Source organism: Thunnus thynnus, chromosome 13 (assembly GCF_963924715.1).
Source record: "Thunnus thynnus chromosome 13, fThuThy2.1, whole genome shotgun sequence".
NCBI classification, from domain to species: Eukaryota; Metazoa; Chordata; class Actinopteri; order Scombriformes; family Scombridae; genus Thunnus; species Thunnus thynnus.
In genome coordinates this window covers 17,811,459-17,955,637 of record NC_089529.1, presented here as the reverse complement: position 1 = coordinate 17,955,637, position 144,179 = coordinate 17,811,459, and the positions used below count along the sequence as shown (strand labels likewise).

Here is a 144,179-nt window from a genome sequence, read left to right as displayed (position 1 = left end):
GGTATCAGGTTTCTTGCAGCGATGAGACAGAGATAGATAGTGAATCAAAAAGGAGAGACGAGAGTGCTGGCGGAGACAGTCCTCATGTTCCTCTTCACAGCTGCTGCCAACAGCAGGACAGTTCAGTTTCGTTGTGTTATTTAGAGTCTCTGACACAACAAAGAAACTCTACCTGTCCCCATTATGATGAATTCACTCATAAATGTTGTGGCTCAGTTTCAAACAGAAGAACCTGTTTTGTGATTTTGTGAGAGCGTCACTTAACCTGCTCGCTACCTTATTGTAAAGTTTTACCTTCAGACCCCATCCCCGTCCCCGTCTCTAGAGATATATGCAGGGCAGGATATGTGTTTGTGTGTGTGTGTGTGTGTGTGTGTTGTGTGGTGTGTGTGTGTGTGTGTGTGTGTGTGGTGGGGCTACAGGAATGGAAACCGACTGTTTTCTGCATATTTTGAATTGCATTTCCTGCTGTTGCTTGTTTTCCTCTAGTCAGGCAGTTTAGTCTCTTCCCTCAAATTATGCAAAATCAACAGTTTATTATTGTGGGTTGACATTTGCAAGTTGATTCGCTCTCGCAGTGTCAAAGAGATGTCAGTTTGAGAGGCACTGTAGGAAAAAAGTATTTCAATACTTAATGTTCTGGAGCTTTTATATCTACAAGATGAGACAAACTGAAAAGCTGCTGCTTCAGTACAGCAGGACTTTTTTTTTGTCCTCATGTGACGTCAAAGGACTCTAAAAATATCTATTGATGTTTTCCAAATGACCAGCAGCTTGTATAAGACTTCTTCATGACAGTCCCCAGGCCAATTGTGAGTCATAAATGAGATTTTTAGGATTTCTTCATTATTCATTAACTTTTTTTATGTTGAAGTAATCTTCCCATGAGAAACATCCAGGAATATTGATGACTAATAAATGAATAAATAAACAGTTTAAAAACCCCATGAACTCTACTGATTTACACTGATGTCTTATTTTTCTTTAATGACCTGACAGTAAGCCAACTGTTTATACAACAAACTAGATCATTAGATTACAGTCTTAATTATCATCATCATCGTAATCATCTTTTCAACTTTTGACAAAAAAATGTTCAGGGTCCTACTAGCTTTTACCGGAGCTTTCAACCACATCTTGATTAGTAGTCTTCTTAGATGGAAGTTGCTCAGTTTTCCTTGAGGTAACAGGTAGAGATTGTAACCCATGTCTCTGTTCAACAATGGTGTCAGATGTGGATATACCTCCTTGACCTTTCTCTAGCCGTCCACTGACTCCTGATCATCACAGATGAAGTGACAGCTCCGGTATCAGCTAGTAAGTGGACATTGAATAAAGATTTTTTTTTTTTTTTTATCTTTCTTTCTTTTCTCAAACAACTGTTTCCCAAGGTCAAGAATGAACTTTCATGCTAAATCAAATCAATGTCTGGTAATTTTTATATCACATTGTTTCGTAAGCAGGGCACACACAGTGACAGTATCTATACAGCCGTAACTACCAATTTGTTTTGTCTGATGTACCACCATAACTGAAATACATCTTCATGAACACCATCCATTATGCTCCAAATGTACTTTTTTGAATGGATTTTAAACTGTATTTTGTTTAACATTATTAAATAACTCACATTAGATAGTGTTACAATATTTTTTTTTCATGCAAGAGATGATCCTGTAATTGTCTGTACTTAGGCTTGATCTCCTTTTGTTTCTTTTTCAATAGATTTGGTCAAGTTTGTGTTTGTGCTACTACCAATAGGAGTAGCAGTTTAAACTATTTATCCAGTTTCTTTTTTAGCTATATTTTGACTCTCATGCTCGTTGCATGCTAGTTTTCATGCACTCTCAACTGGGTAAAAATGCAGTCCATGCAGTCCATTTACTGTTATGTTGACTTGTTGGTGGGAGGCGTTTCCTATGCAGCTCATCCATCGTGCCTCGAAGTTAATTGGTTATTATGAGAATAAATATGCCAAAGATCAACCTCATACCAACCTGTAATCCGATTTTTATGTTTATTTCCCTGCTAGACACAGATATTGGGACTTTTTTGTTGCGTCATAAGTAATATTTTTCAAATTAGCTGAGCTACTCCACAATCTTTCCATGCACCCTCTGGTACTCCTGGTTAGTTTACACTTTTATATCTTGTATCTATTTCTGTGGCACTTCAAGTTCACGTAACATTTGTATATAGAGTGAGGGCAGTGATTATCTTGTACAGGAGCTCCCTCTTGTGACACAATCACACACTCACAACAACATGCTCTTGAGGAGATTCTGGCTAGATGAGTGTATTGTTTTCGACATTCCTACTGCATCTGAGTGCATTTGACAAGATATGCCTAAGTCTTAAGAGGCTCATAGCACCTCACATTTCATCATCCCATTGTCAGTAATGATGCACACCTTGGTCTTGGAAGCAGGAGGTGGAGGAGGATCATTGAGATGGAGGATGGAAAGCAAATGAAATGCAGCAATTTTGGTGAAAGGGGGTTTATCATAGTATCATATTTACAAGTCACAAGTATAGTCTCTAGTCTTGACACCTGGCAGGCTCAGCCAAAGGTAGTCTTATTCTAAACTTTGACTTTTGATTCCTATAAAAGGTAGATGCCCCTCGGCAAATTGAATCCAGTTTGAAAATGTACATAAAAGACCAACAGATGTCGTACACAAAAAATGAATACAGATAACTACTGAGTCCTTGAATAATATCTTGATGGTTTGTTGAGTCTTTATTGTGTTCAGGTAAGTTTGTTTTCTTAAATGTCTGCTTCAGAAGCCATTGTGACCCACTGGGATACATCCACAGTACATTCATGTATATGTACTGATGTCCTACATTCTCCAGAGCAGGTAACTGGTTTATTGCTGCACTGAAGCAGAAACATATGCAGTCTCTTCTCTCTAACCCTCTCCACTCCTTTATCTCTGTTAGATTTCCTGTGGTCTCAATGGGCAAGATAAACTGCTTGTCTTCATCTATAAATACCAGTCCTGTCTGAGGGAAAAAGATCCTCAGGGATCAACGTGGGTCAGATGTAATTCAGTAGTCATAAAAAAAGTCATAAAATCAAAGCAATTAGGGGCTGTGGAGAAGATCAGGAGAAAGCGTTCAAAGGAAATCTTTGAAATGAATTTTATAACAGTTCATGTCTGCTATGATGAAAAGATATACTTGGGTAAATGGCTCTTTTTTTTTTTACAGTATTGAAGTTTTCCTATAATCCTATAGCAGAGAGTCATTGTAAGGCGCTCATTTCATTGCGACACAATAAGGCATAATTTCCTAGAAAATAATTATTTGTCAATGTTATGGAAGGTTCCTGGAAAGTCTTACATTATAATTCTAGGAGAGATGTGGTGTCATATTTTAATTCCTAGCATGGCCCAGACAGTCTTTAACTCAGTAGTACAGGCCAGCTGGTTAAGTGTGTCTTGTTGTGCGGTTAATTGTGGGTAAGCATAGTCCCATGTGAAGAAAATACATTTTCAGTACATCAATGAATACTTGTCAGTACTATTTTGTAGTGCTTTTTTAGATAAACTGCTACAAAAATGTGCTCTTCTATTTTCTATGCAGTCATTTCCTGTTACAAACTCAATTTAGCAGGTATTTTCCCTTGTACCAAAATATGTAATCCTTTCCAAGTATAGTCTAAGAAATAACAGTTCCACTCAGTTACTTTCTAGGAATTTATTCAGAAAAAAAGTATTTACAATTATTTCTGCCTCATTTAATTTATAACTAATAAATAACAGGCTTTCACAGATAAGCAAACCTTCACAGTTGGCTACGGAAGGTTTCTTCATGTTGACTCTCTCCCCTAAACAGACACAGCTTCTGCCTACAAAGGGCTCAGTATCCATTGAATTTTGACTCCAGCTGTAAACAGCTCATAAACGATCATCAGAAAGAAGGAACAGGGCTGAACTAATGTCACACTCACAAATTTAGTAGAGTTGGACATAGGATGGACAGAAACACAACCAAACTAAACAAGCTACATTAAACATTTCAAATAGCCAACCAAAAACAAGAAGAAAAAAGACAGATGCAAAATATTTAATGGTAACAGTCAGTACCTATGGATAGACCCTGCATTATATGTGGTTTATATGCGGAGAATTATTAAGCAAATAAATATTTCACTGATTCCTTTTGCTGTAAAAAGACACAATATAGATGGTGATTTTATGCTTTTTTGTGATTAACATTTCTAATGACTAGTGTGATTGATTCACTTCTGACAAGAACTTGTCAAGCATTTAAGGTCAGCAAATCCATGATCCCTAGCTGAAATTCTATTCAAAAGATCTGAACACAATTTACTGGATTCAGATCTCAACACAGTTTAATAATGCGGACTGAACTGGTGGAAACACACAGATGTCACTGCAGACAGAAGCAGCCTAACCAAATGTCTCTTTATTGTAACATTTTCCTTGTCAGGTGCGTAGAGGCATTGTCACGCTCCACAACGACCACTGTAGGGCAGCCAAATGTGAGTGAAAAATTAATGAATGAATGAATATGTGGGTTCAGCCCCAAAGCTTTGTGTCCTGAATAAATATAAACAGCCAGCAGATGTCACTGTGATTCCTCAGAAAATAATTGCAGACAGAAGAGCTCTCACAAATATCATGACGTCAAAAAACACTTTATTTATGAAATAAATGATGGCTATCATGAGGAACTGATGCAGCTTCCCAAACAATCATTGTTTTTCTTTTGTTCTTCTTACATACAGTCTTTCTTATTCATTCTTAAATTGTGGGAAACTACACAAAACCACAACTGAAAATTAGATTTCTGTGTTAAATGGAGAGGCTCAGTTAACAGACCTGCTTTGGATTTTTTTTTTGTTTGTTTGTTTTTTGTTTTTTTATTTGTTTGTTTTTTAGCTGTTATATGTGAGCTGGGATAGGCTCCAGCTCCCCGTGACCCTGCAAAGGATAAGGGGGTATAGATAACGCAATGGATGGATTGTTGTTTCAGCGTGAAGTTTGTAATAATTAATAAGTTTTAGTTCTTCACTTTACTACACAGAGAATTTAACTGATTTGAATATGAATCTTGTATCATTAGTATCATCAGGGGTTTGCTTCCAAAGCACGGTTGAGCTGGGCATGCCTTGACCACCTACTGTATATCTGTTAGTTATATTTTCTTTCTTGTGAAAATGGTCAATATTGAATTTATATTAGTATGATTTATGCTCTAATTGAGGTACAGCTGGTGATTGTTTTTCCCAACCTCAGGGAATTCTTTGACATGTTTTGTGTTTCTTTCATGTTGAGAAATGCTGAGATGAAAATGTGAGTCAGTTCAGTGGCTTTTGTATGAGGGTTTACAGAGTAATGTCTTACCAAATGTGTTGGGCAGACAGTGTTTTGTCATCAGGGAGTTATTGCATTCTGGTTCTCCAGCTCCTATCAGGTGAATCTGGTGCTGTGTTGCAGAGGTTGTCAACCACTGCACCAAAGTCGGGGGCCTGTACAGTCCAGTGGTTATTCATACCCTGACCACGTACTTCAGACTTTATTCCTTCTCCTCTGGCTGCAGGATCGGTTTGCGTGTGTGTGTGTTCCTTCAATGATAATTGCAACGGATACAGGTCACACTGACACACACAAACACACACACACACACACACACAAGAGGACATGCACATACGTACACAGTGTGACCGAACCAACATGGGTACGAAATGATTAATCACTGAGCACAATTCACTCTCCCCTGTTGGAATAGTCTCCATAACAAACACACACACACACACACACACACACTTATTTTCTTTCTCCTTAAGAATGCTTGTCAATTTAAGAGAGAGAGAAAGAGAAAGAAAAGACAGCAAAATGGAGTAAAATAAAAGAAAGAGATGGTGGACCTCAGAGTTATTGGAGCGACGCTTCAGAAGAAAGCAATTATTGATTTCATTCTCTCGTTATAGCTTTGTTGATTGTCTCTACAAGTATTAAGTGCTATTCAGTACAGACGCTGAGTAAGTGATCAATTGTGCAGGACCATGGTGAGTAAATTGAAGAGCATCTTAAGTGCAGTTTAAAATTATATGTTTTTTATGGTTAAAATTATCAGTTGGTGTAAGATTTCATAGAGGGAGCTAAATGCTTTACAGTTTTTTTTTTCTGATTCACAGAAATTCTATTTATTCTGGGCTATCATTAATCACCTCAGCACCCAAATACTAGTTGTGATTGTGTTTTTCAACAGCGGTTTTACTCATACATCCTGTTTAAGATACATCTACAAGGTCAACTCAGGGGAAACATTAGCATTTTAATAGAGTTTTTTGCAAATCAACACAAATGCAGCTCTTGATAGTTCTTAAAAGTATTGGACTATCATTAAAGTCCTCTGCCACTGTTTTGAATAATACCTCTCTATAGTGTAGTGATGGAATTGCATTGATATGTGCATGTCCAACACAACTAATTTTCAAGGCATAGGGATGTGCCAAGTGCCAAGTGCTTGTTTATTAGGACTGAAGTTACAATGCACACTAGTGCATGTCAAAGCTGTCAGCTGCTGTTTGGAGACGTGCCTTCATCAAGCACACTGCAGATGTTTCTCAACCATTTTGATAACTTCCAGCTAATTGGCAGCTTATTAAATGTCCAAAAGAAGTCTTCTGGTATTTTCTCCCTCTTTGGGTCATTGGCAGCATGAGTATCTTCTATTAGTTTAAGTCGTCAGGAAATCTTAATTGTTTTTTGTGTTTGTTTTTCCCCATAAGTACTAAAACTGATTAATTTCAAATATGTTTCATATTCAAATAAGGACAAACATGCGTGCATAAGCATAAGCCTTCTTCACAACAGACACTTTTACTTGTCATTGTTGTACAGGTGTTTACTGTAAAACTGTAAAACTATACTAATAAGATTAACAATGCCTCCATTCTATTCAAGCATCCCAGGAGCCATGACAATGTGACAGTGAGCCAGGATTCATTGATTTTAGTATTTATACCTGTGCTAGTGTGACATTATTATTACATTATTAAAAAAAACCCAATAAAATACAGATAAATGAGGCTGATTCAAGTATATGACTGTTGGAGCCTATCAACAAGTAATTACACTAACAGTTACACTAACAACAGTGATTACAACTAAAAGTTGCAGATGATGGTTCTTGACAGAATTTTCTCATTGAACCCCAATGAGCTGCATTGTGGTTGGTGTGTATGTGTGTATGGATCAGTGAATTAATTTCTCCTTTTGTGCTAAATGTGGAGGAACACTATTCCAGGAATTTCTCGGTCCATTCACTGTGCTCCGTTTGAGTAAAAAGCTTGCAGCACAGCAGAGAACAGAACATAGTACAATGCACACAATACCGGTTGAAAAAAACCCTCTCACCAAAGATGTTTACATCCAATGAAGTGGAGCTGTAACAGTATAACAACATGAATTCAACACAATGGGACATGGCACTAGAACGTGGATCAGGTTTAGATACTCACATGGTAGTAGTGCAATGTTAATATTGTGCTTAAAGTGCAGGGAGGCTGATTTTCAAGGGTCTCATTAAAAATGGTCATTAATATGACTAAAAAGGCAATAAGAAACAAAAATAAATCTGATTAATAAAACTGTATAATTTTACTTGCAAGGCTTCATTCATTAATTCCAACCAGCTTGTAAATGTGTACACATAAACAAGTCTTATGTCCCAACCTGTTAAATAGCAGTTAGCCATAAATGCCACTCTTCATGAATACTAAAATCCATATAAAGTGTTCATTACTCTATTCTTTTCCATGTGAAAAAGGCCAACGTTGGAGTGCAGCAGAGAAATTTCTCAGCGTGTGAAACTGAAATCAAAGTTTAGGTCAGAGGTATTGATCGGATATGACCAATCATAAAAAATGTACAGTATTGAATCTTGAGTGTCACAGCCAGCTTAGAAAGCTTCACAATAAAAAAAGAAATTGTCTAATATAAAAGTTAAGAACCGAGAACTGTATTCCTGCACATCGACAAAGTGTCAGCACCACTTGAGAGGTTAACGTTACACCAGAGCTGTGTGTAGTGTTATCTTAGCAATCAGGGAAATTTTACCATCACCAACATGTCAGAAAAAGAAAATGACATTGATATAGGTGACTCGTGTGTCTTCAGTCAGCGTTGTTTTTGAAAAGAATCTACTATAGTATATGAGGCATTCAGACACAGAAGATTGAGAATATCCAGCAAAGTAAACTACACATGTAGTTTGTTGTTTCAATGTCAATTTTTTTTCCCACTTTTATGTTATTTACTCAAATTTCAGTATAAATGGTATGAGGTTGAGCAGATAATACTAAAAATTTTATTCAAGAGTGAACAGTGATCAGGCTAATCACAAGGAGATCCTAAATTTAGTATTTCCATCAACCAGACCTTTTTTAAGTCAAAATTGTACATTGAAATGTGAAGGTGAATGTCAAACGTATCAAAAGTACCATTAATTATGTCATCTTGTAGGTTATGAGATTGTGCATTGATGGAGGAAGTTTAACCTGAGATTGATGAGATTTCAGATTCTTTCTGACAAAAACTCTCTTCCTCCTTTAAATTATGTGTTTGAGTCTTGTTTTTCGTTGTTTTTTCTGAGGTTTTGAAGTCTCTCCTGTGTGCATCTTTCTGGTAAATTTCAGGTTTGTACAGTCGGGGAACATTGATGGATGAGACAGAGGAACATGGCAGCTGACAACTTTGATAAGCTAAACAGAATCCATTAGGTTTATCATGCGGGGCTCCTGACAGAGTAGATCACTACTGCTACTGTTTTCAGTGGTGTTTGCTAAAGTGAATGTTTGACATCATAAAAATATGTATACAGTCCTAATTTCCACATGAAAGGGAAAATGCTACATGTCACAGTAGGCAGTGTCTGAAGAAAACCATGCAGGCTCTCGACAACCTTGTCTAGAAATTATGTGTATATACTACTAACTTGCACAGCAAATACATTTTAAAACTAATGTAATTCTGCCGAGATTACATTTTTATCAACATAATGAGAGGAGAGGAAACATCAGTCGCAAAATGTTGCTGCACATATCTGCAAATATTCCACTGACAACATACTCCTTTTTTTTCCTGCAGTATTCACTCATGCAATACAATAGTAGTAGTAGTAGTAGCAATTCAAGCATTTATAAGTGTTTTTATACCATTATAAACTATTAACTCTAACCTATAATACACTTTGTTATTTCTATTATGTTTAGGCTGTTTTATATGTATTATGTTAATAACAGTGTCTGCATATCTACCACATATGACGCATTACCAATGTACTCAATAATCACTGGAGTACATTAGAGCGATGTAACCCACCCATAGTCCACCCACACAGGTGTTTTCACTTACGGTGCCTGATTAGGACTTTCTCTGGACTGTATGGGTGTGTACCGACTGTGCTTGATTGACAGCTCCCTCACTCGTGTTGGTTTTGTTGCATCTGTTTGGGTGGGACAACTTACACTGTTACCATTCTTTTTAGACCATAGACTAGAGATCTAATTAGCCTGGGTAATTGAAAACACCTGTGTAGGCGTGCAGGGCCTTAAGGGGATAGTTCCCTTATAAAAAAAAAAAAAACTATAAAGAACCTACCCGGAGCAAGGAAAACTAAATGTCTCTTCATTCAGTCTGACCACATGCTGCAAACTGAGAATATTTTAGTTGAGCTTAATTACTGGATGTCTGTGGGATTAGTAGCAGCTCTGATCAAAGGAGCTTCCCCCACTTCCTCTATTCACACACTTAAGAGCTCTCTGAATCCATTAATCTGTACATCCCTTCCGTTTCTAGCCTCCATTCACATACTCAATCCTGTCTTCCAGACTCAACACCCTGGATCCAGAGATGTTCTGGCTGACATCCTCAGCTTGCTGTCAGCCTCAAGGTAGTACTTTACCAGCTCCGTCAAACAGAAGCACAGAGCCAGACAGGGCATTATGTTGTAACAGATTGGACTGGAAACAACGGATTCCAACAATGGAGTTAGGAGAGGTAGGTATATCCGTACAAACACAGATTTTTCTTGCAGTCTCTTGTGTTTAGCATTATTTTATGAGTTTCTCTTTTGCAAACCGTTTTTAAATAGATGTACACTGTGTTTATTGCTGATGTTTGAGATATGAAACACTATTTGGCACACTGAAAGCTGCTCTTTCAAAGACGAATTTACTCATAATTTGCAATCAATGGTATTGCTTACAGAATCTGCTAGTTCGCAAAAAAACATTGACACTAATATGAAAATACAGGCAAAGGTCATATCAAGGTCAAATCTCTGCAGACAAAATGACACAGACTACCAACCAATGTTGACAAAGAACTTCAGAAATGGGAAAAGTACATAAACATGAGGAGAAAATATCTCTTTGTCGCTTTGATGATTTACTCCACCTATCTGCAGTTTTGTGCTGGGTAGGTAATGGGAGACAGTGAGATAAGTGTCTGCCCTTGACTCTTTTCAATGAAGTGGCGAAGTGAAACAATTAATTGAAAGCTATACAGAGCTGCAGAAGAGTGATTCTCAGTCGGAACTGCAGTACTACCAGCTTTTTGGCAATAGAGGGTCCTTTTAATCACAATTAATATTTAAAGTGTTGTTTAATGCAGCATTAGTGATGTCTCAGTTAAACTGGAAAATGTATTTGTTTCATTCTTTCAGAACATTTACTGTAGATTTAATCTTTACATAAGGAACTCATGAACCACAATTTTTTACAACAGTATCAATATGCCGTAACACACATTCAATATCCCACCTGTATGGTTTTTCTAAATTATCATTCAGGAAAGCTAACCAACATAGTCAGGACTAAAGTACTGTTGTATTACACAATAGTTTGTTCCAGGCACCCTTACCTGAGACAAAATGTCTGCTACACAGGAAACTATATCCACCAATATCCACTAAATTGCTATAAGCCAAAGTTTTCCCCTCTCTTTTTAAATGAGGACATTTTTTTATTTTATCTCCCTGCATTCAGACACCAAAACAAAGAGATGAAAGACACTAAAAAAACACCTTTTACACCTATTACATGTAGTGATTTGATTCATTGTTAATATAAAAATACTGATTAGTGCAACTTCAAGATCCAATTTGCCTTTTAACTTTGAAGAAGCAGTCAGCTATCAGTCAAAACATTCAAAATGTTGCAATTTAAATGTTATGCACAACTGCTGATCAGATTTCAACGAGGGATTAGTGGCACCAGCTGAGAGGGAATAAACCACCAAGTGATTAAAGAGAAGAACGTATTTTCTGTCACCTGTTCTGTATTTAACATGCTCACAACATACTGTAGCTTCCAAAATGACTGTCACATTGCTTCCTCAGGAGGTTTCTCACAGAATAATCATCAGGTTTTCTCTCTGATTAGTAACTGGCTCCTAAATGACGCACAGTTCTTGCCATGTGGCAAAGTATTGCCATTTTCCTCCTTGTTGTTACCATGGTGATTACAATATGAACTGGCGGCCAGGGATTTTGTTTCATATTCTTTTATTAGTCATTCCTTTGCCCTCTCCTCCTTTCTGACTCCTTCCTCTTTCCGTCTATCTTTCTGGGATGAAAGGCAGGGTATCAGCCTCTCTCCTCTTTTCCAAAGCCAGTCAGTTGCAGACCCAAGCAGTGAGGGGGATTATCCCTCTATTTCTATTAGTCACACACTCATAAGCCATGTATCACTCTGAAGCTTTGTGTCAGCAACTCCACACCCAGAGTGGAGAGACTTCTCATTATTGGCATATTGAGAGGTTTTAGCTTACACAGAGGGTGCAATATTCTGAAAGTCAAGTCGTGTTTGAAGCAAGGCAAACGAATTTCACAGATTACGATATGGTGTGATATGTTTTAACTTTCATTGCTGCTATGACTCCTTAATTGATGTATTAGTATGTAGTTAAACTTATATTAAACTTAGTATATTGTTCTGTTATTACACACATTCGTAAAGAAAGTTTTAACAGTTTTAACGATATTGCTCATTTGAGTAGTCATATACCTACAGCCTTCTTACAACTACTACCACCCCCTTCCTCCTCTATAAACACTTCTCCTACATTTTCCTTCATTGCACGGTGAGTGGAGAGACAACTTGTCACTATGGAAGGCTTTTTCACTTCCTCACACTCCTGTGCTGCAGACAGACTGTTTTAATGTGTTGACTTTGAATGATGACAACCACCACTCCCCTCTCTGGAACCAATTTTTCTCCTTTCCTCCTCTCTCACCAGCTCATCCACCTCCAACTACAGTTTCTTTTTCAAATCTTCCTCTTTGGACTGAAAATGGACTCAAATGTTACTTGTGTTTGGCAGGAAAAGTTAAAACAGAGGGACTTCGGGATAAACATTAATATTTCTGCCTACCATGGAGGGCGCTGGAGGGAGCTGTCTCTTTCCATGGTGCTGAAACATCTCTGTGACACTGCAAACACGTAATACACCATAGCAACCCCCCCCAGGATCACCATAGCAACTTCCACATACAACATAACAATGAGAGTTATTTTAGTTTATTTAAAAATTGACAGCTGTGAAAGCTGTTTGGTCTCTGGTTCAAAAAGAGTATGTTTATATGACGTTTCAAGTGATTTCAATGTTGAATCACTAGCATGAAATGTGGAAAGATCAAAAGATTTGTTGTTAGAAATGCTATCGTAAGGCAACAATGTAAAGAGCCATTTTTCACAAAATTAAATCACTGACACTCATTTTTTTTCTTATTTAATTAATAATGAATACTGTAAGTCTGTAGAATGGCATACCTGTCATTTTGAATATATTTTGTTCCGAATAATAGAGGGTGGTAACCATTTTATTTTATTTATTTATTTTGGCTCATCACAATACTCAAAACACCTATATAGTATGCATTTAAATATACAGCTCATATTCATGATTATGTAGCTGCACACAATAAAACCTAATACAACATCTAGCTCACTCAAGAGATGTGGTGATAATGATGTGTATGTGTCTGTGACTTTGACAAACCCACTCTGAAAAACACTTCCCTTGCAATTGTCATCAACCACAACCTGGGGGAGGAGTGTCTGTGTGTTCAGGAATAAAACTTAATTCTCTTCATGTCACTTGTAAAAGGGAAAAGAACAAAGACTGTGTGATACATTTTAATGCACATTCCTCTTTGGGTGCAGGCAACTGTTGATGGCAGAGTCTTTGTGCATTCAGTTGTGAAAGATGCTCCAAAGGCTCATGCAGAGGATAGTTTGATATGATGTAGTTTACAGGGAGTCAATGTACCATGAAAAATCCTTTAGACAATGCTGCAGGAAGGAATAAACATTTTATGGATCATGCTTAGGTTCCTCTATAGGCAAATAAAACAGAAGTAAATCTTTGTCTTGGTGAAGGAAAATTAGATTCCCAAGTTCTCTCTCAGCTTCCAACTGCAGCCTGCTCTCAATCTTTCTATTGTAATTGTTTTCTGTATAGAACCTTAATGGTTAAGACCAACTGGTCCATTACTCTCAACATCAGCTGGACTTCTCAGTCTTCCTGCTTCCTTGCTCTGTATGAAAGACATTTTCCTGCCTTAACAATGGCTATTACTCTACTGATGACTATATCTTGTCTCTGCTCATATGCCCAGTCTTCAAGTGACATTTGTGGCAACATACATGACCCAAGCACATCAGTTCAACAGAAATCTGCAGGTATGGCAGATACCTCAATGGCTAGGCACTCAATAGGTACCGGCAGCTAGATTACTTCTGGCTCTGTAGTTGCTTTTTTTCAGCTTCACAGTCCCAACTCTGCTATTTTGTTGATAGGTTTTGAACCTATGATACACATGTTTCACAGACAATGGCTGCCTTTGGTCTTGTGTTCTACACACTTGTCCTGGGTAAGTGCACACTTTTCATACAGATGGTCCAGTGTGTTGGTGCCTATCAACAAGGGAACATCCATGTTTGTGTGTGATCAGGCACAAGTTCAAGAGTATCAACTTTTTCAGGTTTTCCCATGATATCCTCTCCTCTCTGTATAGCTGTGGCAAGCAGCACCTGCAATCGCTGTAGAAACTCAGGTGCTTTTTCTCCTGTGTTTTGATGAGTGCTAAGAAACCTTGCAAAGATCCCCTCCCCATCCTCAATTAACCCATATGCTGAACTGAGAAGTTTCACATAATCACAAGGAGCTGCATGTGGGCCTAGCTGTCTCACTAAATCAGAAGCTGGTTTGGAGCAGGCTTTCTAAGAATTTACGCCACTGCACGTTAACAGGGGGTTTATCTAGGATCATAAGCTCCACATGGAGAGACCATGTCTCAAAGTCTACTTAATTTGGAGGCTTAGGGACTCTTCCTGAAAAAGGGCAAAGCCATTTGGATCCCTGACAGTGGAACCATCACTTTTAATAACTTGTTCTACAATGATCCTCTGGACCTCAGATGGATTGAAAATGTCATTGTCTGAGGCTCCTTGGTTGACTGGATGAGCTGGCTGTTACTTTTGTCCAATCTTTAGCTTGGAGCTAAGTTTAGGAAGAACATGTTGAGTATGCCTAGTGTGTTGTCTGCATATTAAAGGTGTCCTTCTATCATCAGAATCTGGTTTACTCTCAGAGCTTGAGTTGTTATTTGGGTCCAGGAGGTCTGCTAGCACTGTGGGTGAGGTTTTCTTAGGGGTCTGAGCCATTCTGTAAGCTCTATCTACTAGGGGTGTGCCCGAATACAAATACGTTATTCGGCAAAGCACAAATAGTGGGGTTTTTTACAAATATTTGTAAAATATAGGAAGAAAGAAAAACATGTCCAATACCAGCACGCAGGTTGGTTACATTACTATCTCAGTGTCTCTCCACTGCTGCGCTGTTACGTCTATCCATGATCTGGGAGACTCCAGTTTGAGACTCGGTGTGGGGACCTCCTTCATAACCTAGTTTATTCATGAACACTTATTGTAACACTTTAATTTTCTAAAATTAAAAGCATAATAAAAACATGAACAGGATTTTTAAGCCTCTTTCCACTTTTATTCGAATACAAATACAAATACAAATAATTTTGCTGTCTCAACAAATACAGATACAAATACAAATACTGAGCCCTCTGTACATTCCTACTAGCTATATGCCACATAATGTTAGGGTTTCCAACATTAGGAAAATATTGTGGGAGGCTAGGTGCCAACTTTATAACAGATTCTTCAGATTCAAACTCTACTAGAGCTTTAACACCTCTGCATCACCCTGTCTGCCTCACCCAAAGCACTTTGTTCACAGACCCAAAAGTTAAGCAGAATTCAGCTATCTGCTCATCAGTATCAGCTACTGCAATACCGTACACAGACTTCTTTATATCTGTACCATACTCTTGCTCAGTGTCCACAGTTACAAAAGGGACTAAGAAAGTTGGCTAACAGCACAAGAAAAATAATACTGTATCAATTAATGTAGCCCTGTTTCTTATTAACCAGTTCTCAACATAAACCACAAAATCTCCCTTAGTCCAAATAGTTTGAGATAGATTCAGTTCTTGTTTTATTCCCTTATGCTGTCCTTTAAGTCGGGAAACTCAGTGTCTTTTCTTTGCCCCTTCAACCAATTCAGGGTGAGGAAAAAAACTAAATAAACAATTCAGAGCTCTGAGAAAATAAAAAATCAAATTAAATAAAACCGACCTGGCTGGTGTGTTTTTTCCTTTAAATGGAGTGTGGTGAGATCTTAGTGCTTATCTGTATGAAGTGATGAGGAGATGCGGAGTGAATCAGTCCTCTTGACTGCTGAGACACTCCTCTGCACACCTGCTGTGCGTCCTCTGCTACTCTGTTGTATGTCCATCAGCAATTTGTCCAACAAACAGTCTTTTTCTCTCGCAAATCATCAGGTGTATGGAAAAACAACCTGCATAAGCAGGGCAACGTTTGATTATTCTCTATTAAATGAAAATATTACCAGATCTGGAACTAATATCACTCAAAATCCAAATTAATGAATTTCCATTTTTCCTGACTTTGTTTGAAAAACAACACAAATGTTATGAATGGATCATGTGACTCTTTTAACAAGAGAAACCAATGAATAGAGAGGTCCCCGTTGTATCCTCAGCCTTCCTTGCAAGGCTGTCTGCATTCTTTTCTAGAGTTTCGCATACATTTGTGATTGTGCTTCTTTTCTTGTGTAGCTCTTGAAGCTCATCTTCAGCCTTTTTTCTCTTGCCCATCTGTTCTGTTTTTCTCTTTTTCTTCCTCTACCAGTTGTGTGCAGTTGCATACTCATTTAGCAGCTCTTAGTGGCATCTTCACCATTCCACCACACACCCTCACATAGTCACAGATTAGTCTCTGTTAGACTACAGTGTCCTCCTCGATTTTGCACATCTCCACCTCCTTGTTTATAGAGAACCCACGCCTCACATATTCATTCATGACCTTGTACAGGAAGCTGTCAACTCTTGATTGTCCAGCCAACACACTGAAGGCCATGAATTCCTCTCCTCTGGACTCATTGAAGACGAACTTCTGAATTTTTCATGAAATCACCTGCATTTAGATAAAGAGAACCACATTATTTGTAATACTTTCCATTTAAAATTATATCTTGTGGCAATTGTGAGATTTATTTTCAATATACTCTGGAAAATTAATCTAAGTACAAAATACAACACATATAAAATGTTGAACTGCAAAATAATAGGCTAGTAAAACTTGACATCTAAATTATGGCAATTGGTTGATCAAAAATAACATCATCTTAGTCAAAGACATTGAGGAGAAGAGGTCACTAACATTTAGAGAAGGTGCCAAAAGATTCCTTTTGCCAGGCATGTCCAAACTATTCCATAAAAGGCTGTGTGCCTGCAGATTTTGTTCCAACCAATCAAGAGCACACATGATTCAACTAATCAACTGTGTAAAGACTGAGATCAGTTGATTAAATGAGTCGAGCCTTGTGTGCTCCTGCTTGGAGCTTGAAAACTTGCAGTCACACAGCCCTTTATGGAATAGCTTGGACATGTCTGCCCTATTCTAAACACAAGGTTAGCTGTTCCTTTCTACGTATATTAATAGCTTTGACTCCTTCTGACAATTTCTTGTCCTGCACAAATTTTATGATAAGGGCCTCCATTTTCTGCAGGCACACCTCTGGCTCAAAGTGCATCTTTGGTCCAGGGGGTCCAAGCACATCACTTTTCAAACAGTGGGGTACTTCAGTGGGCACTTTAATAGAATTTTCTGAGCACTCTGGCTGTCTCGCATGAAAAGTAATGCATCACGCTCACTTCCACCAATCTGACTGCCTGACATTCCCTGACAAAAGCACAAAAGCCACAAATATCACCTGAAACACCAAATAAACTCTCCCTATGTGAAACTTACACTACACAAAATTTGACATATCCAGTTAATATGTCAACTGCTTGATGTCTAAACAAATCATTTAATCTCTTATTTTTTCAACATTGCAGCTTGATGCAATGGACCCAAAGCCTTGAGTCTGTCACATCAAGCTTGACCAGCTTTACTGGGGAAACATCAAGGACGTCTTGCTTTATGAAGCCTCTAAGAAGGCCCTGAAAATAGAATAGCGTAGGCTTAAATTTATAATTGGAAAAAGGTATTATGGTATTTACAATACCAACTGCAAACCAATTCAAAATGCTGAAAACTCATTACTTTGTTTAATTGTTCGTCTGCTCTGTAATTAATGGTGCTTGAACGACTAAACCGTTTTAATACATTTGTTGTAGTCATTAGGCCTACCCTGATCAGATCTTCCAGGTCTTTGCAGAGGAAGGGAATCATCGGGGCATCTGTCTGGTATTTCACGAGAAATTGCTGAAAACCTCTTGAGACACTCATGAAGAAATGCAACTTTGCCAGGATAAAGGGATCCATCTGGGCTTCTGCAATGGTGTCATATGGCGATGACCTTGGGTTGGGGAGCTTCTTGGTTTTGACTTGATCCACATAGGTGACAATATATGGCCAAATTTCAATGGTTCTCTCCACTGCTGGCAGGTTTTCCAGGCAATGATGCCCACAAAACGGCTGAGGAGATGTACCACCAACATAAAGTCTTCTCTCCTTGCAAGGTGCGCAATGAAACAGGTAGTGCAGGGCTCTGGGTACTTTCTCAATTTGCCACACTTCAAAGCCATTCTTGAACGAGCTATGCATCACATGAAGGCCACAACTCCCAACAATCTGTTTTTGGGACACTGCTCTCTGTGTTCCTCTTGTAAGAGCTCAACAATCTTCCAGTTAACATTGGGCCCATCCACTGACAGAGAGAGAGAGAGAGAGAGAGAGAGAGAGAGAGAGAGAGAGAGAGAGAGAGAGAGACCCATTGATAACTTCATTGTGATAATAATCACAATTATTATCATTTTTGTTGGGCTACTGAATTAAAAGTAAATAAAAGCACAATACTGTGCAAAAGTTTTAGGAACTAAAAGTAAAGTGAGGATTCTTTCAAAATTAATGCCATGAATAGTTTTTATTCAGTAATTAGCTTCACACAAGGTTCAGTAAACAGAAGAAACTTAAATTAAATAAATATTTGGTGGGACCACACTTTGCCTTTAAAACAGCACTAATACACCTACACACAATTTCATTATAGGTTGTTTTAAGCATCTTGGAGAACTTTCAACAGTTCTGTAGATTTAGGTGTCCCAGTTGCTTCTGTCTCTTCATGTAGTCCCAGACTGACTCAATGATGTTGAGATCAGGGCTCTGTGGGGGCCACACCATCTGTTGCAGGACTCCTTGTTTTTCTCGTTGATGACGATACATAGTTCTTTATGACTCTGGCTGTAATTTGGGGGTATATATATATATATATATTTCATGTTATATAACAAAAAAAATTGGTGACCCATTTTCATACTTTGAAGTCTCTCAATTTGAATTATAGAAAGCAGGACAGGTTAGGAAAAATGTTAACGTGAGAAACATATCACACTAAAACAAACTCACAATTCTGCATTTACAGGCATCCTTTTCACATTTTGACTTGTCATAATAGGAAAAGCACTAATAACATTAATGATGGCTCTGCACCATTCAAGTGTCCCATTAAGCCATGACAGCGTGACTGTGAGCCAGTATGAACAATACCAGCACACTGAAACCAAAGCAGCTACGTTACTAACTTACCAGGGTTTTTGTCAGTTTGTCTTTCTGCATGATTGCACTGGAAACATATTTGTTATTTTACTACTAACAGTGGAGAAACCCAAACATGAAAAAGTCAATATAGCTTGCTAGTTGTTTTTTGGTTTCATATTTGGTTTTTGAATTTATATTATTTTTTTAATTAATAGCAACTCGATTAATCCCAGTGAACCTTAAAAGTAAAAACAATGAATAAATAAATTGACTATTACATGAAATCAAATCGATTAAAAAGAGAGGCACAAAACAAAAAATAGACTGACTTAACCCGGTAATCATATCTCCGAACCAAAACACTGCCTTTCAGTTTCACATAAATTAGTGAGTCATGTAAGGAAGACGTCAGTGAGACGCCAACATCAGCCCTCTGAGAGAACAGATGATGCAGCTCGCCTCATTTCCAATTCCTCTCACATCTCTCTTTAATTAAGGGGATCAATATTGTTTCCTCTGCTTCAGTGAGTGTGCAGAGATTTTAAATTTGTACTTCTCTCTGCTTTCTGCCACTTGATGTCAATGTCAATCTTTTTCTCACTAATAGACTTGATTTAGAAGTAAGCTATCTATCTATCTGTCTGTCATATTGTAAACAGTATTCACTGCATCTTTCTGCTGTGAACCTTTGAGCATTTTAAACTCACTCAGACTTGACTGCAGGCAATGTACGCAGATCAATTTATTTTGAATTACGCCGTTCACTCATGGGATCTCATTACTGATGATTCACAGCTCAATTATCTTGCATCTTTCCCACACATGCAAAAATGATTACTAGCAGCAACAAAGGTGGTCATAGGCATCCTGAATCAGTTACAATTACTGTTTTTGTGTGTAGAAAACTATTAACAGGTTTATTTCTTCACATTTCTTTTTCTCTTTGTCACTTTTAACTGAACCTCATATGAATGCCAAGTTAAAACATGTGATCACTCCTAGATTACTGACATAACGGATAAGTTAAGGTATCTGGATCAACTATAAGTGATTTGAATATGGCTTTCATTTTATTCATTCAGTTCGACCACATCCACTCTCCTCTATGAATATATATTGAAGACTTAACACTTATGGACTTCTCTTCTTTTGCAGAGGAATGTGAGAGCGCAGTCATTATCTCTGACCCTTTGGGTCAGACTGAATCTGCCCTGTTGTGATAGGCAGGAGGGAGGTATCAAACATACAGCAAAACAGTGTGAGATAAAAAACCAGCGTGAGTGTGTCTCTGTATGTGCATGCGTGTGCACATGTAGACGGATTTCTTTTCTTGCGAGAGGGAGGTGTGAGTGCACAGTGTGTGTGTGTGTTTCAGCTAGGATTATGATAGAGTGGATGACACATGTGAAATAGAGGTCACCTCTTCATCTGAAACACTGAAGGGAAGCCTTCACCTTCAATGCAAGTCTCTCACACTCCTGAAAGTGAAATATTTGAATATATTGCAAGTGCAGGTGGGTATGTGTATCTGCATCAAGAACAAAGCAGGTCTACTGATTTGAATTCCCTGGAAGTCGTTGATCTGTAGATAATAAGTGAATGTCTTTTGCTGTTATATCAGAATTAAATCAAAGCTAAACAGAATGGAAGCTGTAATCATTTTGAATTTGACATTACTTAAAACGATGTAAACTCCAAAACAAATTCAATTAGAATAAATTGGTTTTGTCCCAGTGACATGAACTCCCTTGTTGTGCATGTCACTGTGCAGTCCGTGACTTGTTTGCACTATCTTGATGTCAGCATTTCAGTGAGGATGTTCACCCATGTACTGTATGTGGTTTTGCACTTGAGCCCAAAAATGCTTCACAGACAGCAGATCATGAAGAATTCCGATCACTGACCTTGTCATCTTCAGGATAGCAGTCACAGGACTGAGCATGGACACCCTGAGGCGTCGGCAGAGGGGGGGCGATTCATTTATCTTGGATATCTTGGAAGGACAGCTTCAAGTGTTCATTTGTACCAACTGCCATCCGGCAACACAAGCTTTCTGCCACAGCGGCCTCATCCTCAATCAGTGTCTCTATCTACTCGTCTGCACTGGTTTTCTCTTTAAATATGTATGTTACTAGTATATCCCCTATCCTGATGTACAATTTTTTGGATGCACACTTACAGCCGTATATACAGTGTCATCTAACAATGTGAACAGCTACCAGTGCATTATATGAGAACATTTCTATACATATGATACCTTTCAAATACATCTGTCAAGCTTAATCAATGCTCATCTTCACAATCCACTATACTTACAAGTCAATTCAGCTAAGTTTGATAGGGGTTTCATGATCCCAAGAGCTTTATTTTTTATCAAACAAAGAAACTATTCTCTTTTAGTTAGAATCAATACCTAAAACCCATCCAAACTTTATTTTTCCTCTCTATTTCTTCCTTCATCTCATGACAGTGTTGCAGTAATGGCCTCCAAAACACACTAAATCTAAAGATGCATGTACTGAGAACAAAAATACACATACTGTATGCTGGAACAGACAAACGTTTGCCTCAAAATCTACCACCGAATACCATATATTTGAATTTGTATTATCCTCACTGTCATAAAAATGTGTTCCTTTTTTGTCTGTTCTCAACATTTCATCTTTTGCAGCTGCAATGACCCCCTTTACCCCAGGAGTCATTAAAGTTTCATCCATTTATCTAATCTAGTCTTTCTGATTAGAATAAAATGCCAGCAAAGGGAATTACCCTTTGTCCACATCAGCTGATAGAAATCAGAGGACAAGCAAAACAGCAACCATAGATCTGGATGTTTTGCTTTATACAAAGATAGAAAACAGGGTAGCAATCAGGGATAAAAAGAGTGTTCTTCATTTGTAAATTTTTCTGAATTCATTCAGGTTTGTTTTGCAGTTTCATTGGCCGCCCCTACAGCACGTAGGTGGAGATAAGCTCTGCTGTTTTAAACATTTAGCTCCAGCAGGGTTGTAATTACTGTGCGTGGACACAGAGAGACAGACAGACTTAGAAGACATGAAGAGAGAGAGGAAAGTTGGGGAAGCACAGGAAGTGAAAGAAAGAAAGTAGGCGTCCTCGAGGTGTTTATTATGTGGCTTCAGTATCAAATAGCAGGATTCTAACAGGCAATTTGAAGCTATGGTCCATGTTCAGTAGCAGTCTTTGCTTGGCAGCTTGTAATTATCACACCCACACCTTTTTACAAATGAAACAGCAACACTGGGTATCTCTGAGGGGACTTTGAGATCCAGTGAAACATTACCACTATTTATTTTTCTGAAACCACATAAACTATGTAAAAACACTGAAAATAATTGTCTGGCAAAATGATACGTGCTTGCAGCAATTCAGTCCCACCACAGTGCCACACACTTTCTCACCCCATTGTATATTCTGGCTCCACTGACAAACATGGTGGGAACTCATACCCAACCTTTAATACATCCCTTCACAAACCAATGCGCTACAGCAGCTACCTTCATGTTTCTCTACAGTCCACAGTCAAATATGCTTACCATTATATAAAGATATTCACTAGTTTAACACAGTTTTGTACCTGTTGCAGAGGGCAAGTAGAAGTTAAGTCCATGCACAAACGCAGTTGTTAGAACAAGCATATGAAGATGTGTTATGGTATGTTACATGTATGTTACAGTGTATGCTGAAAGCTTTGGTATGCCAGTATGACCATGTTATTAACAAGAGAGGGAGTCCTTACTGCAGCAGGAGTCTGTGGCTTGGAGGCAAAGTTGGAATGAAAGCCAGTACGTAATTTGGGAAAGTAGAAGCTGAGTCAGGGGCAGTGCATGGTTCAGGGATTATAATTGGCTACAAATAGCCTAATGCACAAAATACTTGCAGTGTTGGCAGCCAAGGAAAGCACAAGCTAACAGCCAAGTACACTCAAAAACAAACCAGCTGCATGAGCTGTTGACCTGTTGAGTGGGCTAGCTGTAAAAAAGCAAAAGAATCCAAATATATAATAAAGTCCAAGTAGCTATTTATGCAGACAGTGTCAGTCAGTGCTTTTCCTTGAATAGCTCAGCTCCTCAATGGCTGATGTGTTAAGAATCTTAGGAGGGTCTTCTACAGTTATAGTTGATATTATTACCAGCAGTGACACCTGGATGATTCACGCTGCAGGGATTCATTCAGAGTGGATTGTTCAAGGGCTTTATTAAAATCCTAACTGGAAATCTGTCTCAGTTAATTGAATACATTTTGTGTGGACAATGCTGTCAGGGACAAACACAGTGAAATTATTTCTTCAAGCAGTTTCTTTCGGTACTTTCTCCTCCCTAGAAGTGGCAACATTATTACATAGTTTAATTAATTTTGGCTATTTGTTTTCAATAAGCAATAGAAAATAGGAATTAGCTTATTGTTTTGAGTGAAAGCATTATAACATAAAGGCAAGTTAAGGACATTCTTATTTCTTCCTTATAAAATTTAACAGCAGCTGTTTGTTCTGTTACCTGAAGATGGCATGTTATCCGATGATACGTGTTGATGCTTTAGAGTTGTAGTTTGAAAATGTGCAGTGTTACATTTTCCATTGGCAGGTTTTTACAGAGAACTCTGATAAAAGACTGAAAAAATACAAACTGCTAAGCACTACAGATGATGGGATGGCCAGAGCCAATGATCATGATTTCCTATTGTCAGCCTTTTTCACTACACTGGCTGTGTGTGTGTGTGTGTGTGTGTGTGTGTGTGTGTGTGTGTGTGTGTGTGTGTGTGTGTGTGTGAGAGAGAGAGAGATCTTGTTATCAGACCCACACTAGAGGCCAATAGGTTTTCATCACTTCACCCTAATTATGTCATTTACAACCACAGCTTCAGATAATTACATTGATTTCATCTGTTGAAACTGAACCATAGATTTCTTCGTTTAATGACCTTGAATGTTTTCATGAGATTTGTGGCATCTCATTGAGCCAAAGGCCAAACGGAAACAGTTGAAAAGAAATGGTCAACATTCAGTGTCTCCACAAACTTACTGAAATCAATAGCTTATCTTTAACATTTTTATATTTACTTGAGGATTTTTTGCGCAAAGAAATTGCAAAACAAACACATTATGTAGCAAAAAAACATTAGTAAAACTACCATTTGTCACATTATAGAAAAATGAATAATAAAGATCTGTTGTATTGTAACTCTGAGCTAAATTGTCTCACTAAAAGCTAATAAACAGGGGGGAAAAAAGTAAAACAAAGCGCAGAAGCAAAACCTGAAACACTCGGTTGTGGTTTACAACACATACAGGGCAACACAGCGACAGTTACATCTGAACTGTCAGCCGCCTTGGATTAAGGGGCCAGGCTTCAAACAATACTGTGATCAATGCCTCGCTGATGAAATGCTGTCAGGCTGAAGTTCTCTGACAGCATTTATTAAATACATGACTCCCATCAGCATGACTCTACACTGTATTACAGGCATGCAAACAGACTCTGCTGGTCATGGGCTCAATGTCTGATGGAAATATGTTCAGTGGGCAGGCTTTGGGTGACAGCTTTTATTTCTTTAATCAGCCAACTGCTTGCTTGTGGCACACATGGAATTTCAATTAGTTGAAGTCAGGCGCCTTGTCAATCTGCCTTTCTGTTTGTCTCTATTGCAGTCTTACAATCTGAAATATGCTTAATATGAACATGTTCACCTTGTGGGCTCAGCTACCCCAGGATATTAATCTGTTTTTTATTCATGTTTAACTTTGTCTTCCTGTCAGTTTACATAAATATAGTATTATCTTTTCTCTTGGAATATATGTAAGCAGTATACTGTAGATTGAAATATATACTTTTCTGTCTGTTTTGACATGTTGGCCACACACAGACAGATGGGAATGTGAAACCTGACAGGATTTTGTCTGTTTATAGAAAGTAACATTTTTAATACCTCCTACAGTATGTATTTTATAATTCCGATTTATGCCAAAACTCCCCCCACCACCCAGTTTCAGGCAGGACTTTTAATATTGTAAGCTCTGAGCCAGAAAGATGATTGGCATCAGGGTAATTAATCCAGTTAGAATGACCTTGGGGCTTTAAAAAGTGAGCGCTGTCTTTACATGCAGCACCTGGAGCAAAGGGTTTACTTTAACAAATATGTGAATTTGCCACATTTTCATTATGAGAGGTGGAGATTGGGTAAGGGGCATTTATAAAAATAAAAAAAAAAAAAAAAAGAAAAAAAAGGTCAGTGCTTGCAGGCTTTAATGGCAGAAAAGAGAGAGAAGGCACTTTTCAAACAAATACATTTCCTTGGCACTTTATTTCAAATTGCATTTTTACGATTCAAAATCAGAACATCCTGACTGGAAAGCAGGAAAGCCACATTTTAAATTATTATGGATTTTTTTTTTTTTTTTTCAGTTATACCATATTAGTCCCTGCTGGCACCAAGTGATTACATCTGTCTTTGGCTTTGATGCAGCAGACTGAAATCTTGAAGGCCTCGATGACATTTATTCTCAAACGCAGTTGGATTATTTTTATTAAAGTGAAAGTAAATTCTTGGTCATTTTTGAAGCAATGTGTCTTTTTTTTCAGACAGAAGCAGACAAAAGCAGTTTTCTCATCTGTCACTGTCACTAGTAGATTTTGTCATGTCAGCTATAACTAGCTAGCTCATCGACAGCTTCCCTTTACTGCAACAAACATTTTGTTCTTTTTAATAATTGGTGCTTAAATTTGTCTGACTTTCATCTCTGTCTTTCATTTTTCCCTACAACATATATCCTATCATAGCCTAGAGATGTGATTGTCAGGAATGATAAGCCCGTGTCCTGCTCGAAACACTTCATGCATCTGTAATGTAAACAAATAGCCAGGCCAGTGCTTGATTGTTTCGCCTCGCTTGTAAGTCGCTCTGGATAACAGCATTTGCCAAATAACAAAATGTAAATGTAAATGCAATAAAGACCAAGACAGGTAGCTGCTGACATAGATTCTGATAGGATCCAGGCCAGCTCCCACACATCTGGGAAATACAACACAGTGGATGTGCTAGTTGCAAATGGGCCTTTTTTAAAAATAAAAAAAATAAAAAAAAACCTTTAACTACACAAACTGTAGTTATTTTGATGTGCTCTTTGGCCTTGGAAGTATCACTGGGTTACTACTATAGGTAGTAAGCAAATTAGCCAGGTGATTAAAGCTTTACATTAGACAAGATAAACACATTGTGTCATCCATTCATTACTTATACTTTTGTCCTTCTATTTTTTATTTCACTAAGGATTAAAAAAACACACCACCCTCCAAACTCTTTAAATGCAACATATTGCTTTTAGTACAGCCCCATGCAAACCGCTTCGACATGTGGAGAATCCCTAAGCCTGCTGTGCCTACAGCTGCCACGGTACGCTGTGATTGGACAATCACTGTTTAAGGAAAAGGTTTAGTGAACTGTCAGTTGTCCTTGACAGATGTGATGCTTAAGAGATCTGATGAACAGCTGCACTTTCTGGAGAATATGCGAATCTCACTTTCCAAACTTTCACTGACTATCAAAAGCTGCCCAGCTGAACACTGGACTGCTCAGTGTCCTTGAGCTGTCCAGTTTTTTAAAACAAGACATGGCATCAATAATACAAGTTCAGGTGCACATATGCTGGAACATATTTCTGCACATCCTCGCATGCATACTGCATATCCACTCACAGACACACATATGCTTGTTACCACCTGGATGTGAGCATGGTGTGAAATGATAAATGAGCTCTGTTGCTGTTAGAATGACATTAAAAACGTGCGTCTTGTTCAAGCCTCAGGCATAAATTCCAACATATTTGGTAATACAGCTTTGGTTATAACTTATGCACTGTCAGGCATTTCACTAATCTACTTTAGGGCTGGTTTTACTTATATAGCCTGGTATTTGATCCCTACATTAAACTTGGCCTCATGCATTTTAATACCAGATATAATGTGTCAATAAAAAAGTTTCTTCATGTCATGTTGTGACTCTTGAGTATCAATCATTAATTCTAAGTATAAATTTATAATTAAATCCACAATATACAACTTTTTTGACATATTTCCATCAACAAACAACAAACAACAAAAACATTAGTTATTAAACTTACTATTTGCATCAGAAACACTTATTTTGTCATTACTTTAAGGGACTTTGGTGCTTATTTTCTGAGCTATCGTCACAAAAGGGATTGCTGTATACTCATAATCAGTGTCAATTACTGTAATCAGTGTTGTCTTGTGGGAGGAACCATTTTTGTACGTCTGAGGACATAAAATCTGTGAAAATCTACAAAAACAGGATAAGATGAGCCTTAAAAATTATCATTATTCATTACCATTATGGTTCTATGTGCGACTATGTGTTTATATATTTAAATTTTTATATTTATTTATATTTTTTCTGGATGGATGGGTTACAAAAAATTTGGTTTTTAAAATGTCATCTGCAGCAGATTTCAGGTATTTCAGAGCAACAACAACAACAACAACAAAACAAAAAAAAACAGGATGCCAATCGGCTCCACCTCAAGCTACAAGCTGCTAGAGGTGGACAGCTCATCCAACTGAATGACAAGAGGTCAGAAATCTTTCAGCTGAGTTAAAGGAGGATGGGATCACCAGTACAGCCAAATCTGAGCCAAACCCAAAGTGTTTCAGAATAAAACTTGAAATGTTAAGGTCACAGACTGGAATCATGGTTCCCACATGCATAATCTTCTTTATGTAGAAAGTGACTGATGCAGTGCAACAATCTCTCCTTTAGAGTCCAGTCTAAATCATGCATCCTTATCTGTTAATGTGGCTTACTCCCAGGTTTTAGATGAGTCAGACATCTTGCAAACAGCAGAGAAGAGATCCTGCAGTATATAGTGTTGTTATTGAATGGCTCTTTACAATATATTTATCCTTCTCCCATCTCTTCCACCACTCTTATAACCTGCACTTCTGGTACTTGCTCTAAATCGAACAGTTCTCAAAACTCCTCTCTGTGTAATGCTCTTCCATCTGAAAGTATATTTTCCCTTATTGTGAATGTGTGTGTGTGTGTGTGTGTGTGTGTGTGTGTGTGTGTGTGTCTGTGTGTGTGTGCACTTGCACTGTATTACTCTCTGTATATGGTTTTCAGTACAGCTTCTCTGATACCACTCATCTCTCAGAAAATAGCTTTCATATGATAATTCAGACGGCATTATTCAGTACTATTGTTCAAGGTGTTTTGATGTATGGAAAGAGGCATGCAGAGCAGATGACAGTGAGGATGAAACACGAACGGGAGAGGCCCAAACTAAAAATGTATTGACAGAAAATCTAAATAATAAGCACATATATAGACGTGTGAAAAATGTCTCCTAAACCATCTACACTTTGAATTTTATAACTAATGTTTAGGCCTGCACAGTGCTGCATCCTGTGGGATTTAGTGGACGTGTATTACCTCATAACAACACATCTTTTTTGTACATTTTATATAATAATATATTATTATTGCTATTAGTTTTTCTTATAATAAACCATGTAAATTTGTTATTTTTCACATTGAAACATCAAACCTCAGTAAATCAAGAAAGAATAAAGACAGAAAAAAGACTTTTTCCTCTCATGTACTAATGAGAGTACTACCTAATGATTTTCTTCCACACATGTTGCATAACTGGCTAAATAATTTGTCGAATGCAGCATTATTACTCTTTGATCTCATGTACAATGGTATGGATGTCTTGCAATGTATTGTCATTACACTGCCAATTTCTGAATGTTTGTAGGTCTAAAATTTGAAATAAGGTAGAAAAGACAAAGACGGGAGCAAATTACTAATGGACCCTGAAAACATTATGATAAGCAGGTGCTACAGTTAAATGTGTCTCATATTCAAAATAACAAAGACTGTATTTAACCACATACCAGAATCCATTGCTCCAAACCCAATTCTTCAGATATTCCATTCCCACATTCAGTTTGGTTGTTCAAGGGAGATTAGGTTTTTCAGCAGAGCAATTACCATTTCTAAAAAGAGCTCGTGGTCGTCTTTAAACATAAGGATGATTTGAGAGAGAATCCTTCCTGATACCACAATTTCCTCTCTGAATTTTACTTCAACAGAGCGGTAAACAGATTAGGGGAATTTTAAAAAGCTCTCCTTCGCTCTTCAGTGCACATACATGGAAATGTGCTGGGATGTGTCATTCATTTTTGAGGTGATTAACTGTAAAATCCTGAAAAGGCAGCGCTACAGGAACAGTGGGTGTTGGGTGGTAGGGCACAATGAGTGGGTATTAGGAATAACAAATGAAGTGGGGGAAAATAGTCAGCATATGTAATGTATAGAATAATGTGTTTTTTTTATATGTGAATGTAGGAATGCTTTTCAAGGAAATATCCAGTGAGCGAAGATGCATCTGTGAGTTTTGGTCAGTAAGAAGGAGAAGACATACATGTACAAATATATTCTTCTTAAACTGCATTCAGTAGTGCAACTATTCCTAAACCATATAATAAGGGCATCAAGTCAGTATTACAACCATAAAAGCCTGTGCATGAATCTATATACACAGCAGGGCAACTGATACAACCTATATATTCAACTAAAACACCCAAACCATGGGATATATCAACGAAAACATACTAAACAACCAGGATGCTAAATAGCTAAATAGCTAAATAAATGCTATAAACAATAAAAATACAACAGAAAAACTAAATAACATAAAATCCCAGGCTGAGAGGCAAGATCAGCAGTCCAAAAACAAGAAGCCCCTAAACTGCAGCAAGAACCTGGAGCATTTAATCCTTCCTCCCTGGCCAGGTGCACCTCATTATGGACTGATTATGTGGAGGAGCAGAGCAATTGACAGGAGAGGAAAAGGACAAAAAGCACCGGCAATAAATACAGTCATAACAGAAGCTTAGCTTTATTTTAGAAATCAGGCAAAACTTTTTTTTTAAAAAAGAAAAATGAAAAAATAAAAAACATTCATGGCTGAGAAACTGTATTATATATGTGAAATTAATAAAAAAAAATTAAAAAAAACCTCTGCTTGAGGTTTCTACCTGTTAAAGGGGAGTTTTTCCTTACCGCTGTCGCCAAGTGCTTGCTCATGGGGGAATTATTGGGTCTCTGTAAATTAAAGAGTACAGTCTTGACCTGCTCTATGAGAAAAGTGCCTTGAGATGACTTTTGTTCTGATATGGCGCTATATAAATAAAAATTGATTGATTGATTAATTGATTGAAAAAGATATTTATAATGAGATTTTTTTTCTTCAAAATTGGGAAAAAGTGTTAAACATCCCCTTCATGCATGTTTTAAGATGTACAGTATTGTGTAAAAGTTTTAGGCACTAAAAGTGAGTATGCTTTCAAAGATAATGCTATAAATAGTTTTTATTTATCACTTTACTTAAAACAAAGTTCAGTAACACAAGGAACCTAAATGAAATCAATATTTGGTGTGACCATGCTTTGCCTTTAAAACAGCACCAGTTCTCCTCTGTACACTTATGCACAGTTTTTCAAGATACTTAACAGGTAGGTTGGTTGTTTCAAGCATCTTGGAGAACTTGTCACAGTTCTTTTCATTGCATTATGGATAAGAATCTAAATATCTAAAGTGCCTAAAACTTTTGCACTGTACTGTATATAAAATATGTTATTTTAAATAATATTTTGTGTCAGTTTTCCCCCCCCAAAAAAGTTAAATTATCCCATTAAAATCCTTAAAATTACATCTACTCCTTCTCCCTCATTTAGAATGACATCATCTATGTGTGCTGGAGGTTTCGAGTTTCTACAAACTCCTGTAAGTTACTGGCCCATGATTGGCTCCAAGCTAGTTGTGATGTTACAAATCATGCACAGGTAGATACAACCCAGATTTACAGTGAGCACAGAGAAACTTTACCCCTTCAGCATGAAAGTGAAAACAGCCTTCTGTTTTCCAACTCTGCACAGCGAAGCTCAAACATCCAAGTGAAGAAACAAGAAGTAAAACACATTTTCTGAGTGAAGAGGGACTTTAAATAATCTATCAATTATTATTTAGATTTTTACATTATTTTAAAATTCTGACCCTGCAGCAAAGCACACTATAGCCAAAGAGACATTTTACAACCAACCAGTATAATCTGAGTTGCTGTTAAAAAAAGCATCTCAACTGTGTCGATCTTCTCTGTTCTGCCAGCCAACCCTGTTCAATATATGTGCAATATAATGCATTACTCAACACAGAATGTAATATAGTAATGAAATGACTTTTATTCATCCATCTATCTATTAGAGTTGCTGTGGCAACAAGGCAAGGAGAGAAACCCAATCACTTTTTTCCAAAGAAAAGTCCTCCAACTCCTCCAATGGCTCTTCAAGTGCTCCTAGACCAGATGGGAGATGTGTGTCCAAGATCCAAAGTTTACACCTTAGTCTCCTCCCAGTCAGTTGAACCTGGAACACCTTCAAAAACGAGAGGGACATGAGCCATCTTTACCATTGACTTCTTCCAATTAAATGGAGTATAGGTTCATACAGAGATCCTGACTCCATCACGTAGCGTGAAACCAATACCCTGCATAGAAACATGATCACTGCCACTTATATCAGTGATCTCATTCTGTTGGTCATCATAACGGTGCGGATTGAAACAAAGATTGACCAGAGCTTTGCTTTTCAGTCCTCTTTTTACCCCAACAGTCTCAATCCAAAGCCTATAATATTGCAGTTTCACAATTTTTACAATCTTTTTTCCCTCCACAAATATATTTTTTTAGTCTCAGACTTTGACGTGTTGATCATCCCCGATGCACAATAGATTCCAGTCAAAAGGACAACATCATCTGCAAACAACAGAGATGCCATGTTAAATTCTTACCCAAAAGTGATAGGTAATAGACCACATTTTAAAAGTTGATCCCCATCTCTGTTCATGCCACAGCAAGCATTCCACATATGTATTGTAGCTGTCAGCTTGTTTGAACTTGTAAGGCAGACGTTGTGATATTACCTCCTTTCTTCTTACACCCTTCTTTTTTCACATCAATAGAACTTTGAGGTTTGACACATTGGTATTCCTTCATCATCGCCTCCTGTGGTTTCAAATTTTGCACTTCAAGGACCTGTCTCGACTTTCCTCTAAAGAAACACTCAGGAGAAAGGTGTTAAAGTAATACCTGGATAAGAACACAACTGGATTTATAAAAGTGAACAAACAAACAGTGACAGCTCTTTAGAAGCAAAGATGTAACATCTTAAAATGAATTGTGCAGATATTTATGAACCAGAGATCAACATGCTCATTTAATAATAATAATAAAATAATAATCCATTGAAGATTATTGGTGTTGACTAGAGGAGGTAAGTCACAAATTCAAGCTTGGCGTGGATTTAACTCCGTGCCATGAATGCTGCTATTAGATTTTTTACCCCTCTGGCATATATGTGCTACATATGAAATTAATAGTGTTAATTAACACCAGAGCAAATCAAATCACGGAAAAAATATGGAAGGGGCTAGTCCATTGTACAATGAACAGATGAGTTATTTCATTGTATGTTGCAGATGATTGTAATCATAGCAAGGAGGATTATTTATTCAGAGTCCTTTACTGTGTCTAAGAGAGCGACTATACTCTGCATTCTTACAGCTGTTGTGTATTTCAAAGCTACTGTACTGCTCAACCCTTCATCTTGATATAAGGCTCATTGTTGAACTAATCAATGCATGGTTTGTTGGAAACGATGAATTGGCTCCGAGAACAAAAAATGTCAACAGAATAAATAATGCAATGAGTGCGTGTATGAACAGTGATTTCTCTTGTACCCCTCCCTCGGCGTTTGACATGTCAGCGGAGGACTGTTTGCTGAGCAGTTTCTCCTTGGATGCACCCATCCAGTTCAGAATCTCCCAACTATGTCAGCCTCAGGATGTCAGGCAGACACCGGAGTCCTTTGTGTGTCCTCTGTGTGTGTGTGTGTGTGAGTGTGTGTGTGCACGCGCACGCACGCACGCACACGCACCCAATTTGACTGTTATCAGCCCATTGAATAGGTATTATCATCACGCATCTGTCCCAAATATGTGGGCTAGTAGGGGCCTACTAAACCTATTAGTAGGTTCAGGAGGCTGTTATCATCCATTTATTTCAGTGAGCCAATGATGACAGAGCCTTGTTATCAACATATGCTGTCACATGACTTTCAAGTTTCTTTCTGGGTAAAAAAAAAAAAACAACTAAAAATAGCTGACGTTCCCTTGCAATACTTTAAGATAGTTTTGCAATGCAATATTTTAAGATAGATGCATTTTGATAACATTTCTAGCGAGAGAAATGTGCATTTTATTTTCATAATCTTCGTTTAGGGATATGATGTTTAGTTTGTTAGTTATTATGAAGATCTTTAAGGTCTTTTCTATCGTTGCTATGGTGGTTGCTATGGACGCTGCTATCACTGAAACCACGTAGCTTACATGTTTGAATCATTGTCTTTGCGTTGTGAGTAGTTATGTGTTATTTGTGTTAATTTATGTAACTGAGATGTTGTTCATTTGAAATGAAATGAAGCCTACTCACAGCAGACAACCCAAAACAGGAGTCGAACGCACCAAGTCCACCAACAACACAATGCACTTCCTTAACCCTAACCTGCCTTTGCACTAAATTGCATCAAATCTTGTACCTTGACCATATCATCTGGATGAAGACGAGGTTATCAAACTGGACATTACATTTCACATCCCTTATTTAATCCCTGCACTTGTCACTTTCATATATTTTATCGCATACTATACACATCATTTGTAATTGTACCCTTTATAGACAGCATAGTCAGAAATGAAAGTGTTTATTTTTCATGTTTCAGCTAAGGTATGTTTACACTAAGCTTGTGATTAAGTTACCTGCAGCACCATTTGGTGGTGGAAGCACGTTTCGCCTGCTTCCACAGGGATTCTCTCATTTGATTAGATCATTAGATTAGACAGCTTTATTAATCCCCAGTGGGGAAACTCATTTGCCACCAAATCAACTAATACAGACAACAAACAATATAGACATTGCATTCATAGTACAGAGCAAATAAATAACACCATAAAAAACCATGTGAGACATGATTAACAGCTGAAAGGTGCTGTGGATCTAGACCACATTTAAAAGTGTACTTTAAAAAATCTGACCGCTGCTGAAACAAAAGACCTTCTGAGTCATTCAGTAGAACACTGAGGCATCACTAGTTGCTCACTGAATGAGCTTCTGAGTCTGTTAAAAACACTGTGTGATGAATGGGCTTCGAAATAGAGAGGCATTTTTAGTCATCATGTCATGACATGATGAACTTGTGTTTTTTGTTGTAGTGGATGAATTCACCCTTTCTTCACTGATTATCCATGAACTGTGATCCCATTATCCCATCGGAAAAGTATATGCATTTTTTTGGTCCCATTCCTACACAGAGGAAGTCCTGTGAGAACCATTTTGACTATTTCTGGACAAGGGAGGATCTCTACAAGAGGGATAATCTTCATCTTAAATGCAATTTGCAAGCCCCCTGACCAGTAGGGAGGATAGGACACAATAGTTACACACATTCCTCCAGATACATATATCAATCCCCTATCCTACACTTTTCAAACCCCAGCTTTCACTATACAGGTTCTCACAAGTATGAGACCCTCTGTCAATAACTCTAATCACCATACCTGTTAATTTAGTCCTCATAAATGTAAGATCTTTAGCAAATAAGACCTTTGTTTTAAATGATTTTATTACAACCTTCAATTTGGATCTTCTATTTCTAACAGAGACCTGGCTTAGGTCCGGTGACATCAGTTTATTTACTGAGCTTTTCCCCTCCAGTTATGTTTTTTAATTCCCCCAGACTCACTGGTCATGGAGGTGGCCTTGCTGTGGCTTTTAAAACTCATTTGAACTGTAGCCTCATGTCAATGGAGAAACCTCCTAGCTTTGAAGTGCAGATGTTCAAAGTCAATTGTGATACCCCTGTCTGCTGTATTGTTATTGTGAATAAAAAGTGGGGTACATGTGCCTCATGGGGTTCCTGTTTTAGTTAAGATAATTTCAGATAGTTTGTTATCAAGCCTGACAAACTGAGGTTGAGACAAGAGATAATCTAAGACCTGAGCGATAATTGTGTTGTGCAGTTTAAAATTCATAAATTGTTTAGCTAAAATGTGAAAGGTGTTAGGACCGAAAACATATATCCTGCATTTCATCATGAAAATAAGGTTAAAAGTAGGCCAATTCAAACAATTTTACATTGAAGGATTTTTGCGACTATTTCCACAAAAACAGAATAAAATGAATAAATAATAAAATAAAAGAGGTAGCCTACTGAACTTTCAAAGGGTTCTGTGATGCTATGCCCAGTGTCCATGAAATGTGAAAATTAAAACTTTGTCGTAGGACTAAACCAAATAAATCATTAGAAAGGTCTCAATCTGGAGAGTAATATCATGTCAGTCTGAAGATGATACATAGCTCCTGCTTTGAAATATTGACCTTTGAACCTTAAACCTGGTGCCTGTGTGAAGGCTTATCATTCAACAAGAGCAAGAGCTCTCCTACTACGTCATATGGTTCGTTGATCTGATTGGTTGAAGTTAGCCTGTGATAAACAATGATAGACAGATGGTTCATCCAGTCACGTGCCAAGTATTTTTTGAAAGTGCCTGCTCTTTTCCAGTTTCCAAGGACGACTTCTCAGACGGCTCTGTGTAACAAACCATCTGTTGTGTCAGGTTATCCAACTGGGGACACTGTCAAATATGAAAAGAAGCAATTTTCACTCATTTAATGGTTAGATTTTTTAACTTTGATAACACCAATGTGTCCCCCCCCCCCCCCCCCCCCCTCTTAAAATCCCCAGAGATACCCCCAGTTTAATACTGCCAACTTCTAATTATGGGGAATATATCAATGTATTTAAAAACTACAATTCCCATTAGAGATGCGCCATAGAACTTGTTACAAAGCGTACAAATCAGCCAGCATACTTATAGTTCTTCCAGTTACCATAGTATGGTTGTAATTATGTGTATCTCTACTAAATATATCAACAATCTACTACAGCTGAAACATACATTATACTGCATCTAGATGAGCAGGATGAAAAAATCACAAAGATGTCAGTTCATCTAAGATAGTTTAGCTGGTATTGTAGAAATGAGTTGTTTTGAGTTGTGTTCACTGTCAGCATAATTTTTGTAATTATGGCCTCCACGTGTTTGTTTAGCACTGTCAGGAATGTAATAAACTGTGTTAAAAAAAAAAAAAAAGGTTCGTTGAGAAAGTCTAGAGGACTGTGTACATGAAAGTGCTTGGAGATAGCCTGAGTCAACTACAAGTCCCAAACTGCATTGCCTCAAGAAACTAGCCAATCACAAAGCTTCAAATTCTGGATTTCAAATTCAATTCATCCCTTGGGCGCTCTAAAATCTACATTTTTTATTGAAAGAACATCATCAAATAGCTATATAAAATAACACAAATAACATAACAACTCAGATAACTACACAACACAAAGACAATGATTTAATCATGCAAGCTACATCCATAGCAACCACCATAGCAACGACAGAAAGATCTGAAAGAATCTTAATCATAATAACTAACAAACTAAACATCATATACATTCACTGAGCGAAGATTATGAAAATAAAATGCACATTTCTTGCTAGAAATTGTTATCAAAATGCATTTTAATGCCAAAACTATTTTAAAATATTGCATTTTCCACTGAGAATAAAAGGAATGTCAGTCATTTCTTTTGTTTACGCAGGAAGAAACTTGACAGTCACGTGACAGCACATGCCTGATAACAGGCCTTCTGCACCTACTGGGCTCCACCAACATTGGCTCCTTGAAATAAATGGATGATAACAGCCTCCTGAACCTACTAATAGGCTAGTAGGCCCCTACTAGCCCATATATTTGTGGCAGATGTGTGATGATAGCGCCCATTCAATAGGTCAAATCAGGTGATGTGTGTGTGATGCATGAATCAGGACATACCCCAAGAGTGCCAGTATGCATGTTTGCTGTCAGTGACTATCACAAGATGAGAACATGCTGTCCTTAAAAAAATGTACACACGAACAGATGGAGTGAAAGGATTAAGTAAAGAGACAAATATGTCAAAATAAGTAATAAATCCTTCACAATACTTTCATGTCGCCTGTAATAGAAAAGTGTAAACATCTGCATTAAGATATGCTGCTCGATGAGTTCCCTCAGTGTTTGGTTTGTGTGTCTGGAGACGTCGGGAAGCATATCCTCCAGTTTCTTGACATTTTCAAAGGAATTACTCTTGTGTCAGGAGAAGTGATATAAAGTATTAGTTTCTAAAAATATGTCCTAACCTCTGACTTTGTATGTCCTCAATTTTGTGACATTTAAAGTAAAGTGAAAAGACCTTGTATTTGTAAATGAGTAAACAAGGTGAACTTTTGCATCAAAGTCTGATGGTACAGAGCTGTCCAGACATGGCAGCCAGATCACATCAGGTTTTAGAGAGATAACATTTTTTTGTGGACTGCTGCCTGGTGAGCAGCACAGATGGAACATTTTATGTCCTTCTATCTATTTTTGTTTTATTCCAATAAAAATGTTAGAATGATGGACCTTTTTTTTTTTTTACCAATCTCTTTTTATTTGTTGACATTTAGTGAGCAAAGAAGCAACACAGTTCATATATCTGGTTGTTTGATTGGTTGATTGTCCATTGATTTCTCTAGTGTCCCTCAGGCATTGGATGTTTCTGGTTAAGGACTGCACTTGTTTAAGTTTTCCCTTGGATGCACCCATCCAGTCAGTCACGTCATCCTCAGGACTGCAAGACAGACAACAGTACTTCATGTGTTTGATGTGTGTGTGTGTATGTGTGTGTGTGTGTGTGTGTGTGTGTGTGTGTGTGTGTGTGTGTGTGAAAGAGAGAGAGATGGAGGAAGAGTTCCTGTGCTCTGTGTGTGCAAGTCTTGTGCAAATCAGAACATATCTATATCCACCGCATGTTATTGTGACTGTCAGAGTAAGATCCTGATTCAACGGAGCAAACCTGTCATGCAGCGAGAATGAAATCAGATGGATGGATAGAGAGAGAAGAAGAGTGAGAGAGGAGCCCTTCTCTGGTTGTATATCTCATGTGACCTGCTGATTGATTCACAAATCGCTTTACTTGTAAATACATTCATTAGATCTGATCTTACTGCACAATCACATATGGTTTATAATTCAACGTAAGCTGTTACACAATATGTGTCAACGGGAAAATATCATGAATATACTGTAGAATTGACTGCCAGGGTATATCAGAGACACTCCTGGTATCTAAGGTTGCCATATGGAACATAACACACAGTATTTTTGCACACTGATGAATAATAACAGCTTTTCCTGTTGAAGTGTTTGTGTGTTGTCTTAGCCTTTCCAGGTGACTGAACAAATTAAGCAAATCAACTAAAAAAAAGAAAAAAAAAGTGCAGGGTTCCTTAAGGCAGATGTGATTAAATGCCACAAATTACACAATTTATCTACTAGCACTGAAAGAACAGCAGAATCAGAAATGTCAGCTCTGTTAACTTCAAATGTTATTTTGTGCTCTAACTAGTAATGCTGTCTTCAAATGTCTTCATATCTGTACGTTTCAATCTGAATGTATTTTTCCCAAAGAAAAAAACATTGGCAAGAGCTGCTATTCCAAGCAGCTAATGATTAGATCATCACTCTTGAAGCCGGGCGTGATGAAAAAATAATGCTACTAGTTCTATGTGTCATTAATATACTGTATATTATTGTTAGGTAAACGTAAATGATTTCACTCTGTTAGGTGTGAACACACTGATAGCCTGGCTGCCTGAAATGTACATATTCTCCGTCACAGTTCATTTCATCAAAGCCTGCTGGGCTTTAATGAAATAGTTTTTTCTCCTGAGCGTAAATTAAGTGAAACCATTTGTTTCAGGTTGGACCTGAAGAAATGTGTTGTTACTCCCTGTAGTAAGAGTTGTATGAGAGGATAACTGTACCTCAGAGCTGCAGCATCAACCACAGAAAAGTTTTGTTGTGTTTCACCAAACTTTCAGTTGTGTGTTACAGTTTTAGTTGGCAAATACATATGGCAAATTTATTGGTGATTACATGACAGATGCACATTTGTTTGTTGTGTCTGATCAACAGTATTTTTATGTACATTACATACGTATGTTAAATCCTACATTATTTACAGCCATGTTTACGAGGTTGCAGTCTTCCTCCCTGCCTTTGTTGGTGCATTGCTGCATTTCTTGGCACATTGCTGAGTTTCTTGGCATATTACAGCCATCTGTAGATCACTGGAATAGTTGGAAACCTCTGGCAGGACTGTGTATTGCATCCTTATGCATGTACACAAGACAAACAAAACAGGGACCCATTTGTAAAACATTACTCCATAGCGTTACCAGAGATTAGAAACTCCACAGGTTTCTGACCAGATGGTCCCTCTGAAGTTGGTAGAGATCAAAAACAGAGCTAAAAGGAGAGTAAATATTGGACTTATGCACATTTGCAAGGTGGCCAGAAATACTATTCCACATGAATGTCACGTCGCCTTTCATCACAATTTGGTCACATCACTATGAAACAGGTTTACGTATGTATGGAGCGGTTCATGGAACCATTGTTACAAATTCTCAGCCTCAGTGCTTTCTTTTCGTGTGTTGTATAAATTTGTTTTTCAGTGGAGAGTGAGAGCTCCCTTTTCTTTGTGAGAATCTTTGAAAGCATCCAGCGTTGCCAGATGTATAATAATTACTGTCTTTGTACAATAATTTTTCCCTCTGTATGATGTACGATCAATAATGCAAAAAGTCCCATAATGTATGATAATTTGATCATTTTGTGACAGTATTAGTAGTTGTAATCAGTGTAGGCTATCTTATTTTAATTCATTTCCCAACACGATCAGGATAGTAAAATATGGATCCTACATCTGTGTTTATGCATATCTTCTCATGTGACCTCTTTCCAGCTCATTTGGCTCACTCATTTGGAGAGGGCTTGCATAAGAGATAGCTTATTGCTTCATCCATGTGAAAAAAAACAAAGAAAATAAGTGCTGAATCAGACCGATGGAGTTATTTATTTAATTTCCATGTAGGCTACAACTCGTGTTGTTATAGTTTACTATTATAGCCTGTAGTTTATTGAACAGCTATGCTTTTGTTTCAGTGTGGAACTTTTTTTTTTCTTGTTTTATGTGTTTCAAAATACAATAATTATAAGGCTCTGGTACAATACTTTAACATTTCCCATCTGGCAGTGCTGGGACAGTCGATGTTGGCAGCGGAGCTTCGTTCCTCCTCGTCCTCCAACCTATGTGAAATTTTGTGAAACTCTGTGAAATCCATGTGTTAAGACCAGTGAGCTTAGATAACCTTTGATTGTGTTAGTTTACTGTTTAAGGCTTTAGCTTTAATGCTAATGTTTTCTTTGTACATTTTGTGAATAGCTTTGACACTCTGCATGAGGCAGTAGGGGTGAATCACCATTTTCACTTGAACGAGAACGTAGATCATTGGGTTACGTAGAACAGGAACACCCAATAGCTACTGGCCGCCTTTTTTTTTTGCCCAGTAATGTTAGTGACTGCTGCAGAAGACCCGTCTCGACTGCTGTATTATCCAGTTCATTCAAGATGGTGACAAGAGTGGCTATGCATTTGGTTATAAATACGATTTAACTCACTTTTTGTCACATTCATTTTACTATTATTTGTGACTTTGATGAAACAAATCGAGCAAACTAACAATTGCTCAGTGTTACATTAACATAAGTAATTTGTATTAACTTGATCTTAGCAAAGTGTTAGCTAGCAAGCAATTCAACATCCATGGATGCCAATAATGTAATGCTGGTAGCAAAACCTTTGAATTTGAACTGTGTTCAAATGAATTCTATGCTATTACACAGAACAACCTGGTTACACACTTGATAATTTTTTGAAGATGAACATATTTCTGGTTTGGTGCTGATAATCAGACATTTTATAACTTGATTAAACAAGTTGTTACAATTTTCCTTTGTTGTTGTAACTTTTACAGTTATCCCTTTGTCACTGACTCACTTGTTTAAAATCAGCCACCTCTCTCAGCACTAAAACGAACTGTCAAAAATGTCATATCACAAAAGATGATATAGCATAGTCTCTATAATATATTGTGCAGTACATTTATGCTTGCAGGCATTTGTCAGAGGGACAGAGAAAGCTTTTTGGCAGCATGCTGCAGATGGCTTGGCTTGTGTTTGGTTCAATGAAGATCAACTTGATAGAGTATACACACTCTTGTCAAAGTTTTTGGAAAATACCCCCCCACACAGAGCCACACAAGACAGGGTGAAATATATTTTTAATGTCACGCTACCAGAGGTATTTTTTTCTTATAGAGACATCATTTTGTGTTAAAATCTTGACCAAGTATGTTTGTCAATGAAAGACATGTTTAATTGTGTCCTTGGGGGCCTTATTGGTGCAAATTATTTAAGCAATGACTAGGTTATATTATCCAGTATCTTTTCTACTGCATTCCCCTTTTTTTGTTCATGTAACTGTTCATTTAACAGACCACCTTTCATTCGCTGGCTGGACAAAGCAAACATTGTGTATCAACAGGGGACACAGTATGACAATAGATGAGATCAAGACACAGTTGTTGATAATGTACAATGTACTCAACGGTATAGGTGTGAAACAATCAGTAAAGATCTCAGTGGCAATTCTGTTTCATCATTTACATTCTTATCGTGGCATTTTTGAATCTTCTCAGTGAGATGGACATACTTGGCTGGGATTTGATGAGGAATTTAGATGAGGAAACCAAGTGCAGGTGCAAGCGAGAGCCAACAAAATGAAGTCTGCTCTGGAGTCCCCAGACTTCATAAAGAGACTTTATTGCCCCTGCCTGGGCACTGCATAAACATTAGTCTTCCCTCCCCTTACTTTCCTCTCATCTTTGCCCAAGGTTGACCAAACATCAGGCGTTGCAGTATGTGAAGCAGCTTTTCCTACTTCGACTTTCCATCATCGCCTCTACAAAGATCACCTAGAACTCGTACTTCTCAAAAATATGTAACTGGAAATGCCCTCGAAGACTCCCTTTGCCTCACTTTTAATGGAAATCTAAACAAAAAATATTCCCACCCCTGCCCCCACACATACACACTCCACTGCATTGTCTGATAGTTTGGTGTGAAAGTTATGATGGAATCCGTGAATATATGAGCATTGTAAGCACATTTGGTTTAGCTGTAGTCTATCTCAGTGTGGAAGATGGAAGATGGAAAAATGGCACGTTCAGTGACAAATTTGTTTTCCATTTCAGCAGCATAACTGAGGTTTTGATCCAAATCTCAATTTTCTCTTGATTTAATGTAGTCTAAATCATATACAAACAGGAAGATGGAAACAACTGACACCCCACCCTTCCATATATACAAAAAGCAGGCGGTGGAGGATTGGGGATGAGTACACTGTTTTTGAGATGAGTATTTGGTTCTTTGCAGTAGTAGATACAGGAAGTAGATAATTGCATTCATTTGTGAAGGAGCTTTTTGGATTTTTGAACAATATGCCAATATTTTCCCAGCATTTTGAAGGCTCACACAATTTCCATCCTCAACAAGACAATCCTTACATACATTGATTCAGTTGAACTGTAAGCTCAAAATTCTTTGGTACAGGAGTAAAGAGTATCTTGTACAACATCAGAGACACAAGTACAGAGATTGTGTCTGTTCTTTATTAATGCCTGCTTACTATGACAACATACAATGTTAGTATTAATGACAGAAATTTGCAATATTTATATTTTTCATGTCCTTTAAATATTTAAATTGCTTACATCATATTTTCCTGGATCCTTTGAAACTTTTAGCTTGTGGAACAAGAACAGATTGAGCAACTGAGAACTGAGCAGCTTTAATTTTAAAATTCCAGTCTCTATGCTAATGTTATGACTCCTCCTCAAACAATATCACTGTCTGTGATTAATGAAGTAAAATAGTTGATATTCCTCATGATTAAGTCACATAATAAGATCCATCCATCCATTTACCAGCTGCTAATCCAGATCAGATTCATGTTGGAAAACGGGAAAGCAGAGCAGCCTAGATAACTTGCTCAAGTTCCTCCCAGGAGATCCCAAGGTACTCCCAGACCAGCTGGGAGAGTCGCTCCAGCGTATGTGTGTGTGTGTGTGTGTGTGTGTGTGTGTGTGTGTGTGTGTGTGTAATGTATGTTCCCCACTTATCATGTTTCGTAATTAAACTGAAAATATTAAATGAAGTTCAGTCTTGTATATACATTAAACATAGTTGTACCATGTAAATAAACATCAGTTCTTGGGTTTTTCTATTTGGTTTTTATTAGAAAGCCACCAATATTTCTAGATTTTTTTTGACCCAAGTGGGTGTGAAAAGAATAATTTTAAAATTTTGTCAAGTTTGAAAATCAAAAAAATTATTCATATAATTTATTTATCTTTTGCACTGAAATACATCTGCAGAAAAGTTGTTTCAGTGGAAAAAGAATGCAAAGTACAGAAGATAAAAAAGTGGGCGTTATCGTATCTCACAAACCAATCAAAGCAGTGGGCGTTCCCTTCGCTCTACAGAAACGCCCTGCCACGCTGCAATCAGAATACTGGGTTGTACACAGTTTTCTCCTGTTTTTGTTTAGTTTAGGGAATGAAGTTCAGTAAATGTCTTTTTGTTTGCATCTTTTGTTCACTTAGAGATTAGGTGGAACTCTTGTTGAGAAGATAGTTTGGTTTTGTTTATTGTTTTGGCCTTCGGTTCACCCTGAAGTCCAGCTTCACCGACTGTAAATAACGCTCACAGCATGTAGCGATAAATTGCTCACTTTTGCATTCATTTTCATTCTCCGCTTCTTATCCTTATGTTGCGCTCTCTTCTCTAGACCGGGGCGTAACAGCCTTCTCATTCTGTAATTATCTCTTCTCCTCTGAGGAAACTTTGTATTTCTTTGACTCACCCTGTTTTTTTTCTTTTTGTCCTCTTTTGCTCCACATGTTTTATTCTCTGAATTCCTTCTGGCATCTGCTTTCCATTGAATTAATTTCTGTTTTCTGCAATGGTAGGAGAAATGATAAGTGGGGAATATCGCCACAGTATTTATGGAGGAAGAGAGTTTCTTTTTTAACAGACAAATAGAATATCTGTTATTGAAGTTCAGCAGCAAATCAACAGGGAAGAGATAACACATATTTGTCTTTGTCTCTCTTTTTCTATGATTTATGACCTGGTTTTATGACCAGGTGATGGTGTGATGAGACAGATATGCGAGTGAATGAAGGATAATCAGAGAGAAAAGCGAAAGGAAAAAGAGAAGAATAAAGAACAGAGGATAGGTGAGGGAAGTTGTCAGACTGAATACTGCTCTATCTGATTTTAATGAGCATCAAGCCAAGAACCGAAGCAAGAGTCATGATGTAGTCACTTGACAATGTAACTTTATTAAAATCTCAGGAAAACAGCTTTGTGGTTAAAATGGTCAATTGTCAGAAATTTCCGCTTTTCTCTGGTTTATATCATTGTAAATTGAATATATTGATTGTGAGTTGAACAAAAAAAGCAACACTTTAGGGCTCTGAAAAAGAGTGATGTGCATTTTTCACCATTTTCTGACATTTCATAGTGTAAATCATCGACAGAGAATAACCCTTATTTGCAGCTCAAATCCCAGTTGCTTTAAATATTTCAGTCTCATGTGTCAGTCATTGTTAAATGGAGTTGCTGGTTTTTCTGGGCATTACATCTGCTGTTCATTGCACTGTGAAGACCAACCTTAATCTCTCACACAGTTTCCATCATCCTATCCTGCATTTAAAAAGACCTGTTTTCTCTGTCTACCATAAACATCATCATCATAGTCAACCTAAAATTAAAATTTGATCAATAGGCCTGACATAGCTATCCTCCGAGATAGTTTCCTTAAATCATAATTTGCGGGATCAGAGTGCTATGGGCCGATCACTGCAGCAAAGAGCTTTGGTGTCATGACTACAATTAAACTACAACTATCGTGCCCATGTTGGCAGGTCCAGCCTCCTGCAGAGGAAACTGAATCACATGAGTCATAAAATTAACACACTTGTAGCCAGCAAGTGCACATGAAATAGATCCAGGCTGGTATTTAACATCATCTCTTAGTAATCCCTGCTCAGTCAGAGCACAGTTTGCTGTCTGTAGCACACAGTGTCTTGGCATCCGTTCCTAAATATGACTGACATCTGACCGGAGATTATCCCAATGCCCCAGTTTCACTGGGACTGGCGAGCAGAGTGCTGTGTCATAAATAAGCTCCACAGGCTACACAAAGATCAGAATGTGGTTCTATGTGTGTGTGTGTTCTCTCTCTCTGTCTCTCTGTCTCTCTCTCTGTCTGTGGTGTGTGTGTGTGTGTGTGTTTGACCGCCTGAATGTCTGAATCAAATCGCACGTGTGTGTGTGTGTGTCTGGGCTTGCGTGTGTGTGTGTATGTGTGTATGTGTTTGTGTGTTTATGATCTAGAATGAATGTGCATGAATGTCTAAGTGAGTATATGCTTATCTGCTTAGGAGCATACCCAAATGTCTGCTTTCATTCAGTGAGTTTTAAGGGACCAGTGTGGAAGATTTAGAGGGATCTTTTGGAAGAAATTTAATATAATATTCATATGTTAAGTATGTTTTAATCAGTGAATAATCACCTGAAAAAAGTTGTTGTGTTTTCGTTACCTTAGAATGAGCCCTTTATATCTACATAGGGAGCAGGTCCTCTTCCACAGAGACCCCCATGTTGCACCGCCATGGTCCTACTGTAGCCCAGAATGGACAAACCAAACACTGGCTCTAGAGAGGACCTTTCATGTTTTTTGCAAGTTTCATGGCCACCGCAGGTTCTCCTACATGCTTGGGAGGGGAGGGGTATTCAGTGGGTTGCAATCTACAACCTTACCGCTAGATGCTACTAAATTCTTCACACTGGTCTTTTAAGGTAGTTAAGAGTAGACATGAAAAATGTATATTTGGACCTATGACCTAATAAGTTTTCTTTCCTGCAATAATATAAATATTAAAAACCCTGGGTCAGTATACCACTGAGCCATATTTTCTGTTTTGTGCAATAATAAATATTGAAGACGGGCTGCAAATACTGCAGATAGCCATATTGTTATGTTACCTCTGTAGCCACTCCCTGAGAGAGCGACAAGACTTACATCCCTAACCCAGACATTTTTTCTAAATAATTGAACTGTCCTAAGTATTTTTAATATTATATGTAGCAATCTCAGTGGGAGCACTCCAGCAGCAGTAAGAGTTCATGGATTAACTGACATCCTCCTAAATGGTGGGGAGAAACTAGGCCAGACAAGTACAAACACACTCACAGGGACACACACATTTAGAAGCATTAACATTTGAATTTATTTGTTGATTTAAGTTGTGAAATTACACTGTTGTTATGGGAGAGTACATTTACATTCACTACAGATATACCAACTATCGTCACTGCAGCTTGTTGCTTTACTGTAGATTATTTAGCCTACATTCAGCTCTTGGTCTGATGCATTAACACACACACACACACACACACACACACATACACAAACAGGGGGAGAAAAGAGAACATTTGGAAAGCCCAGTGAGTCTTGTAATGAATTAAAATGAAACACCTGAAACACCATTTTACAAGGCTTAACTAAATAGTTCCTTTTGGCATTTTAAAGTCTTTTAAAATGTCAGATACATTATTAACATAAGCACACACACACACAAAGACACACATATACACACACTAATACATCACCTGTAATGTTAGTGTAGAGGACCCCTACATTTTTAATCCAAAATGTGGATTGTGTTAAATATTTCATGCATCATCCTCTTGAGTATTGTATAATTTCTTGAGTATATTGTGGCTGACTGTTCAAAACATACTGCTCACAAACATCATCAGTAGTCCATCTGGCAGACAAGGACACCAGTGGAATGTGAGAGACCATCTGTAGCTGAAAGCTTATCGTTACCATCAGTTGTGATCACAAGAGTCAGTCTGTCCATCAAGAAAAACACCTTAATTGACACTGAAAGTTGTTGTATGTGCATGAAATATCATGTGAATGTTTCCCTTCTTATAGTATTTATATACTAATAGGTGATGCTAGAAGCTTGGTGACATAGAGACTACTCGCAGGTACTTGGTGAAATATGTGGCTGGCGAGCTGCACACTAGCAAGTCAGGAAAAGCTAGTGCAAGTCAGTCACAACAGTTTTACAAGCTTTTTTTCATTTTCTCTGTAGCCTGGGACTGTTGGACTGTTTGCTCCCCCTTGGCACTTTCTCAAGATTGTATGCCATTTCCTTCAATAAAGAATTATTGAGGAAGGGAAAGAAAGTTCTCTGAGCAAGCTAGCTGCCAATTAGCAAGCTTTGTAGTTGTTGTTTCAGACTGTTTAAATTTCAAGAAATGTATCTGACCAGTTGGGAAAAACTGAAGTCTAACAGAGGATGAACAGTGCAAATTATTCCACAAACAATGATTCTGTATGCACAAAATGTCTCAATAGATGTAGCAGAAGTTCTGATTTTCAACAGTGAGGTACACTTGATTAAAATCAAAGCTGATTTGTATTACAGTGTTATAATTCAGAACATTATGTTTTATGGTGTTTGGTGTTAAAATTTAAACATCAAATTGAGAGAGCATTTAATAAAGAAAGAGAGGACATTTGGTAGGTTGTGTCACTTTGTAGTTTTAGTATATGGCACTACTTTATATGTAAAAACACGTCTGATGTTACCAAGAAAAAAGTGTGCCCAAGATCGCTCGGATCAAATTTTTTTATCATGTCTGTACATTGACAGGAAAACTGCACAAAAACGAACTAATCAAACTGTAAGACTGAATACAAAACTATCAGCATCTGCCAATGTTCAGGTCTGCCTATAAGCTTTGATATAACTCCTGATAACTGCTTCCCCACCATTGTACCTGACTCTCCTCCCCACCTCTTGTAATTCCCCCTGGGTCTGCCCCCCACCTCTGCTATTTTTCTCCTTGTCTTCCTTCTGTTTTCCTCCTCCACACCTCTGAGGACCAACTGCTGAGAAGCAGCCTTTCTCTGACAGCAGGGGAGATGACTGAAACGAGAGATGGAGGTTTAGAACACACATTACACAGATGGCCATATGTGTGTATGTTTGAGTGTTGACATGTGCGTGTCTGTGTGTAGGTGTGCTGGAAAATAGAGACAGAAAAGGGGACAGGGAGTCAGAGGAAAGACATAAGGCCTGGCTGTTCCTTTTGCCTTAAAATTTCACTTAATTTCATTTTCAGATTAGTTTTGGTCAGATTTCAAGTCATGTCAATTCATTCATAGAGCTTATTAAAAACAGGAAACGATGACCAAAGTTTTATAGACAAAAATAAAGCAATCGTGTTGTTCTACTTCCTAATTGAGGAACAGTTGGAAAAAAAAAAGGTTGGACTGGAAGTGGCGATAGGAAAGACTTGACAGAGAGGGGTATTTAGTATCTTAAAAACAATTACAAATGTAGTTACTTAGAATTCTCAGTTCTGATTGGCTGGCAGGTGTGGATTAACTTTTAGAAACTGGACAGGTTAACTAGACACCTATGACAAAGGTCCAAATTAATGAACTAGTATCAGACTAAAGTACCATTGAGGATAAAGAGCTTGGAGTTGGAGTTATCTGTGTGTCAGAAATTTTATTTCAAAAGTTGGATATTTGCATGAATCTGAATGTCCAAACCAACTAACATTAGGAAGAAAGAGAAGACTTCTCAAATCACATTAGCTACAGTAAAGCTAGTGACCTGCTGGCCTGAGGGAAAGCTGCACCCAGTTTTGTGTGTCAGCAATGATAAGGGATGTTGTATTTTCAAAAAACAGACCCTAAATATCAAATGAAAGAGGCCCTAAAATGGAACCATGGGGTACACCACAATACACCTTCATTCTTTCAAACTGGCATCATGTTGATGTTAGATTATTTCTGTTTGAATGTGGAGGTTGTTTTGTTTTGTTCTTTTTCCCAACCATTAGTAGCAAGTGTTGTATCTGTCCTCACAATTTTCTTCAACACAGAAGCAGTTTTAGTTTTAGTTTTATTTAAAAGGTAGCTAGCTAGCAAAATATGTAGGAAAATGATGTCCCCATTCTTAATACTGCCCACAGCCTCTGATTGCTCCGTTGTTTCTCCAACTGGGTGTAACCATCAATGAGTACGACACGAGATCTCTTTGCATCGCTGAACAAATCACAGATGTGGACAATGATTCAAGATCCAAACAGGATTGCAAACAGTGGTGTTTTCTCTAGTGCTTATGTCTCAGCCCAAGCTTGTTCTGTGTTCTGTTAGTTATCTTGTATATGACTGTACTTGTAACTGCAGTTGTTTCAAATGTGAGCAAATCTTCATTATTCATTAAAATATGTACATTTACAGTAGCTGATGCATTTGTTAGCCTTGGTTTTAAGACTTGTTTCCACCGATTCAAAAAATCAAAATAATGCTGCCCGTTCTGAATTGATTTTTCATGCCGACTGTTTTGTTTATGTTTGGATCACAGATGGAGCCTTCAACGAAGCAAAAAGTAGCAGAGAGTTGAGGGAGATGGGAAATGACAGCAATGAAGGGTGTGTTGAAATAAGGAGTGTGAAAGAAAGGAAGAGACAGACAAGCATAGACAGAGCTTGAATTATGAAACAAAGAAGACAAAATGTGAACAAAGAGAAAAACGCACATGAGGACTGGGAGAAAGACTGATACAAGACAGAAAAACAAATATGAGCGAAACAGAGAGGCAGCTGTTATCATTCTGTAGTGGATACAACCCAGTACCTCCCAGTAATCAGGGAAGTTTGAGGCTATCTCTTCCTGTGTGGGGAGACAACAGGACGGACATATATGGCTGTTCATTTCCAGATGTCAGGCTTAATTTCCCTCTGTGCCAATCAACACTGAGCCTTTCTTCTCTTTCTTCTTTCTCTTTTCCTACCTTTTCCCTTCCTTCCTCCAACATCCCTCTCTACTTTGAGAAAACACCAATGACCTGTCTGCAACAATCAGTCCTTCTTCACATCAATATCTAATATCCTGCACTGGAAGGAATTTAGCATGAATTATACCGCTGGAAGCTATTTGCTGTTATAATTAGAGAACCGCAGAGAGGATTAAGCCACAGTTCTGATTGCCAATTGTCCCGAGTAAGTTATCAGGGCCATAAGGTCTTTTAAATTAATGGTCTAATAAGCTTGGTGAGGATTGTACGCTTCCGCAGTGTGAAGAGAAGAAATGGATCTTGGATGGATCATTAAGCAGTTCTGCTAAAATCAGTGAGCTTCAAAAATCCTACATGTTACATCGTCTTATAATAGTGTCAAAAGGGAGTGAGTCTTTTCCACATATAATTTTAACTTATTTCTTGCCTGTTACTCATTGCTGATGTCGAAGGTGTATCCCGTTTTTTTTTTGTTGTTGTTGTTGCCGACCTTTGTTGGCCTTTGTAGGAAACAGACGTCCAGGTACCTTCTCCTGCTCATAACCAGCTGCTTCTTTCCACCTGACCCCCTAATTCACATTCACACATTGGCATCATGCTAGCATTGTGTAAGCACCACATAAGCAACCATCTGTCCCATTTGTACTGACTCTTTGTATAATCTATGTGGGAGTAAAGAAAATGGCTAGCATCAGGAGAACTGTCTTTCATGTTCATTTTGCAACATTTAAGTATCTGTTGTAACTGAAAAAGAGTTTTTTTTGTTTTTTTGCAACATTTTAGCAACCATTCAGTACCATATGTTGGCAGTCCAACTTATTGCTGCTTCCTGAAGGTTTTATTGTCCATAAAACTGTTTTTGACACTGACATTGAATCGTCATTTTCAGGCTATGCTGTGCTCACAATTTGTTCTGTATTGAAGGATAGCTTCACTTTTCAAGTCTGTCTTAAAACAATGGCCAGGTGCCCAAACACTGAAACAGGTTTTTCTTGGTGTAATCATTCCTCCTGTTCATACTGACCATTAAGAGATCCCTTCCTAACGAGCTTACAATGTACAGTAACAGGTGACGAAATGCTCCTTCCATTCAAAAGTGTAAGGTTTATCTGAAGGTAACATGAAGCTTCAGCCATCCAAATTAGTCAAATCAAGTAGATATCTTTCAGAGTTAGTCTTTTTTAGTGCCAAATTCCCTCTTTTTGTTACAATCCTTCCACCACAGCTGAAGAAGATATCCGCTGGGTTTAACTAACTTGTACTGCAGAGGCCTCATATTATCATCAGACAAACTTTTAAATACATTTTTGGACAAACGAGAACTTGGGATGGGATTTTGTCCCCCATCACTTACATTGTAAGTGCATTTGGAAGGGATCTTTTAATGTCCAGTGTGAACAAGAGGAATGATACAGAGAGAAAAATCCATTTTAATGTTCATTGGGGAACTTGACTGTTGTTTTGAGACAGACTTGAAAAATTGTGAACCTATCCTTTAATACCAACAGCCCTGTGACTGCCTGGCAACCTGTCCAGGGTGTCCCCCGACTCTCACCAAATGTGAGCAGGGATTGGCTCCAACTCCCCCTGCAACCCTCTAAAAGGATAAGCGGGTATAGCTAATGGATGGATGGACTATACCATTTTCAATTCTATCAAAGACCCAGTGGGATATCCTTATTGAATGTCTTTGAAGTATCTTTGAATGAGCAGCAAGTGGAGTTGGGCTATATTACAGTACATACCACCAGAAGATATAAATGTGTCTACCATCAGAGATTTTGCCATACTGTACTGTTTATATATGATATGATATAATATAATATAATATAATATAATATAATATAATATAATATAATATAATATAATATTATATTATATTATATTATATTATATTATATTATATTATATTATATTATATTATATTATATTATATTATATTATATTATATTTTTAAGGAAAAACATGGCCAAGAGCAAAGAATAAAGATTGGAGTGGTCAAATATTGTAGAGTAAATATGTCTCCTCCGTGTAAATGTGAAAATATTTAGTTTTAGGATTAGATCATCACTTTTTTCACTCTAGATGGCAACAAACTATTACTAATTGTGTGTACTAGTTGGCTGAGGGTTGTAGCTATACCCCACAATGATGAAGTGTTTAAATGAGTGCTGCTACTTGTCTAGTAAACACTGAATTACACTGATTTTCCTTTTATTTAAATCTTATGTTGCAAACTGGTCATTATTTCTTATCTTCAGGCATTTCAGTAACACTGATGGTGTTTTATTTTCAAGACAAGGTGAAACCCTCAAATTTCAGCTACACCATCTGTTTGATTCTGCTTAACATGGAGGGATGTTGTGTCTTCTTTTACTGATTGGCTTTTACCTGAATCATTCATGGGAGATGGTAAATTTATGTACCATTATGTTAACTCTCTGGACATTTTAAATATCGAATCTACATGTGTTTACAGTGTATATTTGTCTTTGTCTCCTCACATACAGTTGTGTGTTTTCTTCTCTCTCTCTCTCTCTCTCTCTCTCTCTCTCTCTCTCTCTCTCTCTCTCTGAAAGCTGTTGCATTCAGCGGGTGTCTCACTCCTCTGTTGTGAGGAGACACACACAAACAGCGGACAGATTCATTAGAATACAAGCCTCTAATTAGGAAAGCCAGCTATTCAAGTCACTCACTGAGGACAATGTTGTTAGTGCTGCCATTCACAGAGGACTCAGTAAGATGAATTATATATCCAGTAGCCGTTACACACACAGGTATTCTTTTGTTTTTTGTTTTTTCTGTCAAGGTGGTGCTCATCATTATAGCCTACAAATCTGCTCTCTGCAGCTCTGGAAAGTTCCATGTATGAACAGCAGAATATGTATCTAATGTAGTATAACTTTGAGTAGGAGTATGATATAACATGCCATATGAAAAGCTGTCACTGTCGTTCACACTGTACTGCCTCTGGGCTGCATTAGGCGCTGTGCGAGCGCTAAGGAGACACAGCAGTAAATGGGACTGACAGAGACACTCAACACAGGTCACAGCTTGTTTTATTTTTGAATTCAAACCAAGAGAAGAGGGACAGGGATGCACACTGATAAATTACACCAGGTATCGCTACATATCAACTAACAACATCACAATATCTCATAAAAGCGCTCTTGACAACAGATCCAACATTACAAAATTAAAAAAAAACAAAAAACAATACGGGAATAAAACTCTGCTGCAGTCGAAGCCCATTGATAAACCTAACAAAACACAGTGGAAAATAAGTTTTGGCAAGAGATGGTGATATGCACGGTGTTTCCTTTTCCATCTACATCCTTTTGTTTTTTAATTGCTCAGACAGGCCACCATTGTATATATAATGGAGCTACTAGACTGGCAGCTAAAGCAATGTAGAAAGTAACTCCCATGAAGACATTGTAGGTCTGTAAAAAAAAAAAAAGAAAAACCTCCTAAATAAAGCTACTACAATGCATACACACAAAAAACTAGCATGAACGCACAGTTCTATGTACAGCTTGGGTCACTGGGGAATGTTGGATTTCAAATGTATAACACAGCACATTGAAAATGTCACTGTATATGAGCTATCAAACAGCCATGATGGAAAAATTCATTCAGTCAATTCAAGGTGTGTTGTGGATGTGGACGTCAAACCTTCCTCAGACAGTACAGCTGAAATTTTGTGTTTAAAAATGCGTTACAGCAATACAAGACCATACTAACATATTTTAGGTTGAAAAATAAAGCGATCTGTGTGTGTGTGTGTGTGTGTGTGTGTGTGTGTGGTGTTTGACAGACGTGCCTGAGGTTACGCAGTTTGGACAAGAAAGGCAAAAAAAATGACAGGGGTTGTGAATGAATATACAGTAACTACAGTATACACACTTGAAAAAAAATTTTACTCCGAACTCAAAAGAGAATCTCACAAAGAGGAAGCGTGAAATTCAGCATTGACTCGTGCCTTTGTACAAAGAGTTGTCTGATAATCACATACAAAACATCCATACATTACAGTAAAAAATAAATATATCATGACAGTCAATAAATAACAAATTAGAGGATGGGTTTAAATGGTAACGAGAGAGCAGACTGTGTTTGTGTGTGTATATGTGAGTGTGTATCAGCAGACGATGATAATCCAAAGAGAGAAAGGGTCAATGAGAAACGCCCCTCGATAAAAGAGTGAGGCCAGGTAAATCAGAATATGATCTAGCATGTGCGTGTGTGTGTTTTTATGTCTGCATGCATGTTTTCGCTCTATATTGGCATTATATATGTAGCTGTTCATGTGCGTCTCTTTTGTCTATATCTCTACATATTTACCTACATGTTTGTGTGTATGTGTGTGTGTGTGTGTGTGCGTACGCGTCTATATCTGCCTGTTTCTGTATTTCTTCATGTCTGCATCTGCATGTGTCTGTAAGTGTTTACAACAACTTTTAACTGCTCAGCTAACTCAGTGCCCCTCGCCGCTTGGGGGTTTAGCATCGTGCTGCTGCCCCGCTGCCCCTCCAGGCAGCCAGGGGGAGACAGAGTGCGAGGTGGTCTGCTTGGCCATGCTGTAGTGGCTGATCACTGTGTAGAAACGGCCCCGCGAGTTGGCATCCTGGGCAGCGTAGTAGGCCTCCAGAGAGGCTGGGATACACCGCTTGTGCTGTAAGGGAGAAATAGATGGAGGAAGGGGAGGTTTAGAATATTTATCAATGTACTGTGCATAATCACCACCTTATCTTTTTTCTACATGACAAAATAATGCATTTGTTTGCTGTCAAGGTTTTTCTAAGTAAAATTGCCAAATTTTCTATAGAAAATTGACCAATTGAGTTATTTATTTAGATATTACATTAGTGGTATACCGGACATTATTCAGTAATATTTAAATATCATCATGACATTCAAGGGTGACGTTACGGTAGTGGCCAGTAATGATAACAATGACAAACTGACTATATTGTGATTGTTTGTGTAGAAAAAGACTTTTCCCTCACAGTTCAATCAAATATGATACAGAGTGGCATCTCCTCTTGCACAAAGTCATCTTTGACAGAGAGAACATGGTGCAGAATACGTCAGGCAGAGAGCATTAACCAGCTAACATGCTAGATCGATGAACTGCTAATTATATAATTAAGATATCATAAAAATTGGGGCACTTACAACTTGAAAACTCAAGAATTTTAAAAACGTTTAATTTGTTTTGCTACTTATTCAAATTGTTTTTGATGTTTAAGCATCTAGAAGGTTGACAGCTCTGTTGCACCAGTGATATTAATACTTATTTCAAAGTGTTTGTTTTTTTAAGCCAAAGGCAAACATGTCAAACATGAATTTTCCCTTGGCCTTTTGCTTGTTACGCTATTTGTCATTGCAAGCAACAATTAAACAAGTAAATACAAACCTTTTCTGGGTTTGCGCTACAGATCAGCGAAGCTAATTTGCAATTTTTAAAAAACTCTATATTGGTTGTTGAAATTAGTTAGTCAGTTCTTTTTTCTTTCTGTCATGCCAAACATTTGGCCCATTCCTCAGGGCTTTACATACCACTGTGTCAAACATCAAAAGTATAGAGAGACATCTTCTGGTAACACAAACAAAATACAAAGATCATAACATTATATGCACATCTGCATAATTTTAGGACACATTTATGCAAAAATTTTCAAATAAACTGTGCTCCAAATGATAGCGTAAAAGAACAAGCCTGACGTTTATCCTGATAAAAGGTGTTTTCTCTCATCTCCCAGGCTTCCTCCAAGTGACTGACTAACTTCACTGTTTTATGAGAACAGCCAACTTAGTCTTTGAGCATCAACCACATATTTTTATCTTACCAAACAATATATTGCATACTTTCCAGTAAAAGGGACACTGGAGAACAAACTCAAACTCATTTTCTACATCAATGACATACCACTGACACACTAAACTACTATTGAAATACCATATGTAGCAGCTGAATGGCTTTTTTTTCTGCAGAAAAGGAGAGAATACAAGAATATGATGAACAAAAACGTGTCACAAAGAATTCAGATGATAGACCTTGAAAAGCTTTGATAAAAAGGACACCGTGTTTTTTGTCAAGGTCAAATTTGCTTCCCCATAAAATAAAAAAAAATCTGTGTTTTTATACATTCTAGATTTTATTAGAGGTAATAAGAAGATGAAAAAAGAAGTCATTTACATTAGTGCAGCTCCCTGTAAGAAAATATATATGCATTTTCATTTAAATGTGCTTCAGACTTTATACAGAGGGGGACTCACAGACCATTATACAGTAATGGAGTTCATTTGTATTAGAATACGCTTGAGTGTGTACACATTTACAACTTTGTGTGCAGTTGTGTAGTGTGTGTACCATATTACACGAGTGAGCGTGCGTGCGCGTGTGCACATTTTTTCTATCTGCACTTCTGCACCTGGTGAATGTGCATGTGACACTGCTAATAATACCTCTGCAGACTGCAGTCAGAGCCCCTGCAGAGGTTGTGGGCCTAAAACTAGATTTATTCCACCTTAAAGACCAGATTTGTCCAGAGACACAGACTTCAAAGGTGACCTCTTGCAAAGTACTGTGAAACTTATGTTATAAGTGCAGTGCAGTGGAAATCTGTAAGTACCAGGGCAGAGGAGCACTGCCAGAAGAGGAGAGGCTGTCTGTATCCATATACTGTAAAACTTAAAAGATTCAACAGTAATACAGTGAATCTGGACAGCAGATTGTTAATAAAATAGCTGTGGGAGCCATTTTCTTTTATGACCTCAGCCATATGGATTGGGAGTTACTGATCATCATGTAGTAATTATTGTAAAATAGGCAGTAGGTCTAATATATTTAATTTCTATCTAATAGTCGACACAGCTAATGACATATGAGAGCAGCTTCAATGAACTCTCTTTCTTTGGCTGCTGTGTGAAGGAAAAAACCTACATAATTACACCTGATTACACTCGTCATAACAAAATCACTGAAATCATTGATTGATGATTGCCCATCTGATACGCCTCATTAGCCTCTTCCTGTAACATGACCTCAGAAATTAATAAAACTAGGGCGGGAGTATTTTATTTTTTCATCTCCCATAGCAGACTGGGCGGTGCACTGACCTTTAATTCTTTATTTAGATAGAAGAGAGGGAGATAGTGAAGGACAGAGAGGATTCACTGCCTTGCACGAGGACACTCTGGCAAGGCAAAAGTAGACTAACTATAGTGCTACAACAAATGACAGAAAATTAAACACTGACAATTTTAATTGATTAACTGTTTTTCAAGTGGAAGTGACAAACTTTGACAGATTTGAGCTCCTCAAATGTGAGGATTTGCTGCTTTTCTCCTGTTTTAAATGGGAGTAAATGCGGTATTTTGATGTTTTGGACTGTTGGTCGGGCAAAACAAGCAATCTCATGATGTCACCTTGGGCTGTTTGAAATTGTGGTGGATATTTTTCACAACTTTTTGACATTTTATAGACTAACCAAATCAAAAATATAATCATCAAAGTGGGGCTGCAACTAACTTCTTTTCATTATTCTCTCAATTATTCCGATTAAAATGACCTTTACAATTTCCCAGAGTCAAAGGTGAAATCTTCAAATGCCTTGTTTGGTCAAACCAATAGTCCAGAACCCAGTTTACTGTCATGTGTGACAAACAAAAACATTAAATCATCACATTTGAGAAGCCAAAAACAGCAAAATTTTGGCACGATTGACGATTAATCAATTATCAAAATAGCTGCATATTGATTTTCTGTCAATCGACTAATTTATTAATTGACTAACCGTTGCAGCTCTACAACAAAGTCATAAATAAAGAAAATGATGTTGCAGCCCTACTTACCTCCTACTCTGGAAAGGTGAACCTACTCGCTGCAGTCCAGCTACCCTGTTAACCACCTGACTATCTCTTGACCCTGCTTACTTGTGTTATAATGCTGTAAAATGAAATACAGGCTACTTACTGGTCTTACCTTATAAATGAATCCATCTGGGCAGGCGTGGTCGTAGGTGAAGGCTTTATAAACCACCAGGAACACGATGCAGGCGAGGAAGGCCAGGGCCAAGATGATCAGAATCGTCACCTGGAGGGAGGACAAACGCTGGTCAGTGTGTGTGTGTGTGCGTGTCAGAGCAATAACGGAAGATTGTGAGTATGTGGTTTATATATATGTGAGACAGGGTTAGGGTTAGACAGCGAGAAAGATGGAGAGTGTGCTGGAGTGTGTACCTGAGTGTGTGTTGTCATAATAAATGGTAAGATGCAGCTGACTGAGGTCAATGGCTCCTCAAGGCAAGGTGTTCCTGTTGAGTTACGTGATGAATGATTCAGGATGTGACACTGTTAAAAACTACCTTGTTTCCACGGACAATGTGCTGCTTGGTTTGGATAAATATAAGACATAAAGTCAGTGACGTAAAGCTGTAGCACATGAGCATGATTTCTCATGTTTTTTTATATATCTATTTTTGTTCTTCTTGTGTGGCTGCAGGCATGTTACAGTATTTCTCTATATATGGTACTTCTATGACCATCTAAAGGTAATTTTAGTATTCACACCTGTGCTTTTCCTCTGGTGACATATCACAATGTCTTCCAGGCTTATTGTAAATATGAATTTCTAGTTAGATTTTTTAATTAAATAATGGCTAAATTAATATGTATATAAACTTTCCACAAGTTCTCTCCACATTAAATTACAAATGTCCTGCAAAAATGATAGAATAAACCTCACTTAAGCCACTGCAGACTTGTCTCAGCTTACACAAAATCTTCATGTAATCCCCCAAGATATCACCTCCTGTTATGCAGATGGTGAAATTTTTGTCATGTCATGCGAGTAACTTAATATACAGGACTTCATTATGATAGACATGTTTCCATAAAGGCCTATTGAATTAAGGCTGGCTGATAATTCATTTCCATTGAGTAATGTTATGATATTAGATTCATTTTGTCCAAATCAACTTAAATGTTTTCTCATATACTTACATGAAGAGTAATTAGGCGTATTATGGTGTTATTGTTATTGATGTCCAAATCAATAATCAGTTAAACAAACAAAATGAGTAACTGAAATGTTTTGTCTGATGAAACTCACCACAATGCAATTGCATTTAACATCAACTTGTTTATTTTACCTTATTTGTTTTATCTATTTACATTTTCTACATTGTGATTTTTAATTTTTTTTTTTTTGGACATTAAGCCCAGCCCATCAGTATCTAAAATTGTATAAAAATAAAACTGACTATATTGAAATAGGTTTCATACTGAGCTTTCCTCTGGTGTTAATGAGGTGAAAATGTAATAGAATTCAGTTGTTGGGCATTTTGTTTTTGAATCAGCCTCAGGAATCAATCAGCATCCCTCCTGGCAGCAAACCTGTGCTGACTGTCACTGCACTGGAGTCAGTAAGAGAAATCCATTAGCTTTCATCTACTTTCTGAATGTTTCAAGCTGTTTACTGCCAGATGCAGAAGAATTTTTTTTAAAAAAAGCTCTTCCTCATTTTAAATACGCAGGTGGCAAACTACTTTATGAATTGCATTTTCTGACACTGCAAATGGCTCTGAGGTGGTCAAGTGTGCAATTTAAGCCTTTCAATAGCTGATCTAAACAAAATATAATATAAAAAAAAACTGGAACAAACTGAAATGTTCTGGTCAGTTTTCACAACAAGGAATTATGAAATGTTATCAGTGTTTGCACGGACGAACACTTGTACAGAATCAAAATACAGCTGCAGTGTGAAAAATGCTTAATAGCAGCCAAAAGCAGAGCTAATCTAAAATGATGGAAGTAATATAATTATTTCTGCATCTACTGATGCAAATAAGGACGCCTATGTGCAGTTGGAGGTGTGAAATATTCATTTCCCTGGCAGGCTAGACAATGTCGTAGTAAAACAGATTAACATATAAAAGGATTTGTTTCCTCCTACTTTCTACTTGTCACCCTGATTGGATGCTTCTGAGCGAGCATTTAATTAGAATTATGCAAATTAAGTGCAAAGGATATCTGTGTTTAAAAATGGTATTGTCTGGCAAATGCCGCTGTCTGTAGGTGTGTGTGGTCCATGATGCATATGCCTGTATCTGCATGTCTTCTCCACAAGCTCAAAAATAAACACTTGCCATTAAAAAGTCAGATCTACGCCTGAAAAAACAGAAACCATCCAAACAATCCATAATGGATGAATATTTCTAATTTCCTGCTTCTATTTCTAGTCAGAGGCCAGTGTTAAAGCCATTCCCAATTTACTGCTCTCCATATGATCTGTCACAGAGAGACGTCAGAGCAATTACACATGCGTGTGATCATTAGTCTCCATCAGCGTTATAGGGGTGGACAGGGACACGCAAGCTAAGTGACTGTTTACTTGGTGTCAGCTGGGGGACACGATTCTCAGCCTTGGTTGCTGCTGACACTCTTGGTAAATTACATCTCCTACATCACACACTGCGATACATTAAAAGGACGCATTTAAAGTCAGGGCGACCCGCCTTTTGGGGCAGCAACAGACGTGGAATGACTGATTAAGACCCACCCTGACCCCCTTTTTGAAAAGTGATGCACATGAAACGGCTTATTAAGAGGAGGGATTACTGTAAAGCTCCTCAAATCGTAGTTGAAGCAATGAGTGTTTGGTGGGTGCATGTAGAGACTCAACTTTAGACATAAAATGAAGACTCGAGTCGCTAATAACTGCAGAGATTTTGCTCTTTTGTGGAACAAAAATGGAGGAAATTTAAACTGTCTTCGTATATGCATTTGAACTATTTCTTAAACACCAAAATAGTCACTCAACAGATTATTTATTGAACGAAACAGCTTCCGATGGAATATATTATATGGTCTTTACCGATGCTTAAAATGAGGTCGTGACATTGCACATAGATGAAACAGATTAGTGGGATTAACCCTGGCATGCAGAGTATAGCCTGTGTTAACATTCGATGACACTTTAATTGTAGGTTCAACACAGCAGCAGCAGTTGAAGCAACAGTTCAGGCAAGAACATACCCTGCCCTTTGTAATAGAAATGATTGCTCTAAAATCCCTGTTGATGCAGAAGCGGCCATGTGGTGTATAAATCCATTAAAAATCTATCCTGACCTTTCTCCATTATTCATAATCTGGCTGAACTCCACAGTAAACCTTAGGAGGTCGATGGGTAACGCCATCGCTCGCGGATGAAGACTCCCCCCCATGCGTGAAGTGGATTCATACTTTTATCTGCCAGTATCTACTGGCCTGATGCAATATTTCTCAATGATAAGATAATGCTCTTATCCTTTTTTTTTAGCTGATAACAGCTGAATCTGTGCCAAGGGTGTGGTCACATTGAGCAAATAAATAGAAAAGAATAGAACAGAATAGAATAATGCTTTTTTTTTTTTGGTCAATAGAAAGCTAAGATATCTGCCAGCATGGCAGCTTCTCCCACCCACATCATCATCATTATTCTATTTTCTGTTGCATACAGTCAATGTGGTTGTTCTGTCATTAATGTGCCATCCTACAACACTATCACCACCAACACAACCATCATCCTGTTTGCTGTGCAACACAGATAACAGACAGAGGTTTGTTTTTCTTGGATGCAGGTAGAGGCGCAGCATGCTGCTATAATTTGGACCAAGAACAACGTGTCCGCTGGGCGTTAACAGATAATCGTTTCACCAATAGAAACCCCAGACTCCTCTTCACATGGATGAAAAACAAATAGACTTGATTTAAAGGTGCATTAAGCAAGCATGCTTTTTTTTTTTTACCTGTGGATTCACACTGTTTGACCAAAATCAAGCTGTAACTGACAAATCAAAACTTAAGAGCAAATTAACCCACAAAACTAAAAAAAAAAAAAAAACCCAAAACATATGTTTATTTGAGAAACTAGAATGAAACAACATGTGACTATAAAATCGATTAATTTCTTAGCCAGGTTGCTTGTTTTGTCTGACAGACAGTCAAAAACCTAAAAATATACAGTTTTCCATTATGAAAGACAAATATTGCTGAATTGACAGCTGCCAAACTTCCTGGATATTATGTATATTTAAACATTTAAAACCTTAAATCGTTAACTGTAATGTAGTGTTTTTGTATTGAATAGGCCTCACACTCACATGATTCGTGCTGTTTTTTTGTTTTTGCAGCACTGAGTCCTATCAGAGAAACAACAGGCAGCTGCACGCAGTCATATATTATAAGAAAAACAAACAATCAAACTAGATTAGAAAAGATCCAGTAGGATTGTTCATCCTGTTCTTCAGCTTTCTCATCCCTGACTGCAAATGAAGCATCTACAGTCTACCGTTTATCTACAGTCTACAGTTTATATTTACCCACTCATCACACACACAAACACACACACACACACACACACAAACACACACACACTGTGGACTCTGTGGATCTTGATTGTAATTGATCTATAAGTCTGATATTTTCCGCAAAATACATTTCCTTTGAATTATTTACGGCTGTACGGTGCATCATAAGTTCAAAGGCAATTTCCTAAATGGATATGCTTCTTCACAGCCTATTTCACCACCATTCGACATATGATTTCTCTCCTTTCTTCACACCACGCTATGTTAGAATGCAACACACCACCCACACTCTCACTGCTGGAACTTGACAGGCCATATGGGGGAGCAGACACCTCCTCACATTCACTCGAGGAAAAGAGGAGAATATCTAAGTGTGTGTCTAAGAGAGACAGAGAGAGAGAGAGGGAGAGAGAGAGAGGGAGAGAGAGAGAGAGGGGGTGGGGGGGGGGGGGAGGGTGAAAGTGGGTGTGTGACAGCAGAGGGGATGCGGGAGAAAAATGACACTGATAAAAACAGATAACAGAGTGACAGAGGGAGCAAAGTAAGAAATAAAGGAGGAGATGACAGAGACAATAAAGCAGCGAGCGAAAGGCAGACAGAGAGCGAGTGATAGGGATCCAGGGGCAGATGGAGAATCTCTTCTCTTGGTAGCAGGTGGCAAAGACAGACAGACAGACAGAGAGAAAGAGAGAGAGGCAGGCGGGCGGGCGGGTGGGCAGCGAGCACAATGGGATATCGGTTGATGCATCAATCAATACACCACTGAAGGAAGCATAAACTTCATTCATCTTCCTATTACCCTTCTGACACCTTCTCAATAGCAGCACAAAGGAAGTTCAATCCCCCAGTTTTTCATGGATCCTTTTCTGCTCCGTTGTGTATTTTACAGTGAGTGCTTGTGCGACATGTCGAGCTACATGCTTTAAAAAGAGCTATTAATATCAAGTGAGAGGAGTTCTAATATTAAATGCGTTTTATCTTGGCTGTGATAATCTCCGATGCCTTTAGGGCATTTTATTGATTAATGAAATTAATGAACTTGGTGACAGGGTGAGCTAGCACACAGAGGAAGCCGCCCCTAAAAAATAATTTTAGAGAAGCTTAAAGGTCACATGTCAGATCACAGCAAAACCAAGAATATGTCCACCAGATTCTGCATCCAACAGTGAAGGTTCATGAACACTAAAGGACAGTCAGGACCAAATACCCCCTCAAAGGATTATTCTGGGTTATTGCAACTTTCATCTTATTTTCAGTTTCAGTTTAGGCCTATGATTCGATCACTAGTAAAAACGTTGTTGTCACTAAGTTAATTGCTGAGCTCTCGCAGCAACATCACTAGAAAGAAGTCAAACAGGGAAAGAAATACAACCTCTCTGATTATCAGACACGTAAACTAACCCCCCCATGTTAGCTTAATTACTCTGCACATGTCTGTTATAAACATGTTTGATGACGATTCACTGAAATTACACTTGAACCCATTTTACCAGGAAATAAATGGATTTAGATGATCTGACCATTTAAACTGTTGGTATGTTTACAAACTGTCTAAATGACTTCCTTTCAGCAATGTCACCCAATTAACTTGGTGAGTCCAGTTTTATCATCACAGATTGAAAAAATGGCAAAAGCTATGAAAATAAGACCAATTTTACCGGAATTATCCTTCAATTATTTCATTCACAGCAGCAGATTAAAAATCATGTTTTAACATCATGTCATTACCAGCGTTAACACCAAGGTGATTTATACACCTTCAACCACCTGAGTGTCCTTTAAAAAAATGTCCAAACTTGTGATTGGAAACATGACACCAGAAGCTATCTAACTATCTAGCTATCCACCCAACCTCCTAGTAAGACAAAATCGTCTTATCAAGTCACTTTGACATCATCTGAACTGCAACACTTCCCTGGATCATAATTACTGTCATTTTTCTTGTGAGGACGGGCTGCACGATACCAGGACCCTGAAACTGAAGTAGCTAAATGGAGCTAAGCCATCACCTGTATTTACACCTGTGCTCTTCCTACTGTGACATGTCAGATGTTTTCTTTGGAAAGTACCATTTATTTATTCAAGTTAAAATGCTATTCTCACCATCACATGTAAAACATCGGCTGCAGGAGCTTGTAATTAATGGGCATTTTTCATTATTTTCCTACATTTTAAAGACTAAAAGACAGATAGTGAAAATAATTGTTGCAGCCACAACCTGAACTGAATAATCTGAATAAAACTGTTCATACTCTTCGTAACATTAAAATGTGCATAAATATCCTTCATTCATCCCATACTATTCAACACATACTGTACATTAATCTAGTCTCAAGGTTTAACACTGCATTTTCAACATCACTAGATCGAAATGTATCCTGTTGAAGTGTCTAATCGAGACACTAAGCCCTCGCCTATTCATCACATGTATGAGAGTTTAAGTCAGGGATCAGCTAGCTACATAAAATTTAAATGAAATATTCTCTTATCCTCTTAAGGCAGTTTTGTAATGATGAAATTAATGAAGTGGGTGACAGGATACCTGGAAACCAGGAAACCGATAACTGAAAGGTCACGGGTTTGATCCCTACGTGTCCTTCAGCAAAACACCAATCTCATACCTACTCTGTCACTGTACGCGGAATATGAATGTGTGTGTGAATAAGAGCATTAGCTAAATGATGACAAGAAGTAAATGGAATACTAACTTATTGCTTTGAGGCTGTTTGGTGATGTTTTAAAACCAAGACTGAAAGCAGTTTTGGGAAAAAGCAGCAGATATTTTTTTAAACCTTGTGGTTTTTAAACTTATGTTCAAATATGGTGCCACAGTTCAAGAGAGAAAGAAACACTTTTTTTCTCTACATTTATATTTCTAACAGGGAGAAAACACAGCAGAGCCAATTCTGCTGTATTTGAGAAAAGCCCACTTTTTTCATTGATTTTCTTCCAGGAGGCTTTTTGCTAATCCTGCACTCAGTGCAAAGTTGTCTTTGTTTTTAAGTCAGTAGAACAAAGACAACTCTCAAAGCAGGCATCGTTTGGGGAGCCGGCTACCTCAGAGTAGAATATCTGAGACGGGGCAGAGGGATGTCAAGGAGACTGTGTACGGGGATTCAGGCTCTCGAGGACTGGCTATCCGGTTGAGACAAGCGCGGCTACAGTAGTGTGGCAACAAAGTACAAACACTCCGCTGTGGAGATGCATCGGATGGAAACACAAACTGTTAAAATGCCAACCTGAGAAAAAAAATCAACAAGATTTTCCTCTGATCTCAGGTCAGCCGAGGTCTCTACACAAGATCAAGTCTTCCTCAGAGCTTTGCAGGAGGTTTTCGTCTGGTGAGGTCAACAAGCTGCATTGTTCAATCCTCTCCAGAAACAATGAATACAACATGAGCTTAGTGGATATTTGTGCTGTGCTGTTTTTCTATGTATGTGAGGAAGGGATTTTATTATAGATCCACCATTACATATAAAGGTCATTCAGATACAATAAAGCGTAATAAAGCAAACAACTAATTCAGCAAAGCTACATCAGGGTGTGTATGTTGATAACAGCAGTCTTGGATCACCGAATTCAAGGATTAAGACGTTAAGACTTTGTTGCTTTATAGCTTCTTTGCCACATATACAGTACAGAAAAAAAAGGCTGAAAGATTAAAAATGAAATTCTGTCTGGTATAAACAAAAATAATCCCCCTCTCTCTGACTGAGCACATCCAGAGTTCAATGAGTTACAAACATTTTGTACATGAACGTCCTCTGCAGCCTCCTCCATAAAAGTGCAGTACAAGTTGCTGAATTTTCCTTTTTGGCCCGACCAAGTCGTCCATTGTACTGACTTGCAGGAACAAAGTCAGGGCTCTGCGTCCTTCAGATAATGTGTCCATGCTGCAAGGGAGACGTACCAGCCAGAAACAAACTGGAGAACTTTGTAAAACCCTAACCAGCTGTGAAAAGAGCAGGCATCACACGAGTAACAACTGACTTACACCGATTACAGTCTTCTCAGTTCAACATTTCCGCTTGTTGATCATCTTAAACCGCAGGATCACAGCCATATTAGTCAAGATTCCAGCCAGAAAAATCAAACAATTTATGATGTAATCATGAAGGATTCGGCTGCTCTGATGTTTAGTTCGGAGGCGAGAGATTTAAATCCTGCACGCTAAAAGATAACGTGCTGACTGTCCATGGTGACTTGGCCTATTTTTCAAAAAACCAGCGCAGACTCTTTACAATCTCAAAAATCAGTTTTCATCGAAAATTTAGGATTATTATCAGCCTTTACATCATGTATAGTGTTATATAGATTGCGTCATTGTGAATTTTTACTTTCTCCTCTGTTTTGTAGTAAGACATGCCATTAAAAAACATCAAAAGTCTTTTCTCACACGCACGCAGAATCCACGAGCTTAGCAGCGAGTGAGGCAGTGCGTGTTCAGCAGGAGATAGATGCTAATTATGCTAATGTATCCCAATTAAGTTAGGTCTCTATGGAGACAAAACTTCAAAGGTTTTGTCAGCACACTGTCATATTGGTTAGAGACACCGCTCGGAGGAGAATGCACTCGTGGGGTATACTGTAGACTCCAAATCAAATAGCAGGTGGGCTTCAGTGACAGAGACGGAGAAACGGAAAGTGACAGAAAAGGTTGAAAGAGACAAGGAGAGAAAATGCACAAACAAGAGCACAATGAATAAACACGTGTGCTGCAACCCCGCGAAACCTCTCCTCCGGGGATTTGATGAAGCTCGATTGCTCCTAAAATATGACTGTGACTCTGAAACCTGCTACAGTCACACCTATAAAACATGTGCACCGAGCAAACAGACAATAGCAAACAATAATGATGACAAATCTGAGTGCATCCTCAATAATTGGAGCACACAGGTGGACACACAAACACACTCAAACAAGCACTAATTATGAGTCAGTAATAAGTCTCTGAGGAGACACTAAACATCTGGATTAGATTTGCTAATCAGCTCCAACTCTGCTAGATGAAGATGTTGCAAGATAGAATATATTATTAATGATGGGACCTGCCTTCCAACACACACACACACACACACACACACACACACACACACACACACACACACACATACACACACAGACAGCACACTTAGCACACCTCTAAACAGTTGTTTACATCACAAGACAAGGTTCATTACTCTAATATATCCCCAGCTCTTTGTCTCCTGGGTATTTTTTATGTTCCTGCATATGTTCACCATGTAGACAGCTGTGTGTGTATGTGCATGTGTTTGTGTGCAAGTGTAATGGGTTATTTCATCACTTGTTCAGTACGTATAAAAAAAAGCAAGTTTTCATGTTTTATTGTCATACAAAATTGAATCAAAGTAGAATTAATGTGACTTTCTTGACACAGAGAAACACCCTTTAATGTCAACGTGAAAACCAATCTCTACAAAGGGATCTAAATTAGTATAAAAGGCAAAATGCTAGTTTGCATGAGTGTTCACCCCCTCCTTGTCAGTAGTTAGTAGATACACCTTTTACAGCATTTACAGACTTGAATCTGTGTGCACTGGACTTCATCAGCTTTGTACATCTGGACACTGCATATTTTTTTACCCTCATTCTTCTTTACACAGCTGCTCAAGCTTTTGCAGCTGCTCTTGTGAAGGTTTTGCCACAACACTGAAAAGTTGGACCAGATACGGGTGTATTTACAATCAGATTCAAGAGACTTTTATTGCCATTTGCACAGGCACAGGGTGCAGTTGCACATTGGAATTTTTGTGCTGTTCATTCAGTCAGGTTAAATAAAGAAACACATTTACAAGAAATTAAATTAATAATATTAAATTAAATAGATTACATTATTTACCATAATTATTTGCAGCACTACAGCAATTATTTGCTTCTAATTACAGTGTAACACTGAAAGGAGATAACAATAATTTAATAATTAACTTATAGTTTAACTAATTATCTGACTTCTAAAACCTGGTGTCTGCACCAATGATGATTTAGGAGTGTCCTATTAAAGGGGATGCATACTTATGCACACATTTTGTATTTGCATTTGCATTTTGTATTCTATGTTTATAACTGATTAATTAACTTTGCAGAGATCTGGTTTCACTTTGACATTGACACAGTTTCAAAAAATCCACATTGAATCTACTTTGATTCAGTGTTGTAAGTGTTGTACAACAATAAAATATGAAAGTCTTCTCAGTTGTTCTTTTCTTTCTTAGGTTTCCACAACTATATTTCATTTAAATTCAGTTTTTGTGAGATCTTTCGCAATAACTTGAAATTGTGATTTCAGGTGACTAACAGACTCAAAATTTGGTAAATTACAAAATAAATTCTTCTTGTCCTATATGATGTTTTTACTACTTTTTATTTTCAGTAATTTCATTAAAATAACAAATGGAGTCATCAGCACTAACAGATAAGTGTATATGATGCACAGATGTTGTGTATCATTAAAGAAGTGATATACACTTATCTGTGAGTGCTGATGACTCCATTTGTTATTTTTGTGATTTTTTGGGGGGTCGGCATCCATAACTCTCGTAAGACTGAGTTGAGCACGTCAGTTCTTTTGTTTAAGCAATAATTTCATTTCAGTTGTCATTTTTAATATTCTTATGTTAATGATGATGGTTGCTTCAGCTTGTTTTTGCCCCTTAAAGCACTTACAATACAGTTATAGTTGCCATATAAAAATAGTAGCAGTTGGATTATGATTATTATTGACATCATCTAATGCAACTTTCATCATGTTTTTTTTTAATAATATTGTATGCATTTATATGATGCTCTTATCCAGAGAAATGTACAATGAGAGCTAAATAAGCTTGGTATTGGATCAGCCATCATTAAACGCAAATTTAACTGAATCCACTGGGCCCTGACAATCCTGCTGTAACGACAGAAAGATCACATCAGGGAAAAGTGTTCAGGTAAGAAGTATGAGAAATAAAAGTTGAGCAGACAGATAAGAGAGGATTTTTGTTCTTAGAGTGTGCAGGTGGGGGAGATTTCAGAGGGGTACATGAGTCTGTAAAGAGAGGGGAGTGTCAGGATTTGTCTTGGAGAGAAGAGCTTCAGACTGTGCTGCCCTAATAGTTGAAGGTCACTACCACCACTTTTCTACCATTTCACAGTCATTTGAAAGTGAGGCTGAGAAGTCAAGTGTGTCAGTCAACACAGTGAAGAGTAAAAATGATGTTCAGAGTGTTTTCAGACCCTCTGATCATAGATGGAGAGCCAAAGGATGATTCATAGTAATAATAATGATAGCTAACAGAGAGCAGGTCAATAGTACTAAAAAATAAATAATAACTTTCTCACTTCAGATGTTGACAAACTGCTTTCTTCTGCACTGGCAGCTTGACCTGATGTCAGTGATACGGTAACACGTATGGTAGAAATAGGTGGATCGATTGCAAGGAAAGGTGTTGAAGTGGGAGAAAACAACAGAGGAGAGAGGAATAGAGGGTCAGACTAGTCATCCGCAGTCTGTCTGTCTCCTAATTGCTCCCATGGCTCAGCTTGTCAGAACAGCAGCAGCAGCATAGTGAAGGACTCCACTCTGCTGAGGACAGGAAGCACAATAACCACTCACTTTGTTTCTTCACTTTATCATTTTCAACACGGAAACATCAGATCCTGACTTTTCTCATTCTTATATTTCCATTTCTATTGTGACGTGCAGAATAAACACATATGTTATTGACCGTCCATGAATGAATCCCTTCAATTTGTCACATCTGCACTGTTTCTTGTTTTGTTAGTGTCTTTGACACACTACAGATTTTGCACTAATAGTCCTACTGTTTACTGTCTATACCTCACCAACACTCACCAACACACACTTCTGTAAACTTAGATTTTTCAAGAATGTTACAGGAATGTTTTAGGATATGAAAGAAAAATTGCTGGCTCTGTAGACTTGTAATGAAATACTGCATCTGCATCTACTGTAAATTAACACAATGACTCACAATCATTTGATACATGCGCCAGATTTTTCTCTTTCAAGGTTCTGCAATAGTTAATGCGAAAATAGCAAAACTCTGTTTTAAGAATGCCCTATCTTGCAATATTAAGAAATCCTTTAAAAACTTGCTGGATCAGCACCAGACATTAATTACGTTTTCCTCGGGGCATGGCCTAATTTTCCACCAAATTTCATAGAAATATGCTAACAAGTTTTAAAGATATTCTGCTTCCTGACAAATAAAAGACACAATTATAATTAAGTTCACAGGCAGTTTACAACCAACCAATTAATACCTTTAGAAACTTCCCCTCACTAGTGTTGAAATGGAATTGGATGAGATGGTGTTAAAAAATAGCTATTTTATGTTATTTCAAAACAAAATAATAAGTACTGTGAACAAAACATTTAAACAACTCGCACATGAATACGTGTGCCAAGAGATTTAATGCTTTCAGACTGTATGGACTTATGCTTGTTGGCCATCGATCAGGCTCAGAAAACCTTTTTAGTCTTGGCAACCCTTGACAACTGAGTTATTAAATCCAGCCGTGGAGTTTGGATACGACAGCGTCTGTGTCCTTTTTTAAAAACAAAAACAGGATGGTCAATCTTAGACGGATTCAGGATTATTTTTCTGTAATGGCAAATTGAATTTTCTCTTTTGCCTTGACCTTTGAGATAAAATAGGATTTGCAGTTAGAATTTTTATTCAAGTCAAGTTATGTATATGTATTCATATCTGCTGATATCGATAGCGATTGAAGTCTGCAGTCCTTTGAGGTGCCGCTTGATATGGGATCTGAAACAAGAAGTAGAGCGGAACGGAAGCCATCTGGATTTATAAATCATCCCAAATATTGCTCACACAGCAGCGATGTCTGTCTCTGTTCTTATCTGTCTGTCTGACTTTCTATCTGGATCTAAAGATTGCGAGTTGTCCATCTGTCCAGCCTAAGTGTCTGTCCGCGTGTCTCATATGGCAGCTGACACAGGGGACCTCTCTGCAGTGACAAATGACTCAGACTTGAGTCTGCTTTGATGCATTCGGGAAGACAGACTGACCTAACCAGGACTGTGTTCATGGTTCAGTGGAGCGTGAAGACGCACATACGGTACCATCCAGCAGTGTGCTGGTTTTGATTTACAAAGTGTTATGATTTTCAGCCTGTTCACAGCCTTCCTTTTCCTATCTGTTTTACACTGATAACTGATTTTCTTGCTCACACTACGTCAATAAAACCATCACATCCAGTTGAGACCTAAACTGAACGCCACAGTATGAACCGATTCATAATTTAACAATCAATCTGATAACAGTCAACAACTCAAACACTTGATACTGTGTGTAAGCGTGTGTACTTCAAGTGTGTGTGCACGCCAAGGCTCTAAGATCTGGGGATCACATCTGGCCGGTTCATATTATCAGAAGCCAATTCTGAACAATAAGCCATCTGTGAATATCTGCCAATAGAAGCTGGCACAGTTATAACAGGAACTGAGAGTGTGTGTGTTTAGTGTTAGAAGTGTTGTAAAATGCTTCCCAGCGCTGATTTTGAAGAGAGAGCTGCTGCCACCGATTGTTGTCTTGGCATGACACCATGGAGGCGAAGAGACAAAAACAGAGGAAGAGGGTGAAAGGAGGCAAAATGGCGAACAAGACTGCGAGCTGGACAGATGAGAGGGAGAGAAGGTGAAAGGAGGACAGACGTGAGGGAGAGCGAGGGAGGAGTAAGGAAGACGGAGAGAAGAGGCGAACAACAATGAGTAGCCGACGAGAGTGCAAAAGGTTGCCAGGCTGAGTCCCTGGACAGGTTGAGAAACTCCTGCCTCTGTTACCAATTACATTCAAGCTGCCTTTGGGCAAAGTCTACAAACCACAGCTGCCGAGGTGCAGATAATAATAATGCAAGACTATTACTGTATTCTACTTGTATAAGTCAGCTCAAAACTTGTTAAAAATGAGTAAGCATACATGCCTTAGGCTGTCTGTGCTCACTTAATGCATCTCCTACAGTACGTCCCTGCAGCATCTGCAAGAATATAGTGATGTATATACTCTTCATAGAATCCCACAAGTAAAACAACAGAGTGTCTTGTGGTTTTTGTTTTTGTTTGTTTTTCTGGTGAAAAAATTCAGCCTGAAATACCTGACTTTTGTTGAACGCGGCTTATACGTGGGTATGAATGTAACCTTGCACAAAGGTACTACAATTATATTTTTTGTCAATATTTTGTGTCCAAATGAGAGAATGAAAAAAACATCATCCTTTAATTAGTACTTGAAAGAGTAACATGAAAAGCAGTGAACTATCCACCTGTGGGTGCATTATTCTTGGGGTTCGTTATTCATTATTTCCGTGTAATTGTTTTTTAAGAATATGGGAATGTATGTGTTTATTAGATTATTCAAATCTGATTTAAAACCAGTGGTACAAGTATTTGAATAAAAGTCAGGTTTTAAAAATATCATTTGCAATGCAAATATTTCTTGTTGTTTCTTTACTTACTTAGAGGGACTCTGATGTATAATCAGCAGCTTATTCATATTTTACACCCATTATGTCTCCTGATGGTCCCTGTCCTTATCACAAAAGCACCTTGACTAGTATAAACTGTGATCATCAGTGTTCTTGAAACAGGAAACACAACAACTTGTTGGATGCATGTGGACGTGAAAATCCAGTGAAAATCAGTTGAAACAGTTGAAAATTTGGGTATATTTCAGGAAAAGTCAAAATAAACCACAGTTTTAAATATATAGATTTTCTAAAATGACCACGGTGGAAGCTGATGCTCATATACAAACACATAATTATCTCTGTTTTCATAACACCTGCTGCACTCCAAGTACAGCAGAGGAGTTCAGATGCTGTTGCTCCCACGCTGACAAAAAAAAGCATCCGCCCTCCTCTTTCCCTCCCTCTGATGCTCTCCCTCCCTCAGTCCGCAATCAGGTTCAGAGTATAATACTAGTGCTGAAGGTAAATCAATTGTTCCCCCATTGTTCTCTTGAATGTCTGTGTGTGTCTGTGCATCAGTGTGGGTGTTTTAACAGACGACGGCTATAAACACTCCCTACAATCAGCGTATACTATTAGTCATCCATATGAAACAAGGAAGAACAATATGTGGAACGGGGTGGATGTGCAAGGTTTTCAAACTACAGCAGTAATTACCTCCAACCTGACAAACAGTGAGGGCCTTCTGTGGAGGCGGCAGATTGCAGCAAAGCTTTTATCAGAAGCCGAAGTGGAGGTAATAATGGGATAATTGTTTTGGACGATGGCTGCTTCTCCTGCCGCTACCTGCACAGGCCCACTAACTTCTGCTGGCACCGAGCGTATTGTGCTTGGCAGTCACGGCGCTCTCATGTGGTCAATGTCTATGTGTGTTTGTGTGTGTGTGTGTTTGTGCCTGATGAGGTTTGTGTTGGCATTTGTTTGGGAGTGTGAGAGTGTCAGTCCTGTAGGAGTAGTGTGTGCGCATGTGGGTTTGAAGTGTGTGTGTGAATCGAGAAGCCGGCCAAGTACACCATGTTTTCTGGATAGCCAGAGCCAGAAAACAAGCAGGACAACACGAATTAAATCTCCCCTCCATCAATCTCTACACCTGCATCTCTCAATCTGGGCTCTACTGCGCCAGACTAATCCTTCTCCTCTCTTCCAAGTCTTCATTTTCAGAGAGAGCTGCTCTTCGTGGCATTTTCCTTGTCATTAGGAGGTCTGCAGTCGAATGGAGGAGAAAGAGGATAGCTTGTTTGCAGCAGAGGTCATGAGCTGAATTTAAACCCAAAACACTGCCAACAACACAACACAACACAACATCTTTCTCTATTTCCAGTTTCATCCTTCTCATTAAAGTAATATTGAGTTTTTGAAGTGAATACTGATATTGATATTTATGAGTTTCAAAAAATCTGCTAAGCATATAAAAATAAACACATGGCATTAACATTTTTGATAAGAATCCTATAAAAAATTGGATGAATGCAGCACCATCCTAAAGAGTTTTGCAATATATTTTTTAAAATAAAAGTAAAATCCAGAATAAATGAATAAAATAAATGAAATAAGTTGTTGGTGAATGTTTTGCAGATATGTTTAGTATGAACCTTTTGTGACTTGCAGATATGTTCATTAAAACTGTTCCCTTATTATGTTGAAAGGAATCATAATTCAGCCAGCAGATTTCCCTCTAAACATATTGTTGTTGCATATTAGTATTATACGAGGGGGAAGTCATTGATAGCACAGGAGTAGGGTGTAGTTATCGGATTTGCCGCTAGTAGGCATGTATCTACAGCTCGGTCAAACTAAAATTGGGACTGGAAGGGAGACGATTCGCCACAGTGGAAGAATTTCACGGACAAATTCAGGAGGCTTTGGACACGGTGACAAAAGATGACAACAGGAAATGTGTCCAGGAATGGGAGATGCGCTGGGACAAGTGTATCTCAAGGAGAGAAATTTGAAGGGGATTAGAAAGGTACCGATGAAAGAATTTTCGGGTCCCCCCCCTCATATGTACATAATTTTCAGGACACAGGGATGAATTTTGGTTATTTAAGAATTGTGAAGATAAGTGAGCAGGGCTTTATACAATTCAAAAAAATACATTTGTAAAAACATACCTTTAAGAGCAAATATAACAGTAAATTCTAAACAGTAAACTTCACTCGAAATGAAATTAGTATCAATAAATCCTATAAACACACATACAAAAAATATAATAAAGTGGAGCGGAGAAAACTTGCAGCTTCATAATAAACTATTCATAGTGTGGAGAGCCTGTAATTCATCTGATTCATCTTTAGGTATTAACTTACAGTACATATCAATTTCCTTTTGTTCCTCTCTATGTGATGCAAGTGACTTATTTATGCCAACAGACTGAACTCCAATCAAAAACACCCATTCGCCTTTTCTGTTTTGTTTTTTTTAACAGCTGATATACTCTGATACTGATGTATTTATGTTAAGCTAAATCCAGCAGATGATATCCACTCAGTCACGTTTCTGTCCTCTATCTCTCTGTTCCTCCCTCTTCGCCTCTCCTCTTCCTCCTCCATCTAACTGAGGCTTCTCCAGGTTCAGTTTGCTTGACATGCAGTGAATCGTAGGAGCATGTTGTCTGGCTTTATTTTAGCTAGCTAATGAGGGGGGTAATGTGCCCTCCTCGGTTCGTTCACGGAACAAAATAACTACAGGGAATATGCTGCAGCTCAGGTCTGCTGAGAGTAATCAGAAAGACGGAGAAGGAAAGGGAGGGAGGTGGGTGGGTAAAAGGCAGGCGGCGAGGGACAGAACGAGATTAGGAGGGGGCTGGGACACGGGAAGCAATGACACATGAACCTGGTCTAATGGGAGAAATCTTTGTGAAATAGAGGGCTGGCAGGAAGGAGGGAGCTTTGGAGAAACCATTATCAAATACTGTATATCTGCTCTTATGTCCTACTTCCACCAAATTATAACTGTATTTTATATTCATGATGATTTATTTAGGGTAATGATGCAAAACGGAAATTAATGGCTCCCAAAAAATCACCCATTCTGCTTTTTCCTCACTTGCTCCTCATTTTATCTGCTTTCTGCTTTTACAGGAACACTGTCATGTCAGCGTTGCAGCCAAATGTCTGAAATGTAAAGTGTCTTTTTATAAATGGAGTCTCAGTTTAAATCAAAAAGGGAAAAAAGCAATGCGGTAAGGAGAAACATGCAAAGAGAGGAAAGAAAGCAGCGACAGGAGAGAGAGGAGAGAGAAATGCAGAGAAGGATGGAAGGTGGTAAAGCAGGAGCAAGGCGGTGAGGGAGGGCAGATTAGAGAGCATTTTACACTCTGAGCTCTTCATCCATCAACACAATCTGCAAAGCTTTGAAGAGAGAAGAGATGTGCAAGCTTTTCATCCAGAAATGTTTGCTCTGCACTGCACAGCATGCTGTGCTATGTGTGTGTGTGTGTGTGTGCTTGTGTGTGTGTGTGTGTGTTTGTGTGTGTGTGGACATGCCTGCAGAATCAGCTCTGTCAGTCAAGCAAAGCAAGCGGTTCAGTTGAGCCCCCGAAAAACCAACCAGCATCGCATAAAATCATACAGACTGAAATGCATTTTTTGCCTAACAAAAGCTGATGGCGTGGCAAGCCTGAGATGAATCTAAAGTCTGCTGCAATGTTTTTTGGAAACTCTGATGAGCAACAATCTCTAACAAGGAGGTTCAGCACTGCTGCATAGCAATGTGTACATTTTTAACAATATGTCTCGATTTGTTTCCACATGCTGCCAAAAAACAACTGTCAAGTGTACAACATCCTAGAAGGCTGAACAGTAACGAAAACACAGTTCTTTCAATAATCAATAATGTAAAGATGTATCATACCGCACAAACAAATGAACCAGAACTCAGTGAGCAGGACTTCTCTTTCACAATATTGTATTTACAGGATTTCTGCATCATTGCATGTGATGCAGGTGTATATACCTCAATTGTTCAGGTATTAATTTATTATATTAATCAATTCAATTTCAAGAAAATATACCACATATTGTAACATCATGATAGAAGACTTTATCCATATTGCTCACTCCCGTATACTCCTGTGTCACCTATATCATTTCAAACACATAAATCATAACATATATGTTGCAAAGGCTACAAGACTTCCTCCCTTTTTATTGCAGTATTTGAAATCAATAAGGTACTCCAGGGCTCAGCTAGGCTGAAGTAGACTCGACAGACAAAACTAATATTTTCACTACATAGAAGACTCCTGAGCTGCCAGATGCTGCCACTTCCATGACACCAAGCTCATCTCATGGCTTTGGAGTGCTGTAGAGGCCCAGGTGATGCAGTTTTCTACTTAACCTTGGCAGTGTGCTGAAACTGCTTCAGTGTAACTCTGTGTGAATAGTGTGTGTGAGTGTGTGTGTGAATGTGTGTGAGTGTGTGTGTGTGTGTGTCCTCCAGACAGATTTCACAGCCTCTTTCGGTGTCCGATATCTAATTCTGTTCTCCTCCACTTTGAAGGACCTTTCAGGCCAGTGTTACACCTCTCATACACACACACACACACACACACACACTAACATCCACACTTAGACATTTGCACATTTGCACGCTTGCGCACTTTCTCTCCTCTCTCTCTCGCTCCCTGTCAGGGTTGCCATGGAGGGAGGTTTTCATTGCTACCATGACAACATGAGTTCTCTGTGGTCTCCCCTAACGACAACAGAAGAATGGAACAGGCAGCGCCTGGGTGATGTAGATGTTTTTGGAAAGGTAGCTCTGTGATTCACACACACCGCTGGAGTCACTGGTCCTACCCTTCGCCAGGGAAGAGTGTGCGCTTGCATGCCTGTGTGTGATTATGCGTGTTTGTGTGAGAGATGGAGAGAAGAAAGAGACAAAGCATGTTGCTGTATGTCTGCATGCGATGATCATATTATTACCAATTCTTCAATTTATTTGCCTGCAGCTCTTTATTTACATAGCACACTATCTGTGTCAAGCGTAGGTGTATTTTTTAAACTAAACTGGTGGTTCAATCTGCTTCTAATTAGAGCCTTGATGACAAAAATGACCTCAACAACCTTCCTTTTATGTTTCAATTCTTACCTTAAGTCTCTCAGACACCCCGTCAGTAAAGCTGATGGTGAACTCCTCCACCTTAGGAACCTTCAGCCTCTTCTTCTCTGTCTGGTACTCTGTGCGAGTTTTCACCACCACCTGGGGGAGAGAGAAGACTGTTAAAGCAGTCAAATACTCAGAGATGCTTACGGTGAAAGATGGATGGATGTTACTGTTGGGAAGAAACGATTGAGTTGAATTTTAATGTTCCCCTCCATTGAAATATATGTTTTTCTTCTTGTTCCTACAGTTGGATGTTTGAGCTTCACTGTGCAGTATAATGTATGTGCAGTTTGACACTAGAAGGCTGTTTTCACATTCATCTGTTGAAAGTGGAAAGTTGCTCTGTGCTCATTGAAAATCAGATTTTTAGGGGTGGGACTAAAGTATGAGTAAGATTTGTTACATCACAACTAGTTTGGAAGCAAATCTTGGTCCAATATTCAACTTACATAAGTGTGATGTGGAAACTTGAAGCTTCCAGTACACAAACACTGAGAATAGACTTTGCAGTGAAGTAGGAGACATCTTATATCCAACAGTTAAACTTCGGTAATGAAATAAATTTGCATATTCATAGATTCTGGAATTTTTAATGAGGGAGAAGGAGTAGACGCCAAATTTGATTTTAAAGTGGTAATTATACTTTTATACATATCAGACACACATCATTGTTGTATTTTTATGTATTTTTATGTCTTAACAGATGTCTATAGGGGATCCTTAATTAAGTAATTTAATAATAAACACACTTCACATAAAAAAGGTAGCCATGTTAAAGAAAACAAGTGGAGGCACATAAATAATAAAATAAATTAAAGAGGATCACTGCCCTTAGAAAAAAAATCAATTATGGGGAAAAGAAGGTACTCAGGTTCAACAACATCAGGGTAAATGTGAAAACCATTTATTGATAAAGGTTGGCCTTATCATTAACATAAAAGTAGCACAAGGACATGTCATATAAAACATATTACATTGTATACAGTGGATGATAAATGAAGTATAATGTCCAGGTGGAAGCCGATACCATGAACTCATGGAACTAATACAAATCACATCCTTTGTTATCCTCATTTTCTCATATATTTCCTTCAAAATTGGACCTAACTATATTGTAACTGTCTAGAGTTTACAACAGGTACAGTATTTAAAAGGCAACGTTTAGGAGATCTGCTGAGGTATTTGGCAAAACAAAGCTTTACCTTGGGCAGTGGGTTTTTTCTATTTACAGATATTAGTGCAATGTTTACTGCTTGTATTAAAAGCTGGATATTCACAGCCAGAAATATCACCCTGAGCCATATGGGACCAAAAGAATAGATATGACACTGAGAGCACATCAGGGGCTCAGACATCTTCCAAAGTACATATTCTGATAAAGCTGAGATGCCATAAAAAAGTAATTTTGAGAAGAGAGGCTGAGATGAGTGCACAGCTCAGTACCCAAAGGTGTAAGTAGGGATACAGGATGAAAGCATATGTTGCTGTTTGATATTGAATCTGATAGAACATAAAAGAACACATAGATAACACACATAATAGTACAACTGTCAGTGTATAATGCTGAAGTGCAGTATAATGTTACAGAAGTGAATTCACTGACTCTGACCCTGGACTGAAAATGGGATCCAACCTCGATTTTAGAACATAAATTACACCCCAACAAAACTAGGAACCATACTTCAGGAGAAACTAATGCCAGGCAGCTGTTAGAGCTCTACTGCATGTTAATAAGGTCTGGTGCCCAAAATCCAAGACCACCTACCTGAAAGGAAACCACTGTGCTTTGTGCTTTCACCTAGATGGAAAAAAAGAGCCAGCCCTGCTCCAGTACTGTCAGTCTAACACTCCTCAAGCAAACAGGTTCAGAGCTACAGTCAATATACAGGAGTCTGGATGAGAGGGACAAGGGGAAAAGAGACAGAGTGAAACTCTCAAAACTAGATAGATTTATCTACTTTTACCTTTCAGCTGTGTTGTGGAAGGTACTGGTGGGGAAAGTGGATTTCTTCATTCCTTTAGCAACTACGACTGAGGTGTCAACCTTCAGTCCCTCCATTAAAGGATAATACAGTTTTTAATAAAACATTTTAATTGTTTACAACCAGATTATCTAAGACGCTTTATTTGAAAGCGAGCACATCTGAAAAAACCTGAAAGAAAAAAAGTGTCCATGCATAACCACGGTCCATTCAGTGGGTCAAAGTTGACCCAGGAGGTTTAACTGTGATGGATGTCACAACAGACTGTTGAGGTAATAATTCACCTTTGTTTTCTATTTCAAATACGTTTTTTGAATCTGTGGTTTGTTTAAAACATGTCGCTCATGTTTCCTTCTGTTTGTGATGATTTGCCATGTTCCAAACAATGTTATCATTCATAACATCATTAAGCAAACCTGCCTCCTAGAAAGTATATTTATATACTACTAAATTGTTTTCCCAGTTACTGTTGCTTTGGCAAATGTAATCGCTGCCTGGATTATGTTCACAGAAAATGTTTTTTCAAATGAATGAAACACAGGACTATGTCACCAGAGACTGGAGCTCACATCCTGAGTCCCATGTGTGGTTGAGTTTAGGCAACAAAAGCATTTTGGAAAGATTGTAGCTTCACTTACATATTAATAAACATGTTGCACTTCAAGTCATTGTAAACTTTTTTTTTTAAAACCAAGATGATCGTTCTCTAACATTAACCAAGTGCTGCCAGTGTCTAAACATAACCATAAAAAGTTTAATGTTACTATAGTTTCTGCTAACGGATATTGTTGTGCAAGATTGGATATTTAGGTAAAAAAAAATGTGTTAATTAACAACATTTTATCATTATGTTGAGAGAAACATAATTCAGCAGCGTTACGTTTCTTGCAAAACAAATTTGCTGTTGCAATTTAGTTCTATATGAACATAACGTCTAAGAGACAGGGCTGTATTATTCATGGGGAAATAAATGTACATAAAACTCAATCCATGCAATCTTGGACCTGTTTTTAGTAACAGAGTGAACTTCTGCTTGGATATTCATTCACTTCAACTACTGACTTGAGATTTAAAAATCCTGATCCTAAATCCTAAAAAACATATAAAACCTTTTCTAACTTGACTTCTCTGCTTTAGCTTCATCTCTTCTTTTGTGGCACTGACTTAAATGATCAAAAGACTCAGGTTTCCCATCATCCCTGCACTTACTGAAAAGCAAAAGTGTCCCTCTACTGTTTTGTGCATTTGCCATATATGAATTTGCACAGGACAGAGGACCCAGCAGATGCAGAAAGAGGCGTGCAAATGACGAAGCAGAGGAAAGGTAGATGGAGAGGGAGAGAGAACAATGTCTCAGTGTCCTTGTGGCTAATTGTGCAGCTTCTGAGCGACTCTCTGTCACTTTGAGACAAAGCCAGAAACTGCTGTGCACACAAACTGGCTCCACTATCTGAATAACAAAGCTGTCAGTTGGCTCTAGAAAGCTCTTATCTAAGAGTTGAAGGCCGCAGTAGGTGTACTGAGTGCAGTGAATTTGATTGGACCCCTGAGGCTCGGAAGCCTGGTGGCTTCCAGCGCGGCAATGCCAGACGTCGAGTTCAAGCTTGTCATAATCATAACTAATGTCTCAATTTTGCCTCTACTTTCTCATTCTCTGACTCATTCACAATAACTTGCTCAGGGCCTTTAGGTTCAAACACAGCAGAGCTTTATGTTGCTTCATTACTCTGTCACCCCTCCTCTATTTTTCAGTCCTTTGTTTCATATTACCCAATGAAGTTGCCATCAATCAACATTCCCTCATTTACACAGCCCTTTAGCTATCAGCAGCACATAGGAATCTAGTGAACAAAGTGCCACCTGCTCTGATCAGACAGGTCCAAATACTCTCTGGGAAACTATTAATTTATGAACAATAAAATCTGTTTAACAAAGCTTGATGCGAAAACACATCATATAAATGATGCAGCCGTGAACAGCTGTGATAGAAAGAACGAGAATGTAATTAAAAGTTGCTTACTTATTAATCCACAGAAGCAGCACCTCATTTTTCATTTCATGTGTTGTTTATTTCTTTTAGTGGTGTGGCTTTATAGATGGCTATATGGGTCCAGAGTGAAATATCCCAACAAATACTGCATGGATTTCTATGAAATTTGGTTCAGACATTCACGGTTCCCAAGTGATCTTCAGAAGTCAAAACAGCTTTCACTCTCCGAAAGATGTCTCAGAAATCTCTCTTGTTATTAAATTACATGGCAGAGCACTAAGACAGACGTTTCGCAATGTATGCCTTCTTTAGTGTGAACAAACTGTATTTCACCTCAGTTATTTCTACCTTCACAATGAGACAAGTGCAGATGGTACTGGAGAGTGACTGATTAGTGCTGACACATGTCAATTAGAGATACTAAGAACAAAGACAAAACCAAACCAGTGCAGTGTACAATGAGACAATGAGAACCCCGCCAGGCCAAAAAAAACATTTTTTTAATGGCAAAAATAACACCAAATATCCATTCATTCGGAAATCAATAGCATTTGGGAGCCTCTGTGCAGCGCTGTTTCGAAATGTGAGTTAACCTCTGTGTTGTTGCCTGGAAAACTTCTGGTAGCGTAACTCCTTTTAGGGAATACCGGCAGTGCATAATATGTGTGTGCGTAGCGGGTGAGTAAGTGGTTGAGTGAGAGAGCAAGCGGAAGAAAAGTGACAGTAAATGCGAGCGGAGCAGAGGAAAAGGTTAGCATTAAGTTGTTAACCTGGTAGTGAATGTACAGTACGGGCTACAGTGTGTCAGTTAAGAAATACGGCAGCTTGTCAAGACCAAGAGAAGTGACGTCTATTCTTTCCCCAACTGCTGGAAAAGTGAAGTCGGCTAGACAGACGCTAAACAGAAAAATAAAGGACAGAGAAATGTGTGGCTGCTGAGTTTCCCCACTTTTGCTCTTTTGCTCACAGAAGCACAGCCTCTGCTGCAATTTGCTGTGAGAATCTATTTACATATATTCAATTAGTCATGTATATTTTATGCAAACGTCTTTATGCACTGTGACATTCAGTATGTCTATGACTCACACAGAGTCGCTTTTAGATCTGTAACAGAGCTCCACAATTCATTTATTTCTTTCTGTGTGGTGAAATGACTGGTGGATGTTTTTGAATTCAAGATGACTTGATATATGTTTTTGGATGTTTTTTTTTTTTTTTTTTCCAAAAAGCACTTAAGAGCTTTTTAAGTTTTCCTTTTTTTTATATTCGAGTGAATGATGAGTGTCACATGAACTACAGTTATAGCTCGTCAAACTCAGCCTGCTCCTCTCTCTTTCTGTCTCCATTCACAGTTTTTTTTGTTGTTTTTTTTAGATTTGATATTCCCTGTGGAAAAGCTGTCAGAACTTTTCTTTTCTTCCCGTCTTCCCCACTATGTGATCCCTCAGACCTGTTATCACTATGATTGCTGTTTGATTTTTCATCCCCACAGACTGAGCAGCAGAGTTGGTCTTTGGTGAAGTTTGCAGTGTGGAGGGCAGCCGCAGAAATTCTTTTGACATGTTTGATAGTTGTGTTTCCTTGTGAATAAAACAGTGAATGAAATCCATAGAAAAAAGCAGAAGGGATCCATCTCTGTGGCAGCTGATTTGGTACAACATGAGGTCTAACATGATGAAGCTGTGATATAAAGATAAAGATGATTAATGTTTAATCAGCTCCTCTTTTAGTGCTTGGATATTCAGTTGATTTGCATGAGATGGTTCAGTAGACACAGAGCAACGTGATTCAAAAATAAGATATCCACTATTTGGAGATCTGAATCCTGTTCTTATATGAATGTGGTTAGAGAACAGCTCCAACGATTAGTCGATTAATCTATTACCTGCCAACTATTTAATGAATGGACAACTATTTTAATAATTTATCATTTGGAATCATTCTTTAGGAAAAAAATGTCCAAATTCCCTTGTTCCAGCTTCTCAAATATCTTTGAATGTCAAATATTTTTTGGTTTCTAAACAGAATAGCTTTGAGTTGTGGACTGTTGGTCGGGACAAAAAAATTTTGGTCAGGACAAAGTGGAGGATGTCATCTTGGTGTTTGGGAAACAGTGATCAATATTTTTCACCATTTTCTGTCATTTCATACACCAAACAACTAATCGATTCATCGAGAAAATAATCAACAGATTAGTCAATAATGGAAATAATCACTAGTTGCAGCCCTAGGCTACATTAGACACATTAAATATAGCTTTTCAAAACAAACCAAGGCTAGAGTTTTCTTTAAAAGTGCATAAACTGATGTTTTTTTTTGGCTTTTTGGATACAGTGGAGACAAGCTGTTTGCAAACAATTATCTATTTACACATCCAGCAGATACAGAGCAACTCAGCTGGAGTTGTGTTTCTAGCCACCTCATGAATATAAGTCCAATATTCACTCTCCTCCTCGCTCTGTTTTGCTCTCCATTAACTCCAGAGGGAAATATCTCCCTCTTTAGCTGCTAATTGCTCAACTATTTTCAAAAACTATAGTTGCTAACTTGTGTAGTGTATAGTAGGTTTATCAGAGCTTTATCACTGCATCAGAAAATCACGGTGATGAGAGTGGAGAGAGTGAACCAAAACAGTAAACCAGAAAACCAAAACAATGAGCTAAAAGACTCTAAAAAGCTCCCACAGATAAGAGAAACTGCAGAATCGAGTGATAATTGTAAGTGGGGTTGTAACTTTTCACATACAATGCCTTGTTAATATAAAAATATTGATTATTGCAGCTTAAAAAAAACAAAAGCTTTACACCATTGCGAAGAAACCACAATCAGTGAACTCAATCCTGAACCCACTGCTGGTCTCTCAGGGTAAGCACTGATGGTTCTCTTATCTTACGGGCATAAGTAAGAGCAGTTATTTGCATTCCCCTGGCATCAGAGGTGTAAATCAATCCCTACGTACACAGCTAGAATGAAAATCAGCAGGGCTCTGAGTTCTGAGGTGCAGTACTGAAAACCACTCGTCCAACCAACAGGCAGCACTGCAGTGCCGTTGGATCACACAGTATAGGGCTACAACTGAGGATGGGTTTTGAGAACTGGTACTAAATTGGTATTGGTTCCTGACTGGTCAGTACCAAAATATTATAAGCTCCTGGAAAAGCTGTGCTGCTATCTGTATTTATGTATTATGTGAAAAGTGCCCTGAGATAACTTCTGTTGTGATTTGGCACGACACAAACAAAATTGAATTGAACTGAATTTGTGCCAAAGTTATAAAAGTTGAGGTGATTTCCTTTGAGAGATTTCTGGGATTGTGTTTTTCTCTGAGCTCTCGCTGGTTTGAAGTGGGTGTGATTTGGAAAAGAGATGATGTCACATATGTCCATGAAAAAACAAATACATTATTGTTCATAATACTGTCGTCATTGAGGCATTTTACATCTGGGCCAAATATGGCAAGTGTGTGTATTAATGAAGTGGCTTGGTTAAGGTTTAGTTGAGGTTGACATCTGGAACCACTGCTGAAACTTGTCTGGTCCCACATTGGGCCAGAATAGCTATGGTCATACAGTTGGCTGAGGTATGGATACTGTATGTCATGGGACATATGTGGCCCATGTTCTAGCTACCAGACCTGGACCACCCATGGACGGTAATTCATTGCTGTATTTGAGCCATGTGTAAGTGGGCTGTGTGGCCAGTCACTGGGCCAGACCTATTTTGCTATGTGGGTTATCGCAAAATGCAGTGAACTATGAGGACTGGGATGATGTACTCATAACGGTTGAGTCAAAAAGTTGAGTGTGGAACGTTGGACACGTCTCACTCTTAATGGGCGCCATCTTGGCTATGTAGCAGAAGGGCCACTAACCACCAACCTAGTGGAGATTTGAAAGCAGGCTAAAAGCTGTTGTAATTTTCACTGTAGGGCTGTTAATATATCACTTTATTGAGTTTTAATATTTTTTTATCCAAATATTTTCATCCAAATATTTTCAACTGTAGGGAGATGACCACAGCCCTTAACCCAGGTTACCACCTCTTTCCAGAGGCACATAATCAAACATCCTCATACCTGCTTGGTATGAAGTTAAGAAGAAAAACATCATTGGTGAGTCAATGTGTCAAAAGTAGCCATAATCACTGATGGGTGGACAAGTATCACACAGGATCACTATACCACGGTCATGTGTATCACAATTTTTTTTTTTGTTCTGTTAGCTTCTGAGAAGCTCAAAGACTATAGTTCTTTGGTCATTTGTAATATTTAATATTGTTTAAGTTTAGTTTCTGGAAGTGAAGCAGTATTAAGGCTCATCACCACCAGATATTTGTAGCAATTGCTCCTCCATCATTACATATACAGGAAACAATTTAACTTGTTATTTCTGCAAAAAAGTAATAATAAATTATCTGCTTTCATGTCATGTCTTTATTTTTGCACCAAATTATGGAGAGTATAAATAAGAGTATTGATAAGTATTGGTATCGATAAGCAATAAATACTAACGATATCCATCCCTAGCTGCAACTAATGATTCTTTTCATTTTCAATGTTCTCAATTGATCGGTTAGTCATTCAGTCTATAAAAGGTCAGAAAATAGTAAAAAATGTCATTTCCTGTTTCCCAAAGCCCAAGGTGACGTCCTTAAACATCTTATTTTGTCCCGACCAACAGTCCACAACCCAAAGATATTCAGTTTAGTGGCATAGAAGACTAACGAAAGCAGAAAATCTTTACATTCAACAAGCTGGAATCAGAGAATTTGGACATTTTTTCTTACAAAATGATGAATTGACTATCGAAATAGTTAATTTTTTGTTGATCGACTAATCAGTTAATCAACTAATCATCGCATCTCTAATACAGTATACAGTATAGTGATTGTGGTGATATTTATGGCACAAAGTGGTTTTTCAATACTTTAAATACAAAAGATGAATAATAAGATATTTCCTTTTGTTAGTTCCTTTTATTTCTCTTCTTTCTTCTTTATTCTTCCTTCATATTTACAAATGTGTTTTTTTAAACATATTTATAAAGTGTGAGCTGAATTTAGCTCTTGCAGAAATGTGAAAACTGAATTTACTCATCCATATTTTTCCATGCTCTTCATTTAATTGACTTGTATTTCCTTGAATTTAAAATTGAAAATATGCCTGATTCACACAAAGAACAGAGGTTTTGACTGAACTTGGGTATAGTAAATAGATTTAATGATTCATAAATATTAATATTCATTTTTAAAGAAAGCTTAACATTACCTGTTGACAAAGCATGTCTTTTAATTACAAAGCAAAAGCTGACAATTGACATCTTGGCCACTAATAGACTCTATCAGCTTGCAGGCTTTCATTTTCATAAACAGCATGTTATTGCTTTATTACTGCAATACATTAGTTTGCCTTCAGAAGTCACAGCTACTTTCACAGCCTCTGTGCACAGTCAGCCGAATAAATGTGAAAAGAGTTTATGTCTAATTCGAGATCATTTGTCAAATTAAACTTGGATGATGCTTCTGGATCTGGTTCCGAGGGCCTCACATCATCACAACACATACTGTCAGAAATCATTCAACAATCCATTACTGATTTAAAATGCTTATTGAAGATTCCTGCTCCAAGGAATCCCTCCCTAATTTATGAGGTTGTGCACACAGCTGTAAAGAATGAATGAGACTTAAAAGCAAAGAAGACGAGGTGAGAAGAGGATGAAGGTGTGTAAAGAGATATGTTGGACAGGATAAGAGACTGATTGTAAATCTTTCACGGCCTTTGAAGCAGATCTGTGTACCTGAGCTTTGTTCTCAGAGAAACAATACACAGAGAGAAAAGATGTCTGTCTGTGAGTCAATCTGTTTATCTCCATCTCTCCACCCTCCTCTGGTTGTTGTTTTTATTTTTAAACTACCAGCAATCCAATCAAGATATTGGCGACCGAGCGGTGGCTTTGACGCGTCCCTGCCCAGATGGAATCAAATCTAATACCACTCTAATGCCTCAGCCTCTGTATACCACAGCGGCATTGTTATTTGTGTGTGTGTGTGTGTGTGTGTATGAACTTCACTGCAAACCCCGCCGTCACTGCACCCCGCCCCTGCAAATATGCCTGGGTAACCCTGTAGTCGGGGAGGTCACACAGTCATCAGGCAGGATTAGGGCTTGTGTTTGTAAAGCTTCTCTGAACTGCAGCACAGATCTGGGGTGCTGTTCAGGTCACATGACCCAATAAACCTCACTTTAGCTTTAAAAGGCAGACAGATAGAAACTGGTCTAAGGTCAGATCCTGAAAGCCTGATTAAAGAAGATGAACTGTCTGGGTGGGGCTGGCGGCAAAAACAACAATGTTAAATTACCATAAGCGAGATAATAGAGATTTTCATAATGAAGATATAATTGGTGTGCCATATTTTAAGATTTTGTGGTAGAAATCCACACAAAGTTACAGCGTCCCACTACATTGTCCAACACTGCACTGCAAAATAATAATGAAACTAGCTTCAAAAAGGCAAACAAAATACGTTAAATGCTATGTTAAAAGAGCAAAACAGTATGATCATACACACATACAAAAAAGGATGAAATATTGTGTGCAGAATTTCCATTAAATGAACTGTGATCACTATCATCAACATCCCCTATGCTCTGTTGTCTAATTCGTGCATCACTTGCCAAGGAGACAAATTCTTACACTTACAGCTGGAGACAAATTCAAATATTTAACAGCAGACTGACCTTTACAACTCCCACATTGTCCCATGTAAAAGCAAATCTGCATTTGCATAATTTTTTTTTTTTTTTTTAAACGGGTGATGTTGATTCTGCTGTGTGTGATTAATGCAACTGTAAGTATAGAAAACTGAAACCGGCGGTTGAATTAACAATTTTTCAGTCCCAAACTGAGCAGAATACAAAATCTGCATCAGCTGTCAGCTAGCATATCGAAAAGCAACAAGCAACAGCAATCTCTGTGTCCGCAACTCTCAAGGCATGCAAGAATTCACAAAAAAAAACAGCAAGCCTTCTTCTTTGACCCTATTTTCCCTTCAAATGTCACAAACAATTACTCGCTGGTACATCGCGGGAGTTCATACTCCACCCAGCTCATTCTCTCTGCCAGTCTACCTGCTCAGGTGATCAGTGGAACCAAATTACACACTTTAGCAATGTGGTGCAACCCACACAATGGCAGCTTTGACTACAGTATGTAGCAACGTTCTCAAGTCTAGTGGGACTGATTTCATCAGAGTAAAATGACTGACGGCTCTCTGAATGTAATGTCACAAACTGGTGGCTGCTGACAGAAATGACTTGTCACTCACACATGAGCACATGCTCTCAAATGCCTGTATTGCACACACACACTCCTTCAAAATGTACGCAAGCTGCACTGTTCTGCTCTGTGAGTGTGTGTGTGTGTGTGTGTGTGTGCGTGCGTGCATGTGAGCGTGGTGAATGACAAGGCTCCCCAGTTAACAAGTATATGAAATAGAAAGAGATTATTCTTCCCTTAGCAGAATACACAGTGAGGGTTCAAGCTATGCTGCGTGCTTGTGTCTGCAGTGGTACAAATGGGCGGCCATGTTGGAATATTTTTGGGAGTTTTCTGTGAACCCTCAACAACAAAAGCACTTGAAGAGCTTCATTCCACATTCAGATATTCATCATATGCAAGAATGTGACACCTGCTATTATAAACTGGCGTAGATTGTCATGCTTTTCAAAATGCCAGCAGGTAACTTAAAGCCTTAGTTGACACAATGATATATAAGGCTTTTGCAGGATTAAATTAGCTATATTTAAAAGGTCCCACAAAAAGATATCTGACATCTTTCCTGTTTTTCCAGGAATCACAACAAATTATATTAGTTATGGAGAGAAAGGCTGTTTGTTTTGAAAGGATGGGTATAGAGGTGGGATTTGTTCACTCTGTTATAGGGCTGCGACTATAACAATAATTTTCATTACTGATTAATATGTCAATACATTTTTTATCATGCAATTGATCCTTGTCTGTAAAAATGTAAAAAATATTTTTTTAAAAAGCCAATCATAAGTTTCCAAAGCCTGAGAAGGCATCTGAACAGTCTGTTTTGTTCATCTGACAGAAACCCAAAGATATTAAATTAATAGTTTGACATATTGGGAAACTCACTCATTTGTTTTCTTGCTGAAAGTTAGATGAAAAGATCGATGCCCCGTCATGTCTGTACGGTAAATATGACGCTACCGCTAGCAGCCAATTAGTTTGGCTTAGCACAAAGGCTGGAAGCAGCAACCTGGGTCTGTCCAAACATAACAAAGTCTGTCAACCAGCACCTCTAACAAGTCATGTCTTGTTTAATCTGCACAAAAATCAAAGCGTAAAAACATCTACTTGTGGCTTTATAGGCGTTTATGTACCAGACTATTGCCAGGACCAGCGAGATGTAAGATGTTAATTAGCTTTAGAGGTGTTGGCTAGTTGCTTCCCCTGTTTCCAGTCACTGTGCTAAGCTAATCTAACTAGCTACTGGTTGTAGCCTTGTATTTGGTATCAATCTTCTGATATAACTCTCACAAATAAGCATATTTCCCAAAATGTCTAACTATTGCTTTTAAATTCCTTAATCCATTTACTGTTTGTCAAAATTGTTGGCGATAATTTTTCTGGTGATCCACTAATCAATCAGCCAATCATTTCAGCACTACTGAGACGGCTTTACTGGTTGGCACGCTTCCTTGTGATGATGTCACCATTAAAGATGCCATGTTTTCCAGGAAGTTGTAGTCTCCAGGTCATTACGATTTCCCAAGCAATCACTGTACACTTGTTCCCATGTGGATATGAAGGATTTTTAAATTAAATGCTGACTGTTACTGAAGTAAAAGTAAAAGCTACTAGTGAAAGTAAGGTAGGTCTGCATGTGGGTTTTATTCCCCAAAGGGGATCCAAACTCTCTAATATTCATATAAAGGAGCCAATACCTGTTTGAAACTGGATTGATTGTCCCGTTAAATTCCTGTCTGAACTCTTATTAAGCTGAGTGTATTGGTTTGCTGTATGACAGTCATCCTTCTGATCGCTAATAAGACAAGAGGTGCAATGATGTTATGATCAATTTTGTCATTTCATCTCGGAGTTCTGCAATAAATAATTGATCAGCTGCTCACAGTAGAAATATGGATTCATATTGCTGCAAAATGAAATCATCACACTGCCTTGAAAGAAACCAAAACATCAGCGGATTCATAATGAAGCTTTCATATGTGCGATGAGCATCAATGAGCTTGCCTATTGTCTAATTCCATTGATTTTCATAATGTGCAATCAGTGCAGCTCTCTGTCCCGACCCCATAGAAACACCAATCGGCTCTCCACGTTGCACTGCCACCATGGTAACTGGATTAACAAGCGGCGGTGCAGTTACTATGGGATGTCGGGATGATAAATGACAGTCTGTCTGGCACCAAATCTGTCTCCTAATCTCAGCTGGAAAACAAAGGACACGGCTGGGAGACAGATGAATGAACATGTGAATGAATGAAAGGGTGTGTGTGTGTGTGTATACGTGTGTGTGTTTGGGGGGGGTATACAACATAAGAGAGTTTAAGGACAGCGTAGCTCAACAACACTGAGTTGACACACACAGAAAGAAGGTTATTTAGAAAAACAGATAGATGCACAAACAAGCAGGAAATTCTGTCACACACAAACACACATTTGGGCAGCTGTCTCTCACCTTGTCAGGTGCTTGGCTCTGGAGGCTGCCGACATCCAGAGGAGTGATGAGGGGCACATTCTGAAAGCCGTCCTCCACGCTCACAGGTTTGGCCCCTTTGTCTTGAAGATTACTCCCCAGTTTCACCATCTTTCACCGACCTTATATATTCCCTTATTTCCCTGAAGACTGCTCCTGAATAGAGGAGGTGTTGAAAAAAGGGATGGTTTTACCACCTGGCAGGCTGTAGCTACATGATGGAGAAGAATGTAATGTAACAGGAGATTAAAAATTGATAATATTGATGTGATTTTAACTTGTTTGCAGCCTTAAAGCACACAATAAGCTTAGATGTAAAAAAAAAAAAAAAAAAAAAGATGTCAAGTAACTGTTTTGTTGAGAGATATAGAAATCAAATTGTGTCAAAATGTGAAGTAAGACAATTCATGATTAAAGAAGCAAAACACAAAACAAAAAAAGCTAAATTTGTTTGCAAGATAAACATATCTCGCTTTATATTTACCGTAAACCAAACAGATAAATTAGATCCTCAATAGCATCTTCCACACCTTTCTCCATCACAAAAAACACCTAACAAAAAAAAGCACCCCTAAAAAAAAAAAAAAAAAAAAAAAAAAAAAAAAAGGCAGTAAAAAGCAGTTACTTACAGCTGATCGTCCTTGTCCGCCCGCTTCCTCTGTGCTGCGGCAGTGTTTGTGACTGGACAGAGGCGGAGTGAAGCGCAGATGAGGAGCAGGTGAGGCTGCGCTGCGCTGCGGTGTTGCTGCTGCTGATGCTGCGGGAAAGCAACGCTGCACCGCCGGAGACCAACTGGATGTCTGGCGGCAGGTTTCCTACCAGCAGGGCAGCCCAACCCCCCTAATCCAAACACTGCCTCCTTTTCCTCTTCTTCTTCACCGTGCAGTTACACCCAGCCGCTGGAGCTGCCGCCGCTAGGGGGACTTTTTTTTTTTTCCTTTTGGGAGTCTCGTTTATTTGGCCAAAGTGGAGGTTGAATTAATGTTGCCTTCCAGTGCTGTCCGGAAACTCCTGTACCAGAGAGCTGAAAGGGTGGAAACGTTTCAAAAGCTTTCATATCTGAAAAACGCGCGCAGGAAAATGATTCACATAAAAGCAAATAATGCCCTGTTGCGAAAGTATCTGGAGGCTATTCATGTTACGGTAGACTATGGACTATTTAGCCTGGTAAATGAATTAATCAGAGGAGATTGATGTTGTGTCCGAATGAAGGATTTAGATGGAGGTCAATTTCTGTTTCATTCATGTCTTTTGTGACAGCTCCAGAGTTAACCAGAATGAAAACAACAGTCGAACAAAGCAGAATAACAATCTTAGGCTATAAAATCATTTATTTCCTACGTTATTATTGATTCAAAGTCAGTGCTCTGTGCCTACTAAATGTCACATGTCAACACCTCAGCAATCATAGAAAATCCACACTTTCCCGGTTGTAAATTTGCCAAAAATTAAATTAAAAAAAGATAGACGTTAGACTTTGAATTTTCCTACAGCACATGAAAGCAGCATAAGCCATGTGGCAGTGAAAGTGGTTCTTGTGGTTTTACGGCGCCATCTGGCGCTTAAATCATTGACTCACAGTCAGATTTAAGAGAAGATATCTAAAACAGGAGGGCGTGTCTACAGAAATACATCAATAACCAGACTGTCAGTGTGTGAAACCACGTGTAAGATAGATGCTGAGATGTGTATGCCTGTGTGAAAAATATAGAGAGGGTTATAAGTTATTTCTCTGCAGTAGTTAGTGGGCAGCAGAAGGCTAATTTGTCTGAGGAAAAAAAAAAATCTGACATAAAAGCAGAGGAGACACACAAATCAAAAGGGCAGGTAAATGCAATGTTTTGAAAAGGCTAAATCAATAAGATATGTGTTTAAGATAAATTAAGATAATAATTGGAGCAAGTACTTCCTACTGCAGGTAGGTCATTCTGCAGACCCTTCAGTATGCAAGATGAAACATGTTGCAGTACAAATGTAAAGATGCACTCAGGCTTTAAAAAAAAAAGCTCATCAAGTGTTCACTTTCTCTTTTATTTGAGTAGATCTCCCTCAATCACTTGTTTAAAATGAGCCCAGGGGAACAATTTTTTTTTCTCTGTCTCGGACACCTTACGTTCTCTTCTGTCACCTGTGGCCAGACACATCATCAGATAATCCACATAATCATTTGCATGATATTAAAGGTGTTACAGTAGGTGTAACACTTTTTAAAAAGATTTTAATCCATGTCAGACATCAAAAGTACTATTATATTTCACACAGGCTTCACTGAAACAGCTACTCTCTATTTCGATATTTTTCAATTTCAATGCTCTATTTTTTACAATATCCTCTCCACAGCTACAAATCGATGCACTGCACCTGTCACTGTCCATGCATGAAGTCATGACGTTATAGAGTCTCCTGCCAGTTGCTGTCACCTCCTGGCCTTTCATCCTGAACCAGCTCTTTGCCCAGTCTGTCCCTCTCTGGGTTGATCATAGTTTGTAAAGATGCAGGTCAAGACCTCAATCTGTGGTAAAGTGGAGTAAACTGGAAGGCATCCATATCATCTCAGATAGATATATATAAGTTGTTACATTACTGTTATCAGCAGCTTAAGAAAAAAAAATAAGCTCTAATGTATGTCATGCATGAGAAATGAGCAGTGTTGATATCTTTAATAAAAAAGCAAAATTCATACTTGCTTTCATGTCTCTATGGTGCCAAACCACGTTCAGGAAGTTGCTCCTTTTTGGTCTCTGGGGAGTTAACTATAAGCAGAAAACAAGATACTGCAACCAATATTATCTGCTTTTGTGAGAATCTCAAAGCTTTAGTTCCTCTGTTGCTCTTCCTAAGGAGTCTTCTATTCTGTTAAAGGGTTTGGGGGGAGTTTTTCCTTATTCAAATCAAGGATCTTAGGATAGAAGATCTTGTGTTGCTGCACAGATTGTAAAGCCCCCTGAGGCAAATTTGTGATTTGTGGTATTGGGCTGTACAAATAAACATTGACTTGACTAGATGAGATTTGTTTGCACTGAAGAAACAGCACCCTCTAGTTGTTTTGTGCTAGAAGGTGATGAAGCTGATTTCCTTAATTTCATTTTATGACACAATGTGACAATTTTCTCTTGTTTATATATAAAATGTAAGTCTCATGTCTTTTTAATTTTAACCTCATAGTAAATATGTTATTACCACTTCCTGTGGTGAATTGTCAGAGCAGTGCCACGGTGAACTGGGCACAGGAGAGTTGTATTATCTCACCCATAGTAATGATGAATAAAACTACTCTGAGCTGGAAAGGCAGACTACATTATTACTCAAAGTTGAGTCATATAGTCTGCACTTGATGCCAGTATTAATATTTTACTTCAACAAACTCTCATCAGTTTTGAGAGAAAATGAAAGTGCACATATGAAGAGCTCTGCTGCTAAATGATAAGTCACGCTCAACAGTGCATGATGCAACCAGCTGAGCTGTAGGTCAATTTGTTCAGTTTTTTCTTGGAATTTGACAAAACAACACATGACCCAGTCAGCATTCTTGCTTTGATTGGTAGATGGCATGTTTATGGATCCACAAAGTGAATGTGATGTGGGTGAAATGTGTGATTTGGGCACAAGCCTTGAACTGAGCAGTAGGTGTGTAGACATTGTTCATAATACACAGAAGAGAGAGAGTTTAGTGCTGTAATTCAGTGGCATACACACTTCTTTTACACATGAATATGTGCTGAAAAGTTGTTGAAGATACTGAATGTATTTATTTTAGCAGCCTTAGACAAACAAGGAAATAATTTAGCAAATTAGCTGATCATTGAAGATATAAACCGCCCAAAGCATGCAACCAGTGATGTGCGTTTCTCTGTTGGCTGTCCATCTGAGCTGGTGCAAATGACAACTCCAAATACTGCTGAAGGTTGGTTTCTGTTTCTTGATCAGAGTGATTGTAAAGATATCTTCTACTTCACAGGCTATGTCATAGTGTTTTTCAGACAACACATTTACTGGATTTTCTATGGAAAAAGGCAAAATATCTCCCGTTGCATTTCACAAAACACAAATGTACCAGAATCAATCGATAATATAATCAATAGTACTCAATATTACTCAAAAAAAGTAATAGTAAAAGTAGATTTAGGGCTGAAGAGCAAATGATCTCCAATGGAAAATCTAATTTTTACTGACCCTCGCACCATGTTTCACTGATCTAGAAGTGTTTTAACAGTGTGTCAGAGAGTGTCTGAGTGTACTGTAGCTTAGAGGTTATGATGCTGACCATAAACTGTAAAGGCCCAAGTTTGACTCTGGCAGGGGATCACATTGTATCTCAATTATCTCCATTATTTCCTGTTAAATCTCCCCACTGTCATATAAAATGTAATAACTTACTAAAAATGCTCATAAAAAGGGTGTGTCAGTACACTGTGATATCACTGTTACGCGTGGTTGCAACAGAAAACAGCCATCCACACTTATCAGTGATGTTGGGTGTGGTCAGAGGTGCAACAGACCTGACACTTTTTATAGTACCAGAGCAGCATGAAACACTGCTTTTAACACCAAAACACATTGTGTGTATCCTCGAGGTCTAACAAACATGTTGAGTGCATTTCCTTAATGAAATCATTTGCCAAGCAGATTTTTCTTCTATTTTAAATTGTGATTTGTTTACATTCATGTTTGCTCGCTAGCAGCCGGCCTTTGTTGGCACGTTGCTTCATTCCTTAGTGTCTTTCCGCCACCAACTGCCAGTCAGCTGAACAGCGTAAAACTGATGGCAGGAATGTGTATTGTGTCATGCATGGGCACCTGTGCATCCTCGCATGGGACCAATACAAACAAAAAACAGTGCTCAATAGTTCTTGTAGTGGTCCACAGGGTACCTTTCGGTTACTCTTAAAGGGGCAATATTATGCTTTTTGTGATTTTCTGTTATTTATACACTGTTATGATGTCAGATATCTACACTAAGCATTGTTAAAGTTCCAAAACTTGAGGTTAACATATGTAGAAATGCTCCCTGAAAGTGAAAAGCCCGGGCTTCAACCTGCCCTGAACGCTCGGTTTCCAACGTTTTTTTCTACCTTGCCAACAAGCTGATGTCAGCAATGTAGAAAAATGCACATCCATTAAAGGCCGTCTGTTCCGTACCCTTTGTTGCTTAGGTTTTTGCATCAGAACAGAGGTGGCTCATCAGGAGGGTGCCTTAAAGAGACAGGAGCTAAAACAGCCTGTTCCAGACAGTGGCTGAATAAATACATTTTTTTGAACTGTATATAAAGCTGGAAATGTGCATATGCCCCCCTTTCAAATATACACCAAAAGCCAGTTTGGTGCAGATGTTCTAATGGAAACCTGCTCTTATTGCTGACACCAGTGAACATGTGATGGCAATATTACAGCACATGACAGAGTCAAACTGAAGACAACAAAGAAAGGTGTGACAGAATATGGCAGTGGTCTAGTTAGTACGACCATCACATACCAAGTTTAAAATGTCAACAGAAATAAGCACACAAAGCACATATTTTCATCACAGTTAAGATTTATTTCATTCAACATTTCACATTACAAATATTTAAAAATTATGCATACTGTTATAAATAGTTGGCTGCAAACAATTAAATAACATTAGATTTTTCTTTTTCGTTTCACTAGCACTTCTACAGACCAACTCCTAGAAATATGGACATATCCGTATTACATAACTTAATTAGAAAGGAAAATACAAAAATAGGAACTTATAAAGTGAAATGACAATAAAAATTAAGGTGATATCTTAAGTAAAAAATGCTATTAATAAATACAACAACCTTCCCATACACAGTTAAAAACTATTGAAATCTTGCCATTAAGTAACATCATTGACAGACAAATATTTAAATATTTATTTTCCTTCAGAAAATGTGAACCATATATTGTGGAGCACAATATAGCAATTAGTAAAAACTAGACACTTTAACATATTAAAAGCTTCACCTCAAAAATATAACAAAAATCTGATCAAAATTATAAAAATCAATTATACATTCCAATTAAAAATATACCAATAAACAGCTAAATACATTGTTGACCTAATAATTACAATGCAATCAATCACAGTAGCTTAAAATAAACAAAAATAAGCAAATGAGCACAAAACCTTTAATGTTTTAAAAATAACTTCAATTATTTATATTAGTACAAATAGTTTGATTTCTTTTCTTTTTTACAAACACCAGCATGAAAAGGATTACAATAACAGTAGAAAATGACTGTGAAAAACATATTAACATCTTCTTTAATTAAATGTCTGCAATTAAAAATGGCATTAAAGAATTACATTGCAAAGAGTCTTTATCTGGAAAAAGGTTCAAAAGAAGTATTGCACATAACAACTTGAAGTTAACTTGCAACATTTACCACATTCAAGTCTTTAAGCTCCCCTTCCTCCAGATAGGTCTATATAAGATCACCTCGACAGACAGCGGGGATGAGTTCTCAAGTCTTTTAAACAGTGTTCTATAAGGATGCTCAAAGTCCTGCACTGCCAAAAATCGATTTAAAGTTAGTTTCTGTCTTGTTTCTCGTCTTATCTCTCTGTCATGTGCATCCTGCAGAGGTCTGCGAATGGGGAAGCGAGGAGATCAACACGTGGGGAAGGGAAAGGTTGGGGCTTGGGGCTGGGGGGTGAGGTGAGGTGAGAGTGGGTTTGGGGTGTCCTTAACAACTTAATAGTTGAGAAACATTTGGTGCACACCACAACAATTAATTTTAATAGCTAATTTATGTACTTGTCATTTTCTCTTTTTTTTGTCATGCATGCTAAGGATTATAATAGGTGCTAGTTGGCAAGTTCAAGAATATATATATATATACTTTTTTTTTTTCAAATATTAAAATATCTAAACACCAAACATCCATTCTTGTGATACGAGATTCAGCGTTAAGCGTGAGCCAAATTTTGCATTCTCCTTATAATAAGTTATACTCCATCTATGGAGAGGAAACCAAGACAGAAGTTACCATTTTCCAACTAGTATAGCCATGTTTAGAGACATTAACATCAATTTCAAATTACAACTGGTATATTTTTTTTTCTCGCCATGCTGTTATTTGACCAGATTGACTGGAAACATCTAGTGTACGAAAAGGTTAGACCAAGAGAGCGATACACTTTGGTCTCTCCTCTGCAGATCTGAAGTCGCATCAACACAAGTGCGCACTTAGTTGTAAAGATTCCTCAGCACTGAAATGTATAAAAAGCATAATTGAAAATAATATATATTGAAATCACTCAACTTTTTTTTTCTTAAAATGAACATTTCCATATATGCAGATCTTTCAGTAACAAAAGTACAAAAGCTACCTTTCACAATGTGAAAAATTGAGGTATTGCAAAAAGGAGTTTCCCCATTTGTGAAAAATGTGCCTAAAATGACTGTTGGAAAAAGAAAAAATATTTAGAAAAGTAGTGCATAATAAATGTTTATATGTGCATGACAAAATAATTTAGCTAGAAAACACTGTACCAAAAATCAGCAGGCCATGTATAAAATAATCTTTTTTTTTCATCTCATTTAACAGCAAATTCTTCACAAAGTGTTTTAACTTCTAAAATGCTCACCCACCACACCCACAAAACTAATGTCCAGGGTGCAAAACTGGTGCAACGACACCACGCCGATATGAGGATACGTTTTTTTTTCACTAGTGTGTGTTGTGTAATCAAGTTTCTTTACTAACTCCCTGACATATTTAAATGCTCGGCTAGTAGGACTTAAGACGTCAAACAAATGTGAGGATTAGTTTTACTTTCGCCGCGTGAATGTCCACTTTATGTTAATTTTCCCAAACGCGCAGACCTATTTGAGATTTTTAAAGAAAAAAAAAAAAAAAAACTAGTGCCTATGAGCGGACACCTCCATTTTGAGCTAAGGAGAGTGTGAGGCCTTGTGTGTGAGTGTGTGTGTATGTGTGTGTGTGTGTGTGTGTGTGTCTGTCTGTAAGCCCTGTTGTTTTTCCACTGGTGTTCTAATGGGTTTTGACTGCACTGTCAAATATATATATATGTATATATATAAATATATCATGTTCAAGGCCAATCTTTGGTTTGCTGGAGTCCATCAGGGCTTAACAGTTAAGCAAAACTGGGTAGAAGTGACAGATTTTTTTTTTAAAAGAAGAAAAACATCCTTGAAGAAATGAGAAAGAAAGAAAATAAGAATAAAAAACCTAAACAGGAAATGAGCTACAGTATGACCCACTACTGCACAGCCATCTTTGGTTCCCAAAAAAAGCCACTGGGTGAAACCTACTGGACCTGCAATCTTGTTATCAAGAGCAAACTGCATGTGGGTCACAAGTATGTAGTAGTAGAGCACACTGCAGAGACTATCTTCATTTATGCTTCAAAAACACTGGATGCTGAGTTGGATTAGCTTGGCAGGAGAAAGGATAGAGGGCAGATCCCCTCCATGACTCAAACGTGTGCTGACGATTCGGAAATCAGATAAACTTTAATTGCTTCTCTCACTAAAATGTAGCCGACTCTTGGATGCGAAGTAGAGCTTTTTCATTAAAGACTTGGGAGAATTGCACAAATGCATTTTTTTTTTTTTTTAAACTAACAAAGACAGGCATTTCCCATTTTGGTGGTAGCCCCATAAAAAACTGCAATAAAAAGGTGATCACTTAACCAGCCTTTTCTCGAGGAGTTACCTTAACCTCAGTCCTGAAAGATCTGGATCCGAGCCCCGCTGTGTGCAGCTGGGATCTCGATCCACGAATGAGGCCCTACTCTCAGTTAGCTGCTAGCTTAGCAGTAGAGGCCGCAGGCAGACATGAGGAGGGGGGGAGTGGGGGTTGGACTTGTCTCTTCAAACAGTAAGCCTGTCTCTCCTGTAGCCTCCCTACGCCATACATTCCCCTAATACACTCTGTACTGTACGATGCTCTGCTCCGTCCCTAGCACAACCCTGGGTTTGATTACAAAAATAAGGAGGTGATGAAGCAAGTGAGTACAAAACTGTGCCAGTCACATCACACTCTGCCAGTTGCATCACTTCCCTTTGATTATAGTTCTAAGGAAAGGAGAACACCAGCGGGTGTTGATGTTTTCTTTCTTGCTTTTTTTTTTTTTCTTTAAACTGTATTCGGCACATTAGCAGCTGAGTTTGAGGTATTAGTTTTTGCATGTCAAAATGGAGATCAAAACCCAAATGTGTGTTGCTAAAATTTTGTCGCGATTTTCAAGTAACATCAAAATATTTGTATGGTCTCGGAAAATCATAAAAAGAGAGGATCAAACATTTTGATCTGGGAGGGAAAAAGAGTCCATTTCGTTCTGCAGTGGGCCCTCTCTGTTCTTCAAAGTTAATTACGATTCAGCTTTGGTTAACAACTAAGGGTCTCGTATACTGTTTATCTGCACTCTTTGAACTTGAAATAAGTGCACTCTTCTTTAGCAACACCTTTTTCAATTCACATATGCTCTGGAGCCTCTTGTATTAACCTCTCAGAAATAAATAGCCAATCATATCCTGTTTCAATAGCGTTTGCTCCGGAGACTCACAGAATATAAAGCAACAGCTCTGCTACAAAATAAGTCAATCAAATGTCAAATGAAGAGGATTTGTCTCGGGGCCTCTTGTATCAAAATTAAAATCAAATACATTGTTAAGAAAAATATGTCAATTGAATAGCAGAGTACCATATCACACCTCAAACTTTCCTATATATGCATTTTTTTGAGAACTAATAAAAATATTTCAAAAATCAAAACGCATAAATAAAATTATGTTACACATCTTTTTTCCTTGCTGGACATATTTGGATACAATTCCAGTTTTTCTTTTCTATCTTCAAAATATAGATATATATTAACTTAAAAAAAAAAAAATGAGAAAAAGGTTTGTTGAAATTAGAGCAAAAAGGAACCAGCAACAGAAAAGTGCATTTATTTGTACAATGATTTGCGACTCCTGCACTACCTGCCCTCCTGCTCCCCTGTTGCCTCTCCCTCTCTGTCGTCCGCTCAGTTCCAGCGGAAGGAGATGTGACGGGGCCGGTCGCCTCCCTCCTTCACTAGGGGTTTGTGAAACTCTCGTCCTGCGCGTGAGTGGATGGCCGCCCAGCAGTACTCGCAGTAGTACTGCAGACAGGTGACGTTGGCGCAGAAGAAGGGTGCAAACTTCCCGCCGCAGCGAGTTCCCTGGCACTCATCGCACAGCTGGTCATCCAGCACGTATGGCTTCACTTCCACCTGCAGTCAGAGGCGGGAATTCAGTTAGATTTTTTAAAATATTATTTTCTTAATTCTACAGTGTCTACGAGATACATATTTACAGACATATTTACAGGAAATGAAATAAAAGGAAATGAAAACATGGTTTGCTTAGAAAATTATCACAAAGGATTTTATAAGGTTGTTAAATAGCGCTACTAACTTCCTTGGGATGTTGAAATTAGTGGATTTCAAACTCCCTTTTCTCCCTTTTCTTTTGAATTCTGCAATTCAAAACACCACTTACATGCTTTTTACAACTGCTCAGAGATGAGGGATTGTGCTATTAGCAAGAGAATGTCGCCAAGGCACCCTGTCTACTAAATTTGAACACCAATTATGCAAATGAGGGAGCAGCGTACAATTATTCCAGTTTTTTTTGCACTATGATGTTACTTCTTCACTCTTGGATGTCTGCTCAAGTTATCTTGTTCGCTTTTCTCTGCTGTGCAAATGTGAGTGATATCTGTGTAAATTACAGGCAACTGTAAGCTGCGTGATAGACCCACAGATATTACTGTAATTCTTTGGCTGCTGACAGCAGTGGGTAAGTCATTGATAGCCTCGGCTTATAAGTGTGCACACAAACACACACAACTGTACACTATGTGAATGACTGAGTGAAGTCATGACATGCAGTAAACAGGTGCATAGGCCTTTCTCCTGACATGTCACGGTTTTCCTTTCTAAACAAAACTATTCCTCCTCTCTTTTGTACGAATGGTGCAACGGAGAGGAGAGTTTGAGAGAAACTGAAACAGGAAGTGAGGTGAAAGAAGACAAATGAAGACAGAAGGGGAGACTGAAAAACCCTGAGTTCTGTTTTCTTAGCACTCACCCGTTTATCGATTTCTCCATGCTGCAGCTGTACAAAGCGAGCACTGATAGCAGCAATGTAGCTCTGCTGATTAGAGAAGGCGACCCGCCCCGCTCCTTTGGGGTATTTCAGCTCAGGGTCTGTGTCGATGCCAGCGTAGCAAACCCCGCCGTACAGGCGGTCCATGATCATGGCCAGCTCCACTGCAGACAGAGAAAAAAAAAAGACAGGAATAGCTCAATAAAATATTCACAAAAAATAGTTTGCAAAAGACATGAACACAATAATAAAAAACCCATCAATAATGTGCAAACACACACACACACGCGCAGGCTTAATACATAAACTCATGCCCATGTAGCCAGTGTACACAAACACACCACACACTAAGTTGATGAGGGTTGTTGATCTGAGAGCTTCAGCCATCAGCACAGATGGATTAAAGGTCAGCAGAGTTTGATGGGGGCAAATATGAGAGCAGTGCACCATGAACAGCTGCAGTAAAGTTTATTTTCAGTCTTTATTGTGTTCTTTCTTCAGAAATGAACAAATATGCAAATTGGGAGGAGACGACGACCCAGCACATTTATAGTGCAGCTTTACTTGTTAAAACATAAATGGCGTTGTCTAATATGCAGATTTTTTTTTTACATGTAAATTTAGACCCAAATATCAGACAGTGTGATAAAACACTGAATGCACTTGCAGGGCCTTATGACCTTGGTCATTACCACAGCTACAGAAGTCTAAAGCACAGCTACCAGCAGTGCAGAAAACACGAACACACAGTACACAAAACACCGCTATCAGGATAAAAAGGAATTTAATATTCTACATGGCACAGTGTGCCTCAGAGAGTACTTCCTGATAGGGCTGGTGTAGGTCAAAGCCGATTTCAGCAGCACAGTGCCTCTTTTTAGCTCTAGCCTCTAGCTGGTTTAATGTTTATTATGAATACATAATCGGGAAGAAATGGAGCAAGGGAAGTGAACACTGGCTACTAGGTGTTGCTTATTTGTGATTTATAAACATATGAACAAGTATAAAATGAAGGGATGTACTGAAAACAGAAGAAACATCCACCTGTCTTTCATTTTTTTTACCCTTTTACATACATGTACAACTACTGAGAACATCTTAAAGGCCTTTTAAAAATGGCAGAAAATACAGGACAGAGATGATAGCGAACACGTGATTCAACCCGCATGCACAGTATACACTGTATACTTCAATTGTACGTGTTGACATCACAAACACTCAGTTGCTGTCAATTCTCCTGGTGGAAAGAGTCTTGTGTAAAAAGACAAACAGGAAAATGAAGGATACCTGCACGGAGAGGACGAGGGACACCTCCTACGAAGATGGTTTTCCTCGGGTCCAGAGGCTGAGATCCGTCCATCACAAAATCGCTGTCGTTCAGATTCCACGGGCGGATCTGGACCTGTCACACACAGATTCATACACACGTAAACACAAATTCAGCTGCTCGTGAAGTCTTGATGTGAGCAGATGGTTGCGTTTGTGCTTCCAACTGACCGGCTTGTCTTTGATGGTGGGGCTGGACACGCAGAGGTATAGCTTCCCATCCTCCTCGATGCAGGCATCGATCAAAGCCTGCACTGAGCTCTCATCCTGGAACAGCAGGAAGGCGTACCCTGCACGAAATATAGCAGGGTTATTCATGGTGCTGTGGACAGTATTGACCAAGAATCATGTTGGAATCAAGTGTGGTGATTACTGTGACTGTGTGTCTGATCATGACATCCTGCATTCACAGCAGGAGGCCATAAGGTTTTACAAACACAGAGAAACACGCAAACAGTCTAGACATGCTTACAAAACGCTTCAGATAATATCCTGAAGGCACATGTGTTGATGTAGATGCACACATGTTGATAGTGGCAGTACACAGATACGAGGCTTACAAACAGCGCTGTACCAAAGAATCCTAAATCCTGTCTTTTTCTCTCACCAGAGACAAAGACACCAAATTAACGACTGAAACCCATCTTTTTTTAGTGATGAATTCGAACAGGAATTGGTTAAAACAGTAAATAATTAACTAGCACAATATGAAGAGACTGCAATGAGGATTTAACATACCTTTGGGGGGGAAATAAGATTTACTCTCAGCTTTGTGAGGCCAGTCCACAAACAGGTGTCCAAAACGCCGGAAACTGGCTGTTATCTCATCTGAAATCAAGCAAACAAAATGCAAGTTGACTGGCAAGTCCACAGGTTTTTAAAAGAAAACACTTAAGGAGATTTACAGGAAATGCCCCATCTCAGATTTCACCGTTAAGTATCCTTCAATGTACAGTAAGGCCTTCTAAGTATAGATCATTGCTGAAAATACATCCCGCCCTGTCTGAGATAGCCCAGAAATGTAATCCTTTTGATCTTAATGTAACTACTGTACCTTCATCTATATCTGGGGGCAGCCCTCCCACAAAGACCTTGCGTGAGTAGCGTTCAACACGCTCTCCATTCTGGTGCGGAAAGCAGTGTGGAGATCCCAGGCCTGCGAGGCCCTGATCACCACGCTCGTCATCAGGGAAACCGTCCTCCATGGGGAAGAGAGAGGAATGGCCTGAGAGGAAAGAAGAAGAGGAGAGCAGGAAAGGATTATTTCCTGAGGAGAGAACTAGGAGTTGAGAACTAGCAATTTTTTTTTTTCTTCACTTTTCACTGTGTCGAGTCATCCAGCTGTTGCTGGGTGAAAGGGAAAGAAGCAAAGTATTCATTTCAGATTTTTCTTGATCTGACATGTTTTAGGCATGTTAGTAGCATGTAATACACAGTACCACTGACGCATTAGATCATATTTAATCCATTTCCTTGAGCACTGTGTGGCTTTAATACCCACTGGTGAGACTGAAATGTTGCACCAGGTATTTCAAGACCCCTTCAACATCTGCTAATGTGTTCAAAAGCTTAAGACTATCAAGAAAACACTGCTGTCTGTAGGGGGAATAAACACAAAGAGGACTGAAGAGGAACATACAGCACACAAAGGTTAGTAAGAGATAAAAACATCTAGTTTCATGTTAAACTAAAAAATCAATCATAAATCATTTATAGCTCATTAAATAAAATAAGGAGAAAAAGATACAGACATATTAAGAAAGTCAAGTGGTAATGAGACATATCCAAAACTGAAATGGACTGAACAGGAAGGGGGGGAGGGGGAGTAAGACATGAACAGAATGTCATGTTATGCGTCATTCTGAGCAACTATACCGTCTATGGATGACTCCACAGCACACAAACACACACAGTTGTCCTCTCAGTGCACAATTTAAATAGTGAACTGTGCGTGTTTGTGCAAGTGTGTTTGTGTGTGTGTGTGTGTGTGTAGAGGTTAAGCCCTCCCTGGCCTATTCCTGCTCCTATACAACCTGCCCTGAGCTGCTTTATAAAGATTTATGCGAGGGAGTTAGCCTCAGCTTACAGTATGTGCTGTGTGCATTTGTGTGTGCGTGTGTGCGTGACTGGCCATGTGCCTGGCCATGTGTCTGTGCTTCCGTTGCAGCGTGTGTGTGTGTGTGTGTGTGTGTGTAAATCACATAGTACCACTTTGTGTGTCTCTCAGCCTCATTAACTTGCAGCTAAATGTGACACTAGCAAACTTGTATTGTCTGACTTAATAATCCTGCAAAATGTGCGTGAAAATGAGAAAAAGCAAAGTCAAGCATAGCTTCACGAGCTCATAACAAGGCTCGACACTTACAGGGTCATGCAGACAAACATGTCACTTCACTGTACAAACACAAAGCGCAAGGTCATTCAAAACTTAAGAGCATTCATTTAACAACAAACCAAACGCCCCCATAACCAATAAAATCATAACAGCACGGCTTAACGTCACAAAATACGTCAAAATATTGAGACCTACAGAGTTGAATGTATTCTGAAAAAGTGACACGATTATATTTTACCTCGTCTCCTGCTATAATTCCTGGCTGCATGTGGAATAAGGACAAATCAAAGAAGAGGATGATTATAAAAGATGCATAATACACTGTACCAATAAAAGTGCCAGGTGGTTCATGACAATGGAAGGATGTTCCATTGCCCGCCTGCCTGCCCTCCTTCTCATTAATCAGCCATGAATCATAATCAGCCCGTGGAACTATCACCATAACACTTTAATCAACACTAGAGTACAGAATAAAGTACCAGTTTGTTTTTTCATAGTAAAAAAAGTCTATATTTTGAAGGGATATGGTAAAAGGCATGAGTGAGGGAAGGTAATGACTTCTAGTTTGATCATTATGTCAACACAATCATTTTATCTCACTGTATTTCAAAAAAGGATGGGGATGTTTGGCACATTTCAGGGTGGACACTTGTCACCTGATTATTCACACAACACTTCAAAATTCAAAGAGATAAAAAGACACAGAGGACAGATCAGCAAAACACTAACAATTCAAATTATATTATAAGAATTTCAACAGCAATAAAAGCGTAACGGAAGTAAATATAAGCATTGGAATGACAACATTAGAGAGAAAAGAGATAAAATAGAAAAAGGTGTTGCAGTTCATGTATGTTTTAAGAAACGATTCAAAAAACACAGTAATCTTCACCTTAACCCAGAAAATAAGAATAGCCTACTGAGGCAAGCTAACAATGACAGAAAAGAGGCTTTTGTGCCTTTTCTACTCCAACTGCTCTGAAAATGAGTAAGCAGTCTTCAGTAGTTACAACCTTTACAGTATGTAAAGGATAATTGTGAAAGCTTTTACATAGTCCTGCAAATATGTTTCCAATGACGTTATTTAAATGCCTCATTTCCAGCACAAAAATACTCATTCAGTATTAAAAGCCTTGATGTAGTTGCTGATAAAAAAAAAGGCATTAGGGGGATGAAATAAAAACCTGTTTAATCCTCTCTGTATCACAGAAATGTTATATTGTTCTAATTTTCACAATGTTCCTTTATAAATTAAACATGACTGGAAATGCTTCAAATTTGCTGATCAAAATTGAGGCTTTAAGTCAAATGGGACTCCCAAGTTATTCAAGACAGGTTTAATGTGCTGAATTTGAGAGACAAGGTCACATTTGTGGGCCCCTGCAGAGGAAATACAAAAAGAAGTGAGGCATGTTCAGACACATGCTCAAGGCCCATCACAAGGGCAATAGCTTCAGAGGAATTTAATTGCCAGAAATTGTTAGACAGTTTCATAACCCTGGCTAAACAGTTGTGAAACCAGTTTGCTAAACTCGACTGAAAAGTACAACTGTGTATTAATGCACATGGCAGTCAAGAGTGATGTCCCACTCTCTAATTATGACCCAGAATCATATAAAAGGAGAACAAGTGGTCCAAGGACTGAACCTTGAGTCACACCACAGATAATCAAGGACAATTTTAGTCAAATGAACCACAATGCTTCTCTGAACAGAATCAAATGCTTCATTAAGGTCAAGTAGAACTGACATCAGCATTAAAACCGAACAAGATATGACCCTAACGATAGCAGTCTCACTGACGGAAACAAGACTGAAATTTATCCAGTATGTCACTATGAACCAAGCTTTCACGGTGCTTTTGTTAGATTCTGTTGCTGATACCAGTGCAGAGGAAGCTCTAGTGCGGCTAACTTCAACAATAAACCAAATGAAACTGCCCAAAGTAATAACAGAGCAGCTAACATAAAGTGTTTCTGGAACTTTCTATTTGAGTGTGGCCAGCAATGTCACAACATGTGATTTGCTGCACTCATGGTAAAAGTTTGGCTCTACAACAGTCATGCTTTAGACTGTCAAACACAATGCATCTGTGACAGCAAGCTGTTACCGTTGCGACCGCCATTGTTTCCAGTGCAAACACGACAGCAGCCCTGCGCCAGGAAGGCACAGAGGATGACTACCACCCTCACGTGCGTGTGTGTGTGTGTGTGCGCACAGTTATCTGCCTCTGTCACCCTACTTGACGATTGTTCAACTTTTCCAGGTAGCCGCTGTGTGACCATGGCAACCGCAAGGGGCACTTCGAGGAAAACAATAGTGTTAGTTGCTGATCTTTCCGTTACATCACTTAAAAGTAAAAAGGAGTTGGTGTTTGTTTTCTTACTCATGCAGCAGAAATCCAACTCCCATTTCTACCCCTAAAATTGATCTAGTAAAAAGGTCCATCAGTCCACAATGCAGCTCACTGTGATACGTGTACACGGGAATGCACTCCTTTTCCTCATTCTATTTAATATTCTCCCTAGAAAATAATGTTTCTTTGCACAGAACTGAAGTGAAATGAATTAAAATGTGGATACTGGAGAAATTGCAGCATTGATCCATCTAAAACTGTAAGAACATAGAGAGGATGAAGAAGTGGCCAGAACACACAAGCAATAATCCGCAGCTCCCTCAGTGGACTTTCCAACCCAGATGGACATTAACTCTGGGAGAAGGTCAAAGAGAGCTAGATAGAGAGAGAGAGAGAGAGAGAGAGAGAGACAGGAAAGCAGATTGAAAGAGAGCAGAGGGTTGCTATAAAAAGATGTGTGTGTATGTGTGTGTGTGTGTGTGAGAGAGAGAGAAAAATAGATTGAAAGAGATGGAGAAACAAGCTGATAAAAAGCTGTGTGGGGGTGAGAGAAAATGAGAGTGAGCGTGAGAGAGACAGACATCAGGAGAATGAGGAATGCAATCTGTGTATGTTTATGAGAGAGAGAGAAAGGGGGAGAGAGAGAGAGAGAGAGAGAGAGAGAGAGAGAGAGAGAGAGAGAGAGAGAGAGAGAGAGAGAGAGAGAGAGAGAGAAGAGAGCTGGTGTGCAACCTCTGAATCCTGCCTATCCGCTGGCACCATCTGTCTCAGAGCTTGATGACAGCTCCTGACCATGTGATCCGCCCATGTGACCCTGTGATCTCGTGAAGAAACTACTGGCCTCTCCTGTTTTACATCCTGGCCCAAGACCAGAGAGCAAAAGCTACAACAACACAATTACACAATGATAAAGGGAGAGTGTGTGCAAGGGCAAGAGAGAGGTAGCTGAATATTAAACCGAAGCATGTCAAAAGGATTGGCATGGTTATTTATATACAGTTTAAAGGTATTCTTTTCTTTTGTGCATTAGGGCCATATATATAAGGAGGCAAGGGTCAAAGAATGTGCTTTGAGAAATTAAAGGTGCCATATTCATGTTTCTGAAACACAGGCATGAAGGAATATATTTAAAAGTCAAACAAAAATTTAAAAAAAGGACAAAAGAGCCTCACATTTTGTACCAAACATACAGTAAAACCCTAAAGAGAAATGATTTACAGGAAAAGAAGGTTTTATTAGAAGGAGCTAAACTGAAACACATATAGCTAGTCCCGTTTCTCTTGATTTGATCCTTCAATCCACCCCCCCCATCCTCTCACTTATTTCTTGGCATCAAAACCCACTCCTTCCCCTCTTTATCCATTTATTTATTTAAAGGGAAACTGTATCAACGGTCAAATGAAAGGAAAGGACCCGACAGAAGTTACAAACAAAGAGAAAGGTCATCCACAACAACTCTCATTAGTTAAAACTACTTTTAAGAGGGCGAATGTCACGATGGAGATTTGATTTTATTTGGACATTTATAAAGCAGAGGGGCACAGAGGAGACACACTACATTTTTGGTTGGATGGAAAGCAAAGGCACACGAGGCTCCAACATTACCAGACACAAACACTCAAGGTTATCTTACACCATTCCAACTATCTTCACCCGCTTTACAGCTTGACATTCAATCAGAAGATGTTTTAAATGATCGTTGAAGATTTAAATTGACTTTTAAAGCTTTGACTTTTATCAGCCTTTTAAATCTTGCACACAATCTTTTCAGCTCCTGTTGTTCACCCCTAATTTTTTATGTTAGCAGGCCATTGAAAACCTGAGTCATACGTACCATTGAGGGGCAGCGGGTTGTCCCCTCCTGGATGGGGGAACCCCAGGCGACCTACACACGGAGACACAGAATAGAAATATTTAACATTGTTGGGCCTACATATTACTAAATGTGACAGATGGCGAAATAATGAGTGTTAACGTCATTGAAATAAATCAAGAGGTTCTGACGTTACTCCAGCGCCGCCCGCCTCTCTGCGAATGGAATAATGGAAGCTGAGTAACCTCATTATTCTAAACAAAAACATCTATATTTCATTAAGAATGAAGAAGGAAGATGCAAATACATCAGGAGTTTCTCTTTTGATGACTGTATAGCCTCCAGATAATACTCCCCTAGATGGATTTTTGAATTAATGTGAAGGTCAGTGTTTTAGGCCCAATTTGAGATTTAACGGCAAAATGTCTGTGATCAAATGCAGATCATAAAATGGCAACAACACAAATCATAGACAAACAATCTGAGAGGGATGATAGCACCACTATCAGTGAATCAGCTCCAAATTTGGCAAAATTATGTTCTTCATTACTGCTACATGAGCACAGATTTACTTTGCTGATGGCTGCTATTTGAATAAATCTGCACATAAGGTTTCGTTTGGAAATAGCTGGCTTATACAGCAGCACTTATTAAACATTGGGTGTTTCAGAGACTTCATTAAGAATGATAATACAGTAGGCTTCGGCTATGGCAGCTATGAGCACACAGAGTGTTGCTTCCACCTCAGACTCATTAGAGACTACATCTGTGGGACAACAACCATCTCTCTCCCTCTCATCGACCTCCATTTCCCTATCTGTGCCTCCCTCTCTCTGAGCCTCATATCATACATTTTACATTGAGCTACTTGCCAGGCCCATCTCGCACGCAAATACGCACACGCACACACACACACCCGCACCCGCACCGACACAAATACATGTTATGATGCCAAACAAGCTTCAAAGTTATGCAAGGCCCGCTTGCTGCGGAGGGATAATGAGATGAAAGAGCTGAAAGAGTACAGCCATTGTTGTATGGGCACGGACCGCCCTATGATTGGTGCATTCTGATGCCTCGGTCACATGGAAATGGGCTGGCCCCTCCCCCACACCTCGCCTATTGAGCCCCACAGTAGATGTGGTGCATGAAATAGAACTAGGACTCGCAGACCACAGAAACCAGGGCGGACCACCCGTAGCTTCAAGCGCTGCATCAAAACTATAGAAATACAGACATTCGAGCACGTTCATCACAGTCTGAACATAATGGGCATCGAAATACAAAGTTCTCTCTGTCAGAGTTTAATCAAAATAAAATCAGAGAACACCTGCTAACAGAGACAAGTTTCTCCAGAATTTAGTCCTCTCTTTGTAATTCAGCTTCATAATATATGTGCTGACAGGTGCACGGCCCAAAAAAAAAAAGTCCATCTGAGCACAACCCGTCATATCGGATTTTAAGCGTCTTTAACAGCGTTTGAGGGGCATGTATGCACGCACGGAAGTACAACACATCCCTGTATACCCCGCAGAGTGGTGTGTGCCCGCTATATGAACCTTGTTTGTTTGCTGCCGGCTGTGTACATGTACAGTACAGGAACAGCTGAAGCGCATGCACAAGCACATACAACATAGTGGCGTGTGTGTGTGTGTTTGTGAGTGTGTGTGTGCGGTGGCTGAACAGAGAGATCCTTTCTGTCAGTCAAGACAATGCTGGAAGAGATTCAAAGCCACTTCTACTGTAGACATTTTGTCTCGCCTGCCTCCCTTTGCTTCATCGCTCTCACTTTGTTCAATACGTTCCGTTGGAAAGGAGAAATTTGTGCTCATGCTAATGTGTCTCTAAACGCGCTTGTGTATGCATGCTGTCCGTGTTTATTACTTTTATGTGTGCATGCATGTAGTGTGCGACAGAAAGCAGGAGACAGCAAGAGACAGTTGGCCTGGAGAAGAGTCAGTGTTTAAAGCAAATGTGCTGTAACTATGTTTTTCTTTTTACTTTGCTGTGAGGGGAAAAGAGAGAGACTCACTTAATTTACTGCTACACTGAGCACAGCATTGTACAAGTCTGGACTGTAATTATGAAAACAAGGAACAAATAGTATAATATTTTTGTAGCAGGCCAAGGGCTACGAGACAAAAAAAGGATAAGGATATGAGATGGGATATGGGGTGATGCATCATGTGAAAGCACTAAAAAAAATGGGGTGGTGTAAAAGGACAAATCAGAGGACGAGGATAGCTGAAGAAAGATGGAGGTCAAGAGAGTAAAGATAAACATGTTGTGATACAATATAATCGACAAATCTGAGAATGAATTGATAAACACTGCCAGACAAGTCTATCTTTACTCCACAAAGATAAACAGAGCTGTAACTCAAATGGACTTCACATTTAACTATTACAGGAAGTTGGGGGCTAAAATAACTTCTGCTAAACTATATGTAATTTCATCATAATTTCATAAACCTACATGGTTTAACTCGTAAAGAAGCAGAAGTTTGTGGTTTTCAATTTAGAACAAAATTCATTTTGTCTTCTGGTGCCAAGCTCTTGGATCTAACAGTCGCAGGAATCCGTGCCAGCATAGCTGGAGCTAAGATACCAAAACGTGGCTAATGAGGTAACCTTCCAGTCTTCCTCTCCTAATACTGAGGGAAGATTTACTGAGGTTTGACAGCAGAACATTAGATCACAGCTGGATGTGGCTGAGCCTAGTGGGTGTTAGGCTGAAATAAATATGAGGTGATAGTGAAGTGTCTGGAGCTCGGAGTTTTCACTCATCTTGTTATTCTGGGTAGGGAAACTGGTAGGTGTTTTACATGGCAGTCTTAGAACATAACAATGTATACATTCAATATAATAATTGAGCCTTGTGGTTGTTAAACCACTAAGAATTAGACCTTATTAATCAAGCCCCGGTGCCCCACCCAAATCCTTTAAACTCCACTAAAACCTTGAGAAATCCAAGGTGTTTTCTTTCAAAAACTGATCATTACCAGAACCACTCCTAAATGCAACTCCCTCTCAACCAGTAACCAGTACTGGCCACAGTATGTCATGTCAGCTGAGCCCTCTGTATCTATAATTACTGTCACACCCTCTAAAACAATAAATAAAACTAGCTATTGTTACCATAAACCGATGTTGCCTAACAACATTCAACCAATAACTGACATTGGCTAGACGTTATTAATCAATAACCAAAGTCAGTTAGAATCTTGGCCAATTTGCAATTCTCTTTTTCAACAAATTACAAGTGTCAGCTCCTACTTTCTGTCCTCTCTGTTTTTATTAAACAAGGACCATGTACAATAAACATTAATCTCAAAATGAGGAGAGATGATTTATGCCAGATTTAGCTATTAGCTAATTTCCATCTGCCATCCCTGTGCAGTTACACACCAAAAACACTAAAAACATACATGAAACATCATCACATAGTCTCTATCACACTAACACACAACTACAAGCACACACAGGGCTGGGTATCAATTCAGATTTCTCAAACTGATTCAATTCTGATTCACAACGTCCCGATTCGATATCCCTTCGGTTAGGGATATTTCAGTTACAGTGCAACTCTACAGACTCTTCAGTCAGTCAGTACTGAGTGATATGTACTTTCTTTAGTGCAGTGTATTAACAACTTTAGATTGGCAGCCAGTGTAAATAGGGTGGCTACAAACACACCTACTGTAATGTAAACATCACTAATACCTCAGGAAAACATGCACTTTGCTGTGATTGTCTCACAAAGCTTTTAAGCAACAGGCTTGGCGGTGCCTTCAGGGGAGCAGCTCCTGCCACGTTCAACAAGATCTCGCACAACGAAATCTTGTGCGCAACAAGATCTCGTGGCCAGATCTCGTTGAACGTGGCAGAAGCTGCTCCACTGAAAGCACCGCCGAGCATAAAGGCAGATGTCTGGATTCATTTCGGATTTAAAATCCACAGGAAAAAAGACATATATTAAAAGATTGATCTTGGATTTTATGAATCGATAGTGGAAATTTTAAATTAAGATCGATTTGAATCGGAAAATCAATTTTTTAAAGCCAAACCTAAGCACACATCAAAACACACAAACATACAAAAACACACACACACACACACACACACACATATATTATATATATATATATATATGTATATGTATATATGTATATGTATGTATGTATGTATATATAACTCCCAGGCCTCTGGTAGAGGACTCGAGCTTGAGGAAGACACACCACCACCCCCCATGGGAGGGGGGTGATATGGAGATTTTTTTTTTTATATATATATATATAAGTACATTCATCTAGTACAACTATAAAATTACAATTCAAAATCATCTATCCATATTGTGTTACAAATGTGCCAGACTCCTTTTTTTTAAGGGAAATGATAAAATTGCCATCATCTGTCAAAATGGGAGGCTCTGCAGCTGTGATTATTGGAGAGTACCAATGGCCCGCAACTTCAGTTCAGTGGGAGTCCAAAACGGAGTCCTTCCATCTCTCTCACAAATCCCCTCTTAAACACAAAGCCTAAGCCTCCGTCAGCCCTGTATTCCCTCTGCGCCTCCTTCTTAAAATGCATGAGAAAAAGAGGTCATACTCACTGCACCATAGTCAGGCACAAAATGAATTTTGAGATAACTTTTTTTGTCTAGAAATTCAGAGTAGGAAGCAGAGAGAAGGAAGAGACAGACAGAGGTGTGACGTACCAATCTAGTTTTTTTTTTCCTGGGTATCTACTGATACCAGGTCCAATCCGGCACTTAAATTTACCTAAATCTTGCTTAAATATGTATCTGAGTGTTAGTTTAAGTAGTCAGGCTCATATGTTTGTACTGACTCACATTATCAATTTCCTCCTTCTTTTTGGCTCGTTGGTAGGTATTAGCTCAGAGGCCAAAGTGTAATAAGGCTGCTGTGTACCAGCATTGGTGGGGGTGGTTGTTTAGCTACTCGTCTTTTTCTGAGAACTGTTAAGCCGCGTACACCTCCAGCCTTGTTTCCTTTTTGAACCAACCACAAACAAAAAAAACTTCAACAAGAACCTCATTGATGAAAGCTGGTCAGGCTGGCCGCTTGTGGGGGAGCCCTGACCATTGGTTTAGTTCAAAACTATTAAGTTTATATGCTTAAATGATACGTATGATATAAAGGAGAATTTAACTGAGAGAATGTGAATCCTGAAATTGACATGACGTGATCAGTTAAGTAGTTTTACTAGAGAAGATGTATCACTCTGTTGGAATTACAAAAAGTATTTTCCCTCATAAACCAAATACAGACAAAGGTTTACAGGGAGGACTTTAACCAGACAACAGACAAGTTGTCAGGACCTGTCACCTAGTTACTCACAGAATTAACATTAAATGGCGACAGCTGAACACTATCAGGCTGACTTGGAAAGAATCAGCATTTAATCAGGTTTGTTTTTAGCCACTACCGATCTATTACGTATGCCGGGATCCTTAGAATCAGTTTAGGACATCTCCAATAGTGATCATAGCACCAAAAGAAGACACACAAGGTCTTCATATCTGATCTGTGAAGGAAATGAAACTTCTATGCTAAGAACTGAGGTGTTAAATTGTGAATAAGGCTGAATGTGTGAGCAGTTATCAGCTCTAACTTCCAGTGTAACGCTCCTACTGATCGCTTTGTCTTTACCACATATGTTTGATGTTGATGTATGTTACAGTTGGGTTAATTTACTACTATTAGTTTCTTAATAGTATATATGTTGCCATAACAACACTCTGCAATCTGTTATAAATGTTTGAGATGATTTTAAAGGGCTTAATCATTATTTTGGACCCTTCTATTTGTATTTTGAAACTAATTTTAAACTAAGTAGTATTAATAAGCATGTCATCATTATGTTGGGTAATATGTCATATCTTTCAGTGTGCAAGATGTGACTATATGTGTGACGCCTAGTGTCCTCTTCCTTGTTCAACCTATTTACTTCCTATCCGAAACTACATAATGTGTACAGATTTTCAGTGAATGAAAATGTCAATAGCATGTCATGATATTAGCTGCTATGCGCCACATCTCTTGATACAGTGTAAAATGAAAGCTGTAGTATTGCTAGTTATCTGCTTAGTGTTTGCTTGACAGACAGCTGTCATCTTCACCTTTCAGAGTGTCCTGCTCAGCCCTCATGATGTCGATCAGGGAGCTCTCCAGAGTGTTCATGTTGAAGCTGTCAAATGACCTGGTACGTTCCTAAAGAGAGGAGAGAAAGAAGAAAAAAAAAAAAATGTTCAAAATTTGTAGCGATCAACAGTCTTAACATTGACTCAATCAGCCCATGCTAAACATAAATCTTAACACTCACGACCGAGTGTTTTAATTTCACTCTTAAACGCAGCTTGAGCTTATTTCAAAGATGGAGAAATTTACTCAGCTTAATTTGTGTCAATATTCATCTCGTTCTAGCTTCCTTTGATAAACGTAACAACAGGGTATTTGTGAGGATTTAAATTCACTATGGGCTCTTCATTAACTCTGACATTCTGGCATTGGCCTAAACAGCAGGAGTGGCAAAGAAAACAGATTAAGACTGAGCCCTAGTTTCACATAAGGGTCTCAAGTGAATTGCGATATACTTCTGCAAGCTGAAGTAAAAACTGAGGTAAAACCAAGTTCAACCATCTTCATGAAAAAAAAAAAAAGATTTAACTTCATGGCCTGTATTTGTTGTTCTGTTTGAATTTTCAACTTTGCCTCGCTAACAAACAAAACCTCAGAGACATCTTTATGGCACAGAGGTGTGAACCATTCGACTTTTATCTCTATCAGCAAGAAAGTCCTTGTGTTGATTTTTTTTCTTTGCTGATTAAATCTCATTTCTGTTGCCTGCATTTAATTGCTCTGTCTTATTGTTTAGTGAGATGTCCTCATAAGATCACATTTTTCTTACACAGCTTATGTAAATGTTTTATTTCCGCAGTTAACTAACTAACTAACTTAAGCTAAAAATTCACTGATTCAGTAAGGTAGTATAATGGAAGACAACAGTAAAACAAGCAGGAGTAGAGCCAATTCCTGAGCAGCAGCTTTGTCACCTACAACAAGAGCATCCTTGGCATACCAACCATACTGGAAATGTTTGTACGCGCACACAAACACATGTAAACACACACACGCCCAAACAATGTGTGCACAAACATACATACACACACTCCCAGTGCCACGCTGATAAGGCTTCTGTCTCGACTCCACCTCGACCAAACAAAATATGCGGTGTCCGACAACCACGAGTTCAACCGGTGAACTCTTTCTTTCTGTCCAAAATCACCACGATCCATGTAGTCCAATTCTGCTGAATGCTAAAGTATAACATTTTCTACTTTTTCTTGTTTACATTTACAATCGGTGCTAAATGCCTGATGTCCCCAAAAGATCACGTGTTTGAGTGTCTCATTCCTTCCTCTGTCCCTTCCCCATTTTTCCAGTCATTCTTCGATGCATTAAAAGCAGAAACACCTTTAAAAAGTTTTCTATTCCTCATTCATGCGTCAGAAATGTCACGCTGCGCAGACCCAGTAAGCTGACTAAAATGTTTAGTCATGATTATTTTTTCTGACCTGTCTGGTCACGACTGAAACAAACTTTTTTCTACATCTGATATCTCTTATATCAACCTCCTCCATCGTATCTCTTATATCAGCCTTATAATGCCAGAGTAAAAATATTTAACACAGGGATAGGGAGAAGGAGAGCCTAGCACTGGTCTGGCCATTTAAGTTTGGAAGGCATCTACTTAAGTGTTGATTAAGCCTGACAAGATGCTTGACAGACCAAACAGGGAATGATGAGTTTTTAGATGATGACGTGACTCAAAGACTCTTGAGACTACAAACAACAAGGTTTTAAAGATAACAGAGAGATAGATAATAAGCTTCAATCTGCAACAACATGGCCTATTTCTTTTTCCTTTACTTCATTCAGAAACTTAATTGGGTGAATAGTTTAAGAAATGTGATGTTTTTCGAGTAAGTAGGTAAGTAGTAAACACCATGATCAGCCAAGCAAGAGGTGTGTTCATCAGCCGTCATCTATTAATTGTACAGCCTACTTGAAATCACACCTGTCTCAAGCAAACAGAAAATAAAAAAGGGACAACTGCGGGCCGGCATTGTCAGGTTAAAAATAACACATTAACCCTAAACAAGAAGCCTGACAATGCACAAAAGTTTGTTAATTGAAGTAGCTAAGCTGAAAGACATCAAAATAAAATCTAAAATCACAGTAATACATTATTAAACATAAAGCTTTATGTCATATTCAGCTCTCCTGAGGAGTTTGAAAGACGTCTCGACGTCAGCACTGCGTGATCAGCTCTGACCTCGGCCTGACTGATAACAGACGAGTCTTGCACAACAAAAATTGCCCAACGTGTCTGTCAACCTGCAAGTAACCTATCTGCACAGTCACTTTTTCCACCACTTTTTCTTCCTAACAAATACATGTATGCCTAACCTCTCTAGTATGTACTCATCCATCCAGCAACCGGGTCACACCCTCGCTACAAACTGCAGGCCAACGTCTAAGGGGGGGGGGGGGGGGCAGTCTGAAAGCAACAGCACCTTGGGAAGAAAAGCTCATAGGGTACTATGTTACACCATGAACTCCACAGGGGTCAGATGTTAAAGGGTTCAGAAAAACAGACCTGTGTCAGTGAACCACATGACCGAGGGTCAGACAGGCAGGGAACTTTTTTCCCTTTTTTTAAATCTACCGTCTGCAGTGATTCCCAAAATTCAATAACTACTTTTACCATCTCATCAGCCAAAGAGCGTGGTCGGATGTCTGGCAAACACTGACTGGTGAAAGAGCCAAACTCCCCCAGCTGTAGCCAAAATTTCACCAGCATTCGGACTGGTGCAGACCGACTAAAAGGAACATACTGAAACAGGGATGACATGGTAGAAGAACACACCCAGTGCACACTCTCTCCCTCAAAACAAATATCAACACAGGGATATAGGCCAGACTACGTCTACTATTTTCTCATATCCGCCTCAGTACCTTATGTGGATTTAGGCTATTGCTTCGGGTCAAATACACCAAACATTCAAAGACAGGAGAGGCAGAAACGAGGGAGGGACTGGTTACTGTGGGAAGTATACATTACTAGTGGGTATATGCGAGCATAGGTAAGCACACAAACAAATAAATACAAATCGATAGTAGCAAGGTGCAGTATTTCTTGGATCTGCTGCATTGCTAGAATTTATAGTATTTCTATAGTATATTAATGTGAGAACTACGTAGAAGTGTAAACAGAAGCACACCCCATGTTTGTGCTTTCATTTGGTGTCATTATTCTTTATGTACTATCTCCTTGGCACAGTTGAAGTATTGCAGTGTAATCCTATTATATTGTTTTAGGAGAGTAGGAATTCATTTTGTGGCTGAGATGGACTCAGTATGGCGGACATGAGGTCCGGCTGGTGCTCTGCAGTTGCTAAGCATTAGCCTAGAGAGGTGCAGCCGGTGATTAATCATCAGATTTGTGCATCCTTCTCACTCTCGCCCTCTCTCTCTCTCTCTCAACAACTGGCCAGCTGACCAGCAAAGTACTCATCCCTGACAGATTGCAGGATTGTGCACAAACATACACACACACACAGTCATGGTCACTAATCATATCCAGAATCACACACGCACAGATTAGTTGCAAGCAAGACACATGATTTACAGAGCTGTCTGCATTATACTGTATGTCTCTATGAAAGCTTGCCCAGCATGCAACCCAAGGCTATGGGTATAAACATAAAAGGCCATGGCAGTAAATATTGTATTATTTGCAAGCATGAAAATAAAGCCCTGTGAACCTGGGCAGAAAAAAATAATAAGCAAAATGGATCTAAAAGGCGATACACACCCTGACTCTCAATAAAAAAGCCTGCATGATGGATTGATTTGCATTATGCAGCATATTCTAGTCAACCTAAAATACATACAATTAGTCTTTATAAAGCGGTTTCTTTCTCCTAAGGAGTAAGAAAAAATATGATCATACAAGCAGAAAATGCTGAAAATTAGTTTTTAGTGAGCTGTTTACCTGAAGTCAGTATATGGAAGATGCTAATTTGCCAACTAGTACAACCAGCACTCTGAAGAATACTAGAGCTGCAACAATTAGTTGATTGATCAATCAGCAACTACTTTGATAATCAATTCATCATTTAGGTTTTTTCAAGAAAAAATGCTGAATTTGCTGATTGCCTTTGTTTTAAACTGAATATCTTTGGATTTTCAACCTCTGGTCGGACAAAACAAGACATTTAAGAATACTAAATGCTAACATGAGTGGAATGCATAAAGTGTGGTGAATTCACTTGTCATCAGTCATTTTTACGCATACATGCAGGCCGTGTCACCTGACAGAAGTAGTAGTCAAGATACCGTAGCCGGAACGTGCCGATCCGGGGTGAGATTGTGATTTAACAGCTGCTTTTCTGAAGAGTCATTGCAATGTGCAGGCTTACATAGCAACCAATGGGTGCTGAGGTTTTGACTTGCATCAGCAAGCATCCCTCACCTAAACAAGTAGAGTATTTCTAGTAATGAGAACGCATCTGACATGGACAATTTATTGTTGTGTGCTACATGTGTGAAAAGGCAACTCCAGAAAATGTCCGGACCTGATTCTCCGAAACATTGTCTAGAGTTCAGGCCCGAACGCACTTAAAGCGTATGACGTGCGCATTTTGAAGTACACCTATTGTTTTAAATGGCTGAACACACACTAAAAGCATTACGAGGCGCGTCGAACTGCCTTGACGCCTCTACTCTGACCTTGTTTCAATTTTGGAGCGTCAAATGAGGACTCAGAGCCGAAAGCTGTTTTTTCTGCAGCCGAAAAAGAGAGAGATAGCACAAGCGAGCTGAGAGCAATAGCAAGCGAGAGAGAGAGAGACAGCGCGGTGATGGTCGAGCGAGGACAGGGAGCGGTGAATGAGAAAAATAAAACCTTATTTTCTGATTGTTTCATGGTGGTTACGTTCTAAAGCACAACTAAATGACCATCAAACCCTCAACAGATTATTTACTGTGTAAACAGACGCTCTTAGTTTCATTTTCCTGCTCTGCATTTCTCCTATTCATTCATTCATTCCATCCAACTAATGCAGCAGTACAAAGAACAACAGGACGAATCTGTGTTTGTTCTGTGGTTTTGGCATTTTAAATCTGATGCCTGCAGTGCGCCATAGGAGCATCAAATGACATGTGTCAAATGAGGCGCATCAATTATCACTTTCAATGCGTTTGGGCCTTTCGAATCAGATCACCTGTGAGGTAAGTTTCCAATGAAATGCAGCTTCTTTTCTATGTATTAATATGAGTATATGTATACTACTTTTGTTAATTGTAGGGCTGTAGTCTGCTGGTCGACTGGTCGATTAGTTGGTCGATATGCTCTCGTCCGACTCAATTCTCATTGGTCGAATAATCTCCGTGTTATTTTCATAAGGAGAGAAGTGCTACATCAATAGCTTTCCAGGATAAATCCATTATTTCCTGCGGGGGGCCCCCTGATTTTAGTCGACCAACATTTTCTTTGGTTGACTACAGCCCTTGTTAATCGGGGTTTCACTTTCTCAAGCATAAAAGACATTTTGTTTATTGAATGGTCCAAAATAACAGGAAAATGCATAGATTACTGTCAAATAAGGTAACACAGACTCATTGCCTTAACTGTACGCAGACCGATCATGCTTACCGTCGTGTATAGTCAACCCCCAAAGGCCCATTCTGAGCCAGGAAAAACCCTGCCTGCTTGTTTCACATGCCATTAGTCATCATCAACAGCTGTCAGACATCAACGATACATTATATATGGCATTTGTACAGCACTACCAAAACATTCACTAAACAATTATATTTGGCAATTGTACAACCCTTCCTAAACATTCACCAAACGAAACCTTTAAAGCTGCTTTTGATAAACTGTAAAACAAAAAAAAGAACAAACAAAATAGACGGACAGCTTGCCACGTACTGTAGGTAACACCCTCTCGAATGCAAACAGGTTTTTAATGTTAAGCACCAATGTCAAGCAGATAGGACAACCTCAAAACAGATTATGATGACATGTAGAGAAGTAAAGAATGATTAAATACAGCATGCTGTGGGTGATTAATTCCAACATTAATCTTCCATGTCACCTGCCTTTTAATGAAAAATGAAAGTTGAGGGAAGGTGGAAGAAATGAGAAAGTACAGTGGGAGAGGTCACAAGAATATACGACTGCGATATCATTTTTCAAATTTTTAGAGGTTTAAGATTATTTTGACATCTCCTTCACGTTCGTTGGTGGGAAGGTTGCCGTTCGCCCCTTTTTATATTGTGTTTCTAATCACATCACCCTGAGACAAGAGGGAAAGAGAGGAAGCCCAAAGCAAAGGAGGGAAGGGGGAAATGGCAGATGAAAGAAGGGGATGATGGAGAGAGAGAGAGAGAGAGAGAGAGAGAAGGCAAGTGGTGAGGTAAGGCAAAGTAAAAAAGAGAAGAAAGGAGGGCAGGAAAGGGAAGCAGGTTGAGCTTTTGATGCTTGTGATTATGTTTCTTCCTGGTCAAAGTATTTCAAAGGCCTGCTATGACATTAAATACCCCCAACTGTCAAAAACAACCTATTACCCAGTGTTGGCTGAATGGCTGAATAGTGTGTATGTGTGCATTTGGGGGTGTAATAGGAGCGACAGAGGCAGGGGCTCCAGCAGTATTTGCACTGCTTAGGGATTACACTGAGCTGACTTTATTGTATGCAATGAGCTAGGCTAAATAGAATCTGACACTTCCACATAGACTCTGCTTTGTCTTCTCCCTTTGTTAAGACACATGTGCAGAAGACATAGGCCAGGGACTAATTAGTGCCCATGCACAGTTGCGCACATGGGCACATGCACATACACATATACACCAGCTCTCTTTCTTCCTGTTTCAGAGCGTCTGTCAAGGGTGTGAGAAGGGCACAATGAAGCTGTATGAGCAGGCAGAGTTATGTGCTTGCCAGCGCAGCTCAGGCCGCTCATTAGGCTAAAAAATATTTCTCTCATTTAACACCGATGTCACAAGGACCGAGGGTAATGGCTGAAACCTCGGGCTTCTACAGCTTAATGCCTCAGACTGTGCGCTTGTGGATGTGCATGCATGCAAGAGAATTTGCACATGTTATGGATAAGGGAAGGAAAGCTACCTGATATGAATGAAGCTTCTTTTCTTCAAAGCAAACCCGTCAGCGTCAACATGATCTTGTTCTCATCGTGGAAGTCTCACGCCAAACGAAGGCAGCTGAATAGTTAAATTATTTGTTGTATGAAGAGGTGAAAGGAATCAAAACTACACCTGTTCTGGAGAAACTCAACACCCTATTTATGCGCATATAGTCCACTAACAGAGCTTCTACTTTCATTTGATGGTAGAGTTTCTAAGACAGTTAAAATTGTGACATTTCCTCGAAACAACAAACATGGAGAAATTAAATGTGAAATGCCTCCAAAAATACTCACAAGTACAGTTACAACACTGATGGCCCTAATGCTGACCCAAAACGCCCTAAAATGCTGTACTCTTGCACAGTTGGCTTTGACTATTACACAACAACTTCCCCACTTTATACTGACCATTCACATGATGATAATTCATGAAAATGGTACCAAAGTCATATTCTGCAGGAAAGATTTTCTGAACATATGCACACACAAGACGCCGAGGAACACTTCTCAACTTCTTTGACAAGATCACTGATCTAATCTGGAAAAAAACTGCTGTGTCACCAGTCACAATCACAGCATGATTTCTTATGTTTTGCAACTGATACTTGCTTAATATGTCACACTGATTAGATGTCCTTTCAAACAATCAGAAGTTGAACAGAGGCTGAATGCTCAAGGCAGTTTAATAATGTACCTTTCATGTAAGAGCACCGTATAAGGCTGCAGTATATCTAAGCTTCACAAACAGTGAGGAGCGAGCTGTAACCAACAGTTACCCAGGTGGCTTACTGAGACAATATCCTGTCCTGGCTTACTGCAGGTCTTGACCTGGTCATTGGCCAAATTCACCAGTCCAAATCAGCCAAGAACACCTGACACAGCGGCGGGTCTGTGACCTTGAATTTCACAAGTGACGATTTGAGGGGAAAAAAAGACAGAAAGGAAAGCGAGAGAGAATAAAAAGCATAGAAAGGAAGGGTTTCCATTTAAAAAGTACACATTTGTGGTCTAAGGCTTGTTACTAGCTGACCAGTGCATTAGCAGTTAGCAGTAGTGTGTCTGGCCAGGAGCTGATCCCAAATACTAAAGCTGCTCTAATACAGCAGCGGCCCTGCCTTCTGCAGCAACAGCTATAGCACTGGAACATTTTCTCCCTCAATGTGCCATGGTGCGCTACGCCACTTTGGATAAAATATTCACCAAATGGCATATGGCCTCACTCTCAAATTGCATCTACACATTTGGTCATTCGCAAACAGATGAACTAACAGTCATGACCCAAGGAAAATCACAAAATAATACAAAAACCCATGGAAGAAGGCTGAGTGAGGGATTTTCGTTTTAGCTGCTAGCCATTGTAACGTACCTGATCAGTGGCATATTGATGTTTCAATGTGTGTTTCCATCTCCTGATCTTATAGCAAATATTAAAGAAGTGCAAAGGCAGAACAATTCTAAATTCCTAATCAAAAGCCAAAGATCCTTCATCTGTCAGTGCTAAAATGGAAACTATGTGAGACAGTTGAACAAGGCTTATAATGGAGCAGTGTGACAACAGTTCCTCATGGGGTCTGTTTAATCCAGAGTTACAGGAGCTACAGCGCTTCAATTACCAAACTCGGGGGCGCCTTGTGTAAGGCAACATGTGTCATCAGTCATCTGAACAGTGCATCATCTCGGGCAAGAACTGACAAGCACCATTTTGAGAACAGTCTTAAAAAAAAAAAAGCAAAAAACGAAGCCATTTGTCTAACAATTTTGGCTAGGGCAATGAAATGGGAGTGAGTGAAAAGAAAATGCCAACTGGTCCGACAAATACGGCAATTTTCATGTCACATCTAAATACAAGCCTGGACATTGAAAAAAACAATGCCGACTCGTTTATCTTGAAGATTGAGCTACACACAAAGGAGGCCTCTGACATATAAACTCAACACTTGGTTGCCTGTGTAAAAATTCAGCGGTGGTTTCTACAGTTACAGCTTCAACACTGCAACATGATCTATAGGCTGACACCAAAATGACACATTTTCCAATTCAATAACGAGGGGTGGAACAATATCGCCGAGCTTACAGGTTCAGAAAAACACATGATGTACGGTTCACAATTTGATACACTTGCTGATGCTCTTCTTTAACACACCAGCGAATGTCTGTATTGGGAAACTCAAGAGATTTCATTGTCTTTCAAAATATTGTGCTCCTTTATATCACAACACACCTATCAAGTCCAACCACTTTTTAACAGCCATCTTCATATTTTTTCTAATCTAGCCCGAAATTGTCAATTCCTTGTCTTTCTAAATGTTTTATACTTGCATAGTCAGTCACACACACAGACACACACAAACAGTAAGGCCATTCTATGCCCATCCTCCATCTGCCCTTGCAGTATCAAGAGGGCAGAAGGACAATGCTACTTTGGCTGATCTGATTCAACCACAAGGAACAGCAACACACTGCAGCTACAGTAAAGCTATCTTTAGCTTAAACCTGTCACGGGGATGTAACAGAAGGGACTGTCCGCTGCTCAAAATGGATGCAGAATTGTCCTGAAATATCCTGCTGCATCAGAGTCGATTTTACCGCTATGACTAAAACATAAGCAGGATGAGACCCTAATGATTTGACGCAGGTCAGATATGAAACTGACCCCTTCCTGCAGCAATTAGGCTGTTATCTACTGGTAGAATGCTGCTCAGAGGTAAGCTTTGCTACTTATTCAGCAAAAAAGTACCCAAGACATGTCAAGGCATGTCAACGTCCTTACTGTTTGGCCTGCAGTGCACTGTGAGTCATTAATTGCTGGTGGAGATACAAAAAAAAACACATGGAAATGTCTAACCAGGCATCACTATGTAAATTTTACATATTTTATATTTAGTTAATTTGCTTATTTGGAGAATTTTAGTTTGGTGTTGAAAAAAATGTCTGAGAAAACTGAATGAAAATGGAGATTATAACTAAGACTTTCCCAAACAAATAGCTAGTAAATCAAGCAGCGCCTCACCGGTGGTCTCTAAGGCCAATTAGTAATGTTGTTAGGCTATTGACAGACAGCTGCAACAACAAAGGCAAGCAATCATTCAGACAATTTAACACTATACACTCCATCCAAGTCGACATTGGGGACCGATAGCAACAAAGTACCTATGACTGACCCAAAGTTAATATGACAGAGGAGACAGCCAGTAAATGGAAGAACACTATCCAGAGGTAAGAAGGCAAAGGCTACGCACAGTACTTAAAGAAACCTTCATTAGATCATCAGGGCGAGCTGGGCCTATAGCGACCGTCATTCCTCCTCCCCCGCCTCTTTGTAATGACCCAACACCATCAATCATGAGTTAGATCAATAAAATGAATTTATCTCCTTGCTCCCGTTTACCTCTTTCCATCAATCCTATCAGGCGTTTCCTACGTGTGATAATACTATTATTTGTGCAATCCTCATTGTGAAGATCGGACCCAGCAATCAAAATTACACTATGAATAGCCTGGCATTTTGTAAACGAGTTGCTAGCCTAGCCTATGGCAGCCACGACCTGGGTCATTAATAAAGCAATAATCCTGAAAAATCATTAGGCTCCATTTCACAGAATAAAATAAATTGATACCCCGTAGTGTGGAAGGAGTAAAGAATAGAGCTTGATTCATCAATCTACAGTATGACTTATATTATATTCTTCTTCTTTCTGAACTGAATAAAAGAAATCAGATAATGATGTCTTCTTGTTCACTGGTTTATCTAGATTATTCTTTAAATCTCAGTCCGTCATTCTTGGTCGTCCATTCCCAAGATCGTTCTCCTCGCACCTTCTCTCTCTATCCCCCTATTTCCGGATCCTTCTCCCCATCTTTTTCTCTTCATTCCTGATGCCTCCCCCCACACCGACGCCTCCCTCCAACCCCCCCAGCTCGTATACATGGCACACACCACTGCAGTGACAGAGCCACATTAGTCATCATCAGGGACATACAGCTATAGAAGTACAGAGCCCAACAACTGATCTCTAAGCTAACGCGCTAACAAATGCATCATATAAATCCATGCCCTCCCCCCCTTGTCTAAAAATAGAAGTTCTACCACATACTGTAATAAAAATTAACAGCTAGCATTAATGAAGTTGATGTTTAATCATTCAAGCGGCATGCGGTCGCTGCTGAGAAATATTCACACACACAAAAACATGAACACACATGTTGCACACACATGCTTGGGTACATAAGCATAGAAAAAAAAAAAAACACAGCACAATGTGGGAATTATTTCTAAGTCACACAAAGAGAATGTCACATGCAAACTGACCTGGAAGGGGAAGATGTTATCACTGCGGCCGACTCCATCATCCATCCAGGACTTGGGGTTGAAGCCTGCGGGACTGTTTCGAGGGTACTTCTGGGATGCCACGTGGTTGTTGGGGAAGGTCTTCTTCAGTGGAGAGATAGAGTTGATGGGGGTCATCCCGCCGTTCAGCCCTCGGCGATAATCTCTGCCCTGAGAGCCTCCCCAACCGCCGCCACCACTGCCATAGCCTCCTCCAGGACTCCAAGAGGTGGAGGAGCCGGGGGAGGGAGAGGGGCTCTGATAGCTGGCTGGACCCCAGGGGGACGGGGGCTTGTTCAGGCTGTTGGACAAATGCGGCAACTGGCTGAAGGCCGGATTCCTGTGCGGAAAGGGCGGTGGAGGGTGTGGAGAGGCAGGGGAGCGCCGATGCTGTTGGTGTTGGTTGTGGGGGTGTTGGAAGTGGGGGTGTGGCGGGGGAGCCGGGTGGTGCTGGGACAAGGCCGCCGCCGGTCCTATCTGGGGGGAGAAGTTCCCACCAAACCCTGGACTGACATGGTGTGAGAAGTTCTGGAACAGCAAGGGCCCGTTGTTGGCAGAAGCCGGGTTGAAGAAGCTGACGTCCTCATTGATGATGGTTGACGGCGCCGGTGGGATGGCAGCCGACCAGTTGTTGAAGCCAGTGAGTGATGACGAGGTCGTACTGGACTGGACTGGCCCAGTTCCCCCGAGACCAGACGTCTCCTGGTAATCGAAGCCTGTCAGGACTGGAGACTCAAGACGTAGCTGCTTCTCCTTTCCATTACTTCCTTCAGACGTGCTGTTGTCTGTCTTGCCTTCCTCTGACCGGGCTTTTTCCAGTTCTGAAATGATCCCACTACCACTTCCACCCTCCTGGTGACTCCCAGGGGACAACTGCTGCTGCTGCTTTTCTTGCGTTTCTTGCATTTCCTGTTGCTGCTGTGCTTTGGGCTTTTCTGGGCCCCCAAGGATTTCGTCTTGCACGCTGCTGTGGGTGGCAGAGGCAGGGAAGAGCCAGGGAGAGCCTCCCGTGGTGCCATTCCCTGCGGCTGTGGTGCTGTTTATGAAAGCAGCAGGGCTCTGCGACACATTTTGGTGGTGGTGTGGGGGCTGCAGATGCGGGTGGATTCGGACCGGGAATGCGGACTTGTTGCCAGTGTTGTTTTGAACTAGGACTCCAAACCCGTAATCCCCCATTTGTTTTCTCCCCCCACACACAAATGCTATCCCGTGATCGTTTGGTCCTATTGAGAGAAGAACACACAGGATGGCATGCACTGAGTTAGCAGTCAGCCCCTCTAATTCCACTATAGATCAAGGGATTTAGAAACAACTAGGTGATGGACACAGATATAAAAGATCTTTTTCTGTTGGGTCTGTTTTACCCCCTCAGATGATTCCTGGACATATGATAACCAAACACTTTTGTCATGAATGAGCTCATTCTTACATTGAACAATCTACCCTTATTAGTCTAGGCAGCTGAAAAAAAGCCAACCAGTTAATATTACATCTTTAGCTAATTATAACCCCGTGACGTTGCCAGCTTGTAAGTCTACAGCTGAGCTGCTGGCAGCCACAAATATCGCCAGAAACACTGCTGTGTCGGGCCGACACATTCTCCATTTGGATACGTTTTCCTGACGCAAACCAACTGACAGACAATTTATCACCCGCAGGATCACCTCGACGAGAACACAGCAATATAAAATATCAATGTATGTTAAAAATAGTGCCAGTAAATGAATCTAACGTTCAAACGAAAAACACTCGACCTTGTTTGACAGCTGTCAGGAGTCTATGGAGAGTCCAACCTCAATTTTTTTATCAGATATACAAGTAATACACATGTTTACTTCGGTCGAAATGCGACCGATAAATACATATTACTGTTCATTACTACATTTTTACACTTGAGGCAAGAGTCGAAAGTCAAGCCGTTAAAATAAACTAGACATGTTAGCTGGATAGCTAACATTTCCATCCGTTGCTAGCAGTAGCAAGCTAGCTATTAACCGTTAGCACGAATGCTAGCTAGCTGGACAGGCGATTAAAATTTTTCTTTTCACCTTCTGATCACCACCTTCGACCTAGGCGATGTCTTTTGTCGAGATCCTTCCCTCGGGTGGAGAGCAAGGTGGTGTCCTTGAAAAAGATGTGTAGGGCAGGCAAAAGCTTTTCAGAGGGCGATTTGATAGCTGACTCGTACAGTGCAGTCGGTCAGCTTTTTTTCTCTCTCTCTCTCTCCCTTCTCCTGACGTGTCCTGCCTGCTCAATGACACAGCTCTGTCTCTGCTGCCTCTAATCTGCACTGTATCATCAAACAGCTTTGTTAGCGTGGCAATGTGTGAAATATATTCGTCCACAAGCCTTACTCGATCGGTTTCATTGTTCGTATGATTTCGGTATTATTCTCTTTTTTGTTTTCTCGCTAACTGTCTTTCCCAACAGAGCCAGCCGATTCCTGTGTGCTTCTTGGCTGCCTCTCTCTCTCTCTCTCTCTCTCTCTTTCTTTCTCTCTCTCTCTCTCTCTCTATCTCTCCCCCTCTCTCTCTCTCTCTCTCTCTCTCTCGGAACCGACCGTGGCCGAATGACAGCGAGAGATCAGCCGAGACACACTTCCGCTTCTAGCGCCGCCTTCTCCATGGTTACCACTCCCTCCGAGAGCCACACCTCGACATTTGATTGGCCGAAAGACCGGCAGCCTCGCCTAAGTTCTCCAGCATTTAACAGTCATGCACCAATAACACACCTATGCTATCCATAAGTACTGCCCACTGAGGTCAGGAATGATTAATAAAAAAATAAAAAAAAATCTCCTCCCAGCACGGTCCTGTCCTTTCACGATGCAGCCGGTATCAGGTCGTGAGAAAACTGAGATGCTACACCACCCACTGCCCCCCTTTATCTCTATCTTTCTCGAAAGGATGGCTCAGAAAAAAAACAGCATCATTGGTCCTAGCTTTATGATCTCATGCTCCTGTATTGTAAATGTGAAAAATGAAACATGAAATATGGCATCATTGTGTCCCCTTTTTTATTTTTTGTGAATAATATTTCATTGATTTTTTTCCCCATTTGCATAGCATTCATAATAACTTATATAGCAGACAGACAGCAAACGACTCAAAAGGCAAATAAGCCAAAAATAAAACAAGTTGAAAAGAAACAGACAAAAAAAAAGAAACAAAAGGAGATGTAAGATAGATAAGTCAGAATCAGAATATTGGTCAAGTATGTTTACGTTCACAAGGAATTTGAGTCCAGTTTAGTGGCTCTCAATGTACTTACACAACCATAAAAACACAACAACCTTCAGAAATAGAGAAATAAATAAAGAAGTGAAGAGTGCAAGAGTGCTGAGTTGAGTATTGAATGGTAAAAAATGACATGGTACTTTATATATATATATATAGTAAGTAATAATAATAATAGTTTCACGTGTACTAGAGATACCTATGCACACATGTAGATAGACATATACAGTGTATACATGTACATATACATATTTATACATATGTACTTACATATACATTAAAGTTTGTTTTATATAAGCTGGCTTTTGACCAGTTTTCAAGCGTTTCCTTTGTGTCCCCTTTTCCTACAGTAACCACATCTAAATCTGAAATTCATATTTCTTCACATTTCATCTCCACATTACTGACAGCTACGTACTGCAGTTTATTCTATTCTGTTCTATTCTATTCTATCCAATCAGGCAGTAGCACAAACAGCAAAAAACATGATTTATTCCTCTTTTTCCCTAAAAAAAATACATATCCTTACTTTTGGAAATCCTTTGCCAATAAAGATTTAAGTGAAAAATATGTCTACATAACAATTCACAAATAACGCATTCAATAAGATGAAATGAAAATAAAACAAACAAATAAATAGGCCTAAATACCAAATAATAACAATGATTATGATATTGATAATATATTTACAACTATAAATCATTATCTTTAATGTACACTGTGGCTATTTTTTCCTCAAACAACTCTGTAACAAAAAATAAGTTCCCTTAAAAATGCACATATGAAAATGAACGATATTAAATGTGTCTGAAAACCATATTTCACATGTGAAATATAAGAACAATATACTTGTAATGCTGTTCTGATGTTTTTTTGTTTTGTTTGTGAGCAATTGCTTTAACTTATCTCAGTTTTCCAAATGTTTCCAAATTATACAGTAGGAGGATTATATCTCCACTCCCTCATTGTCTTTATATAAACATTACTTCAACTATGTCCTGTAGAGCTGCAATGACTAGTCGATTAATCAATGAGTCGATCAACAGTAAATTAATCACCAACTATTTTGATAATCCATTGATCATTTTCAGTTATTTTTGAAGGAAAACAAATGCTAGACTTCTCTGGTTCCAGCTTCTTAAATGAATATACAAATGAATATTTTCTGTGTTATTTTCTCTACAATAATAAACTGAATATCTTTGGACTGTTGACTGTTGACGGCTGGGACAAAACGAGGCATTTGAGGACGTCATCTTGGTCTTTGGGAAACAGCAATTGACATTTTTCACCATTTTCTGACATCTTACAGACAAAATGACTAATGAATCAGTTAATCGAGAAAATAATCAACAGATTAATCGATAATGAAAATAACTGTTAGCCCTAATTTCCTGTATGCACAGTATTCTATCTGATTGAACAAATTTAGCTTGTGAATTATCACACAGCAATCTTAATTCCTCCCAGTTACTCCCATGTACAGTACAGCCCAGCTAGGAGATGTGTCTGTGTCCGCTTTACTCCTACTCTGCCAGATGTCTGACCGTCCTCATCTCCCGCCCACACCATTTCCCACATCCCTTTATCTCTCTCTCTGTCCTCATCTGTGTCCTTCTCTCCTGTATGGTCATTATCACCTGGAGGTCATCAAACAGCTTTGACTCTGCCAGTCTCACCGACCCTCGACTGGCTGTGTTACATGCAGCCGCAAATGGCTACGTAATAAATCTGTCACTTCAAGTACAGCTGGGAGGGAGTGATAAATTAGGGAATCCGCGTAGTGTTCTGCATTATTAAATGTGTACAGAAAGGATGAGCAGGCGACGGGAGGAGGATGGCAGGTATTGGCAGGGTTAGGGAGTGACCGGCTTAGAGTAATCCGATTAAAAAAATAGATTACAGATGTCTGATAGTAACACTATTTACACTCAGCTTGCAGACTGGTGCTAGCTGTGCAAATACCTGCATATGCGATAGAATTATTTGCAGGTATATTTGAGTCTTTTATTAGCACAATAACAGTTTGATGTTAAAAATAAGTGTGTACCTCAACTTTAATCTTGATTTTATCCTTACTCTGACTGTTTAGTGAGACAGACAATTTGCTTAACTACAGTGCTGATAACTGTAACTGTAAGTAATTTAAACTTTTGCAAACTTTTTTTTACCTTTAAACGTAACATAAGGCGCTGGTAATTAATATTCTGCATCAGAAAATATTTAGAGTGCAAATTACTCTCTCCTCTTTATCTTCTCTGCAGTAATGTAATTAGTCTTTTAATTGTTTAATGTGTTTAATGATAATAGTATAATAATGTAGCAGCTATCCTCTAATCATAATAATTTTCTCTGCATTTCTTTTTAATCACTGTAATAGATCCATCACTAGATATACAATAGTCCAACACTTGTATCATGCACTTCTATTACAGTATATTGCCAGACCTCAATTTCCTCTCCCCATTTTCTAATCTCCGTTCTGTTCCACAAACAAAAGTGTTCAAGTGAAATCTTAATCATTCGCCGGAGGGCAAGAATCAGCAGGAGGAAGGAGTGATGTTTGATAGTCCTAAATGTGCTCCAGCTATACAATATCTCGAACAACATAGGGGCAGAGTATTCCTCTCACTGTGGGGTGGATGATTAGGCAGAGTGCTTCGTACAGTAAATGGATTTTTTAAGACACAATAACCAGTCTTACTGGCCTCATTTAGGAGACGAAACCCTCCACTCCTTCGGTCCCTTTCTCTGTCTGTCTGTCATTCTCTGTCACACACACTGATATCAAATTGTCCAGATGAATCCACAAACAAATGCAAGAAGAAGAGGGGATATGCATACATATTTATGAAATTATCAGCATCTAGAATATAGTTACACCCTGAAATGTGAAAGCTACAAAGCTACTGAGATGTGTATTTTGTCTGCCGTAATAGCTAATAGGCCATTTTACCATGTGTTCTCTCTCTGGCTGTGGTTTTGTGTGTGCGCTGCCATATCCAAGACTGGATAGGTGCTATGAATAAAACATTGAATCCATTAAAAAATTAATCGCCTCTACCTTAGGCATAATTATGGTGCAATTCCTCCCAGTGTGCGTGTGTGTGTGTGTGTGTGTTTGAAAGTGTGCACATGCTGTTGTGTTGAAAGCTCATAACTCCAATGTTGATGATTTTCGTCTTAAAATTTCTGGCTACACTTATGAGAGAGAGAGAAAAAAAATCTGTTTGGCTTGTGAAGCCCATTCGTGTGATTGGAAAAACTGAAAATGCATTATAATCCATCTAAAAGCATGGCTGTTTTCCAAGTTGACATTCTGGAAATACAAGCGTTTGATTGTGTTTGTGTAAATTATAGATGTTTGCATGTATGGTGTCTGACAGAGAGATAGACGGTTTGATCGTTGCAACAAAGCTGAATGATGTGCTGTTGTTGAGTAGTGTCTGCGTCCCATGAAATATTCAGAGAGTGTACATGTTGCTAACAAAATGGTGGTGAGGTGCTCCTGGGTGGCTTTGGGACACACACACACACACACACACACACATACAAGCACCTCTGGGTATGTGGTGGAGCGGGGGGGGTAATGAATTTGATGATGCAAAAAGCAAATGTGAGAGATGGGAATAAAACGATAAAGGTGCTGAAGCAAACAAGGATCAGCCATGGATGGAAATTCAAATAATAATAAACATGTGTATAAAAGCTCCTATGTGAAATGTCTCCATTACAACTCATTGTAAAAGTGACTTAAATTTAAGTTGTCTTCATTTTCGCCACTATTATTTGTAATTTTCACACACAAAGACGACAGATTGCCAGTCAGTTTCCCAATATTTCTCCCATATGAGTCTGTCTTAAAGTGACATTCACAATCATTGATAACATATTTTAAAACTAAATAAAAAACCATTAGCTTTCTTCTTGATTTATATTAGAGTACAACTCCTCTTCTCAGTGGGGTTTTTTCTCTTCTGACAGCCTGAAACCTTTCATATCCTTCATCTGTCCAGTGTATTTTGCCCTGTTGTGCTCTCCCCAGGGACTCTATACTAATTAAGCCAAAGAGGTAGCGGCCGGGATGACTGTTTGAAAAAGACACATGGGCTGTGTGTGTGTATGTGTGTGTGTCACAAAGGCCATGCTGATTTCATGACTCCACTGGGTACAGGAGGGATAATAAATTACAACAGAGCAGCAGCTGGGGGTCTGTGATGTGTGTGTGTGCACGTGTGCATGTGTGTGTGTGTGTTTGTGTGTGTGTGTGTGTGTGTGTGTGCGTGTGTGTGCATGTGCACCAGATCAAATATCAATCAAATATGCAGTTAGGTGTGTTTACACATTTTTCAAAATTCAACATTTTGCAGAAAACTGGAAGATCTGCAGTTTGGCTTGTTTTTCGGTCCTCAGCTCTATCTGCTCGTAGTGTAACTTCTCATATTACTGTAATAAAGGATAATATGACAGATGATATAAAAAATTGTCAGTCTTTTTTTAAAAATGTGCTTAATAATTTATCAGCTGCAAGAAATAGAATAAATTTTATTTGCAGAGACATCATTTGGAGAGGAAATTGGCTAAATTAGCATAATTTCAAGAACTAGCATAGAAAATGAGCACTGCTGAATAACCTGTGATAATCAGAAGTGAACTGAGCACTTGAATGCCAAAAAGTTTCACAAAGAACTGTTTGAAAGTAGATTTTACTTTATACTCAAATAGGGACTGAACATAGTGTCTTGCTTTAGCCAAAATGTTCTTGATCCCTGTAGTGAAACTGGGTCAAGGATGTACATGGATGCACCGATTAAATAAATATAACTATCTTTAATATCTTTTGCTACATCCCTGCATCTTGAGTGAGTGTACTATATGTGGCAGTCTGCTATGTGTGAATTTGTTGTTGCCATGGCGATGTAAAATTTGGGGCTACTTGTTCATTCATTCACTGTTCGTGACATATAAAAGGGATTCTGATTCTGCTCATTTTCACCTTTATTTTTCTTGTGAATCAACACAAGAACAACGTTTGGACTCAAGTATTGCTTTGCGAAGGGGTTCTGCGTGTGTGTGTGTGTGTGTGTGAGTGTGTATCATTTAAGTATGTGCACAGATGTGCGTGTGAAATCAATTGGAGGAACTGTGCCTCTAAAGCAGGAGTGGTTTCATTTACCTTCTGGGCACTTCTCCACGGCTGATGAGTCTGGCTGTGTGACAGGCTGAAAGGAGCCAGGATGACAGCGGCTGGATGTAGTAGCCAGCTTCAAGTAAAAATCCATCATTTTTCATCATCTCTAATCAACTCAAGTCTGGATGAGTTATTTGTTAAGTGTTGTAATATGGATTCTAAAATAATCCAGAATATAAAATGTTATGGTGTAATCCTGTTTCTTCAATGTGCCTCACCCAGTTTTGTTTAATAATGTTGTAGTAATGGAGGTTGAGTGGGCATACTGCTGCATTTACGCAGTGTGAGAGGATCAGAAAAACTTTATTCTGACTTGGGAATATTCATGAATTATTCCAAGATGGGCAGCACCATAGCCTTATAGTTATGCGGCAGATAAATGGAAATTAAGCCTAAATTATTGTAGATATTTTTTAGTGAAACAGTGTATAGCTGATTTTTCATGATCTCACTCTATTTTGGTAGAGTTGATATTGGATTTCACTATCTTAAATACCAACAGTGGTTGCTTTTCAGCGAGTTAACCATCATTTTTCCAACACATATCTACTTTTCACAAGAAACATATCTCTTAAGAATTCCCCCAAATCTCAGACTTGAAGTAACGACTGACATGCTGACGTTCCACTCGGCTGCTAGCCATCTTGTTTGTGAATTTTAGAGATTGCAGCTTTTCCTCTCACTCAAAACACATCTCTTATTGAGACCGGTGAACAAGTTGGTGTCTCTGCCTCTGCTGTTAGGAAAGTCTGTGTCCTTCGATTACATTTAATTTCACTTCAAGCCCCTGAGAATTGTTGTTGACGTACAAAAAGAAAAAGGATCAAAAAGTCTGTTTGTTGCCGGCTGACCTGATGGTTGTACACCGACTTGGACTGTATCTCTAGTCAAGTCTGTCTGTGTGGGGTTTATTATCTGTGTTTGTCTTTCTATTGTTTTCTCTTTCCTGTGTGTGTCTGTACAGATACACACACACACACACACACACACACACACACACACACACACACACACACACACACAGTGCTGACAGAGGCTAAAAGAAAGAGCAATGGACAGAGGAATGCTGAGTCAAGCAGACCTGAGCCACCCCCTGCCCCAATAAAGGTACAGAGCATGTGGCCTCATCAATAATGGAAAGTCCTCCTTAAAGCCATGAAAGTCACTGATATGTACGTGTGTGTCAGTAATAAAGACAGTGAAGAAAAGTGATAGGGTAAGTCGGTTTGTTTATTAAGACATCAGGTTAGTCTTCTCGGGGTTGTGTGTCTGTGTGTGGTTGGGAGGGGGGACACAGAAAGAGATGGTTAGACTTATAGTATTTCCAGATCACATTAACTTTGAGGTGGAGCTCCGAGTGTCTCTTATCAGTCGACACAGCTGTACCTCCAAGCATACTGTGATGTACTGTGATGTGTATGTCAGACAGCAGATGTACTGAAAGTCTGAATGATGTGTACACTGCAGCTACCAGCCAGAGATTCCCAGACACGACTACATGTTACTCCCTCCAGCAGTTTTGTAATCCCCTCAAATCTTAGTTTCTTCAACTGTGAAATGAGAATTAAGGAATTTCTAAAGGTTGAGCCTCACGCCGCACGTATGCAAAGAGCTGCCGTATCACTTTGCTGTGATCAAAGTACTCACTTGTGGACATTAATTGGGTGTGTTTTGTACACACCAAGTATCTGGGCCACCTCTGAGTTCACTTAATGTAATTTAAAAGCATGCAAATAATAATATGGAATTCAAATCTCGATACAAGTGAGCAAGCTGAGTGGTTACAGCAGAGAGGTAAAGTTAACATCATGTCTTGTGTAGATGTTTCTATTGAGAGGATCAGCTCATCCAAATTATATAACAAATACTGTATATTTTCTATATATTCCACCACCTACTGTATCCCTCTATGCTGCTACCCAAATGGGATTTCATTTTGTTTGTAGTATGTAAAGCATAGAATAGCTTCAACAGCAACATATCCTTCCAAAAACAGTGCGTGTGTGTGTGTGTGTCGTAGACGCCGTGTTTAACAAGAAAGTAAATTATCAGTAGTTTGATGGATAATATGTTCATTTGCTTCTTACCCAGAATTTGATGAGAAGATTGATAACATTCATATGTGTGTACACAAATATGAGGGACGCTAGTTAGCTTAGCTTAGCATAAAAGCTAGAAACAGGGGGAAAAGCTAGCTTGGCTCTGTTCAAAGGTCCAAAAACAAAAACCACCATAATGATTTAACTACAGCAGTTAAAAATACAAATGTGCAAATTTCACCTTATCATCCTTGGGTGGAAAAAGTTACATACTACATATTTTTTTATTGTACTTCACTTTTATTTTGGGTTCTGTTGTTTGATCCAACAAAGCAAATAGCTCTCCTGGCTTCTGGCCTGTGGCATGAGTTACTGCATCAGGACATGTAGTATATCAACTTAAGTTTAAGTTATCGATACATTTATACAATACCATCACATCAATGCTGTAAATTGACAAATGCAGACTACATATTGTGTGGTTAATTATGTTTTATCAGGTTTATTCACTATGATTTTCCATGTCATTGTAGGAATCCATGAGAGTTGTGAGCCTTATTCCTCCCTTTCAAAGATTTATATTCTGAGAACCAGATTGTTCTGTCTTAATTACTCCTCCAGATGTTTCTCTCTTCGCTGTGGTCCCTTTGGACCTTCAGCACTACCAGCCAAAAGCTAACTGAGGTTAACTCCTTTAGTCATAATATACAGCCTTGTTCTCTCTTTCTTCAACTTTCTCTCAAACTTGATATGGAAAATTAAACTATTTAAAGCACATTTTGAGCTGTGGTTTTAAGTTTGTACTCAGCTGAGTCCCTCAGTAATGTGACCTGGTTGTTTATTAGATGAGAGGAGGATCACTGATATTTTATTTGACATACATGTAAGAGCAAAGTTACAAAGCATGATATGCCACATGATTTTATCTAAATGCTGATCTCAGACAACATCTCAAGACTGAGAGTTTTTCAAACTGATCTGAGGATGGGCGACCATAAATGGAAGGTCACAGATGCACAGGAGGTCACAGGATTTTACAGGATTTCATTAATCCTATTTGATGTCTGGGCGGACGATGATTTCTGTACGAGCTGCGTTAGCATTATTATCAAGCAGAGAGTCTTCGTGACCTTTCCAGTGAGCGACAGTGCGAGGCAGGGGCCTTTAGTAAGAGATTGATCCCTCCTACCCCTCAGGGCCCCCCCAGGATCTGTTGTGTTTATTGACCTCAGTTTGCAGAGTTCACAATCTGGCCCATTGGTAGTTAGAGTCATTGATTGGAGTATAACACATAGATGATCAATCTGTTAAAATTGCACTGGCTGGGAGCTCAGCCAGTCACCATCCTCTAGGGTCATGGGAGGTGCATGGCAACGTGACTGTTTGGGGGGAGCTGACCCTGGATCCTGGAGCCGTAACGGGTCGTGAGCACTCTACATGCATGCAAACAAAAGAGCATTTTGTGTAGATGCATATCTTTTCATCATATATTCATCACACACACATCATGTGTGCTGTGAAAGCATATATTAATCACGAACATGCCATATATAGCACTCTCTACACACACAAATTTCATGGCACCCAACAATCAATACCTCACAAAATCTATAGCAAACTGTTTAGCATATACTTTGATCATCTGCATTATTGCCCTCAGAGGAACCTTTTAAAAGCATAAATGGCTAGCGAATGTCACAAAATTGTTTTTTATGTATTTGTTTACTTCATACAGTCGAGGTTAAACTTTGAGGTGCCCCGGAAGCAATAAATACAATGCTGTCATGCTTTTCCTTTGCTGAACAAGGCACATTGTTACCTAAATGTCAGCTGGAATAAAGTCTACACTGCATATCCATCATTCTTAAGTGCTCCTGCTTGCAAGTGAGTATACTTGTTTGCAATAATAGCTTCATCCAGCTACTGTAGCTTTGTGGACTAATAGGCTACAATTTATAGAGGTGAATTGATGTGATTGAATTAACTAATAATGATTGTCTATTGAGGTGTAAAGGTAGACTATAATAGGTGTATTTTGGGTAATTACTTTTCTATTGTCAAGTCAAGCCACGTTTACATCAATTACACATATGATACATAAACTATATATAATACTAGATTATATAAGACCCTGTTTACACTAAGTGTAAACAACCACCAAGACTTATTGTGATCCGATCGCTCAAACCACTTGCCCAGGTGATCTGGGACACACTTGACCACATCTTTTTTGTTGTGTAAAGGCTAATGCATCCTGATGCGTCCCCAAAAAGGACGTAACAGGAAAATACGTCACCAATGCAGGATGTGGTGGTTGTTTTGGTGATACCAACGTCAAATGACTTTGTGCTGCCAGTCTCAACAGCTGGAATAGCCAGTACATGTATATTAGTTCTTATTACATTTTTTACTTAGCTAGCCCATGCAACACAAATCTGGTGCTTGTCTGGTGACAAACTGACATAATAACTGTGCGCGGGGCTCTTTGACCTTCTAGCAGAAGTGATGTAGGCAGTAACAAAATCTGAACACAAGTGGTCACCTGGACACCTTGGAGACGCATGATAGACACAGGTGTGAACGGCGATGTGTCTCAGCTGTCCACTTGTGTTTCAGATCACTGTCATGCATTTTAAAACCAAATGTAAACAGCCTTTAGATGTCTACACATGAAACTAAACATGATGTCTATAGACCTATCACCCTAAATCTGAAATCATGAGACTTATTTCCTGTAAAATCTGTAGTGCATTCAATCATACATTTAAAGATGAGTGGTGAATCTTCTGCGGGCTCATGCAATAACATGCTGATATTATATTCTTTTTTTTATCATTGTCTGTCTTCGTATTGTCTGTCTTAACCCTCTTTCTCTCTTTCTCTCTCTCTCTCCCTCTCTCTCTCTCTCTTAGCCAGCAGTAGTGGACAGATGGTGGGATCAAACCCCATCAAACATTTACAACCACCCAGACACAGTCTCATCACACTCATTCCCTGACATCAGAGAGGCCCACCCATACCCCCACATGTACACGTACACACACACACATACACATATACACACACCTGCCCTATAGCTACAAGCTCAGAAATTTTTCAAATTACGAATTTGATGGAGCTTTCACAGAAGTCTGAGTGCTCCAGTAGCTCTTCCTCATCAGCACCAACTGACTCAATTTTTAAGCAAAAAGGATCCTTTAGGCTCCGCCGTACTCCAGCTGAACGGCTTCCTGTTTCCAATATATTGTTGAAATTTGGTCAAGGACTTTCATCAGGACATATTGAATCCATCAGACTTGTTTTACTGCAGCCTTGAGTCCCCTAGGGTCCTGTATCTCAAACAAAAGGAGAAGGACGATAGAGAAGAAGGGAGGACAAGGATGATGAGTCAAGGGAGAGAGAGAGCTAGTGAGGGGAGGAGGAGGAGGAGGAGGAGGATGACAGTGTCAAGGAGGATGGGAAGAGAGAAACACAGATGATTAGCAGGCGGGGGAGAAAGAGGAGGAGGAGGAAGAGGAGGAGAGGTGGAGGAGGAGGAGGCACAGGAACTAAAATGGATAGCTGCATTGCTGTCATGCAATAATGTCCTTCAGGCTTTCACTGAAATAACAACCAGAGTTTTGCACCCACTGAGTGATGACGATAGTATGCAGCAAACTCTGTTACACACAGACAAAAATCAGTCCAACATGACTTGCAGAACCATGAGTGTGGATGTTTTTAGCACTGGTGGCCACAGTTGGAAGGAAACCTACAAATCCAGCATCATAAATGTCATTTCCTATATGTGGAGCTGCACTGAACAATGTTATTTAAACTGTACACAAATTATAGTTTGTGACATTTCTGTCTTCCACTGGTCAGAAAAGATCATCACACACAAAGGCACACATTCAAACACACACACACACACAATCTATGTTTACATGTATGCACATGAATAGATGCACAAGTTTAAAAAAATCTAAATAATGATCAGTCTGTTTCTATCCCAACAACCCCACAGAGATTTGGTTGCCAAGTCAACCACGGCCACCTCGATGACAGTCATGCAGTAGTAAGCTTTTCTTCACCTCTTTTCTATATTCAACTGAATCGTGCTTGCTGCTTTTCTCATCATTAATTTGTATTTTGCTTCCCCTCTCTCAGAAAAGGAGTATGGCATTTGCTTTAGGAATCACTGCATTTTGGTGTGTTCAGCAATAATGGTTGCAATATTGCATTGTAGGTTAGATCTATATTGTACCCTTTGTGGCACAGATGCTCTCGGTTTGGCTCAAGAGCTTTCAAGAATCTGAATTTTTGTGACATACTGGTCCAACCAAGCCCCTGAACAGCACTGGGCAGTGCAGTGATTTGGCTCAGTGGCCACAGGAAACATTGCTAGTCAATTTTTGTTATATACATCCATCACAACAGTATAGCATAGCAGTATAAAACAATGAAGAATATTTACTGAATGTCTTGCACATTATTTGTGTTATCACAATACGAGCAATTAGTTCCAATATAAATTTTAAAGCCACCAAGAGTCATATTAACATAATATGTCTCCTGAGAAGGAAGAGAATAAATGCATACAAGCTAATGGCCTGAAGAGTGTTTTTGGGTGTATCTGTGCATTGCATGGATGTATTGCGTAAGATAGCTGGATACAATGCAGCGATCCAGCCTGGCTTCCCAGTTTGCCCTAATGGCCAATCACGGTACTGCAGCTCAAAAAGCATCTCCTCTACTCTATAAAAATGTAGAATGGACACCTTAAACTACAAATAAGGTTAATTATTACTCTCATAAATCATCACAAATTTTCTGACTCATGAAAGTAAAAATTCCAGAGCAACTGCAAAGTTCATGAGCAGGTCCAGGGAAAGAGACTCCAAACCAGGAAGAAAGAAACCTTTTTGGGTGTGTGCGGTGCATGGAATGGGTGAGCAACTTTTGCTGGAATAAATGGACGCCATCTTGAAGCACCACTTTACATAATCCATGTGTCGAACTCACAATTAGAATACAATAACAGTGAGCTAGCATACATACAGCAACTGTATTTACAATGGATAAAAATGAGGCCGTGATATTCTGGGAATATCTGCTGAGTAATTATTCCACAGGATTTTGATAAGATGTACCTCAGAGGAGAAAATCTGCCTTTAAATTCAGCACCACTGGAGCGATGCCTAGTGGAGCTTATTGTGGGACATCAACACATACTATAAAATGAGGGCAGCCTGAGAATAATCAAACCATTATGAAGGAGGATGTTGTGTGTGCAGCAAAACATCAGTGGAGATTTTACCAGAAAAAATTAATGATGGTG

General features: G+C 38.9%; 2 protein-coding genes across 4 annotated transcripts; both read right to left on the bottom strand.

Annotated features, from left to right (window-relative positions):
* Positions 1 to 53,254: 53,254 nt before the first annotated feature.
* nsg2 (neuronal vesicle trafficking associated 2) lies at positions 53,255 to 93,334 on the bottom strand. Of its 2 annotated transcripts, none has more exons than XM_067608463.1 (5): positions 92,523 to 93,334; positions 91,876 to 92,104; positions 78,166 to 78,276; positions 58,203 to 58,313; positions 53,255 to 54,887 (listed from the first exon to the last, which is right to left on the bottom strand). In XM_067608463.1, the coding sequence occupies exons 2-5, from the start codon at positions 92,002 to 92,004 to the stop codon at positions 54,690 to 54,692; spliced, it is 549 nt and encodes a 182-aa protein (XP_067464564.1). In that variant the 5' UTR covers positions 92,005 to 92,104; positions 92,523 to 93,334; the 3' UTR covers positions 53,255 to 54,689. The 2 variants fall into 2 exon arrangements, with proteins under 2 accessions (XP_067464564.1, XP_067464563.1); XM_067608462.1 differs by having other exon boundaries at positions 91,876 to 92,049; positions 92,523 to 93,332.
* A 4,072-nt stretch (positions 93,335 to 97,406) lies between these two features.
* Positions 97,407 to 131,008, bottom strand: cpeb4b (cytoplasmic polyadenylation element binding protein 4b). 2 transcript variants are annotated; one of them, XM_067608460.1, is made up of 10 exons: positions 130,442 to 131,002; positions 128,376 to 129,616; positions 116,972 to 117,062; positions 110,852 to 110,902; positions 105,382 to 105,552; positions 105,066 to 105,155; positions 104,499 to 104,617; positions 104,289 to 104,403; positions 102,984 to 103,165; positions 97,407 to 102,124 (listed from the first exon to the last, which is right to left on the bottom strand). In XM_067608460.1, exons 2-10 carry the CDS (start codon positions 129,567 to 129,569, stop codon positions 101,897 to 101,899), a joined length of 2,241 nt encoding a protein of 746 aa, XP_067464561.1. In that variant the 5' UTR covers positions 129,570 to 129,616; positions 130,442 to 131,002; the 3' UTR covers positions 97,407 to 101,896. The 2 variants fall into 2 exon arrangements, with proteins under 2 accessions (XP_067464561.1, XP_067464562.1); XM_067608461.1 differs by lacking the exon at positions 110,852 to 110,902 and having other exon boundaries at positions 130,442 to 131,008.
* Positions 131,009 to 144,179: the final 13,171 nt, after the last annotated feature.

Coding starts and splice junctions, on each gene's coding strand:
- nsg2 (XM_067608463.1), bottom strand. CDS start 92,004: ATGGTGAAACTGGGGAGTAATCTTCAAGACAAAGGGGCCAAACCTGTG. Junction 78,277..91,875: donor AGAGCCAAGCACCTGACAAG/GTGAGAGACAGC, acceptor TCTCTCCCCCAG/GTGGTGGTGAAAACTCGCAC. Junction 58,314..78,165: donor GGGTGTCTGAGAGACTTAAG/GTAAGAATTGAA, acceptor TCCTCCCTCCAG/GTGACGATTCTGATCATCTT.
- cpeb4b (XM_067608460.1), bottom strand. CDS start 129,569: ATGGGGGATTACGGGTTTGGAGTCCTAGTTCAAAACAACACTGGCAAC. Junction 110,903..116,971: donor TGAGCAGGACACTCTGAAAG/GTGAAGATGACA, acceptor CTCCGTGTGTAG/GTCGCCTGGGGTTCCCCCAT. Junction 103,166..104,288: donor CCCTCGTCCTCTCCGTGCAG/GTATCCTTCATT, acceptor CTCTGTCTGCAG/TGGAGCTGGCCATGATCATG.